We start from the raw sequence: 143,225 nt of genomic DNA, 5'->3' as shown, positions 1-143,225 counted from the left end.
GATGGAAGCTGCTAGAAACCTCCCTTGTGCATTCACCAGCAATAATGGTAGCTTCTAACCACGTCACTCAGCATGCAACCACTTTTGGTGAAAAAACTCGGGGGTCTGAATTCATTCCTTTGTTCCCAAACCAAACTAGGGGCATGGGCGCCCAGCTTCTGGTCTGAGTATGGCCTCTTTGCAGCAGTGTTACTGTGGACAAGTCTCTTGGCCTCTCTGTGCCTTGGTTGAAACATTTGTAAGAGTCACATTTAGATCAGAGGTTGGCAACCTATGGCCCATGAACCTATACCAGCCCACCACCTGCTTTGGTACAGCATGTGAGGTAAGAAGGCTTTTACCATTTTTAAATCATTGAGAAAAATCAAAGAAGAAGAATGTTTTGTGCCATGCAAAAACGATATGAAATTCACAGTATGTTAAGGGAAATAAACCAGACGCAAAAGGACAGATGCAAGTATCATACGACTCCACTTGTGTGAGGTACCTAGAGTGGTGAGAGTCATAGAGACAGAAAGTGGAAGAGCAGCCAGGGCCGCGGAGGGGCAAGGAGGAGTTAATGTTTAATGGGTACAGATTTTCAGTTTGGGGAGATGAAAGCATTCTGGAGACAGATGGTGGTGATGGTTGCAAAATAATGTGAATGTGCTTCATGCCCCCGAACTGTACACTTAAAAATGGTTAAAATGGTAAAATTTTGTTATTTACATTTTACCACTATAGAAAAAATATTATACGAAATTCAAATTTCAATGTCCTATGGCTGCTTCTGCTACAAGGACAGTGTAAGAAGTTACAACAGAGGCCATATGGCCCGCAAAATCTAAATAATTTGCAATAGCCTTTTGCAGTAAAAGTTTGCCAAGCCCTGGTTTAGAGTCATGAAACATGCTGCTTTTTGCAAGGGGGACACAACTGTACCTGAGAACACTAATTCAGAGACTATTTCCCCGCATATTCAGGTGCTTCTGAATCAAGGTGTCATTTGTGGTGGGACAGAAAGAGATGGTGATATTGGGAGTCTAGCTGTGTCACGAACCATCTGGGTGACTTTCAGCCAGTCCTTTCTCTCCTGGGGCAACAGTTTCCTCAGAGGTGTTGGGGTGACTGTGTGGACCCCAGTCCCAGAGTGCTTGGGTCTGTATCTAGCTGGAGCCACTTCTGAGCTGTGGGATTTGGAGCTAGTTACTGAACAGCTCTGAGCCTCAGTTTCCCTATCTGTAAGTGGAGATAATAATAACCTTCCTCATAGGAGTGGATGTGTGCAGTTTGGGATAATAAAAAGTTCTGGAAGGGCTGGCTGGTTAGCTCAGTGCAGCCTTATAACAAGGTCATGGGTTTGGATCCCCGTACCGGCCATCCGCCCAAAACAAAAAAAGGTCTGGAGATGGGTGGGATGGTGCTGATGATTGCACAACAGTGGGAATGTACTTAATGCCAATGAACTATACACGTAGAAATGACTAATACGGTAAATTTTATGTCCATTTTGCCACGAGAATAAAAAGAGAGTGGAGGTGTGTACAGTGCTTAGAATACCTGGTACACATACACCAAGCACTCAACAAATGCAAGTCATCTGCATAATAAAAGGTTGGAGGCAGATGATGGTGAAGATCTACGCTAATGCTCATGATCTGAATGTCTGTGTCCACTTTGGGTCCTACTGGGTGTGTGCACTTTAGGCCTCTAATTGATCACACAGACATATCATTCCTAAAACCAGTCTACCTGCCCATACGTTCTGGCACAGGGTTTTTGTGCAGTGACGAGCAGGAGAAATTGTGTGGGAAAAGGGGTTTTCTTCCCCACTAAAGGGAGCTGCCAACTGAAAAAATTTGCTTGAATTCTTCTAATTGATGATACCCAGGTGGCCAGAATATGGCTCCCAGCTCCCCTAGTCCCACCTGGCTCTTGCATGATAAAAGTCATTAAAAACCAACTAGCTCCAGAAGGCACTGCATGGTGCGTTTAGAATAGGGGGTTACTGGGGAGGTCCTTGCTTGATTTCTTCTAGTACTATGAGCAGATAGTTTCCTTTAGAAGTGATTAAAAGCATTACTGCTACATAATTAATTGTCTTAAAGCCAACCATTCCACTTCAGCGATTTACTATTTTTAGCAAGATTTTCCACAGTCTCTTCGTTTTGTTCCCGAAATAATTGAGTTACAGCTAAATGAATAAGGAGTGAATATTTCCTTGCTTTAAGAGGCTTGCATCTTCTCCTGGAAACACATGCAGGACTCAAATCAACCATATGCAGTGGAGTCGGAACAAGCAGTGGGGTGAGAGTTCATAACCCTTCTCTTTGAGGAAAAACGTCATCTCTGATTTTTAAAACTGCTGTAAGGAAATGTTGGTGGGGGAATCCAGTTGAAGCCCCAGGCTTCTTGTATCATTCCCCAAGAAAAAGAGCCCGCAGTGGATGGAAACTGACCAAAATGAAAGGTAGGGCTAAGATGAGAGTTGCACAGTTTCAGCAGGCTTTGCTAAAAATCACAACGCACACTGCAAACAGCAGCTCAAATTTCAGTCTCAGAGTTTTGCCATAGTCTGTGACCATCCGTTTGAACAGCCCGGCTGTAACTTAATTCTGTAAATCAGTGTTCCTCAAAAGGAGACTTGTTTTTAGCTGGGGGGCTCTGCCGAGCCTTTCCCTGGCAGCCTGGCTTAGAAGTGGTGAGAACCTTTCTCCCTAGTCAGATCCGTAAAGACTAAATTGAGAGATGAGAAACTTTAGCCCGTTTAAAAGAAAACTCAGTCCATATGTGGACGCCTGACAAGACCCAGGGCGTGCTGGAGATTAAAAAATGTGATGATCACACTTTGTTTGGGACAGGGGACGGGGGGAGTGGAGGGGAACTGGATAATTTTTTAGCAAGTAAAGGCATGTGTAAAGCAGAGATCTGAGAGAAAGGCTGTGAACACATTTTTACAAGCAGCACACTGAACTGACTCATTTTGGGGGAAACTCGGTTGTGAATGATTCTGTTTAGATTACACCGCTTTTATCACAGTGGTGTACTGATGGCTCGCAATTGCCAGAGACCAGCAGAAGGGTCAAGAGGCACCCAGACGGGTCTCTGCAGACAGTGAATAGAGTGGGAGAAATTGGGAAGACTGAGTGGTGGGTAAAGAACATATGACATGTACAAGCAGGCACAGTGAGGAGGAGGAGGGTTTGGTGGCATGTGCATAGTGGTGTACTGGCAAATGTTTAACAACTGGCTCTCTAAGGGAAACAAAAAAAGCCCTGGTTTGTAGCATTTGCCGATTTCCCTGGTGTAAATACTCCCACTGTAGCCAATTTCAACCTATCCATGTGACTTCCCTGAACATGGCCTTGGCAAGAGTTGCGTATAATTGGCTCCTGTGAACCAGGAGGAGCCTGCTCCAGCACACCTATGAGGTAAATAATAATTCTCCTGGATTTAAGAGAGAAATGGAAATGAGCCTCAGAAAAAAGGACCGGAATGGGGCAGCCTATTAGGTGTGAACTGGGCTCAGTTACTGAGTAGGGAGGCTGCCACTTATCACTCGTCATCAGAGGTAGGACATTCTATCTAGCAGGGATGTTCTGGGCCCTTTTTGAGAGTTTTCATGTCTTGATAGCAGGGAAGTTTTGACATTTTTAGTTCCTGTTGGATTGTCGGCAACGTGACAGACATTGAGAACAATTACAAATGTTTATTTGGGAGCCATCATATACCACCCCGTGTGCCAGGCACAGCATCTCTCACTAAAGAGCTGAGTCTCTAAAAACAGACATATAAACAAGTCATTATACTATGATTTGTATGGGAGCGAGAGACATGTATACGAAAGACATGTATGGGAGCAGTTAATTCTTGTTGCTGGAGACCTCTTGTTTCTGGATGTTGGCATCAGGGCCAATAATCAGGACGAACCAGTGAGCTCCAAAACAAACATGCTGAAAGGAAATAGGTGAAGTGAAAGTAAGTTGCTGCGTCCTGACATCAGGACGCGGACCAGCATTCATGGTGTGAGAAACGGCCTGGTGGTATCTTGTGCAAGGAGAGTCCAGGCCTGAAGGAGACGGACTGTTCCAGTTCCAGCAACTGCTCTTACTGCTGTGTGGCCTTGGGCAAGTCTCTTAACTTCTGTGTTTGCTGTCATCCTTTGTAAATTAGGACCTTGCAGAACCTCAGTGGAGTCAGGACCACATCCTTAGAGCTCCTTAGCTGTGTTCATGGAGACAACGTCAGGGAGCTTAGCACCCACAATGTGACCCTGAGCCTAGGGTCAGAATCAGCATGACCCTGAACCCCTGTTCTACTAATAGATAGTGTGACTTCAGGTCACTCTTAACCTCTTCAGAACTCACTAGCTTCATATATCTAATAAATATGTTAGATTTGATGATTTCTAAGGATTTCCTCTATTAAACATCTCCCCTATTATGATAGCTGAGATGATCGCACCCTTGCTTGTTGGGATGGTCCTGTGTTCCACCTGCTGTTTTGGTATAATTATTATAGCACCTTTTCACTATGAAAAGTGTCCCTTTTGGGTAGTAGTGTATATGGTCACATTCAACAGCTAACATTTTTCAAGTACTTCCTCCTTGCCAGATGATGTGCTTTATAAATACGATTTTATTTAATCATTTCAGTTTATAATGGTGTAACTTTAGACACCTCCAGGTCACACAAGCAGCTGATACTCTGACCCAGCTCTGTCTGAAGCCAGTTAGAACCCTCAGCCACCATGCTTTACCGCCTCTATATTGTTCAGTCACTCTACAAATATTTATAGTGTCTGCTATTCTATTCTAGTCCTGTGATTCAGAAGAGGTTCCCAGAAACAAGTTCAAAAAAGCTCTGCATATGAAGTTGGTTATTGCTAATAAGCTAAAAGTATCACTGCTTAGGCCCTTGCCCAGGGCACACACTGGACGACTTTCGTGCATGTGTGGTACACACGAGGCACATCCAGGCATCAAGGGATGGTCACAGTAAACGAGCTCTGTCTTTTCAACTCGATGCTTTGGGGAGGCCAAAATAATGTGAAACATTAGCTTAAGTCAAGCACCAATTATGTAGGTGTGTTGGGTGCGGGGACTGTTTCAGCTTGGTAATTGCACTTTATCCCGCCCAGATGTGGGTCAGACTCTCAGAGATGACCAACCCCTATGCCCAAGAAAATCAGATGGACCTACAGGGGCTTAAAGAGACAGCACAGCTGTTCCAGGTACAACTCAACCCGGGGACCTTGAGCTAAAGGAAAAAATAAAGGCCCCTGGAGGAGGATGAAAGTGAAAGCTGGGAGATGTAGGTTCTGTGTTCACCCACTGTCGTTTACAGAAAGTGTCCTGTGTGGCAGGTGCTGTGCTGGACACCGACTTTGAGTGATGCTTCCACAAGGCATTTATCTCCGTGACTTGGGATCGTTGTCTGACTGTACAGCTCTAACTGCCGCAGCTTCCTTGATGCTGCACCGAATCCCTAAAACTACAGGCTACAGCTGACTCTCAACTGGTTTCTCCCAAACCTTCCCAAAGGGTCCGGGTCTATCTCTTTCAAGGCTGGGAGAACTCCCCTGGGGTTCTAGATCTGATGCATTCTTCATATCAACAACATCAGTTTCCTCTGATCTGCATTGTGATACCGCAAGGAAAGCAGGGTAGGTGTTGGTGGTCCCCTGCACGGATGGGGACGCCAGGCTTGGGAGGGTAGATTCTTGTTAGGGATGTAGCGGGGCTCAAGTGCCATCAGGTCCAAATGTGAGCTCTTTCCCCAGCACCCTGGAGCTCAGCACAGCTCTCAGGTCCTCAGGAGTGTGGAGGTTAGTCCAAGGTGGTAAAACAGCTGGGTACAGAGATATGTCTTATGGCTTCAGGTCGAGTCCATCTCAAATCCAGCTTTCATCAATCGTAGAACTGTCCTGTATCTGCCACACCACATAACCAGCTGGAAGAGAATTATTTTTATGGCAGAGGCAGATTTATTTGCTTAAGTTCCCTCGAGCAGCTGCTCGAGTCACCCCTGAGCTCTACCACATCTCCTGTGTTAGGGGAGCATGTGGTTAGGGTTTGCAGGATGTTGCTGCACAGCTCCCTGTGGGCCTGGGCTGGCTTCTCCAGCCCTCCATGCTCTGCGGATCTTCGCAGGCCCCTGCCTTGCTTCCCTCAGGCTGTCCTTGGGGAAAGGGCCTCTCCTCTCCTGGGCTCAGCAAGTAGTATTCCATGTTCTGTGGCCCCTGGAGCAGCAGCGTCAGCACCCCCTGGGTGCTCATTAGACATGCAGAATCTCAGGCCCTGCCCCAGAACTACTGAATTGACCTCTGCCTTTCTACACGAACCCCAAGTGCTCCAAGCACACACTGAAGTTTGAGCGGAGACCCACTTTTGAACGTCGCTGCCCTCCTGCAGGTTAGGGTCCAAGGCTCACATACTCTCAACCTCCATCATCTTACTTTCTTTTTCACCCCTGTTGCAATCTGCAATTGCCTTGTTTACTTATTTACTTATCTATTGTCTGTGTCCCCTGGAATGTAAATTTTATGGGGGCAAAGATGTTGTCTTATTCAGTGTTGGATCCCTAGTGCCTCATCCAGAGCCATGCTCAAAAAATATTAGTAGTTTGGATGGATGGATGGATGAATGAACAAAAGTGGAGAAGGGAATTGGGAGGGAAAATGGTTGGATGACAAGTTGGCCGTCCTCTTCTTGAGTTCCTTAAAGAAAGCTCCTGTCATTCTCATTCCCATGTGAACTCTTGGCCCCAGGCACACACATTTCTGCCATTAGTAGAAATGTGTCTAGAAGGGGTGTAGACTTGTTGGTAGGATTCTCCAATCACCTAGCACGGTGGTTGTCACATTTATTTTATCAGGGAAACTCTTTTGTGAAGGAAACCTGATGCAGAAACCCAACTTAAATGACATGTAACCCGGCTGGCTGTTCATTGCCCTGAGGTTCCAGATCAGGGGACACTGACATGCTCAGCTCAGTGTCTCCCAACTGCCTTACATGGGGGCAGGTTCTTCCTCCTGGGCCAATCTGGGAGCTGGCTCTGGGCACCCCTTCACCTTCACCCTTCTTGTTCTGACCCTCACCTTCTTTGAATGCATGCACAGGTGCTCTGCTGTTTCCCTTCTTTTGTGATGGGGTTCATCGGAGTGATGCCAAAGCCAATCACGCTCCTCTGACGTGGCAGCCTTACAGTCATGGTGACAGTAGCTTGATCCCAGCAATCTTCCCAGCACACACTACGTAAGCTTTCCGTCTTGCTAAACAGGTGAAAGCAGGAGGGTCCCTAGAACAGCAGAGCCTGTTCCCTAAGTGCACCTTCCCCCGCCCCACCACCCCCGCTGACTCCTTGTTGCTTCTGAAGAACTGCTCAGGTGAGAGAACTTGGACAACCCGTCCCTCCCACCCAATTTTGCAGATGAGAACACAAACCAGAGCAGGGCAACGACCTACCGTTGGCCCCCCAGTGGCCAAGCTGGGGTGACCACTGCATCCCCTGGGAAATGCCAAGCTCTTCCCCCATCTCCCCAGGCTGGCCCTGCCTTTTGGCAAAAGAAAAATGCTAAGCAATGGTGAGTCACTAGACTGATAGGCTCTAGAGGCCAAGTCACGGAGGGGTGACTTGTTTTACTCTCTTGTTAAGTGTCCATTTACTGACAACTCTTCAGTGGCATGAAATTTAGACAAATCTTTGTATGATATTTGGTGGCTGGGTCACCATCACAAGCGTGGGATGGTGTGTAACCAAAACACAGCAGCAAACAGCATTGACTCTTGAATCATGTGTTCGTAATAGATTACTTTTTCAGATAGGACTTTTGGTTTATAGCTGCAGAATCAAAATTGCTGTAACTTTTTGCAGATACACAGAAGACAATGGGGTTCACTCTGCAGTAGGGAGACTGGACACGCTTGCTCGACACCTGGGTCCCCACCCCACTGCACGTTCCCAGATGACAGGGGTGTCTTGTTCACGTTTGCTGCCGTCCCTGGCTCTGCCATACCAGGTGCTCGCTAAATGTCGGTGGAGTGAATAAACAATCTACAATCCAGTGGAACTTGTCTGGAGTTTCTTGGCTATTTATTGCAGGTTTGTCCACACAGTGCCTTTTTATCAAATGCTCCAGTTACCTCCCAGAAATGCCTTGATGTGGTGACCGATCATCTTTTTTTGTTTCATTTTATTTGATTTTAAATTTGCTTTGGGAACATTTTGCAAGAGAAAGCAGAAAAATATGTGGGGACAGCTGATGGGCTACACTATTAACCACAAGGAGGATGCAGGAGAGCTGTGTCTGTCCAGTGTTGCCGAGCTGCAGTCTACAGCGTTGCCTTCATGTGCTCTGGAATTGCCGTGTGGGTGAGAAATTGCTTTCTGGAAACCGGTGGTTTTCACATTACTCATTGGGGAGTTATTTAAAGCTATTTCTGACTCCCATCCCTACCCCCCTGCTTGCCCAAGGAATTGATAGAACTGGCCTTTTGGGTCCAGCTCAGAGATCCCTGCTGGGCTGAAGATGTCCTATCTGCAGTCTGTATGTGTGAAATCAGGCAGGAAGGGGATAAAACACAAAAGTAAGCATCTCTCTTTCCTGTGGGCTCTCTTTTCACGTAGTCTTAACTTACCACACACGAGTTAAACCTGAGGGTCAAGCTCCTCTTTATTTAGTTCTTAGTACTGTCACTTCTCATGGAAAATGCATGTTAGATAATATGTTTGGAGTTTGGGATTGAAAAGTGCAGGGAGGAAGTGGGTTTCCTAGTCTGATGTTACGGGCAGACCGAAAGCAGGCATCAGCAATCAGTGAAGACCTCCTGTTGGTGTTAGGAACATCCAAACTCAAAAGGAGAAAAGAAAAGGGTAGCCAGACTAGGTCAGTGGGGCTTCATAACCGAGTGATGCCCCTGCCTTCTCTCACACGTGAGAGAAAGATAAAGACATGTCCCCTCTTTGCACGACTTTTTACCTCCAGGCTGTTGGTCTCCCTGCCAGTTGTGATGTGACTGACCCTTCTGCCCAGCCTGTTTTGAGCCCATACACTGGGGTCTTTAGCACCACAATGATGTGGCCAAAGTGGAATGTCACTTGCCATCATCCTATGGTGACCACCTGTGGTGGGTTAAAGATGGCTGCGGTTCTCTGCCATGCCTCCCGTCAAGGGGTGGAGACTCTTTCCACCCCCCTTGAATCTGAGCCAACCTCTGACTTGCTTTGCTTAATAGAATGTGGCAAAGGTGATGCCAGGTGACTTCTGAGGCCAGGCCTTAAGAGATGTGCAGCTTGTGCTCTCACCTGCTTGGAATGCGCCTGCTTAGAACCCAGAGCTGTGTTGTGAGGAGTTCAAGCCCTGGGGAGAGGCCACAGGGAGGGAAACCGAAGTACTTTTGTTGACAGCCCACCTGAGCTCCCAGCTGACAAACTGCCAGCCACATGAGTGAATGAGAAATTGGTCATTCCAGCCCAGGTGAGCTTGCAGATGAGTGTGGCTCCTGTTGACACCACCACAGAGCAGAAGAACCACCCATCTGAGCTCAGTCAGCTGCAGAATTGTGAGTGATAACAGACGGTGGTTGTTTTAAGCCACTACATTTTGGGACTATTGTGCAACAACGGATAACTGAGAAACCCAGAGATGGGTTTGCTAACACAGTTGCTGAAGGCAGAGAGTGCATTTTCCTCATTTCTTATAAAGAGCTGTATTTGGCCAGTATAGAAATTTTCAGTGAAAACTGGAGCTGGTTGGTGATTTCTTCACTGTTAAAGGGGTCCTTGCAGAGCACCTTCCCCATCTTTCATTTCACAGTCAGGTGACCTTCTATAATGGATTGAATTATGTCCCCCCAAAACTCAATGAAGCTTGAATTGTGTACCACAAGTTTTATGTATTAGAAACTTAGCCCCCGCTGTGATTGTTAACAGGGTGGGAACTCCTATTATGGTAATTGTAGGACGGAGCCTTGAAGAGGTGATTGGGTTGTAGGACTGTGCAGTAATGAACAGATTAAAAATGGTGGTCAGGGGCATGGTTCTGAGGACTTTAAAAGAAGAGGAGATTCTGTCTTGCTCTCTCTGCTTCCACCGTCTTACAATGTGAAACCGCTGGGTCACTGTCACCACCCGCAGATGGACTTTGGACTTCCCAGCCTCAGAAACTGTAAGCAATAAATTTCATTTTCTTAATAAATTACCCAGTTCCAAGTATTTTTGTTACAGCAACACAAAACTGACTAATACACCTTCCTTGTCCCAATGTCACCTGGCTAGCCCTGTCCTCACTCTGGCATCAAGAAGCCTTTCTTTCCTTTGGTGATCTTCTCAAGCTATTTCGTAACGTGGATTGCATGTTATTTACACATCTTCCCCACCCCCACCTCCAACCTGCTACAATATCAGGATGCTTTTTAAAGTCAAATCTTAGTTTCTCTGGCCACAAAATGCCAAAGGTTGTCTTCGCTCATCTTTGAATAAAAGAGAGAGCAGGGAGGGTTGGAGTCCCCAAGACCCCAGGGCTGTCTCTCTGAGCCTGGATTCCCTGAGGCTGCTTCAAGCCTCACATCTGGGAGCACCACTTTAGCAACACCCCAAATGTCTTTAAAAATTCTAGGGGTGCCATAGAGTCCTCAGAACTAAATGGATGTCAATCCACTTTTATTTCAAACAAGTCTCCATCATGAGGCAGGAAGGGAGGCCCTGAGGGAAAAATGAGAAGCCTCTTGGAAGGGGACAGGTGGGCACAGGATCTCGCCTCCCAACTGCACCCTGGATGAGACTCATGGTGGCATCTGTCATACAACCTTAAGAACCCAGCCGCTGCCAAACCAAAATTTGACTTTTGTTACTGTCCTGGGTCAGGTTCTCCATGAAACAGACTCCGAGAATTCTGAGATTTGCACACAGGGAGCGTACCGAGGGCACGTCCTTGGGGTCCCCGGCCATGAGGAGGGAAGGAGGTAGGACTCATGCAAGTGAACTTGCCGCGGTCACAGCAAAGGCCTCGGCAGATGCCCCAGGCACCCGTCTGGTGACTGTGTTCCTTCAGGTTGCCTCCTGTTGGGTGCAGGGCCAGGCCTTTCTGTGACCCCACCTCACCCCAAAGTCTAGGGTACCCAAGTGTCACAGGCCGGGGGGGTGTCCTGGGATTTGGGCCTTTCAGTTTCAAAACTGGGACAGTCCAGGCAAACCGGGAGGAGTTGGTTACCCTACTGAGGACCAGTCATTGGACGTGGGCTGTCCCCAGGAGGTGGCATGACCTTCGGAAGGGGAGGGGCTTCTCTTCAGCAGAGGGCCATTCCCCTGAGGGGCCCGCCTGCCAATACTCACAGCCACAGTGGCTGAAGGGACGAGCTCCTCAGCCCCCAGAGAGGATCCGGGCGCCTCCGTGACGGCCACCACAGCCATCTGTTTCCTCGCAGCATTCCTGGCTGTGCTCAAGTGAGAACTGTAACAGGTCCAGACTTCTTTTTGGTGTTAGAGGCCTGGCAGCCCCTTCTGCCTGGGGTGTGCGGGGAGGGGGAGGGGGCTAGGGTCTAAGGTTAGCAGTAAAGGCAAAAACCTCTTTTAGTCAAAATTACCCTTGGAACTCTAGAGAAGGGATTGGAGACTGCGTGCACTGTCTCTCAGCAAGTGCTCCACGGCCAGTTGTCTTCCAGGACTGGAGCTGATCTCTGATTCTCTGACCAAGCAACCATGCAGTGGTTCCTTTGCACTTTGGAGCCAGATTGTCACCTCCATGCTGTACGGTGCTGACACCATAACAGGTGCTCAGGAGCCTGACAGAGGGAACAGTGATTCCTGATTCCTGTATCCCACTGCAGGGGCAGGCCCATGGCCTGGAATGGCAGGGAATATGCCTGCACCATTTAGACTGCCTCCCCTCCCCCACCCCTCCCCTGCCCCCTCCCTCTGCTTCTTTTTCTCCCTTCCGCCCTCCCTTCTCCCCCCACCCCCCATTCCTAGCTCAAAACCCTGAACTCTAAGTTAACACGTGGACAGGATGCAACCCCACTGAATGGTAGAAAGACCTTCCATCCAGGAATCAGACCCAGACTCTGGGGCCCTTTCTATCACCTACTAGGTGAGACCTTGGCCAAATCCCTAAGACGTCTCTGGTTTCCACTTCCTGAAACCTGGCCTCTGTGTCCCCTGGGCTGTGAGCCTCTGTGGCAGCCACTGTTCTGCTCACCATTGTGTGACCAGTGAGCGCCAAGAGCAGGCCCCAGAAGCAAGTGGGCTCTCAATGAACAAGTGGAGGAATGAATGAATGAGTGACCACTCTACAGGGCTCCCAGGGGGCCCCCGCGGGAAAGCACTTTGTGAACTGGCACCACAGGAATAAACGTACCCTCTTCACGATGGCTCAGATCAAGGGGGGAGGTGATGAGATCTCTGGTACCTCCTTCCAGCCTGGGATTCAGAAGGCTGGAGGCCAGAACCAAATCTCCTTCCTCCTTCTCTTCCCATCTGCATGTTCCTCAAGGGGACAGAGGCATGGGAGGTGTCTGATGCCCATCTAAGGTGCCTGTGAGTCGCCATAAAGAGTCAGGCCAGCTTAAAAGTCTTGGGTCGCTTCTCACCTGGCCTCCCTGACCTCGCCTGCATCAGGCTTGTACTGCAGGGCTGCCTGGATTGAGCTGGCTGCTGTACTAGAAGGATCTGCTGCTTGGACTGTCCCTCCCCCACGTCCTCACAGGGAGCATTTCCTCAGAGCGGAACTTTACAGCAGGCCCACAGGAGGGGATCCATAAATGAGGTTTATTAACCAGCTGAAAGGCGAGTAGCTTGGGACCAGGGCTGTGACGCTAGGAAGATTCAGTCAAACATCACCACATTTGTTTATTTTTTTTAAAGTTTCTGAGCGAATGTATATTTCTGCATGTTTAGAGATTGGCAGCCCTGGAAAATGAAGTTTATTTATCCACCAGATACACATCATATAAACAGCTGCAAACGGCTTCCCCTCCCCACGCGGCTGCAGCCCTCGGCCCCGGCCTGCGGGGCTGCTCGCCCTGCGGCTGAAAGGCGGCTCCATTTCCTCCCAGCTCTGCCCTTAGCAGGCCTTGGGGTGAGCCTGTGGGAGGTGGACAGCCTGCTTCTGGGACCAGGGTCGGGTGGAGACCCAGCCTCAACTGCACTTCTGGTTTCTGGAATCTTCTCTGGTGACTCAAATCACTTCCACATCTTCATTGATTTGTTCACTCAGCACACTGTTATTGATATTTCCCAGGCCCCGTGTTAGACTCTGGCGATGCCAAGGTGATGCCCCTGGGAGACCCTCACCACCAAGGTGAGACCCTCGAGGGACGGCAACTTCCCTCTGGGGGACTCTTTCAACCCAAAATGAGCCTGCCTGTCTCTTCTGTTCCCCCAGCAGTGAAAGCTGTCCCTTGTCCTCCCTGCTCTCTCCTATCTGTGCCTGGGGAAGTGAGCTTAAGGACGTTTCCGGAAATGAGGAGAGGTCAGAATGCTGAAGTGTTTGGAAGTCATCCTGCAGACCACTGCTGAGGCGTCCCCTCTCCATAAACTGCTTGTGGCTGGGGACGGCTCTGTGTCTGCACGTGTGCTAATTTATTAAATGTGGAAGTACTAAAAAAACGGAGCGAGAGTCCTGAACTGCTGATGGGATCTATCAGGCCTTTCCTCCTTTGCATTTTTAGGCAGGCCAACATAATAATAATAAATGTGCAAGAGTGGTCATCAGACAATACCCAGAGTCTTGCATGTAAGGCAGACCCCAAGAATTATGGCCCCTGGAAGGCTAACTTGGCAAGAGTGTTTGGATGTTATTGTTTTTCTTTCTAGGAAGAGCAATTGATGTTTGCAAGATGGCTTGTAATCGGACTAGGATAGGCAGAGGGTGCAATTTCTTGCCTGAAAATTATTCTTCTTCTGAACCCTCAAGCCTTGAGTCAGCACCTTGCTTTGTCTTCATTCCTCCCTGGCAGAGCTGAGTTTTCGATGTGCATTTCCTAATAGACAGACCCTTTTTCCAGCCAGCTGAGCAGCACAATTTCAAGGGCAACAGTCTCTGCATTCTCCAGCCTTAATCGCTCTCCCCTGCCAATGGGTGTGGCAGGTGCAGGGCAGCCTCCCAGAGCAGGCAGGGCTTGAAGAGTGGCCAAGATGTGAATTGGGATGTCCCGGGAGAAGGGAGTGGGCACCACAGGCAGGGGGGACAGGCTGAGCAAAGAGCTGGAGGTGAAACTGAGCACCAGATGGGAGGGGACGTCAGGGAGGAAGGGCAGAAGGAAGAGTGATTTCTCAAGCTCTTGTCGCCCATTCACTTGCTATCCCAGTCCATGCCCACAGCAACCCAGAGATGGTATGAGACTCAACTTGCACGTTGCCAACTGTTACTGCTTACTGAGCGGCCAGAGGTCAGGCCTCATTCTAAGTGCTTTTCCAGCATTTGGGGTTGAACTGTGACCCCCTAAAATAAATTTTGAAGTCCTAACCCCCAGTATCGATGAATGTGACTTTATTTGGAAACAAGTTCTTTGCAGATGCCATCAGGTTAAGATGAGGTCATTAGGGTGGACCCTAATTCAATATGACTGGTGTCCTTAAAAGAACAGTGAAGTTTGGACATGGACACGCAGGGAGAACGCATGTGACGGCAGAGGTGGTGATTGATGGACGCGCTGCAGCAGCAAGCCAAGGAGTGCAGAGGATTGCTGGCAACCACCAGAAGCTAGGAGAGGGCAGGAGTGCCCTCGAAGGCTTCAGAGGGATTAGGGCCCTGCTGACACCTTGATTTGGGACTTCCAGTCTCCAGAACTGTGAGACAATAAATTTTTGTTGTTTTAAGCCACCAGGTTTGTTTCACTTTGTTACAACAGCCCTAGGAAATATATGCACCTTGTTTTACCCTACAACATCGTTACCCCATCTGTGGTAGGCAGAGTAATGACCCCCAAAGACGTCTATGCTCTAATCCCCAGAATCTGGTCAAAGGGACTCTGCAGATGGAATTAAAGCCACCTTAAAATAGCAAGACTATCTGGGAGGACCCAATCTAGTCACATTCGCCTTTAAAAGCAGAGAACTTTCTCCACCTGGAGACAGAAAGATGCAGCAGAAGGAGATATCAGAGAGATTCAGGGCATGGGAGGGACTTGCTGGCCTTGAAAAAGGAGGAAGGGGGCCGAGAGAGGCTCCCAGCCGACAGCTAATGAGGAACCGGGAGCTGAGCTCTACAGCCACGGGCGGCGGATTCTGCTGACATCCTGAATGAACTTGGAGCAGATTCTTCCCCAGAGCTACAGTGAGGAACCCAGCCCTGCCAACACCTTGACTTCAGCTGAGCCCACCCAGACTTCTGACCTACAGAACTGTGAGACAAAAAAATGTGTGTCGTCTTAAGCCCTTTAGTGTGCGGTAGTTTGTGAGAGCAGCATCAGGAAACTATGTGCCATCTACAAACAGGTGCAGCGACCAAGGCATGGGCACAGAGCGGTGAGGTCCAGAGAGCTGGTCAGCAGAGAGGTTGCTATGCGAACCGAGGTCTGACTGAAACCAAAGTCCACACGACTCCCCTGTGCAAAGCTGAAGGAATTTGTGGCGAAGGTGAATGATAGGTAAACTGAGTCCAGATATGGAGAGTGGCACTTGACATGATGGGGGCGGGCAGAGAGAAAAGGAGGGGCGGGCAGGGGGTCTGCGATCCTTCAGGCTGGGATGGCGTGGTACTGACAGCCGATGGCTGACACTGGTGGGGTTGTGCGAGATTGCTGCGAACCCTGTAGGCTTGAGCAGAAAGCAGGTTCTGAGCATCAGAGCCAGGCAGAGGAGCAGGGGCTGGCACGGGAAAAGTCAGAAAAGTGAACGGGGGAAGGGGCATGTTAGTAACGGAGGTTTGTCTGCCTCCGTCTTGGACCAAAGGTTCTGTGGATGCATCAGGTCCCCAAAGAGTGGCAGAGACCCGGTGAAGGAATCACAGCAGCTGAGATGGCTGCTGTCACTGGTGCTTGTTGTCAGTCCCTCCTGATCCTTACACTAACCCTGGGCAGAAAGGCAGAAAACAGGAGAGCCAATGATACACCAGTCCTTGGTGACATGGCCACTGGGCTCCAAGAAATAAATAGTGGCCAGTTGTCCTCTGGAGAGCAGGTACCAGAAACCAGCTGCCAAGAACCTGCTGGTAGTGACTGGTCTGTCTGGTTCCTGGTGAAACTGTTTGGTGCTGTCAATGATTGGGACTTCCTGGAGACCAACCATTGTGGCAAGACTCTGCCCAGGGAACTGACCACCGCTGCCCATTTCATATAAACACTCGATGACCAAATGTCCTATCATTCCCAACAGTGTGGGCTCAACACCAGGGGTTATTGCTTCATTCAAGAGGAAATACGAGGGCCGAGCCCGTGGTGCACTCGGGAGAGTGCGGCGCTGGGAGCGCAGCGACGCTCCCGCCACGGGTTCGGATCCTATATAGGAATGGCCGGTGCACTCACTGGCTGAGTGCCGGTCACGAAAAAGACAAAAAAAAAAAAAAAAAAGAGGAAATATGGATTCATAACAGATGATTAAATTATCACCAAATATTCAAATAGCTCTGTCAATACATAAATTAATCACTTTGAAACAGGACCAAGCTGCCAAATGGTGGCCTTAGAAACCAACCCCAAGGAAAACATTACAGAGTTTCTGGTCAGGCCTGGTTCCCCCGAAGTGGCCCCCCACCTGATACTTCAGGGGCTTTTCCGGCATAGATCCAGGATGGTGGGAGAAAGCAGTGAGCTCTCAGTGATCGCGGGAAGAACACCTGTCTCCCTTGCACTTGCCCCGACCAGTCAACCTGTGACAGTGGCTTCTACCCAGCACACAGTCGCCATATAAAATACAGGGTATTCAGTTAAATCTGAATTTCAGATACACAATGAATAATTTTTAAAATATGTATATCCCATGCAATATTCATTCATGCAATATTGGGGACATGTTTATACTAAAAAAATTGGTTTTTACTGAAATTCAAATTTAACTGGGTGTCCTATATTTTTATAAACTGAATTTGGTAACCCTAAGCCAGCAATGTTCTGAAATGGCGTCTTGTCTTATTTGGGAGAGATGAGGCTAACAACTGCCTTAATTCCTGTTTCAAAGCACATAGAGGATTTTTACAAAGAAAATGAATGGATTCTTTCCCAGTCCACAGAAGGTGGGTGCTATGGATTGAGTGTCATCCCCAAACTCAATGAACCCACCAGCGGTTTGACCCACTTCAAGGGCTCCAAGAAGCATCTGTGTTAGGGTTATGACTGCCGTTAATGTTTCGAAGAACCTTCAAGTTCAAGTGCATCATCAGAGGCATGGAACATCGTGAGACATGTGTTTCACACACCTGTAGTTTCATCAGCTGAATTTGCATAGTCTTCAGAATAGGGGAAGAATTAAGGGCCAAGTTATAGTTCATAGAATGATTCTGATCAATAATATTATAAAAACAAGTAGAAATGGAAAATCCTTAAGAATTGCCAAGGCTTGAGTTTGAGAAATTAAGACTTAAAGATCTGCCACACACTTGCCATTTGCAAATGGGTACTCGGGGCTGTTGCTTGACAGGCAATAGAGGGGCCATTTGGGAAACCTGATTGCATGTGGTTCAAAACAAAGCAAAAATCACTATAAAAGATATTGGAGGGGGATAATTGGGAAAATTTTAATATGGTCCACATATGAGATAATGATAAGGATTGAATTGTGTCCCCCGAGTTTTATGTATTAGAAGCTTGATCCCCACTGTGACTGTTAAGAGGGTGGGAAAGCCTATTATGGTCATTGAAAGGTGGGGCCTTGAAGAGGGGATTAGATTCTGAGGACCATGCCCTAATGAATGGATTGATAATGGTGGTCATGGGTGTGGTTCTGAGGGCTTTAAAAGGAGAGCACAGGAGAGCCTCTTTCTTTCCAGACCATTTTCTACCACGTGAGACCCCTGCATCGCTGTAAAGCCATCACAAATGAAGGCCCTCACGGTAAGTGTTCCCTGGACTTTGGACTTCCCGGCCTCTAAAACTGTAAGCAATAAATTTTGTTTTCTTTATAAAGCATCCAGTTTCAGGTATTTCGTTACAAGCAACAGAAATGGACTAATACAATGTGATAAATGGGAATTTAAAGCAAATGATTTCTCAGTTGGATAAAACAAAGATTCTGCAGACCGTCAAGATGAGCCAACACTGGAATGAATTTCTCTGTGATGTTGAGAGGAACTTTGGAAGAAAGGAGCAAGTGCTCTGCCTATACAGCTTAAGCTGCTACTGGAACCAATACCATCAGAGGTAAATCTTGAAGAGGGTTACATCTAATATTCACAGCCCACAGATAAGGACACAGAGGCTCAGAAAAGCTGAGTAACTTGCCCAAGGTCACCCAGCAAAGAGAAGTAGCAGGAATAAGGCCAGGGTTAGGATAAGGCTACAGAGAGGGAGGTCTGAACGCCTCGAGTCTGGAAATAATAATTCCAGCTAACATGTATTGATCATGCACCAGGAACCAAGCACTTCACCTGAAGTATCCATGCACCCTGCACAGGCTCTGCTAAGCAGGTATTAGTACTCCTTCATTTTACAGATGAGAATGTGGCAAGAAGGGGCAGACCTAAGCCCCACTGCAGGCAGCAGGCCTCTTAGCCACTACAAGACAGCAGAGGAGGCAACCTGCAGACCCACAGGACCACCAAAAAGGAGCTAAGATCTAAAAATTGGGACGATTGTTATAATCTGAATAGGATGGCCGACGTCTCTGGAAAGTTCAGAAGAACTGACACCATTGGCTATGTTCTCACTCGTCAGCAGAAGCCACTGCCCCGCCTGGACCCTACCCTGCCCCTCACTCACTCAGGGGATACTGGGAGCATCAGGAAGGCACAGGCTCCCTCCCTCATGACAGCTCTCAGTGTTTCTGTAGCCCCACTTGTAACATGGGGTCACAGTAGTACGACCTCACAGGGTCCTGGTGATGGAAATGTGATAACCCATTAAAGAACATGATCACAGCTGCCTGGAACACAGTAAGCGCCCAGTAAATGTCAGCCGCCATTGGGACTCACCAAAGCACTGGGTGACCTGAGGAAAGAGCAGAGCGGTGGTCCCCACCTCTGGGCAGGGTGACTGGCAGAGAAGAGAGACTAGAGGGCAAAGCTACCCAGGAATCCTGAAGGTCCCCATGCAGGGCAGCTTCAGGGATACCAAGAAGGATGGTGGTGTGCTGGCTTTCCCCGGGACGGCCCAGAGCCAAGCACGGACTGAACCCTGTGGGAGGGGACCCCAAATCACCCTGCCTGTAGGGTGGCAGCTCAGGTGAGCACTGGGGCCAGAGGTCCTTACAGGGGTCGGGAAGTCCAAGCTAGTTTAAGGGCCGGGGTGCAGAGGTCGTTTCGGCCTTGCTGATCCAGGTAGAGAGATGCCCCCACAAGCTGCAAATGTGGGGTCGCCTCCCTGGGGCGAAGCCACACTATAGACGGATAGGAAGCCAGAGGGAACCACCCGCCAGGCCCGGTGGAGGCCGCTGCCACCCCCACGTCCCTGCAGGATCATGAGCCCCAGCGTCGGGGCTAGACACTCCGTACCGGCCGTGCTTGGGCCAGCACCTGGATTCCTGCTGCAGATACGCCTGGACGTCGATCTCTCATCACCTGTACAGCCGGAACGCCCTCGGGGCTGGGCCGGGTGCAGGCGGGACGTCCCCTCGGTCATCCCGACCCCGCCGCCCCTCGCCCCGGCGCCGCCAGCCCGTCCGCCCTTTGCGCGCGCGGGTCGCCCGCGGCCACACGGGGGCGCTGGCGCCCGCCGCGCGCCTCCCCGCGCAGAGCCCGGAGAACAAAGGGGGCCCCGGGGACCTCGGCTTCCCGCACCTGGAGCCACCTGCTTTCCGGGCGGCGGGCCCCAGCGCCAGGCCAGCATCCGGCCCCCGCGAAGGAGTTAAGTTTTGCTCAGCGCTGCTCTTAGAAATCTGTTAAAGAAATCGCTCCCCCTCGATGGCCTTTCTTCGCAGCCTGGGGACGAAATACAAGCGCTCTGGGACTCTAAAAGGGTTACTGGGTTTGTGCTTTTACGACGCGTCCTGCTCTGTATCCCCCGTCTCCTTCCCCGAGTTTACCAGGATCCTGGCAGCATCGTTTTCTCCCCTTTGGTTTATTAAAGTAAACTTCTTCTCACGTTTGAATGGAGTAGACACACACCCTGGGGAAACAGTGTAACAAACCAAACGCAGAAATCAAGAGAAAAGAGGGAGAGATGCACCCTGGAAATCAGGCCAATGCAAGGAAAGGTAACTTCCCCACACAGCTGAGTTGGCCTCGCCCTAAAATGGCTTTGATTCCCTGATCTCTAAGTAGACCTCACTGACTAATGTGCGAAACTCTATGTAAATACACTTCCTTGCACTTAACTCAGATGCCATTATTAGGAAACCTCCACAGAGGCTGTTACAGTCTTCACCAATCAGCAAATATCTACTGAGGGGCTGGAGATGGAAATGCACTTTAATAAATAGCACGCAACGAGCCAGGTAGTGCCAGGACCTGGGAATCCAGAGACGGGAAACCCAGGCTGAGCCTCTCTGGGTGTTATAATTTACTAGTCCCCAATTAACTCCTCCACTAAATTGTGTCCAAGGTCAACTTCTCCTGGACTTTCTCCCAAGGGCATGGCTGTCTTGGTTCAGCAGGTCTTTCTTCCTCTAGGCTCACAGCTCTGAGCACACAGTCATGAGCTTCTGAGGATTGGAGAGAGCAGTCATCTTCACAGGAAGGAATTTAGGGCCTATAGAAGCTCCCACTGAGACCAGGGGCTGCTTCAAGAGGGCCCCAAGATCAGGAGGTGATGTACAAGCCAAATGATTTTCATTCAGTCAACGGTAAGTACTATATTTGTCCAACAAAGACCTGTCCTGTATATCTCCCCCTCTGTTCTCCTTCTGAGGAGTAGAGTTCTCATCCCTAAACCTCACTGCAAATGCAAGATGCCTACACCCAGGGCATGGGGGCAGTCCAGAGATGGTGCGTGTGTGGGACCTGGGGGGAGGAAAGTAGGGGCAGTTCCTGGGGACTCCTCCGACGAAGGAGGTCTTCTTGGTGGAGAAAGTGGAAAGTGGGGGACATTCTCTACACAGCCCAGTACACCGTCTGCCATGGTGAAACTATCCTAGAATAGCTGCACTGTCCAGTTTGGTAGCCCTAGCCACATGGGGGGCTGTGGAGTACTCGAAATGGGGCTAGTGCTACTGAGGAGCTGAATTTTAGTTTTATTTAATTTTAATTAAGCTTTACATAATCACCTTGGTTAGTGGCTACTGTATTGGACAGCGCAGCTCCAGGCAGCAGGGTGGGAGCAGAAAGGGGCAATAGGACGTCAGTGTTCATTTCTTCCTAATTGCCATGTACTGCTAAAACCACTTGCATATTTTCTCTCCAGTCCACTGGGAGGCATTGTGGTGGTGAAAGTGGTCGTGACATATGGGGGGTGGGGTGACGGAGGGGCATGGAGTCTTGCAGCCAAGAAATGACATGCCATAAATTGCCCTTAAACAGCAATGGGCCAGGGATTAGAGGACTTTTCCGGTAGATCCTTGTTACCAGTAGGGTCAACAGCAGGGTTCCTAGACTATGGTTTCAAAATACTTTAAAGGGGATGTTGACTTCCTGTAAAACCAAGCTGGCCTTCAGTGACAGGTAAATGACAACTTCTCAGTTTCTTTGGACCTTGAGGTGGAAGCAGAGAATGTTCAGAGATGGGCTGGAGACCTTAGACAAATTGATCTTTTATGTCAGAAGAGGGATAGCTCAATTATGCACAGAGGGTGAGACCATGTTCAGTAACTTACCTAGAATCACGTAGTTAGCCCTGGACAACACTGGGATGAAAACCCAGATCTTGGGTGTGCTGGCCCAGGGCTCTTTCTGCTGCACCAGGTTGCTCGTCAATTACCTTGAGACTCCGGGCATTGCAGACATCTGGCTGGTTTGGCCACCCAGATGATTGACCAATCAATTTTCCTTCATATGTTCAAATGCCAGGAGCTGAAGTAGGAACTTGCCCGTGGCCACAAGAACCATGTGGCACAAGGGGAGAGTGTTGAGGCCAGAGTCCATATTTCCTCCACTGGAGTTTTTTATCATGAAATTATTCAAACATTCAGAAGAGTTGAAATAATCATGCAAGAAGCACTGTATACACCATCAGTTGTACAGGGTCAAGAGTTAACCTTTTGCCATGTTTGCTTTATCTAACTGTGTGTTCATGTCTTTTCCTGAGCCACTTGAGAGTAAGTTGTAGACGTGAAGACATTTAATCCTTTAAACTTTGGCACAGATGTCCTAAGAACACAGAAATTTCCCTAAAAAACCAAGCTGCCATAATCTAAGTAGAGCTAAGTAAGTTGACAACAATCCTTATTATTATCTGTTAGTCCATTTCTGTTTTTTATAACAGAATACCTGGAAACTGGGTAGTTTGTAGGAAAAGAAAATTTATTTCTTACACTCTTGGAGGACGGGAAGTCCAAAGTCCAGGGAACACTTACTGTGAGGGCCTTCATTGGTGATGGCTTTACAGCGATGCAGGGGTCTCACGTGGTAGAAAATGGTCTGGAAAGAAAGAGGCTCTGCCGTGTTCTCCTTTTAAAGCTCTCAGAACCACACCCATGACCACCATTATCAATCCATTCATTAGGGCATGGTCCTCAGAATCTAATCCCCTCTTCAAGGCCCCACCTTTCAATGACCATAATAGGCTTTCCCACCCTCTTAACAGTCACAGTGGGGATCAAGCTTCTAATACATAAAACTCGGGGGACACAATTCAATCCTTATCATTATCTCATATGTGGACCATATTAAAATTTTCCCAATTATCCCCCTCCAATATCTTTTATAGTGATTTTTGCTTTGTTTTGAACCACATGCAATCAGGTTTCCCAAATGGCCCCTCTATTGCCTGTTAAGCAACAGCCCCGAGTACCCATTTGCAAATGGCAAATGTGTGGCAGATCTTTAAGTCTCAATTTCTCAAACTCAAGCCTTGGCAATTCTTAAGGATTTTCCATTTCCATTTGTTTTTATAATATTATTGATAAGAATCATTCTATGAACTATAACTTGGCCCTTAATTCTTCCCCTATTCTGAAGACTATGCAGATTCAGCTGATGAAACTACAGGTGTGTGAAACACATGTCTCACGATGTTCCATGCGCCTGATGATGCACTCGAACTTGAATGTTCTTTGAAACAATAACAACAGTCATAAACCTAACACAAATTCTTGGAGCCCTTGAAGGAGGGGAAGTGGGCCGAACCCCTGGTTGGTGGGTAATTGTTCTCTGGAAATAGTAACATTTTGTGAAGCAATGAATCCTACTCAAAATATCTCAGTTCTACACAGAGCCGTAACATCTAGAAAGAGCTCAACCACCTGGCACAGATGGGTGAGAATCACCTGGTATTATTGAGCTTCTCTAGTGGTCACTGGAATGAACCTGAAGCCCAGTTATAAGAACAGACTTCTGGGGTTCCCTGCCATGAGCCAGTGGGGTGACCTTGTGCCCATCACATCCCCTCTCTGTGCCCTGCTTTCCTCTCTGCAAAATTTAGGGGTCAAACTTGATGGTCTCTTTTGGATTTAACACACACGTCCTCACTGTGCTCTCCTAACTCAGGAAGATCTACCAGTATCACTCAAGCCAGGAAATAGAGCAGGACAGAGTGGCAATTTTTATTCAGATGCTTCTCATGGTTTTAAAGAAACTCTTTCCTTTAGGCTGCCTTCCCAGGACACATCTCATTGAAGGTGGGGCTTGGGTGGCACCGTCAAGCTGTTTGGCTGGGCCAGGAGGGTGGATGGGGAATTCAGCTGTAATGGGCCCAGACTGTAAAACCAGGTCCATCATGATAACCAGCTATTGTGGCATTGGTAGGTTCTAGGCTCTTCAATGAGTCACTTTAATCCTCCCAATAGTCCCAGGAGGTGGGGACAATAATATATGGCTAACAATAACAACAGAAACACACACAGCCTTTCCTTTCCCAGATGCTGAAGAGTTTCTGAAAACCATGAGGAGCATCTCAATAAAAATGTCTAGGTGCTTGTCACGTCCTAACTCATCTAATCCTCTTAGAGACCCTATTACATAGCTAGGAGATAAGAACCATTGTTTTCCTCATTTTACAGCTGGGAAGATGAAAGACTCAGATAGACTTCTCTGTCAAGTAACTGGCCCAAGGTCACACTGCTATCGAGTGGAGAGAGCTGCACCTAGCTTGTCACCTAATGAGGCAATGCCCCTTCGCCTCAAGTAAGACTGCACTTCCAGAAGGACTGTGTCTGCAGGGAAGTCGTGGCTTTCAGATTGAGGTCCAGTTCTAAGTTTAGAATCATTGATGATGTTCAGTAGCAGGATCAATGATTTTGCTTCGGTTAAATGCCACAAGCTCCCTGAAGATGGGCCTGGGCTGTCAGGGGGTCCAGCACCTCCCCTTGTCCCAGTAAATACTCTTACCACAGTCCTCAGACTGTTTTCAATCCGTCCTTCTGAGTGATTGTTTTATGCTGTGGATATTATTGAGATGTAGCTGAAAAAATGAAATTCACAGGCCTGGATCGCACGGGCCTGGATCCCACAGTGGAAGGACTCGTGAGCACTTAAATGTCAGCAGCCTTATTCATCTAACTTTTCTATAGGCTGAAAGAACAGCCACCCATTCAACAAATTATTAAAAGAGAAACTGCAAATCTTTAAAGGAGAGAGGCCCATGGCACGAGGGTTCCCACCTCGTCCCTTTTTCTCTTCGCATAACCAAGGGGCTGGCAGCATGACTTGTTTCTTGCAACTTTTGGGGCATCAGAGTTCTGGTGTCCCCATTTTTATTCCTTCAATTGACGTATCATTACTAGGATGAAAAAGAAGGGTGTCTTGAGGGCTTTCGAAAAAAAAGGGTGACTACTCAAGACATTTTGTAAAGCGGGGGGTGGGGGGGTGGAGGGGAATCGTGAAGAAAAGGGACCTCGGTAGGGGGCGAAGGGGTTGTGAATGTGGCCTTGTCTGGCGGTTCTTTCAGCTGAAACCTGGTGCTGGCATTTGTAGTGCAGTTCAAACTGTCACCTTTAGTTCTTGCTGGCTTTTCTGCCCTTGCCCCAGAACCTCAACAGATTGAGGCTTATTTACCTATTCACACTCGGCCGTGGAAACTTATTAATAGGCTTATTAGCAACACCATTCACGGGAGGCCATTGACAAAAGGGGTTCCAGCCACTTGAAGAGGGAAGAGAAAAAAAGAAAAAAAAAGCAAACCGGTAAAGAGATTATTTTCTCATTCAGAAGCCTCGCTGGTGTGAAAGCTTTCCTGGACCGTCTGAGGTCACTTGAAGTCTAAATATGATGACAGAATTGATTTTTCAGAATAATTCCAAACATGCTTGTGCTTTTCTCAAAACTGAAGCGTTTGCTGTTGTGGGCTTGCGGGCTTCACTCACTTAGAAAAGAGCACTCTTGAGGGGGTGAGAGGCTTTGATGGATTGGTGTCTTTTCATCTCTATAAAGAATAAATTCTGCAAACTGTATCTGGGCATTCAAGGAGGTGTTCTTGCTTGCCATTTTCAGTGGAAGGCTTCCTTTCCATTCAGAGTACATAAAGCTATTGATGAATGTGGGATAGGGACAGCGGCTTCCTGCACCATTAATTTATGTGAGAATGTGTTAACAGCATTTTCAACGGCTGATGGAGCCTTTGCAGGATGGGAAAGGGATCTACCCTGAGACACTCGGGTTACCCATTGGCGGGGAATATAAAGATGTAACTGCCAGCGTCCAAGCAGGCATTCAGCCACATCAGTTGTGTGATCCCAGGTCTGAGAACTTAAAAACACATTGGCAAAGAATTGATAAAAGCAGAAGGTGATAGTTACATTAACTACCCTGACTCGATCACTATACAACACATATGTGTCAGAACATCAGGTTGTACTCCATAAGCACGCACAATTACAATCTGTCCATTAATGTTTAAAAAAAATTTTTTTTAAAACTGTTATAGTCAGAAGGAGCAAGGTGGGAATGAATGGCTGGGTGCCACCTGGTTGAGGTATCCCTTAAATCAAAGTTTCTAGGACTGATTCAGATCAGAAGACTTGACCAAAAACACACTCCTCCTGCCAAGCATATAGACTGATAATTTTGCTTGAGAATCAGACTGTAATTTTGTTGTCAAACTTCCAAAATATAATTTCACAGCCATTTGCCTGAGGCATTTAAATGGATTTGTTTCTCCTGGCTTGTAAGTAATTTGCATAAAAGTTTCCTATGCTGTATTGTGAATAGAAATGATTTTCTAATCATGGGGTACTTCAAAAAAACATTTTCGTAAATGTTATGAAGTTAGAGACTCAGGTGCAGCTGCATTTGTGGATGCAGGAAAAGTCGATTTTCCAGGTCAGGTTCGTTCACAGTTCTCCATCTATCTTCAGGTCTCAAAAGGATGGATTCTAAAGCATTTCTGGGTTTAGTGACCTTTTCTAAGGAAAAATAATTAAGGTTTTTATCTATACGGTCTTGAACTTAAGCACGACTGCTCAGGAGCTGGATGAATTAGGAGGGAGAGAAAGTACATTTAAAAATAAATTATACGGATATATTTATTAAAAATAAATTATACAGCCCAGTGAAAAAGGAAAATGGAGAATATGAACTTGAACCGGAAACAGCTTGGTCTTCAGCTGAAGAATCGCATTTTGCAGATAAAGAATCTGAGATTCAGAGGGAGGAATTGACTTGCTCAAGGTCAAACATCTATTTATGGCAGAGTTAAGTCTTCAGATTCTTTTGGGTTTTTTATCAGTACAAACAGATATCACTAAAGAACGCAATTTTTTGGTTGCAGTTTTTGGCTTTTTCTAAGAGAGCCACATTCAGAGCCACACTCTGCAGTAGCCAGCGGTGTGACCCTGGGCACATTACTTAACCTCTCTGATCCTGTTACCTTATCAGAAACTGGGACTAGTACTCTGCAGGGTGGTTGTGGGGATGGGCTAGAATCACGTATTCAGAGTGCCCTGCCTTAGTGGGACTTCCATAAATATTCGGGTTTTTTTCTTCTTTCTTGTTTCTATTGTTTGGAAGGAAAGAAAAACGCCACGCCTCTCTGCAAGCTTTTCCAGGTTGCTTCCTCTCCCTCGAAAGCTTCGGTTGCATTTCTTCCCCGGTACCATGTAGACGCGTCTTGGGGTCTCTTTAGGGGGCAGCAGGAGTAAAGCATCCTGTCATTTGTTTTCGAAGTTGACACAAAACAACGTAACGCAGCCACTGGGCAAACCGCTGGCCAGCCTAACAACTCTCCAGGGCAGAAAGGAGGAGGTGGCACGGGGCGCGGGACGGGCCTCATCGGAGGCCACTGTCGCATCGCCGCGCCCCGCTCGCGGCCGGTGTCCCGGGATGCTCGGGGGCGTCGGGAGGCGCGCGGGGCTCGGGGCGGCGGGCGCGCGGCGCTGATTGGCAGAGCGGGCGCCGCCGTCCAGGAAACGGCTCGGGTTTCAGCGGGGGCGTGACCCGCCGCGAGGAGGCGGGCGGCGGCGGCGGCGGCGGAGAGCGCCGCGGAGAGCGAGCGAGCGAGCGGGCGGGCGGCGGCGGGTGCGGAGCTGGAGAGCGGGCGGGCGAGCGAGCGAGCGCGGCCCCAGCAGGCTCGGGCGCCGCGGGGGCTGCCTGCGCCCTACCTGGCCGGGCGCCGCGACTCCTCTCCGGGCTGGCGCGGGCCGGAGCGCCGGGGGCCCCGAGGCCGCAGCTTCCCTGCGCGCTCTGAGCGTCCGCAACTTGCGAGCGGAGTTTGGGGGAGGAGACGCCGAGCCTGAGTGCTTTCTTCCTCGCGCTCCCCAAATCCGAGGGCAGCCCGCGGGCGTCATGCCCGCGCCCCTCCGCCGCCTGCGGTGCGCCTGAAGCCCGGGAGCCTCCGCGCCGGCGAGGACCCGAGGGCCACTTGGCTGTTTTTTTGGAGTTTCCCCCCCGAGCTCGTTGCTGGCTCCATCCCGACCCACGCCGGGCGCGGGGACCGCACAGATCGCGGAGGAGCGTTGCCATTCAAGGTAATCGCCAGCCGGGAAAGGGGGTGTCGTGGGAGCCCGGGACGCCGGGCGCTGCGTCCCCGGGGCGGAGGGCACGGGGGACCTGGCATTGTGGACGGTGCGGCATAGGTGATGGGGGAGGTGGCTGCGTGCGGACGGCTGGCCTTCGGGCGGCTCTGCCTCTACCACCGCCATCCAGATGCTGACATCTGCCTCTGGCGCTGACACCCCTCCCTGTCAAACTCCGGCGGGCGCAGTCCCCCGACCCCAGAGCGGCCGTGCAGTGGGGCTGCCTGCCGGTGGCACAGCCCCGCAAGCCGCGGCCCCGGAGACGCATCTTTGGGGTGCCTCATCCCGGGGCTCGGGGTGCGCCCGCCTGTCTCATTCAGGCTCCGCGGGGGACCCTCTCCCGGGAGGGAGCCGCTGGGGTGGGGCCGGCGACCTCCCTGGAGGGGTGGCACCTTCGTGGAGACAGCGGCTCCGGGTCCCCGATGTCGGTGCCCGGCGCCCTCGCCCGCAGCCGCCGTCGGCGCTGGAGGGAGCGCCGCGCGCCTGGGGCTAGGGGGCGAACTGGACCGACTTTTTCTGGTCCGCCTGCCAGCCCTGCCCGCAGCCGCCCGGAGATGTCGAAAGCTCAGGCGAGTTCCAGCTTGCGCGCTCATTCCTTCAGCGACGGGGCCGCGCTGGGGACCTAGCTCAGGGCCCTGCGTGGCGCCGGCTGCGACCCTCGCGGTTAGGGGGCCGGGCGCAGGAGGCCGGCCCGGGGCGACCCACCTCCGCCGCTCCCCGTGCACGCAGCCGGCTCCCTGGCAAACTGTTCCCCAGACCTTCCGTCCTCTCTCTCCCACTTCAATAAAACTTACGCTTAAAGGCAAACCTGCTTTCAAACTCAGGGTACCCATTATGTGTTTGGTGTGAAACGCTATCAACATTTAAAACTCCATTGTCCCCCTGGTCCCAAATCCCTGTAAATCTTCCACCCGCCTCGACTCATTTTCATCTGAAAAGCCTGTTTAGTTTGAATAGAAAAGCAATCAGGCGCCCCTGTCCCTCTCCCTGGAATGTCAATTAAAATGCAGATTTCTCTGAGCTCTTTAGCGCCCACGAAGGGGGAGAAAAACAGGATATTCGAGGCAGAGAAATGAAAGAAATGCTACCATGAAACGGGGCCGTGGCGGCGGGAGCCCCTCCAAGCTGCTGGCTGGCGCTCCTGGACTGCCAGCATAACCGGACTGCCAGCATAACCCGGGAGGGGACTGTGGTCCTGGGGCAGCTTGCATGTTGAGAGATTTCGATATGTTGAGGAATTTTCCCCCCTAATTTGCCCCCTTGACAGCCCCCTCCCCTACGCAGCTCTGGGGAGAAGACCCAGAAGAGCCTACTCAGCACTGGGGAGAAGTAGGGAGGCCTGGAGCCAGGAGATGGGCCTGCACTTTGGGGGAGCCGGGCATCCCCAAACTTGCCTGGCACTGTTGACTTTCCTGATGTGATATCTACCTGGCACCAGATGTCAAGTGCTCTGCATGGGTGAGCCAGTAGAGGACAGATAACCCCTTAGGTGGAAGTCAGGTGGGCACTGTATTGGCTTTCCTTTGTGGGTGGGAGGTTTAGGAATGTTGTGGCAAGTTGAAGAGCCCAGCACAGGGCTGGCATGGGGACCACTCCCCAGCCAGGTTCTTAGATCCACTTGTCGCTTAGCCCGTCTTTGGGCTCAGGCTTGTGCCGAGGTGAAAATGGACCAGGGGGGCGGGTGGCCCCGAAGAGCCATCCATCAGAGGGAGGGTGACAACTCCTCCTGCGCAGGATGAGAAGAGAGTTCCCTTTCAAGGGGAAAAATAAACACGCTGGGGCTTTCACTGGGGCTCAGACTCCAGGAAGGATTATGGTATTGAAGGCAGGAAGCCGGGATTGTGGCCGCCAGTGGCATGCTGGGCCTGTGTTCCCAACACTGAGCCTCGGGACCTAATTATCCTGCCTAGGAGGTCGCACCGTACCTTTGTCCACTCTGGTGAGGGGTTATGCAGACCTGCTGCCTAGGTCTCCGCCTTCCAGAATTTGGGGCGGGGGCTGCCGTGGGGCCTGGACCTGAAAATGGCTGAAATTCAAGTTTCTAGTGAAAGCTGTTTGGTATGAATAAATGGCTTGAGATTTCAGCTGAGGACACAGTCCACCTTTCTCTGTCTAGAGCTAAGGTGGCGCCTCTGGGCAGGGGCAGGTAGGTGAGGTGGCTGAGGAAGCAGCCTGGGGTGAAACCTCCTGCTAGGACTTAAGATGGTTCATGAAGTTGTGTTAGAGGCAGAAAATTCCCCTGCATTCTGGAAATGCTTAGTAAATCAATGAGAATGTTTGTGTACTTTCCTCCCACATGTGTGTAGAAATAGATATGGAATTATCCTTTAAGGCTCTTGACTTTAAGAGCAAAGAAAATTAGGAGGAAAAATCCTTCAAGCCATCTGAAAGCACACACTTTGCTTTTGCTGTGAATCACTGTTTCACCTGTGCTTTCTTTGTTTTTCCTTTTTCTTTTTTCTTTTTTTTTTTTTAAAGATGACTGGTAAGGGGATCTTAACCCTTGGCTTGGTGTTGTCAGCACCATGCTCAGCCAGTGAGCGAACCGGCCATCCCTATATAGGGATCCCAACCCGCGGCCTTGGTGTTATCAGCACCACACTCTCTTGAGTGAGCCATGGGCCGGCCCTCACCTGTGCTTTCTTTGAAGCAGGGGTTTTCCTCCACAGAAATGGTGCTGCATTCTCGTTGCCCTCACCCATTTTAATCCTCAGTCAAGGCTAAAAAAGGAGCAATTTTTGTGGTATAGCTTTGGGGAGACATAGGCAGTGTTGAAATCCTGTGTCGTACTTTGAGACATCAAGTTGGCATGCAAAAAAATTGGGGTTTAGAGATTTTTGTATTAAAGGTCTCGCCTCCACCCCCAATCGTATAAAACGTGGTTCAGTCATGTGGTTACAGAATCTGAAGCCTGAGGCTGGTGTGCCCTTTCTTGTGATTGTCTTAATCAAATTATCTAAAGTTTGTCATTTGACTCAACACTGAGGACACTGAAAGAATTCGAAGTTATTTGGAATTCTTTGTACTTTCTTGGAAAATTCTCTCTACTTTGGGTCAAATGGGTGAAGAAAATAGTAAATTGAGGCCATCTTGTAACTTCTTACTCTGAAGTTTTAGCCAGTAGGTTAGCACGTTGAAAATTACTGGCCTAATCGCATACTATGACAGTAATTCACATATCATCCTCATTATTAATAAACTGCATTATTCATCAAAGTTTGCATCTGCTCTGTGTCCTAACCCCCTCCACATCAGTCGAAGTCATTTAGAAGGCCTGCACTGCCTTTTAGCTACAGTGGAAGGGAATTCAGGCTTTGAATCCCTTTTGGATCAGCTGCTTTGAATGTGTGGCTGTTCCGTTCATTCTTCCTAAGTGGCTGCTTGGCGAAAGATCGAAATACACTTTTGCATTTGAAAATGAACCCTGACAAGTGTAAACTGGTGGGAATTTCTCGCAGCCGTCCTGCGATTCTTTTGATTTTACTTCTTTTCCTTCTTTCTTCCTGAGGACTACAGTGAGGGTAGGACAAACTGCCCAGCTCCAGCCCAGCCGAAATAAAGGCCTGCTTGCACCATTCAGCTTTCTAAAGCCCAGTTAGACTAAGTTAATGAGGCTGGTTCTGCCAACCCAGGCATTTTTAACTTGCTCCTGTAGTTGCCCTTGAAACTAAGGTCATGTTGCTTCTGCTTTTTGCAGGTGGTAGAGGTGATAGTGGATGGTAGAAGAAAGAGCACACTTTGCTTAACTGAAGTGGCTGCACATATCTGAGTCCTGTAGCGACTGTTTTTATCTCTGTTTCTCAAAAGTATGCTTTTTCAAAGCTTGGCCTAACAGGTTTTGTGGACCAGTCTGGTGGAAACACCTGGGGCTCGGAGGTGAGGATGGAAGCCTTTTGTAGTTAATGGAAAAGAAGTCTGCACACATTTGAGAGGCTGGAAAACTGTCTTATTCCACTTGGGTTTAGGTGAATTGGCATTAGGGAAGATGTCACTGATTCGTCCGATCTTTTTCCTTTAGTGGCTGCAGCAGCAGCAGCGCCCTGGTTCCTGAGCCCCCGCAGGCTGCAGGCGTTGCTGGCAGTCCATGCTCGTAGAGGAAGTGTGCAGATGGGATTAACGTCCACATGGAGATATGGAAGAGGACCGGGGATTGGCACCGGAACCATGGTCAGCTGGGGGCGCTTCATCTGCCTGGTCGTGGTCACCATGGCAACCTTGTCCCTGGCCCGGCCCTCGTTCAATTTAGTTGAGGATACCACATTAGAGCCGGAAGGTAAGTTATTTAATTTGACTTTCAGGGTACCAAGTTTGTTCTGGGATTTGTCTGGGGGAAGTGGCACTTGATGTTAGAATCAGCTGCCCTCGCATTATAGATGAGTCTTCTAAGAGCGATGGAGAGAGGGCTCCGGGCTCCCCCAAGGCAGAGGTTACTTTCCCCCAAGGCAGAGGTTACTTTCTTGGCTGCAGCACGGCAGGCAGAATGGTGTAGTTTGGTGGTTTCTTGGTGTGTGTGTTTCTCTGTGCTGGGTGAGGGAGGCAGCCAGCAGTTCACCTTTATCCAGTGCCCAGGACAGCCGTGGAAGGGACATGTCTAGGGAAGATGAATGCCATCACCAGCCTCCTGCAGTGGCGTTCTTGCTGGAGGGAGATTCTTGTGTCCAGTGTAAAGAATTGCTATTTTCTGACAAAAGGAACTACTAAGGGAAATTGCCAACGTCAGAAATGCTGACGTTTTATTTTCATTGTTTAAGGAGAAAAGGAGGTTCTGAAGTTCAGCACAGAGAGGCTTGACATATTAGATTTTTTTTTTTAGCCATTGTAATTCATAATACTTAAGCAATGCGTCACAGAGTGGCAGACTCTATTTTAGGTCAACTTGAAAGTGAATATACCAGGAGGTTGCCCACACTTATGAGAACTTCCAGATCACACAGGGCATGTATTGGTGGTTCAGCTTTGGAAATTTAATTTTAAAGGTACATGGCTGGTTGTGAGGACTGCACGAGGCCAAATTATTCAGCAGGGCAGATTTGGAGTCTTTCTCCCAGATCTTTGGAGACAACATTAGCCAAGCCTCTACTTGGTGCAGCATTGAAATCTGTCATCAGTAGGGAATATTGGTAGCTGAGTTATTTTTCGAGTGGTAATCCGAGAATAAAACGGCAGATCCCAGCACTCATCGCCACTTAATGAACCTGTTTGCTGAGAGCCCACCTGGTGCCTGCTTGGCTTTGGGAGCCTGCCACGATCCTGAGTGGTGTCTGGGGTCAGCTGAGCTGCTCTGGGAACACATCCTGTGCGTGGGGTGAATGAGCAGATTGCTTACCCGGAGGGGTAGGCTGGGCGAGGACAGAAGGCCCAGCCAGCCAGCCAGGATGGTCTGGGAAGCAGGGCTGTGTTCCCATCATGCACTCCCCAATAAGACCCTGTGCATGCATCATTAAAGGATAAGGACTGAAGTACTTATTCAAAGCAGCAATCGTGTGAGACTGGGGAACTTTTTGTTACACAGAAGTATGGTGGTTTTATAATTAACAGGTGTGGTGACATTGTACTGCTGAGTCTCTGGGAAGGGAATCTGGTAGGAGTTTTTGTCTGAGGCTTGTATAGGCTAGAGCTACAGATTATGGAACTGCCTCTTAGTGACTTGGGCTGTGACATCAAGGTGAATGTAATTTGCAATGGTGATGCATTTTTAAAGGGCTTAATGTGAGGGAAAAGCTTCTTTATTTCTGAAAGTCATGCCTGTACTTCTTTAATTTTGCTAATAATTAAAATGGATGTTTCCCTAATTGTTGGCTTTCCCTGGAGTGCGCACCTCAGCAACAGCTGAGGAAGCTGTGCTGGGATTTCCTGCAGTGTGGGCTTCAGGAAAAAGCAGGGTCCAGGTTAGGAAAAAATGTCATTTTTCATTTGGATTTTCAGGGCATCATTATTGTGAATTTATTTCAACATTAAGTGTAAAATGCCCCCAGAGGATTTCTTTTACCATATTTAATTATCGCAGGAAGTTTAAAATATGTGTGTACAAGCAGGGAGAGACAGTGAGGCAGAGAGGGAAGAAACCATGGAAGGGGGATGAGGTCCCCCAGAAGGTCCTTTGTGTGCGAATTTACATCCCACAATGTGAGTATTGTTGAAAGCAGGTCTTCCCAACCTGGGATCTGCGGATGCACATAGGGGTGAGGGGCTGAGGTGCATGAAGTCCCTGAAATTGTAGGGAGTATTTTGCGAATGTCCTTTTGTGCATTTTTTTGGGTTCCTAGTTTCCATGAGGTTTGCATCCAGAGTTGTGAGACATTAAAAAAACATAAATGGCTTAGAGGAAGGTGCATAACCACAGAAAGAGGAGGCTTTGGAAAAGCATACAAGGCCCTGGACCTCCGTTTCCCTTTCTGTCACCTGAGGATTTGGTAAAGTGCTCTTTAGGGTGTGTTCATTAATATTCAATGAATATCAATATCCTCAAAAGCCTGACTCAAAAGGTTGTTAGGAGGTTTACGTTTGACCTGGACATAAAGAGCAATTCGCATGGGACCTGGCATCTAAGCAACACCCAGTGCGTGTTACTGTCATCATCCCCACAGGGCTGGGAACGTGGGTCTCCCCAGTGCTCTGGGCTGGCTCAGCCAGTTGCCACAAACGAGAACATCTAGGCATTAGGAGATCCTTCCTATTTCCAGGTGGCTGTGTTTGCTGTTTGTAGGGTTCACACTTTCCTTGTCTGTTAGTCTAATATCGGCAACTGATTTGAGCCTTAGACAAGTAACTCCATTGCAGGAGTTGTGCTTTGGTGTCAGAGGTGATTAGGAAGGTAATTGAGTTATATAGATAGATGGAAAAGAGTTTTTAACAGCTGGAAACGGGCTGAGGGCAGCTGTGGTGTAGGCCCTGGTGCTGCTGAGTTGGAGAGTGTGTCCGCCCATCCATCTGTCCTATAGCTTTGGTTGACAGTAAGTTCAGCCTCGACCTTCTACTGCACAAGTCCTGATCTTAGAAGGCCTTTTGCTTTGCTACTTTAGAAGCTCAGTTTAGATATGTCTGTGGGATGAGAGAAAAATGTGTCTGAGAAGTTCCAGGAAGGAGCCTGGATACTCGAGGATCCTTTTCATTTGGCCCATTTGGAAAAGGTTGTGTCCGGTTGTCTTGGCTTTGTACAACATATTATGTCGTATACATATATCATCATATATTATTTGTCTTCTGGACACTTTCTGAAGTTGTAACAGTTGGGTTTGGGTTTACTCAGTTGCCTTAAGACAATCTGTAGAAGATTCAGTTGTTAATATTGCAGATTAAAAATGATTATTTTCAATTCATCATTGTTGTCGGAGACCAGCCGAAGGGTATAAACGCAGTTATTGATTGGGGAGGAGTGGGGGCAGTCCTCAATGCCAAGTACTATTGTGTTGATTAATATTCTAAATATTTAAAGTGTAGTCAAGCTTGATTACCCAAGAGAGGAGGCAACTCTTACTTTCAAGTTCTTCTTGCATTGTCACTTACTCTGGTTAATTAAGTCATTGTTGACATTAACGGCATCTCTGTTTACACCAGCCCAGTAGGAGCTAAAATAAAAGGGCTTTTCCAACCCCAAACCCTTAATTACTTTCCCACCCTCTACAAGGTGTGATTTTGAAAAGCAGTTACCTGGGAAAAAGTAGTTTGTGTGATTTTTTTTACAACAAATTTTTTGGCAGTCTTCTGAGAGGGGATGCTGTCCTGGCCGATGTGAGTTGGTGCAAAGTTCAGTAACAGAGAAGCTGAGGATGGGCTCTGCGTGGAGACCTCCTGAAGTCAGATTTTTCCAGTGTGGTTTCAGTCCTTTGTTAGAAGTACTGTAAATGTCATAATATCAGCCATACGCGTTTAATTGCAAGTTAAAAGAAAAGAAAAGAAAAAAGGATATATCCGCATACCAAGGGTGAATGATTTAAAATAATCTTCTGTTTTGTATTACGTGCATCTTTGTTCCTCAATATGAGTGTTAATATTTAAGAGTTGACTGTAATTTGATAGTTAGCTTAGGAACAAGGACTTATTCTTGGTCAATTAAGCCAAATGCAGGCTTATGCAGTTAAAGACACAATGAAGTACACATTCTTTATTAGTATGTAAAGTATTTCACAATTCGTAGACAAAGAACTGTGTTTAATATTACTTCTAGAGCAAAAATCCAGCAAGCCCAGAGAATTGGTATTTGTATTCTGAATTTGTGTGTGTGTGTGTGTGTGTGTGTGTGTGTTTTTTGCCTGTTTGTTTTAACCAGTTAAGAGACTGAGCGCCCACTATGCAAAAAGCCCCCCCACTGGCCATAACTGAAGACTTGTTCCTTTCAAGTCTTTCTACCCAGTTGAGGGTGAGAATTCACATAATCAGAACAATCCAATGTGAGATGTTTCTAATGTCAGACTTAATGAATAATTACATGGTTATGAAGTAACTGGGGTAATGTTTAAGTAGGAAGACTTTTGTTTAACGTTCACAGTCTCAATAGAATGTATCCAGTAGCCCTCTAGCTTGCAGACTTTTGTCTGGGTGTTATTTAATCAGGGTAATTGTTAAAAGGCTACCAATCCCCTTTTATTAGTCTAGCTTACTTTTATATTTCCATTTAAGCTAATTTCAGTCTTTAAAGGAAAACGTGGGAAATTGATTTTGGGGTGTCAGCGTGTTAAACTAGGTAGTAGCTACAGCTGGTGTGCTACTTTCTACCATACTGGCTTGATTCTTTGAAAGGTGACTTGCCTAGGTAGGCAGTTCAGAAATGGTTTTTTTGGAAGTTTTCAGGCTATTGCACAAAGAATTCTGATCCGGTGGGTTCTATGTGGCTGTGCAAAAATGTCTGTGGTCTTTTTTTTCCCTCAAGGGATGACTTTAACCTCAGGTTTTGCATTTTTTTATCCTTCTGCTGTGTCCCAAGTGAGATTTAGAGATGGCTTTACTTTTTCAGCTTTCCTAGCATTGAAATGTTTGTTGTTGCTAACCATGCCACACCTTTTTCTCGCGTCTTCTGCCCAGACTTGCCTTCTGAGTGCAGTTCCTTTTAACCGATAGTGACGGTGTTGAAGGCTGTGTATATGTGGCTGAATAGAGAGGCTGATATAAGGCCTGAAAATTTAGCCTTAGCTGAAGAGGTGGGTTTCTGAGCAATTATGCTTCTGCATCATTATGTCCATTTTAGGGAAAATGTTTATCTTCATGGGAAACCTTAAGGCTTTCTGGAAGTCTTAATTTCTCTACAAGCTGGCCACTTCCTCCTGCTAACCCAGATAGACTTGAAGTGACCAGCCAGGTTGTAGCTCTGGCTTTCTTGGATTAGGGAATGTGAGGAGGGGGGCCTGAGGCCAAGTTCTTTTAAGGAGAAGTCTGGTTGAACAAGCTGCTGGTGGGCCTTTGTGTTGTGGAAATAAGTGTTTCCTTCTGAAATTAGCAAAGTCATACTTTTTACAAGTTTCTCTTCCCTTGCTCTGACCTGTTACTACCCCTTTTTAGGGCGTAATAGAAAATCCAAAATGGTAGCCCCATCGGTGGTATGTGGAGTTCATAAGCTTTCCCTGGCCTCCATCTATATAACTTAAAGCTTTTACCACTTATGCATTCATACCAACGGGTATTTAATCATTGTGACAAACCATGGTTATCCTTGAGTGGGTATCAGGTAAAATAGGCATGCTTTAGATTTTCAGTAATTTTGGTTTTGAGAAACTTGCACCATGAAGGAGTTTTAAGATGTTGGATGTATCATTTATTCTACTTTTGAATAACATAAGTAATTATGCTCCATTGTGGACTTTTGCCATATCATGAAAATATTAAGAATTTCAGGTTCATTTTTGACTGTACTGAGTCAGGGAGCTAAGCAGTGGCAATTCTTTCCTTTAACCCCTTGTCCAACTTAAGAATGGTAAATTCCAAGTAACTTCTGAATAGAGGGCACACATATAGAATTTCAGGTTACAGTGAACATGTTTTATGAGAAGGCTAAAAATAGCTTATAAGGAAAATACTGATAGGTTCAAGAATGAGAACAAGGGACGTATTTATTTGTATGATTTACGTAGCACCTTTCCTTGAAACAACTCAGTTCTGAGCTCTAACATTAATAAAATAAACTCTATATACATTGTCATGATTATTTTCTAACATTTACTGCACATGTTTACTGTATGTGACCTATTTTTACACATGACAGTTTATTATTAAGTTTTACATATGTGACCAATTGTAATGTTTTAAAAGTATCCAGATATTGAAAAGGCCAACTTGGTGTGTGTTTGGGGTGCAGAGGGGGACGGGGCAGGCTATAAAATATAAAGATCATAACAGTGGGCAAGTTTAGAGTTTAAACTTGAATACCCTTAAAGTTCAGATTGTCAGTCAATAGTGGGCTTGTCCCAAAGATGTGTGGCAGCAGGAGCCTTCTTTCTTCCTGTCCTGCTAAGCCTCCTGGATTTTCACCGAGACATGTTGCATTCTTAGTTGGCTGCAATAGTGCACAATGGAATATATATCGTAGATGTTATGAATGTTTTAAATTTAAAATCACTCAACTTTTTAAAGGACCAAGAATCCCCTGCATAATTAATCTAAATTCTGTATCTGACATTTTTTTTTTTTGGATAGAAATGAATAAAATCATTTTGAGTGACATATGATGTGCTTTCTGGAGACATCAACATAGGGAACTTGACCTTGGGAGCTAGGTTTGAATCTTTCCCTATCTACTGGTGCTGTGACCTCGGATGAGTAAGATAACTTCACTGAGCCTCAAAGATAATATCTATCTTGAAGGGTGAATGTGCAGATTAAATGCAAACACAGTGTAAAGCCACTGCTGTAGTTCCTGGCCCAGGGCAGCTGCTCAGTAAATGCTGCTGTCTTCCTAACCCAACCCCACTTCCTTGTCAAAGTAAATTTAAAACCAATATTTCCTGGACTGATAAGATGTTTACCCTGCAATATACAATGATAAATGTTCTGATGAGAGGCATTTACATTAATTAAAATACAAAATGGGCTCCAGGACCTGGATTTGTGCAACCCTTTTTACCATGATGTGCTTTTGCAAGTCCTGTGGATTTTAGATATGTGATCATTTCACTGCTTCCAGTCCAAATGGTTCAGGGTTGACATTTTTTTTCCCCTTTTGAAAAAAGTCAGTTGCTGCTAAGCAATAACGGCAGGACACGTTCTTCATGAGGAACAAAATATTTTGGCAAGAGTTTTCTGTTTGAGGCTTCCAAAGGGTTGTCATTAGGCTTTGTGACGAGTGATGGAGACAAGATTATGAGATTGGTGGCAGTGGGGTGGGTGCAGCGTGTTCTGTCTTGGTCCAGGACAGTGATGAGAGCTGCATTGTTATGATCATCCTTGCCATGTGTGCCTGTGATGACTTCCCCTGATCAGCCTGCTGGGCGTTCCTGGGTGCACAGGTAGCTGGCCTGTCAGTCTTCATGGAAGGCGAGCTCAAGGAAATTGTGATGGGACCCACAGGACTGAAGTGGGGAGGAGGTGAGCAGTCACTTGCTCGTTATACCCCTGTAGGGGTTACTTGATAGGACAGGGGCCAGTATGGGTGAGGTCATGTCCCTTGAGCCCATTCCTTGAGATAGTGATGATGAGGATGGTGATGATGACAACTGCTACCATTTATTAAGTTCCTGTCACGTGTCGGATGCTGTGCTAGGTACTTTGACATGTATTATCTCTAATCTTAATAATCCAGCAGATCCCAGGTATTCCTATTGCCATTTTATAGACAAGGCGACTAAAACTCTTGGAAATGAAGTGATTTCTCTAAGACCTCATAGTGAGTGACTGTGGACCCAGGCCTTTGGGTGGACTTGTTAGTGCAAGAAAAATTTCCCAGTTGACTCCTTCTTCCTGAGCAGGAGGATATTTTGTGGAATGCTGTGGTGGCCCTTTCATTCTTTTCTGCATCTGTCATTTGACTGTTAAACATGTAAGAACACTGCTGGTGGATTCTGTTTCTTTCTTACATATCCACACCTATTCCCCTAAAGTCATTTGAAGAAAAATCTCAAGCAATAAAGACATTCCAATAATTACCAGTTTGCGATTCTTCTAGAATGGCCTCTGGCGTTATATAGCTTATTAGTAAGAGGCTAATCCTCTCTGCTGCCCAAGGAGACCAGTGGGAGACTGCTCTGGGTCCTAGTTGGTGACCCAAGCTAAGCCACATGGCAGGAGTTCAGGTCCAGATGGCTGGCCCGCTGTGGCCCATTTGTGCAAAAGCTACCCCAGCAGAGTAGGCCATCCCCAGTTCTTCCTTGGCCCACGTGCTTCTGGTGGTTTGCCCTGGTTCCTACTAGACGTTCACCTTTTTGGGTGCCACTTTGATCTTACATCAAGCTTTTCTTCCCAGCATTTCTGACTGGCCATTGGGTAGGACATCGAGGCCCACCTGCACAGATCCCTGTATCTGGGACTCCTGCCACCTGTGGTCATGGAAATGACAAGCACCGAGGCCCACCTGGTCATGTCCCTTCAGAGATTAGGAGCAGAGTGTAGGAAAGCCAAAAAAAGAAAGAAAAAATTTCAAGAATGAAAGGGCAGATGCAGAAACACCTACTCTTCCTCCAGCCTGGGCCAGGAAGGGTGTCCCTAGAGGGGAAAAGAGGCCAGGGAATGGAGCCCATATTTAAGCAAGCAGAGTTCAGTTTGGTGGTTAAAAAACATAAAAAGTGAACTCTGATTGGTTCCAGCTAGATGTGGAGGCAGATCGAGGCTGCTTTAGTTAGCCGAACTTTGCTCTGGTCACTTGCACAGTGAACACCCAGGGGTCGCAGGCATTTAGAAGTGGGAGTTCAGTGTTGGAGGGAAGTAGAAGAATTCTGGACTAGAAGGAGACAAAGCAACTTTCCCTCTTAAAACTTGCAGCCCTGGATGTGATGACAACTTTGAGAGCCTGGCAGAGACGAGAGGGCTGGCAGAGACGAGAGGGCTGGCACAGACAGGTTTTTCAGATCGCAGGGGGATTGCTGTGGCTTCTTTGAGTTTATTCATTCATTTGTTCCTCAAATAATTTTTGAGACCTTACTATGTGCCAGGTTCTGTGGGGATAGAATGGCAATGAAAGAACACTTTCAAGTCCCGTTAAGTGAGGGAGATGGGCATTTATCAAATAATCGCAAAAAAGGAGGGGCTGCTTCCAGCCCAAGGTGAAGATGCTGTGAAGGAGAAGCATGGAGGAGACAGGCTGGAGATGCAGGCAGCCCAGGCCAGAGCACGTGTGCCCACGTTCAGGATTTTCTGGGTTTGCGGACTCTGCAACTTAATGAGGCTGTTTTCTCTTTCAGGAGGTGGGCACCCACCTTGATTCCCCAGCAGATCCACTAGCATTGGGCCCTACTCAGTAGCAGCCAGCCTGCCTGCCAGGTGGCCCCTTGTCCAGTTAGGTGATTGTCCAGGACCTGGTCTCTCCATGGCCTGGTGCTGGCTTCACCTGTTGATGGAGGTGGAATAGAGGCTGCTGGGGGAATGCATGCAGCTAGGCCTGGAGACTGCCCACCTCTGTTACTGTGAGGTGCCCACCCTGAAAGTATGGCTGGCTAGGGCATCCCAGCATCCGCCCACCTGCACCTGAGTTGGTCATTTCAGCATGCTCCCTGACCATCTCTTTTCTGGCACTGCCTCCAAGTGGCAGAGTTTCTTGCCAGGCCAACATGGAGGCTAGGCGGTCAGGGGAGCCAGACCAGGCCTGGGCTGGATAGTGACTCTGTTTCCACCTGTGTGCCTAGCCCAGGGTCGCCTTGTCCAGGGGAAGCCAAGATGCTTGGGAGATGTGCACAGACCTTCAAATGCTTCAATCAGATGCTTTGATCAAATGTTTTGGTCAGAATGCTTCAGAGGGTTTTGAAAGGGGCTACGGAAAGGCAGTGACTCTTCACAGTTTGTCTGTTTTCTCGAAGCTGTTACCTCTATACAAATACATAGTTTAAAGGCAGGGGAGAAAGGTTAACTGTGGTGGCGCCTTGTCTTAATTTGGAATTTCCTGAATTAATGTTGGTTTCAGTCCTCTGGCACAGGATCTCTGGAGGGGGAGTTTTTCTTTTCTTCGCAAAACACCGAAGAGAAGTGATCCCTGTGGCTTCGACCTGCCTTTCTTGGGGCCTGTGGTGCAAAACCAGCTGGGAGTGTGTCCCGCCCACCTCAGAGGCTCCCGGCTCCCTCCGCCTAAACGCAACTTAGGGAAACCTCTGTGCGAGGTCATCCCGTCCAGCTGCTTCCTGAGGACTCCTCGGGCTATGAATCTGTGCCTTTAGCCTCCACATGCTGGCCAGGCCTGAACTTGCTGAGCCCTGAGCAGCAGGATCAAACCCATTCAAATGAGGAGGGCCATCTGTTTCCCAGTCTCCAGCTGCTGTCCCTTCATTTGCAAATGGCTGGGATGCTGCTGGGGGGACCAGTCCAGGGACACATCTGCAGCCTCCGAACGAGTGTTGGAACTGGGGTCCTGCTGAGAGAAGAAGGGCCAAGCCCTTTAAATAAACTTGCTGAACAATACCCCCAAAAGGTCCCGAGTTGAAAAAGCAAGAGGCAGCCTTGCCCTCATGGAATAACTCTTAACCTCCCGCCCTCTTTCTTTTTTGCCCTTTTCTTTTGTAGCTGGAGCCACTTTAAAAGTATTCTTTTATTCAGAAAGTACTCACTGCGGGAGGGCCTGTCCTGTGGGCTTTGGGAAAATGCCAGTAGGATTTGGACATCGATCTGACCTTTAAGGGACTTATAGGGCAAATGTGTCCACTTGAGTATGTACCATTTATTGAATGTTTATTTCAGTATCTGGGAGGTGAGCTTGTCCCAGCAGCAGCTTCTAGGAGCCACAGGTAACACTAAGTGTGGAGAGGTGACTGTCCCTGACAACTCGCTTCTGGAATGTAGTCAGACTGCTGGCTTTGGGGCATGCTCTGTGGAATGCAGGCCAATTACCCGACTCCCTGTAACGCAGGCCCTTAAGCTTGTGGCTGTGGGAGACACAGCTCTTGGGCCTCTTGCCCATGGGTTTGGTGTTTGTGGGGTTGTTCCTGATGTGCTGTGTGGTGATGTTACATCTTCAATTCATGAGCCCTGCTGGGACCCTCCTCTCAAGGGAATCCTGTGGGGTGTTACTGTGCCCCACGTGTAAATGTCAGATACTTTAAATGTGGATGGATGAATAGTGGATAGTATTTTAGTAAGCCACAGGCCTCTTTCTTACTAAATTAATCAAACAGGTGTTGTACGTGGGTGTTGATATCTCGATGTTCAGATGTTTAGTTCTATTTGGGACCATTCCAGAAATCTCCACTTAGTTAACTTACATATATGTGATGTGACAGATTTGTTCATTTGAAAGAAAACCCTGTTTTGAAGTCAGAGGAATGTAAATTGAGGTTCTCATGTGGTTGGAAAAAGCAATCTGCTGATCAGTTAGTATCAAGCTACAGTCCATAAACAAGAACGCAGGACTGCCCTCCCCGCCAGTGCTGAGCCGCAGCAGGGGACCCCCACCCCTGGGGTGAGGAATGCTCTCTGGTTTTGTCCTTGTGACCGGCAGCAGGCAAGCCTGGAGGTGTTTTTCTGTTCTATAAACCATGAATCTAAGGCTCAGTGATGTGAAGAGGATGCCCAAGCTGACACTGTTCTTAACTGGCAGAAGGAGGTCTCAAACTCTTATCCTTGGACTCTTTAGCTGAGCTGTTCACAATGTGGTCCTTGGACCAGCATCTTCAGCCTCACCTGGGGACTTTTACAAGATTTCAGCTCCTGCCCCAGGCCTACTGACCCAGCGTCTTAGGAAGTGGAGCCAAGGAGCTGTGTTTTAACAAACTGTCCAGGTGGTCTTTATGCATAGTAGAGTCTGAGAAGTACTCCCTCGATCCCCCCTCAAGAAGCTTTCGATCCTTCTGTCTGTTGAGTGGAGTGGGTGGGTGGGGGAGGCAGACTGTGTGGCTGTGCAAGGCTGCGGTGTCTGGAGATGGGAGCGATGCAGTGTCCTAGTGGGAATCACAGAGGAGATATTTGAGCTGGGCTTTGAAGGCTGAATAGGAGCCTGCCAGGCAGAGTAGCAGGGCAGCCCTGTAGGTGCAGGGAACAGTGCCTGTGTGGATAGGCAAGCCAAGAGGTGAGGGAGAAGGAGAGAGAGATCTGGGGCCAGGAACAGCCAAGCCTTAGTGTGGGCGACATCCTTTGAGTTTTATTCTGAGTGTAGAGAGGTCTGCGCCTGTTTTTACAGTAGTGGTCAATTTGGAGCAGACCTTGGGCGCTGGTTAGGCTAACTGAGGAGGTCCTGCAGAGAGATGGAGGGGGCCTGGAGGGGACCTGAGGAATGAAATTTTGCCCTTGTTTTCTTTCAGAGCCCTTTCAGAGACTGCCTTAGTGGGTGAGGGGTGGGCGAGGGTCAGAGGGGAGGAACAGGGAGATGGGGAGCTTCAGAGCTGACTTGGGGCTTGGGTTGCTGTTACTTAGTGACCCCGTGCAGCAGGAGGCCAGCAGAGGAGGAGCAGGTTGAAGGGGATAGGACCTCTGTAGATAGCCAGGCGATGCATTCCCTCCCTTGGGAGGGTGCAAATGCAAACCTACAATCTGGGACTTGAGTGGCACTGACATGCAGGGGGTGGGCAAAACTGCAGGGCCTGAGGAGATCAGAATGTAGGGAAATGACTGGAAGAGCCAGGGGTGGAATTCTAGGTCTATTCACAGATGCAAGAGGGCGGGGAAGCAGAAGTTTCCTGAAGGGCACAAAGACCTGCTTGACATGCTCCTGTTCTTAAGAACACAAACGTACCACACATGCATGCATACCAGCAGAAAACAGAATGGTAACTGATGATGGCTAAGTCCACACTGTGTGTTCGGGATCTGAGACATGGAAGAGAAGATCCCCCTTCTTCTGTCATATTCCCTCCTTCCACATTGAAAAGACCTGGTTAGGTGGCTTTTCTTTCTTCCGTGCCTGGCCGAGGACTAGCGATTCCAGCCAGGTCTTTCTGATGGCTGATACACGGGTGCTGGGCCTGGGGCTAGGTGCTGTCTGTGTGCTGTCTCATTTATCAGTGTTTTGAGTTTGCAGGGGAAGAAAAATGAAGGATTGGAAGATCCCGGGGCTAGTCCCAAAGTCACACAAGTTTGTAAGTGGCTGAGTTGGGACTCAGGTCTGTTCAAAGTGTGTACTTTTAACATCCCCAGTCTCAACCTAACCTTTTCTGAAGAGCTAGCAGGGAAGGGACAAAGGTGAGACTGCAGCCTAATGCTAAGGCGCCTTGAAGGGCTCTGGGGTGGCTGTAGGAACTGAAGGAGCATCTGATTGGAAAGGGAGCTTACCGCTTTAGGAGATGTGGAGCGCTGCCTCGGGGACTGCCATCGCTCCACTGGGGGCAGGGGCCAGGTTTCAGAACCAGCGATGAGGTGTGTTCATTTTTCAGGATGACCCCTCTGCAGGGCCACTCTTGACCTTGAGATGTGTCAGTGAAGGTCAGGCCCAGCCCATTTACTCCATCACTTCCTTGGGAGCCCCCAGACGCCCTTCCTGTTGGTGTGATACAGGGAGTACAGAACTAGTTCCCTCCAATGAGCACAAGAGAGATCTCCTGGTGGTCTCTGGTCAGCCAGGCCAGCTTTGGATGACAGCGTTTTCCCTAGAACATTGTGCCCTAAGAAGCCCCAAAGATCTTAAAAAGTGCCAGCTTTCTCTGCCCTGTCTGGCCGTTGTGTTTTCAGAAGGCAGGAGGCTCCCGAGCCCGGGAATGCAGGGTGCTTTGCCATCACTTGTAGTGCACGTTTCTACTTCCTGGGCGCCACAGCATCTGGCCTGTCTTTCTGGGAAATGCTTTCTGAATACAGGGCTCAATTTTGAAGCTCTCGCTCAAGCAAAGCTGCTAGTATCTAGGGATCTTATGCAGATGGTGCTGCTTCAATACCTGCCTCTTGGTGGTCCCCGTGGGAACTCTGCTCTTGTGAATATGCGAGTTTAATGCAAGTACTGTGATGAGGGAGAGAGTCTTCCCTTGGTGAAGAACACTGTCATTAACAGCCTAAAACTTCACGATCGCAAGAGAGAGAGGATGCTGACAAAATAGGGAGTGAAGATTTCTGCTCTGGATCCAAATATCAGGTGGTACAGACGACTCACTCTTAACTGAGGGCATTCGTAGGCACTGTAATCTTTCCACATTTTTATTTTCTTACGAGCAGAACATAATTTCTTTCAAACGTGGAGAGCTGTTCCCCATGTTTCTCGGAGACAGACCTAAATTATATGAGGGGTGTGCCTAAATATATACTTTTTAATGGTTCCCATATTGGAAACATTAGCCATGATCCCATCCGATCATGAGGAATGTGAGTCAGTGTAGTTTCTGGAACAGTCAAGCTACCGCAGCAGAGGTAGCTATTAGTGGTTGTGACCGGCACCCGTGCATTTTAAGTCCTGACGTGTGTCTGTGGGACACGCCAGCCATTGGTAAGAGAGAGAAAACTGCAGCCTCTCAGCCTGTTCACTCTTCTGCTGTTCGTTGCTTTGACTTTTGTCCCGTGTTTCGATGTTGGCAGCGTTTCTCGAGGTGGAGCACTTTCATCTGCATGCTGCGCAGAGTGCTTGTCCCGCAGCCCCGCCTAAAGCACCAGTAGTACCTATGCCTTATAAGGCCTCCGTTTGATGTCAGGATTTTGTCTTCCTGCAAGTCGGTTCTTGCAGAGGGGAAGCTTCGAGGGCGTCTGAGCCGAGCAGCCTCTCTGCCCAGGCCGGCTTCCCTGGTTGTGCGTGCGTGCGGGACCCTTGTGGTGGGGCGTGCAAAGAGGGGACCCCGCTGCCTTAACATCTTTCTGCTGCTAAGTTCTGATGCCAGCTGGGCTGGGACTGTGCCCTTGAAAAGTGGAGGCTGCGCTCTTCCTGAGCCCCTATCTTAGAAGACATCGGGGGTTGCTAAAAACTGTGCTGTTCATGCCAGGTGTCTGTCTGTCTGGCCTCCCTTGATTCGAGGTTGTAAAACATACTTCAGAAGTTTTGTGGAGGTGACAGTTTCTGTGTATTCTGTCCCCATGGACAGAACCACGTGTGGGCCAGTGAAAACTTCTCCCTGGCCCATGGTGTGGCCGCTGCAGGGCGTCGTAAAGACCAGGGGGGCAGGTAGGCCGACCGCAGCCGGGAGATCAGCCATCAGCTGCCACTTCCTGGCCGAGTGTTTCCTATGCTGTCACTTTGCAGTGACATCTGTAGCTTGATTCTGTGTGTTTCTTCTGTCAAGATGCTTGGCTGTCTCACAGCTGTGATATTTATTTGTCTTATACAAGGTGGCAGAATGTCTAGGAGGGCACCAGGAACCCAAGGCCACTTCACTGCTCTCTCCCCACGTGTTCCTGGGGGAGCCCCGAGCTCCCCCGAGAGGCACGGGCAGCTCATCCCTGTGGCCACTCTCCCTGAGGGACAGCCAGCTGCCACACTCCCTCAGGACCTGCTTCTGCTGTCCTCTGCTCTTTCGTCCCCACCCCTTCCCTCCTCCTCTTCCAGGGCAATCTGCTCAGACTTTCTTTCTCCCTTTCTTCCTCTTTCTAGGGGGGATGTGTTTAGGGATTGGATGCCACTAATTTTGGGGGAGAGAGAAGCCTCAGTGGCATGTGTTCCAGGGTGACCCCACTGCGACCTCGAAATTGGGACCATCTAGACATTTGAAAAGACGCCGCCCTGGGGAAACCCTGGAAAAGGCGTAATTTGTGAAAGGTGATGTAGTTAGTTGTCCCATTGGCAGAAAGTTCTTTTTTCTTCCTCAACAGTGTAAATCTGTCGTCCATTCTCTGCGAAATGATTGGACAGGGCAGCACTCGGGTTTCCCATCTGTTCTCTGTTTGCATTTGGGCGCCATTTCAAAAACCACACGGGAAAAGTTTATAGGCAAACATTATAAAAAGTGACAGTCTGAAGTGCTGCTATCGCTGGTCTGGCAGCGTAAAGTGTTACCTGAAATAGCTTACCATTTCCAAACTCTCGTTTAGCTGTTTCAACTGTCTCAAGACAACCCTCCTGATGGCACTGGTGAAGAATTCAGCTGAATGTGTACCAAGAAGTCACATAAGTCTCAGCCTTTCTGACTTTTACAGGATTTTCCCCTCCTAGGGCTGTAATCACTTACAGCTTGGACTTTTTCCCCCTTTGCTTATTTACAGAGAGGTAAACTCATGCAGCTTGTACTAGTGACATCAGTGTGATGTCACACCGAGAAGTCATGATCCCTACCCTGATCTGCTGAGGGATGGATGTGGAGGGTTAGGCACCTGCCTCAGTTTCCTTCTCTGCCCAGTCAGAGGCCCCTCAGTTCTAAATTCCAATTAGCTCCTGAGGCCTTTCTTAGGGAAGGAAGGAGGCCCAGCCAGGGCAGGAATTACACCAGGCTTTGTGCAGAGGGCTGTTATTCATGCCGTTTATTTTATGATTAGCTGCAGAAGCACCCATCTCTTATTATTTTAATATCAGAGTAGTCAGTTTATTGAAAAGCAGCTGCCTGATAACACGCTGCTGGCACTTCTCCAGCATTTGGAACTCCTGGCAGGTAGAGGCAAGTGTGTTGAACCCTCCCAGAAAGTAAACTCGTCTCCCTGTTTGTTTAGCAAATTTAGGTAACAGTGACAAAGAGTGTCCAGCACTCGTGTGTGTTGGTTCCAGCTTGCTTGCTTTTTGAGTTTTAATTTATACTGTAGAAAATATGTGGAAGCATATTTTCTGTCTGTGGAAGCTTCTGAAACAGCATTTGGTGCATAGCGGAGCAGCTTCTGGAACCTTCTCCCCATTGTGTTTTGGCAGGAACAGGTGGGGGAAGTGTTGGGCCATGTGCTTCTACGTTCTTCGTGATTCACATACGAAGGGTAAAAAGTATGCCACGGCATCAGAAAAAAGTAAATCCGGGATTTGTTAATATTGCTGTAAAAAGTATTGTTTAAGCTTCCCAGGGAATTCTTTGACAGTGTCAACTGTCATATTCCACAGAGCAGGCTGTGTAGCGTGGTGGAGTCAGAGGGCAGGAGTGGCCTCTGTCAGTGGAAGGTGATCAAAATCAGGGAGGCCAGCATCCCTGATGTCACAGGGAATAGCAAATTGTCCCGGCTCCCCAGAGAACAGCGTGAGGCACATGCAACTGTGGAGGCGGACGTAGAGACTTGGGGAGTGCAAGTTGTGGACAGTGGGGTCACCTGAAGTATTCAAACACCCAGAGAAGCCACAGCCCCAAAGAAAGCGAAGGGCCTCAAGGGCAGGGGCAGGGCAGATTCGCCTCCTCTGAGCCGGCTGTTTGGGTTCCTAGTTCATGGCCACTGGTTTGGCATTGCGCCCCTCCCCCTTGCCCGCCTCTCTGCCGTCCTTTTCTTATCGTTTCTCCCACCCCCTTCCTCCCTTTCTTTTGCTTTTATTCCTCCATTCTTCTTTCGCTCTACCATGTGCTTCAAGTCTTCCTAGGATACCCAGGGATATTGCTGGATTGTTTACCAAAGACGCTGCTGACCCCCAAGCTGGCCCTTTTGTGAAATGACCGCTTAGGGGAAGCAGGGCGGAGTCCATGATTTCTGAATTTACCAAGGCAATAGTTAACTGGTTTGGGACTTTGAAGTCAGGATGGCTTGATTTTATGGATGAATGTCATTATCTTATTGATGTATTTTGGGGATAAAACCATCTCATTTCATCTCATTGGAGATGTTATCGTCTCCCTGGAAAACTGGATGACAGTTTTGACCTGGTTTTAGTGGAAATAAAAGCTATTTTCAGTACAAGTCATCTTAACTGTCCATTCAGATGGGAGCCACTCAGTAAAGTTGTTTTGTATCTAATGTTACAAATCCAAACGTTCTCTGATTATACTTTGAAAATAGTGGTGCTCAAGTCATGGCAGGCATCTTCAGCTTTGAGGAATGAGTGACAGGGACCGTCACTGGCCCTACACATTGTAGTTGGAAGGTGAGCCTTGCATTTGCTGGCTCATTGGAGTCTCATGAACATGCCATGATATTTGGGTATTCTCGCTTTTCAGGTGAGAAGGAGCTGAGGCCGAGAGGTTAAGCAGGAGCAGAGAGGAGTGGAAAGTCAGGGCTTCATCCTCTTTTCTCCAGGGCAGCACCCATTTACCAAGCATCTCCTGTGGCCAATAAGACGTGGCTCTCACCATCCCTCATTCTTCCTCCTAGAACCGGCAGGTGGTAGTGTCTTTTTGGTGACATTGATCCAGCATCTCTGGTTGACACCCCTGGTTTCAGCAAGACTTTGTGGTTTACTGATTTCAGGTGAAGAAAGGGATTCTCAGGAAAAGAAATCTGTATTTCCTTTAAGTATGGAAAAGTTATAACTTTAACCTCTGTCAAGAAAGAGATTTCTCTGCATTACAAATGGTTTATCTTTTTTCCCCCTCCCGAATGCAGTCTTAGATATTCCAGTGCAAGGAAACAGGGACACAACTTCTTATCAGAGGGCGGGACAGAAGCAGGTTGGCTGTGGAGGTCCCCTCGCCTCCTCTTTAAGGGAGGGAGGCTTTGCTGCTTCCTTGCTCAGGAATCCGTGAGGACCAATTCTGGCTCAGATGAAAGAAAATCCCATAACCTTCTTGGTGACTTGCTGATTGCATGATGTGGGCATAATAAATATTGACTATTTTATGACCCAAGCTAATCCAATGATAATTCATTCTAACATTGTGGGTGCTCTTTCAGTAATTAGTTGTTGGAGACCTGGGACCCAATCACATCCGACCCTTGCTTTAACCAGCTGTAAAAGGGGCTGTGGACCATGTAGCCTCTGGGGTCCCATCAGTTCTGATGCTGTCTGGGTCTGTGACTCTGGGACGTTGGGGCTGGGAGTGGGTCTGAGATTGGGGCCACACTGAATTCACCCCCATCCCCTTTTTTCATATTTTCTTCCTCTCCCTTTTCTGTCTGGATCTGTAGTTCAAAGTATTCCTGTTAGTCATTCAATTCAGCCACACGATGACTGAGACAGCTGTGACCTAATCTGAGAACCTCCCGACTGAGCCCCTGACAGCATCTTTCAAACTTCACCTCGTCCTTCATTTCTCTGCTCAAGTCGCTGCTCTTCGGAGAAACCTTCTCTGATTATCCTGTACAACAGGAGTTGAAAGACTTTGTGCAAAGGCAGGACTGAAGATGTATTAGGCTTTGTAGGCCAGGCCATGGAGTCTCTGTCCCAACTACCCAGCTCTGCCCTTATAACACAAAAGCAGCCCCTGACAGCACGATAGCAAGTGAGCACAGCTGTGTCCAGGAGAACTTCGTTGACAAAAACAAGCCACGGCTGGCTCAGCCCACAGGCCAGAGCCTGCAGCTCCTCCTATGGAAGGAGCCCTCTCCCCATCTCCCCCATCTGTGTGTGTGCCGCTGTCCTGCTCTCTTCCTCCTGACACTTCAGGCCACCTCGCATACTTGGTATTTTTTGTAGATCTTACATGTATCGTTGCCCCCACCATAATGGAAGCTGCATGAGTGCAGGGACTTTGTCTTGTCTCCTGCTGTTTCCTGAGCACCTAGAACAAAGCTCGGCCCATGGTAGGTGTTCAGTAAGTAATTGGGGAGTGCAGAAAAACAAACTTTTGAAACACAGCCTGCCTGTGAGTTGTGACTTGGCTAGTGCCCCCTTTGGGAAGCCCTGGGCCTCCTGTGTTGGCCAGCGGGGTGGTGGTGAGGGGCATTTCTTTGACCGGATGCACGTGGCCCTTGCTGCTCCTTTAACAGCAGACTGAATCACGAGTTGACTTTACTTCAATCTCATGTGGGAGATTTGTCCTTTTGAGTGCCGTATGGGCAAAACAATGACCTTGTGATGCTGCCCAGGTTTGGAGCCGTCCCAGCGCTGGGAAGCTTTTGTGTGTTACGGGCCTGGGACTCAGGGTACCATTTGCAGTTCCCACTGTCCGGATGAAAGCCCGCTTCATGGTCCCTAGTGGCGCCCCAGCCGGCAGCTCTGGCTCTTCTGAAAGGCCACTGGTTTCTTCCTTCCTCCTTTTGGAGGGGTTGTGTGGGCTGGATTCTCTTAGGTTTTCATCCTGCCCCACATATTTGGGGACAGTGATCATGTTCAATGCGATGTTCAACCTGACCCCAAGGTTGGCCAGGGGTGGGTGCTGGGAGGGGGAGTACAAAGAGCTATAAGACTGAGCCCTCCCTCTAGGATCCTGGTGTGTGCTCAGGGAGGCAGGACACATTCATAAATGTGGTATGTCCCAGGAGCTGGGGAAGTGGACAGAGGTACAGTGGAGGGAGAGAGACCCCCTTCGCTTCTGGCCAGGGTGGCTGATGCCAGGCAGCTCCTCATTGTGGAGGGCGCTGCTTGATTTGGACCAGGAGGATGAATTGGGTTAAACAGGGAGAGAGGGAGGAAGACGTATTCCTAAAGAAGAGAAAGGCCAAGGAGGCTGAGAAGCCCGGATATGTGTGGTGGGGCTGGGGGCAGGGTGTGACCCAATTAGTGTGTGAGTTGGGGGCAGCAGTGGTTCAGGACTGATGAAGCTCAGTGGAGCCACCTCTCAGCTGTTGGGGCATTTTGCTGTTTTTGTTTTGGGGGCTAAGGCCTCCAGGCTTTGATCATCTTGAGAAAAACAGCGTGTCCCAGCTCACCCAGCACGGAATTAAGTCTCTAGACCAGCAAAATACTGATCCAAACCCAAGAGCTCATGAAAACGCCAGAGGGCAAAAATTTTCTAGAGGGACCCATTAGTTTTCCTTGAGTTTGAGACATTGTAGTTTTAGAAGCTTGGCTTTGGGAAAACAAGCCAATTCTAGCATAAATTAATAGATAATTGTGTGTGTGTGTGTGTGTGTGTGTGTGTGTGTGTGTGTGTGTGTGTGTGTGTGTGTGTGTGTGAGAGAGAGAGAGAGAGAGAGAGAGGAGAGAGAGAGAGAGAGAGAAACAGTCATGTTAAATGAACAGATTTGTAAAACTCAGTGTTCTTGCAAGTAAGAAGTGCCACAACAGAAATTCCCAGGTGTTACAGTGCAGTCATGCTTAGGACTGGCAATTGACTCAAGCTTTTTCTTGTGAAATAGCTTCCTTGCTGTGTTTTTGAAGCTCTACAGTATGTGGAAACTGAGGCAGGACAGCTTTTGCTGGGTGCTTGCTCTGGCTGCTGTTTCAAATGCTTAGTCGACTCTGCAGTGAGTGCTGTTTCGTGGCTTCCCGGGGTGCGGGGAGAGATGGACGCCTGCTGGGGCCATTTGCAAAGCCAGAGCAGCTTCTCCTGGGAATAAACGGGCCTCCACTGACCTTTGTTGGACATTCTCTCCTCTCCCTCCTTCCCATCTGTCTCCGTCTCTTCTCTCTCCCACCTTTCTGCAGAGCCACCAACCAAATACCAAATCTCTCAACCAGAAGTTTACGTGGCTGCGCCAGGGGAGCCGCTAGAGTTGCGCTGCCTGTTGAAAGATGCCACCGTGATCAGTTGGACTAAGGATGGGGTACACTTGGGGCCCAACAATAGGACAGTGCTTATTGGGGAATACTTGCAGATAAAAGGCGCCACACCTAGAGACTCCGGCCTCTATGCTTGTACTGCTGCTAGGACTGTAGACAGTGAAACTTGGTACTTCATGGTGAATGTCACAGGTGAGTTGGCCTGCGAGCACTATGCTCTTTCTTCTCTGTAGCCGTTTTCTGGTTGAAATTTTCCAGCCAAGTGAAGTCATAGATCTGCTAACTGGATGCCAGGCACACCGCTTCATAGTTTGCTATTGATCTGTTTTTGAAATTCTTCCGTGGGACCTGGTGCACCCGAGAGGCTGATCATTAAGAATGACAGAATTCTCGTCTGCAGAGTAGCATTTTTCTTTTTAAGGCAGCACCCTTTTATATAAGTAAAAACATCTTTTTTTCTCTATTCTACTGACATCCTTGGCATTTGGAATATAGGACTGAATTTTGGATGCTTAAGATTTCTGATTCCTTTATTAATATTTGAGTTTCCTTGATTTTCCTCTCCTGCTGTGAGGAGGACTGAACAGGCCCCCTGTATGGCTGAGTTTAAAGTTCTGCTTACAGAATGTTTGTTAGTGATCAGCAGGGCCACACAGGGGCTAATTCCTTTCTGGAAGGGCACTCAAAATGGCGAAAGGTTTTGTTGGAAAAAAAATCTTTAGATATTATACAATCAGAAATTTGTGGGGGACTTGAATACTGTTTGAAGCTTAAAATCCAGTTTCAGTATATCTGATTTTATAGCATGTTTAAATTACGTGAAAGCAGAAAACATCGAGGATCACGATACAGACAATACAGATCAACTGTCATCATGAAAAGAAAACTTCAGCCTCTAAAACCTAAACATGGTCTCAAGGTTTTTGTGAGGGTTCCTGGGTTCCTGAGGTCACTCTAGAGAAGGTCTAGGGTGTAGATGACGGCAGACTTTTGCTTTGCAAAAACACATCCACGGATATGTTCTTTTGCATACAGATGCCATCTCGTCTGGAGATGACGAAGATGACACCGATGGCTCTGAAGATTTTGTCAGCGAGAACAGTAACAACAAGAGTAAGTAACCATCCGCCTCTGCAGGTCGCTGGAGGAGTGTCTGGAGGGAAGTCCCGACTGTCGCCTGTCAACTCTTCAGCGCCGTGCTGTGTCCCGCGGCCCTTGCCTTTCCCTGCTGTGTCTACTTTCCTGACTTTCAAACCTGAGAATAAACCGATGTGACTGTACACCCTTCTGTCCCGTCTGTCCTTTCTTCTCCGTCAGTAGCCGCTCTCCTTTCAAAGCAGTCACTACTTTTCTTCCTTGATTTTCCTTTTCCCTTTGGTCTCTCACTATTCAGAGACATAGAGCAGTAGAACTGTGTGACATCTTGGTTTTCTTTATAGCCATCGATTATGCTTGGCTTAACCCAGTGGTTTTGGACTGGGGGTGATTGCCTCCCCCCACTCCCACGGGACATTTGGCAGTGTTGGTTGTCACAACAGGGGGAGGTGGCATCTAATGGGCAGAGACCAGGGATGCTGCTAATAAATATCTTACAGTTCACAGCCTAGCCCCCCATAACCAAGAATTATCTGGTACCAAGTGTCAGTAGTGCCAAGGTTGAGAAACTCTGGCCTTATAACACGTGTGCCTCATACTGAGCCAAAGTCATGGAAGTGTGCCTTACTTTATAGACAGCCATTGAGAAGGGGGCCATGTGTCGGTTGCTTATTTTAAGGCAGTTAACACAGAGCAGTAACAGCAAGAGGCCATTTACTTGGGGAGTAAGAACATGGCATTGCCATTTGGAGCTGGGCAGCCTGGGTCTGAATCCTCCTGTACCCCTTCTGAAGTTCTCATTCAACTTCTGTGCCTCAATGTCTTCAGCTGTAAAATGGGAATAATAATAATATCCTATCGGGTTGTTATGAGGGTTAAATGAGTTAATGTTAGTACAGTGCTCAGAAGACTGAGGACTTGTGAATGTTCAGTAAAGAAAAGAAAATATAGCATTAGGTGCATTCTCCAGTGACATGGCTGGAATGTTCCTAAAGTGGTTGTACTTTGGTCATTGGGGTTCTTTGCTGTGTGGTGTATTCTACAAAAGATGTACTGTATTTTTCTAAAAGATTTTGGTCAATTTAGTAACTCACTGGGTAATATGCGTTTAAGTTTCCTCCATGTGTTTTCACAGCTTGGTAGATCACTTCCTTTTAGCTCTGAATGCAACTCCACTGTGTGGATGTCCCACAATTTTATTTATCCATCCACCTACTGAAGGATATATTAGTTGCTTCCAGGTTTTGGCAATTATGAATAAAGCTGCTAGACACATCCGTGTGCAGGTTTTTGTGTGGACCTACGTTTTCAAATTCTTTGGGTAAATACCAAGTATTGCGATTGCTGGATCAGATGGTTAAAGGTATGTTTAGATTTGTAGGAAAACGCCGAACTGCCTTCCAAAGTGGCTGTGCTGTTTTGCATTCCTACCAGCAATGCGTGAGCCTTCCTGTTGCTGCATGTTCTCACCAGCATTTGGTGTTGTCCGTGTTCTGGATTTTGCCCATTCTTATAGCTGTGCGGTGATGGCTCGTTGTTCCACTTTGCTTTTCTCTCATGACATATGAGATGGAGCATCATTTCATATGCTTAATTGCCATCTTGCTGTCTTCCTTGGTGAGGTGTCTGTTAAGGCCCATGGCCCATTTTTTAATTGGTTTATTTGTTTTCTTATTAAGTTATAAGAGTTCTTTGTATATTTTGAGTAACAGTCCTTTATCGCATATGTCTTTTGCAAATACTTTCTCCCAGTCTGTGGCTTGTCTTTTTTATTCTCTTGACAGTGTCTCTTGCAGAGCAGAAATGTTTAATTTTCAGGAAGTCCAGCTCATTAACTCTTTCTTACATGGGTCACGCCTTTGGTGTTTTATCTAAAAAGTCATCACGATATCCAATGTTGCAAGTAGATTTTCTCCTATGATATTTCCTAGGAGCTTTATAGTTTTGTGTTTTACATTTAGATCTCCTAGCAGCTTGGGCAAAAAGAGAAATGTTTTGGTTTATGTATTGAATTAGAAACTCTGGGAGTGATTCTGATGCACACTGAAGTGTGGTAACCACTGGCTTGGGGATTCACCTGTGGAGATCTGCCTTGAACTGGAGTTTACCATGAATGGTTTTGTTCTTGAAACAGTGGGTCATAAGTCAAGTGAAATGATCTTCTCTTACGATTTGTACCAGACTTCTACAGAGGTTATTTCTATTATTACTTAGTAATAAAACACTGATACTGCAGAGTGCTTTGCTCACTTCTTAGTTCTTTGGCTCTGGCATGAAGCTGGAGGCAAAGTAGTTGAGGGCCATCTCTGGGCAGGACCTGTCAATGCCACCAATACCCTGATAAGGTAGAGAAAGTAGTTATTCTTGTCTTATTGTTTGGGAAATTGTGACTATGAGCAAAAGACAGAGCTACAATTCAGCCACAGGCCTGTTGCATGTAGGTATCCCAGGGTCACGATGGGGGTGGAGTGAGGATGCGTGGACAGTTGTTTATAGCTCTGAAGGGACACCTGCATGTGGGTGCCATTGCTATTGATTGGGACAGCAGATTCCGTCAGCTTGGTTTTGTTGGCATGCCTGGGAACTGTGTTGTCTTGGTGGTCAAGTACCCTGTCTGATAGCACATTACCGTGAATCCACATGATATAATAAAATGCAACAGCAAGGTGCAGGTTACACGTAACAACCAGGCTGAGAGAGTGGAATCTCTCTGATGATTCGGAAGGATTACCTGCGTGGACCTCCAGGTTTTCATTGTGAACACTAGTCCCGATTGCCCAGTGCCTGTGCAGAAGGGCCAGGAGGTGGAGTGCTCCGTTTAATGAATGCCAGCCAACAGCGCCCTTGCCATGCTTTCACCTTGCAAACAGTGTTTTTTGGTAATTAGCTCTCGAATGACACCAACTCTGCCCTGAAATGGGTGCTCTGCAGTGATTAAGGGCTGGTGTTAGCTGTACCAGGGAGATATTGCTGTCGGGAGGTGCCTCTCTTGGTGCCTGTGAAACATTAGATGCTATTTAAAGTGATAGCAGTTCTTAGCTGGCTACTTGGCCTCTGCCATCTGTTGGTGTGATTAGGCTGGACTGATTCACAGGTGCAGCCTGGGGCGGCTGAGATTAAGCAGCTGTGGCCTGTATGGACAGAGGAATGCCATGGCCAGGGTAATTGGCAAGGCAGGAGAGGGGATGTTGCCATTAAAACAATCTTTTGCCACTTCAAGCGTCAAATGCCTGACCTGAGTAATAGGGAAAATTGCAGAAGCACTGAATTCTTTGCATTTTCAGCCACCTGGAAAACACCCATGTGTCTAAATTGATTCCTTTGTGCCTTCTGATTGTCTGGAAATGTCACCAGGGTGTTTGGATGCTCTTCTTAAGTAACATTAGCAAATGATGCTCCGGTAGCCCTGTGCTGACAGTGACATTTTGGGGCTTTTCTGAGAAGGTTTTTTCTCTTTTTGGACTGACATACTGCATATTTAGTTCTGTGTCTTCTGGCTTGAAAAATATATTGCAGGTTATTCCCTCTGCTCTATGCTAGATTATCGTTTAATGTTGGTGGTTAAATATAAGGAGGCAAACTTATCTGCTTGGTAAAGTTCTTTTAGATTCTGTACAGAGTACAGGAAGCCTGGTAGCCACAGACAATGGCAAACATAACAATCAAGAATTAAGGCAGGATTATTGAATTTAGGCCATGAAACTGGTACCCATAGACATCCAGGTCTTGTTTGATTTTTATAGGAATGTTCTGTAATATTCAGATTGCTCCTAACTGGTCATTCCACATCCAGCTCAGCGGTGGGCTTCTCTGCGGAGGATTTCCTCGTTCACACAGGCAGATCGTGTGGCTCGATTTTGAGCATTCATATGTTCTATTTTATTGCATCACATGCAATAGGATGTAGCGTCTCAGGACTGCCTTTCTAGTAGACCCTTCGCTTCTTGAGGGCAGGAACCAGTCTGGATGTTGAATGAATATTTTGTGGAATTATAGTCCTCACAGATGTCTTTCATGGATCTTAATAAAAACAGAGCAATGTTTAGGTCTGGTCTGTACATTAAGAAGATAAGCTGGTGTTTCCCAAAGAATATTCCTTGGAATCCTAGTCCAGACTAATTTTCTGCCAAAAGTAAGTTGTATTTTGAAATAAATTTGGAAAATTCTGCTTGTTGTAAAACTTTCTTAGAGACTTATAATGTCCATCAGTATGATACAAGCTCTGAGAAGTTCTGTAGTAAAACATCTGTTTAATTTTGTCCTTTTCCAGGCTTTTCTACACTTACTGACCGTAAGACCCTTTTTAAAATATAGCATCTATTAACATCCTGTTGCACATGCACTGAAAAGCCGGCCGTGGGCTGATTTGATTGATCTGACTTGTTCTCCCCTTTTAAGTCAAGTTCTTCCATCCCAGATGTGAAGGGCATTCTCTGGTCATATTTTAGCAGCTGAGCAGCTGATGACCTCACACCTTACCAGCACTGGACGTTTCCCGACTGGAACAATCCTGTGATGTCATTACAAGCCTGACTGCCAGGAAATAATGCTGCTACATATGCCCCTCAGTGAAACACGTTTTCTCTGGACAAAAAGTTGCAATTTCAAATGCTAATTTTTTGAAATGCATCCAAGTTGAGGGTTTTGAAAGGTTTAGAATTTATGCTTTAAATGTAGGAAAGTATAACTTAACCAAGTCCTTGCCTCCCCTAAGTACTAGGTACTAGACATGCCTGCTTGTTTGAGGGATTTTTATTACCTTCAGCTTGTGTTTAAGTGATTAACGTTTCTGAAGAGCTCAAGACTTAGTTCTTGGGAAGATCCCGACTGTGGAATAGTTCATATCTGTTGCTTAACTAGAGGGAGGTGACAGAGAGAGAGCTCTCTCAAGATTCTTGCTGCTGGAGTGGTTCTTTCTATTGAGTGAACAGAGGCAAGGCAATTTTTTATTTTGGTTTAATTCCTGTTGAGACCTGCAGATATGCATACTCTATGTCAGGGAGAAAGGCTTTTTTTTTGAAGTCACTAGGGAAAATGAAGGTACTTGGCTTGAGATTCCAAACTCATTTCATTGATTAACCTGCTGATAACAGTTTGTAGTTACTTCGTTCTAATTGGAATTTTTATTTGGGAGAGGTTATATCTAACTTAGTCAATGCAAGTTTCTTAGTTGTGTTGAAGTTTCTGGGAATTGAAAAGAACAAAACAACGAAGCACACAGGCCTCCTAAATTTTTGGAAATTCCTTTTTCATGAAAACCTCATCAGTAAGCCAGTTTGGCATTTTGTCACAAAGGCTGCTGATGGCATTGCATCCGGTAAGCTGGGATACGTATCTTTTCCTTCTTGGCCCCCCCCTCTTGGTCAAACAGCATAGCCAATGACTGAAGGATTTTCCTTTGAAGGCAGATCCTAGGAATTCCCATGGAGTAACTGGTCTCTCACTGGACTCAGTCATTTCACTTGTGAGTAACTTGACTAGTTTTTAAAAAATGTGCTTCTGATCTAATGTGTTGCTGGTCAGCAAGTTCTTGTTTTAACGAGATTTCTGAAATAAAGCCACAGACATACCCCGTCATAAATCCCATGCTCATTCAAATCTCCGTATTTTGTTAGATTTGTTTTCTCTTAGTTTACACCAGACTGAAAACAGATGCACTGCAATCTACTGGGACAGTGGGGAGCTCTCAGAGACATTTTTCCCCGTCAGGGGTCAAAGCATTCAAATGTCCTGATTAGTGATATTTTTAAAAGCCCTAATTATAGACTTAAGGCAGAGGCCTTAGTGGGGCTTTAGGGAGTTTGTAAGACAATCTAGGAGCTGAAACAGGCTGTGTTTTATTTTATTTTTTTATTTTTGCATCAATAAAAATATAGTTGGCAGTCATCAGCATCCACAGCTCACATAAATCTTGAATTTTTGCCTTAATTGCCATGGGAGAGTTCAAAGGGCAGCCTGGAGTGGTTGAAAGAGCACTGCTCAGGGAGCTGGAGACTTGGGTCTAGCCTCAGCCCAGCCTCTGGCTGTGTGACCTTGATCAAATCACTTAACCTTTCTGGGTGACATTGATCACATCAGCCGTTGGGCCAGATGGTCACCAAGGTCTCTTTTGGTACTGTGTTGTAATATGATTCCATGTTTTTCCTTTAAACCATTCAGCTGTGTTCTCTCTTTTTGGTTCCAGAGAGAGAGAGTAGACCATAAACCTTAGATGTCAGTATTGGAACATGTAAAGGTTTTTATGGGGACAGGCTCAGCAGCCTGTGGCTTCTCATTGAGTTTATACTGCAGGGTCAAAAGAAACCCTATAACCTATCATTTATTGGCAGAATCAATACCTGTGTAGCACGTAGATACCTGGGAAGAATGTTTGTACCGGGAGGGACTTCATCAGAAAAGCTCCTTCATTTTAAAGCTGAAGATTTTAGCAGGCTTCTTTCTGTCTGTTCATCCATCCACCCAGTCAACACTCGAGAGCCTACTCAAGCTGGCTGAAGACAGCTCAGACTGCATCTAGGTGCTCCGCTCTTGGTCAGCAGACGTCAAACGGAATATTTTTCAGTAGAGACACCACCGTATTGGAAGCACATCAGTAACAAAGCAGTGGCCCAGAGAAAGATGAATCTTCACTGTGGGATAGGAGTGCTAAAGAAAGGCTGTGTCAGAGTACTTTGGGGATGTTTCTGTGGGGTTGTAAATCTCTCTTTAACCAGCTGGTTCTTAGGAGACTTCTGCTGCATGAAAGTAAAATTCAACTTCCCTAACATAACTGTTTCAGTGAAGAAAATGATCACACATAGGTATGCTCTGCGTTGACTGTGCAATTTTACTTGTTTATTTACTGTGGCCAGGTCTTGCTGTTCCTTTAACATGCTCATCATTAGTATTTAATGAGTAAGAGAACATCCATCATTCTTTTTCTACATATTACGTCAGATCTAAGACTGTCAGAGCTGAGGGGACTACACCTATCATCCAGGACAACTCGTTTACTTTATAGGTAATTTAGTGTATTTATTTTTTATGCCATCAGAGGTTTATACCACAGTTCTCCCTCTATTAATTGACTTTAAACTCACCCTTCATACATCTGAGGTTAGGCCAGGGAAGGTACATAAAGTAGATGCTCATACACTTGATTTCAGACAACCTGATGTGTCCTTGGCTTGCAGTTCATTTTAAATAGGGCTGTAGAGTAAAATCCATTGAGCGTGTTCTGTGTACAAGGGTCATCTCTGCTTTTGTAGATGTTTAGTTTGTTAAACCATTTCCTTCCCTGAATGAAAGTTGTGAAAGCTGCTCACAAGTCCTGGTATGAAAGAAGCCTCCTTAGGCCGAGGAGCTTGTCCAATGTATCTGGTCCGTGTTTCTCTCCAGCTGCAATGTAGTTCTTTGAAGCCTCTGGCATTTCCATGTGTTTAGACTGCAAAAATGGCAGAAAATATTGGAGAGAGGAAGAGTATGTGGGAGACATGAGGCTGCTGTTGAAGGAAACACAGTAGGGCTAATCCTAAAATATATCTATTTTTCTAGATCTTCCAGGTTCTTCAGTCTTCTCATAAAGCTAGTTTATTTCAGGAGGAGCCACTGTAAATTAAAATAGTTCCTCCCCTCCAGCATCATGTGCGTTAAAATGTTTCGTGAGCTTGCCTTCTCAAGGGGAGGCTTAGTTACCAAAGGGTGGTCATACCTGTGTGATGTTAGCACTTACCAGGGTGGGGTTGGTCAGCCCAGGCAGAGGGTTGGGGTGGCTATCACTCCCACCCAGGGCACTTTGATCAACTTGGCTCCATGGCCCTTTCTGTTGAGGCATGATTTACGGTTATTCAAGGAATGTTGTGAAATGCAGGTTTCAAGCTATAGCACCGTAGGTGATTGGTTTCTACTTTGTGGATTAGATTTTGTGGTGGCTCCACCCACCGTGGATCTCTGAGACTTAGGTTAGAAGCACTGTGCCCATTGCATAGTTGTTTATCTGTTTTGCATGAGCAGATTTTATAGGTACAGTTTGATGACTGAAATTTTACCCCAGGGAAGTGGCTACCTGCCAGAAATTCCAGCAGAATTCTTTCAGTCTAGTCTTTAAATCATTCCTTAGGTACCACGACAAAGACTCTGGTTGCCAGTGTACTGTTGCCACAGGTCAGGGCTGCACAGGCCGCGAGGTCTGGAGTGATCCTTGCAGCCTCACTGATGGCTTAGCCCAGTGTGAGAGGAAAAGAACCACATTCCTAATTTCTTAAGCTAAATTCCACTTTTTGACATTTTAGGGAACATAAAAATCATGCCCAGTGGTATGTGAGCACATATCTGTTGATTTCTTTTGTGTAAAAAAGAAAAGACATTCCAGAGGATCAGCTGAGTGGTAATTGATGCTCTGTGAAAGAGTTACTACATTAATATTTAGCTAATTCATGTGAATAGGCTATTGTGTTTACTTAAACAAATGACATGAGCACAGACACCTGACAGCGTGAGGTATGCTTTTCATTTAGGTCAAATTTGTAAAAGTCTTTGTGTAGCCACAAAGCTCATTATTTATTTTGTGCTCTCAATGGTTTCTTTTTTAGTGGCTGTGGCTGTGGATGGATTTTTTCTAAGTGGAAGCTTTTAAAATGAAAGATTATTGAAATTGTTTCAGTATATGCCAGGCCCTGGGAGTCTTGTGATGAATAAGAACCAAGTACTCACTGGTGGAATGCTCAGAGGAATAGGCATGTTTATGGGCACTGGAGACCCCAAGTCAGACGGCTACCCAAGTTGTGCCTACTCAATGAAAATGCTGCTGGACTCAAAGGAAAGAGTGCAGCCTCATTCCTTTTCCCTCGTCCTCCCTTGCCTTTCCTTCCTACTTTCTTTCTCTCTGGTATACATGATGACCACCTGTCCCTTTTTGCACTGTCTTGGCATCATGTAGTTGCCCCTGTATCCCACCACCTTGGCACTTAGACATGCACAAGGATAGAGAAGATACGGCATGCCTCTGTGAAGAAGTCTTAGCTCTGTCTTTTGTAGCAGGTTTTTATAGCAGGTTTAAGAGAAAACGTGAAGCAGATAGGGTTGTGTGTTTTGGATTCATTTATTCCAATTCCTGATTAGAGCATGAGAGTCTGGCTGCTGAGTGAAGGGTATTGTAACCCCCCAGGAGCAAGCTGTGCCACCCGTGGCATAGAGAAGCCTTCTACATATGCATCCGAGCCAGACAAAGCCCATGCCTCGGGCCATTTGTCTGTGGTTTGAGGAGTCTGTGTGCTTTTGCTCAGTCTAACCCTTATCAGAAATAAGCAATGTTATGAATTGGCTTTCTAGAATGTTCAAGGTCCTGTAGATGGATGATTTAGGGGAATACAGGGATTTTGGTTACCAGTTTTCTAAGACAGAAACACAATCTATGTGAAAAGTTAAATTGCTGTATAAGATTTCATTGGGAGATCTGGATAGCAATAAAGGAAGAAGTGGCCCAGGCTGGCTCTCCCGGCCTCCAGTCTTAAATATCAGAGTGGTTGAAGGTTTGGATTCCAACCCCATGGAGAATCTGGTTCTTCTAGCGGTGAAAAGCAGGGCTGAGGACAGTGGGCTTTGGTATCAGACCGATTTGGTTCAAATCCTGGCTGTACATCTTACGAGCTTCATGGCTTTTGGAGGATTACTTAACCTCTCTGTGCCTCGGTTTCCCTACCTGTAAAAAGGAATTATAATAGTGCCTTTCTCATTGGATTGTGAGGATTCATGTTTTAAACATGTAAAAGCTCTTAGGGCAGTGCTTGCAAAATAAGCATTCAGTCAGTAGTGGTCATTAACCTCTCTTAGCAGGCATGAAGAATTTACAGCAGTGTTCCTGAGATAAAATGTACTTTGCTTGGTGATTTAAAAACTTGCCTCTTTCCTTGAGTTAAAAAAAATCACTTGTATTTATGACTTAAGAGGGCACGACTTTACATAACATTTGATTAGTAGCCACCTATTAAGTTATCAGCTTAGGTGTGGTAGGATAATGTTATTCATAAACCCCGTTGGAGAAAAAAAAACCATTTTGTCTTTTTTTCATTTCAAAAATTTAGTGATATGGTTTTTTTGTTTGTCATATAAAGTACTGAGAAATTAATGATACCTTCATGGATTCTTTTCTATTAGGATGATGGTTTATACTTTTTACGGCTCTTTAAAGTAAAGCTGCAGTGGATAAGTTGATGTGGCTTTTGAGGACAACTTGTTTTAACTAGTGGGTATATGGGATCATTTAATAGGTGGGGCAATCTACAATGATATATTTTTGGAGGGCTGAGTTGTTACTATTGCCTGTTTTTTTACTGTGTGTACAAAGTAGAATTTTAAAACATGATTCGACATGAAATTACTTTCTGGCACCAAGAACAAGAGAGAGAAGGTGCCTCAGACATTTTTTTTTCGTGTTAATGGACATAAACCAATAAGCAGTCTCTCTCCAGGGACCGTCTGCAAGGCCAGCAGGATTAGACTTCCGAAATTTTTTTCCTAATTTAAATATTACCCAAAGATTTGAAAAATATCAGATCCATTACATAGAAAATAAAACGATCTTGCTTGTTTGGAGTTTACCCGTGGAGACAAGGCAATCCATGTATATACATTTTAATGTTATTTTCCAAAACAGGAGCACCATACTGGACCAACACAGAAAAGATGGAAAAGCGGCTGCATGCTGTCCCTGCAGCCAATACTGTCAAGTTTCGCTGTCCAGCTGGGGGGAATCCAACACCAACTATGAGGTGGCTGAAAAATGGAAAAGAATTTAAGCAGGAGCATCGCATTGGAGGCTATAAGGTACAATGAAGCTTTCAAAATTTTGTACTTCTTAAATTTTTGTGTATTTATTTTTGAACGTCCTCAAAAGTTAGCAGGAACTAAGAGGAATGTTTTTTAAAAAATCAGGAATGATCATAACTGATCATGTCAATGCTTCGTATTGAAAAAAAAATTGTCCTGATCTTGCATGTCATTTTAAAGTACAGTTCCCACTTACATCGTTGTTCTTTATATGAGGAGAATTTAATAACAGAAGGGTTGAAAGTTGAGAGTCTGTTTTCTATATGCTTTATAGTCTGTAAAACTAAAACTGGAGTGGAATTTGAGAAGTGTCAGTACAGATGCCCTGTTTGAGCAGGGTTGCATTAACAGCGAATGGATCTGGATGAGAGATTGGAGTATGAAATATTACTCATTAAGAGAGATCGCTGAAAGATGACAGAGGCAGTCCCCTGTCCCCCTGCTTCAAAGATTCTGAAGAGCCCATCATGGAGTACCATGAAGTTCAGTCTTATCACTTCCTGGGGAGTTTGAAATGGACAGCTATCTCCCTGAAGATGTCTGCGAATGCTCCTTCCAGCCTTTGATCATCCATTTAGCTAACGTTGAAGGAGCACCTGTCTGCGCCAGGCACCATCCTAGGCTCTGGAGAAACCAAAGAGGGCAAGCCCTGGCCCCAGCTCAGAGGGGCTTCTAGTCCAGCAGGGGAGGCAGACAGGAGAGCTGGCAGTCTCAGAGGACACAAGTCACAAGAGTGTGTTGCATCCTGCAGACATGCATGGAGAGGTGATGTTGGCTCTTGGGGAGGATAAGGAGATCAGAGAAGGATCCTGGGCTGAGTTGGAAGGAAGAGTGTGTCAGAAAGAGAGATCTAGACTCACCAAATTATTTAGTATGGAAGAGGAGAACTTTGAGAATTTAGCATATGAGGAGGACTTAAGGAAATCTTATTATGAAATTCTTTGGTGCATTTGGAACATGAGTGGGCATATTAGTTGCCTACCGCTGCATAACAAATTACGTCAAGACATAGTGACTTTAAAGAGCAACATTTATTATTTCACAGGTTTCATGGTTAGGAATCCGGGTGTGGCTTTGCTGAGTCTTCTGTCTCCAGGTGTCTCATGAGACTGTAATGAAGGTTTTGGTTTAGGCTGGGGTCTCTTCTGAAGGATTACCTGGGGAAGGAGCTGCTCATATGGTTGTCCTCAGGATTCACTTCCTGCAGGTTGTTGGACTGAGGGCCTCAGTTCCTCACTGGTTGTTGGCTGGAGGCCTCAGTTCCTTGCCATGTGGGTGTCTCCATAGGGCAGTTGACAACATGGCAGCTGCCTTCATCAGGATGAGTAAGGAAGAGGAGCCAGAGAGAAAGAGTGGAGGAACACAGAGGAAGTGGCATCCCACCACTTTTACTGTTTTCTGTTTAAGCAAGTCACCAGGGAGGAGATCACCCAAGGGCATGAATGCCAGGAGGCATTGGGATCTCTGGGACCCACCTGAGAAATCTACCCAGTGGGTAAAATAGAAGGCGCTTCAGCTTGGACCCCAGGGCTTTAAAAGCCAGGTGGGAGAGGATTTCTTGGTGGCAGCAATGGGACGTCTGGAAGGACTGTCTCTCCCCCATGTTTAACACACCCACGTCACCCCAACTCTATCACTGTTGTGGTTCCATGAACCACCGTATCCATCCAAAAGTGCCCTAGAGCCCTTTTCTGAAACCTCATTCACAGTTACTCATCTTTAAAGGATTATTTGCTTCTGTAAAAGCTTTTTGCCTTTTTGTTTTAACATTTAAGAATTGGCATCTAGAGGCCAAAACCCAGAGGAAAATGGGAAAAGCCTATAAGTAAATTACTAAGATCACACAGGGGGCAGTTGATATGTGAAACAGATGTGAGGTGCATTTGCTGGAAGGTAGGGGCCTTTGAAGCTTGGAAGGAGAGATACTTTAGTGTCTTCCACGACTCCTACTTGGTGGTTGAAGCAGGAGGCAGGGGGGGTGATTTGTCTTTTTGTTGTGAGTTTAGTCCTTAGACCAGGTATAATGAGATTGGATGGTTGGCCCTTTTTTTAAAAAAGCAAAAAACCCCACCTTTTAAAAAATAATGAATAGACAAAGATTTCATTAGGTAATGCTGGTTAGAAAGGAAGAGTTATGCCACTAAAATCGTGGCCCCTGGGCTTGTTTTAACCACCAAGTGCTTTCTAAAAATTTGCATAATTGATGCAGTTCCAATGATTTTATTTGAACACAATTTAACTGTAAGAGTGATGGTCAAAATCCTGGAGGTTAACTAATTTCCTCAATTAAGATAGTCTTGTAAATAAGTACAAAGAGAGTTGATGAACCTCCAGAGATTCTGGTCTCAAAATAAACGGGACCAACTTCATTATGATGGGTAAGGAGCTTTTTGCAAATCTGAATTAGTGATTACAAATATGCTGGAAGACTAAGGGTGCCTGATGAGAAAAATGCTGCTTGATTTTTAACAGGTGCAGTTCAGTTTTAATTATTTATGACAACATTCTGCTAAATGAAGAGCACCTATGTTCTAAAAGCAGTACAAGGGCCCTCAGCAGAATGCCTTCAGCCCGTCCCCGTGGGACACAGATGACCGAAGTGTTTTTGTTGTTTTATATTTGAGCCATTTCTGAAGTGAAAGAGAAATGGAGTCTGAGTGCATGGGAACAAAAATCTAAAATATATTTTGCTTTAAAAAGAAAAAAAGGCAAATAGGGGAAGCATACTGGACCTTTGGATGTGGTGTGCTGGCTGCGACCCTGGAGTGTTTCTTGTCCTTCTGGGCTTTCTGTGGTGGAGAGAGAGTCTGTGGCAGTGGCAGGATGGCCTGGGAGCTCAGCCCATCAGATGCAAAGGTACTAAACCTGGGTCGAGTAAGAGGTTTGTACAACAGTGGTGGCATTGGACATTCATTTTGGGGATACCAGAGACTCTTAGAAATTTTGAGTCCCAGGGGCTTCTGGGACTTGGGGGAAAAAAAAAAAAGACAAAGATCTCTCATCTCCTGGGAAAACTTAGTTACCCAAAGCATAATCCTTGCTAATGATGTGTTAAGATCATCCCAGGTACCCAGGTCATGAAGGCACTGGCCTCCCGGTGCTGGTCTGAGCTTCCTGGCTGGCTCTGGCCAGCTTCGGGCTCACAGGGAGCACAGTCCCTGGTGTTGCATTTTCCCTCCAATATTTTTTTTTGTTACCTACGTAAAGTTTTAAAGAACTGTGCTCTGAACATTTGACCTGAGAAAACTCTACTGTACGATTTAGTTTTCATTTCTCCGCACTTCCCCAAAAGGAGAGAGACCCAATGGAAACACGGAGGACCTAACGTCCAAACAACGCACTCTTCTGACTTCTGTCCGTTTGCTACTTTATTTAATAAAGAAGCAAAGTGTCAAGGTTTTCGAGATATATTTTTCCAGGAAGCAAAGACCTGAAAGTTTCCACAAACAAACGTTTGCTATTTCTGTGATTTTTTTTCCCCCTTTCGTAAATTGGCTCATTCGGTAAACTGTGGCTGTGCTTTGGTGGCCAGGTGTCTCTCTAGCTCTTTCTGCCGGTCTGTGGGTTGGGTACCTTGGCCCTTGTCCTCTGTATTACAGCTTGTTTTGAAATGGTATGCACATGTGGCCAATAAAGGGAGCAGGGAAAGCAAAAGACCAAAACAAAATAAAAAAATTATGAAACAGGACAGAAAGCTTATTTTAATTAAAATGACCAATAGAACTGTTTGGTATTCTGCCATTCAGCCTTGTTTATCAAAGAACTTGTGCTGAGCCATCCTTAGGTGATTGAGAGTCAGATTATAATTTTTTAAAATATGTGGGCAATGGCTGGCTGGATGTTATTAATATGTAATTAATTTAATATAATAGGAAAGCATGACTTGAAGCATAACTATATTCCCCTAATTGTACTTATTCCTGGGCTTTACATCCATCTTGACCATGGGCAGGTTTTTAAAACTCTCTCTGCCTCAGATCCTCTGTTTTTTAATGAAAAGATTGGATAGATAATCTTGAACATTGGATCCCTTCTAGCTCTAGGAACTGTGATTTACGAGTGTAACTATAATGCGGGATCAGCCATTTTTCATCTTAAACAACAGCACTGATTTTTTTTTTGTTATAAGGAGGTTACCTTTATGGCTAGATATTTCATAGTGCTCTGAACAGTTATTGTGATTTAATGCAGAAAAGCAAGAAGATAGCTGAGATAATTAATAGACCACCTCAGTTCCCAACTTGTTCTTAGGGAATGACCTAGGTAGGCATAGAGGATTCTTAAAAACTGTCTTTCATGCCACTTGTAAGAGCACAAGAACACAGTCTAAAAGAGCCCACAGGACAAAGGGCTCCTTCAGCCTGGCTATGAAATTGGCAAGAAAGCCCCTGGATGTCCCAGGGGTTAAAACTCCCATGGAGTCCCTCCGCAGAGAGTAAAACATTATTGCGTATGGACTGTTCATTTCCAAGATTATTTCAGATCTAAGAAAAGACAATTTAAAAACTAAACTAGTTTTTCTGATACATAGGTTAATTAGATTGATATTTTCTGGGTTAGTGACGTAGATGTCATCTTAAAGACTTTTTGATGTAAATGTTGTGCTTAAACTGCAAGACTGTTTAGGGGGAAAATCATGACTAATGTAATGACCAGCATATTTATACTTGATGGGGATTTTTCGCAGCCAAGACATTTCAGCCATAATCCCAGATCCAGCCGTCCATGATGAGCAGCTGTAGCGGGTAGAGCTGGTGTCAGCTACATTTACTGACTACTCCCCTGAGCCGTGTCACTGAGTCCTGCCACAGTCTGCAGAGGTGGGCACTGTTATTTTGCCCCATTTACAGATGAAGGCTCATCAGACACCTCAGGGGTGGCGGAGCTGCCGTTTGGACCCAGGCAGTTTTGCTCCAAAGTTCATGTGCTCACTAAGCTGCTTTCTTCAAATATGGTTCCGGGTTTTACAAAAACACCGCTGGTGATAAATGAGAAGCATGACAAAGTGATGGCTCCCCAAGAGCGTGTAAAGATCATTTAGCCCAAAGTATACTGCTGAGAGCAACGCGGGGCATGCTGCTGCTCTTCCACCTTCCGTGAACTTTTTACAATTGCGGTAGAATATACATCATAGGCAATTTACCATTTAAGTCATTTTTAAATTTGGTTGGCATTAATTGCATTCACAATGTTGTGCAGCCATCACCACTATTTCTAAAACGTTTTCGTCACCCCAAACAGAAACTCTGTGCTCATTAAGCAGTAACTCCCCGTTTCCCCTCCTCCCAGTTCCTGGTAACTGCTAATCCACTTTTTGTCTCTATGAATTTGTTTATTTTAGGTACCTCAGATTAGTGGAATCACAGGATATTTGTCCTTTTGTGTCTGACTTATTTCACTTAACGTAATGTGTTTAAGGTTCATCCATGTTGTAGCATGAATCAAAACTTCATTCCTTACTATGAGTGAGTGATATTCCATTGTACGGACGCACCTCATTTTGTTTATCCGTTCTCCTGTTGATGGGCACCTGGGTTGTTTCTACCTTTTGGCTCCTGTGAATAGTGCTGCAATTGGTGTACATGTACCTGCTGAGTCCTGCCTTCAGTTGCTCTGGGTATGTACCTGGGAGTGGAATTGCCAGATCCTATGGCAGCTCTCTGTTTAGCTTTTTGAGGAAAGTCATGAAATTTTGGAAGAGCTAAGTTCAAAAGGTGACAGATGCTCTGCTGCTGCTCACCTTTGTGAGCACCTTCGGGCAACAGGTATCTAAGGGAACAGCCTTGCATTTTGTAATTCACTTCCTACCTCTCTGGAGAGATCCAGTGGTTGTTTACTGAGTGGGGAGAAGGGTTTCTGCTACTGGTCTTGGAGAATCAGATCGCCCACCCCTGTTCTCTGGACACCTCCTGAAAAGCAAACTTGTGTTGATGTTGGAGTTTAAGTATTAACAGATGTTTGCCTGCACATCTGCACAGTGATAAGCATCAGTAAGGGCCACAGTCCTTGACATATGCGAGCTCAGTTTGTGCAAACACGTTTGGACAGGGTGGTTCGGAGTCCCCCAGGAGCCTGCTGACAAGGGCAGTCGAGGATGGGATGGTAAGATTCTATGTATCTTAATCACGACTGTTGTGTGTGTTGAACTGTAGTAGTTCATGGAGTGCCTTCCTGAAGGCCAGGATTGCTCTCTTCCTAGGAAGTTGAGTCCTGATGTTGGTGGGAAGAAGTCTTGGTAGTATTCATCATCACATGGACACAGCGTTTGACCTGGCACAGAGTAGAACTTCTCATCCAGCTTCTGGATGTTTATTCTGCTTGTTAACAAACACCTGGGTATTTGGAAATGTCTGGATTTTTTTGCCATGTGGAAGTCAAACATCCTGGTGACAGCCTGAGCCTTTCACCTTTCACCTTTCACCTAGGTGTTTTAGTGTCATGCAAGCAAATCAGCATTCCCGCTTGTCACCTGAAGGTAGCTGGGGACTGAAGAGGGATAACTTGGGAGATTTAGGTAACAGAAGAATACTGAGAAAACCTGTCCTGGCCACCTTTTGTCTTTGTATTGACAAAGTGTGGAATGTTTGTGGAATTTTCTTTTTGTACAACACTAAGAATTTAGGCCATTAGCTTCAAACTGCTTTGTTTTGATATTGAAATGTTATTTTAAAAAGTCTTTAGTGAACATAGTTTTGAAACCCCATGCTCTCTAGTTCTGTTAGTTGGCAGATGAAAAATCATGATGAATTCCACAAAGATCTGGTCATGGGCAGGAAAGAAAATAAAGAATTGTGCACACATGGGTTGGTGCAGGACTTCTCTTCTTCCCGGCTTTCGTTTGGTCTGCTAGAGGGTTACAGATGCTTTGATTCTGTAGCGGTTACAGAATAGATATCCGAGGAGCTGTTTCATTTTACTTTTTTACTGTGTATTTGAGAGATTTCTGTTCAAGTTTGAAGGTGAAAATGATAAAACGTGAACACTTACACTCCCAGCACTTGATTATGTAAAGTACATCGCTAAACACTGTGGTACATTTTCTTTCTGATTTGGGCTGTGTTCTGATTTTCGCTGTGCATAGCCATGCTTATAGCTTCAGCCCCATATGCATCTAGAGGATTGTACCTGTGTATTTGTATTTTTTATAAAATGGAATCATAAGTGTACTTATTTGTATTCAACCTACTTTTTTTCCCCCTTTTATAATGATATCTTATGAGGTCTGAATGTAAGAATACCTTATTCTTTTTATGATTATATACTATTGAGTGAAGTAGACATCAGTTTGTATAGGATGAACTATGCATTCTTAATAACTCTCTTCTTGATGGATTCCAGTTTTTTGCTGTTACAAATAGTGCTTACAGCAAGTTTTGTTCTTGTGCCTTGAAGTAATCATGCTGTTTTCTGTGGGTTTAGATCTCTGAAGGTGGAATTAACTGGGTCAAAAAAAAAAAAAAAAAAGTGTGTTGCTAATTCTAATAGGTACCCCTGAATTATTTTACAAGAAGGTTTTTCTCAATCTATGTTCCCATTCTCAATTTGAGTCTCTATTTCCCTACACACTCACAAAGTAGTGAATGAAATTGATCTTTCTAATTTTTGTTAATCAGCTGGTGAATAACAGTGTCTCATTATTGTTTTAATTTGCATTTCCCTGACGGTTAATGAGGTTAAGCATCTTTCATATGTTTATTGGGTATTTACATTCCCTCAACTGTGAAAGCAAAGTCGGGGTACGTGCATTTGACTTGACTGGCAAAATAATTGTAGCACTGAAAATCTCAGGAATTTAGAAAAACACGTTGAAGAAGGGCACACCTTACATTTTTGTTGGAAGGTAGTTTCTTTAGGTTTACACTGAAGCTTGGTATGGAAACAGAGTGGTTAAATAAACCCCCAAATGTTGTGCCTTTATTCCCCGACATTTATAGAGTTACTGTTTTAGTCTCTTAGTTTGCTATTAAGCAACCACTAATTAATGGTAGGATATCCCCAGCAAAAGTGTCAAACAGTCCTACTATTGGTGGCTTCCAAGAGCATCTATTTGGAAAATGCCACAGCTCATAAAAGTTGGAGTTGGTGGTATGTCAAGGAATCAAATACTGGAGCAATGGTGTCGGAAAATAAATATTAACAGCCCTGCATGGGGCAATATATTGATTGGGTAGCAGGGTTCCTGGAAGGGCAGAAACATCCCGTTTGGTAAATGTGTCTCTCATTTTAAAAGCATTTTATGAATGTTAACTTATTAATATTTGTAGCACATCTCCAGGAAGTAAATATTTAGGGAACTCACACCCTTGAAATGGGATCTTGTGTGGAATGCCGCAGACCCAACGAGTCTGGAGCTGACCGTATGCCCTGGGGTTAAAAAAAAAGGCAGCAGCGTGCTGAGCTGCGAATGCCAAAATTTAATGTCTTGGGCTGAGACAGATGATGTCCCCTCCCTGTAGGTCAGATTCAGCTCCATTTGGAATACGCCATGTGCCAAATCTGGATCCAGGCACAAGAAAGACATTGACGGTTTGGACAGGGTCCAGAGACAGGCACTAGCCATGATTAAGGGCTTATGGGTGTGACATTTGAGCAGGGGCTCAAAGAACTGAATATTTACAGCAGGGCTAAATTCTGGATTACGTGGCTTGGTGATGTTGGGGCCTGTGGCTACATTCCTAAATTACCCTCCACGTGACTGGTTGCTCAGAGGCAAGGAAAGAACCATTTGTGATACCCCTGAGTGCTTGAGGTGAGGAAGGGTCTACTTGGGGGCCATCTGCCTCGAGTTAAATCAAGGAGCTTGTACCTGCCTCTCCCAGGCTCTTACAATTGCAGCTCCAGGGTAGCACCCGCAGCCAGGATTTAGATGGAGAGTTCTCACTGCGCAGGGAAATGTATCCACTTCTCCCCACTCTTCAGGACACCCATTTTGCATGGAAGGTGCTTATGAGGTCTCCTAAGGGGAGACCTACCCTCTCGTTTTGGTTCTCCTTGAAGTCTATGGCCCAGCCAAGAGCAGAAAGCAAATCTTCTCTGATGAAGAGTGCAGACTCTCTCTGTTGTATATCAGGTACCCTCCGACTCACTGTACTGCGAGGCATTTCACCTGTAACAATTCCTATCACCAGCTCTATGATGTTAGACTCTGAAACAACCACAGTGGTTGTGCAGGAGAGTCAGTGACAGGGAGCAGCCGAGCAAAGTGATTGCCTAGAACTTAGTCTTAACTCACTGCCTGTAGTCTGTGAAGAAGAGTCCAGCCTTCACCCCAATCATCCTTCATAAGACTATCAGTGGTGAGCAGTGATCTTGTTTTTGAACTGAGCAGTGGTAACTCCACTCTGCAGCAATGGCTTGCACAGAACTGAACAGCTAACGTGAATGAGGTGGGGCTATGGCAAGCTCAGACAGTCTCCTGCCTCTGTTGGCTAGTTGGCCACTGGACTGCTTTGCAAAGTGGACAGCTGCTCTGTCCTCCCGTTTTTATAATTCAGTAGTTACGAGATGATTTTCTTTATTCTGTAGTTTAGTTCCTTGAATCGCTCATGTGCTTGCAAAGGCTGTATTATCGGTTTTTATGTGATTAAGGCCAAAAACACTTGCAGTGCTCAGGGCATCATTCAAAAGGTCAGTTGAAATTCTTGAAATGATATTTAAGGTTATTTGTTTTCTTTCAATTTCTCTGGAGTGCCTTGTCCAAAATACCTATAAAGATTGATTTGGATTCAAGCAGAACTCTAGAGATACTCGAATTTGCATTTTCTCCTAGTAAGGAGAATTCATGCTTGTTTGAAAATTTAAGTGTATTGAAATATTTTAAAAGCAAGGTGAGAACACCCGAATCCAGTCTATTTGTATATTAACAGAACTGTGGGGAGGAATCATAGTTACTTATTTTCACATGTGCTACTTATCTTTGAAAAGTCTCAAGGAGCTTGTGAACAAATGGATGTACAACTTCAGTTTCATAAGGATTCATTGCTCCCATATTTGGAATTCTAGGTATATCTCTTAGGACCATGAAACATCTATTCAAGCCACCACCAGAGATGGGCGGGGCAGACCTATGTTCCCAGCTGAAACTTCTTGAGACTTCCGGACAACATCTGAGAGCCATGGGGAAAGAAATGAGGGGCTTTCAAACCAGAAGATACTATGATGATGATGATGATGATGATAATAATAATAATAATAATAATGCTCCATGAACAATAAGCACCCACCTCATGAGTTCCTTGGGAGAATTAAATTAGCTAAGTCAGGAAGGAGAATTCAATTAGCTAAGAGCGGTGCCTGGCATATAGTAAGTGCTCACTAGTGTTGGCTCTAGATGGTTCTTTGGTGCTGTGGGGGCTGAAGGTTCCCCGTGGATGAGTGACTTGGTAGCTCTCCTGCCAGGAGCGTTGATACTGTTCAGGCTGGGGTTCAGGCTCCCTGGCCACTTGGCCTCTCCCGGAGGAACCCTCCAATCCGTGACAGGCCCACTCTGTACACTCCTCCATACCCCCGTGTACCTGCATGTACTACTTTCTGCTTCTCAGGCCTTCACTATGAAGATGGTCATTGTTTTCATCTGTCACCAATCTGAGTACGTATTTAAGAAAGATTTAGAATTCAGGTGATTCTTGTCTTCTCTACCTTCCCTGCCTTCCCCACATGCTTTTTATTTTTATTTTTTGACCGGTAAGGGGATCTTAATCCTTGGCACGATGTTGTCTGCACCACACTCAGCCAGTGAGCGCACCGGCCATCCCTATATAGGATCCGAACCCGTGGCCTTTGTCGCTACCAGTGCTGCACTCTTCCGAGTGAGCCACGGGGCCGGCTCCCCACATGCTTTTTATTTAATTTAATTTAATTTAATTTATTTTTTGTGACCGGTAAGGGGATCGCAACCCCTGGCCCGGTGTGGTCCACAGCACGCTCAGCCAGTGAGCACACTGGCCATCCCTATATAGGATCTGAACCTGTGGCCTCGGCGCTACCAGCACTGCACTCTCCCCAGTGAGCCACGGGGACGGCCCACCCCCACATGATTTTTAAATCAAGAAAGCAAAGTGCCTGGTATTCTATGCTAAGACTGTTAAATAACCACCTTTACTTTAATCTTTTTAGGTCCGAAACCAGCACTGGAGCCTTATTATGGAAAGCGTCGTCCCATCTGACAAAGGGAATTATACCTGCGTAGTGGAGAACGAATACGGGTCCATCAACCACACGTACCACCTCGATGTTGTGGGTGAGTTTGCCTCTCCTTGTGTGGCCACTGGACACCAGCCTCTTCTAGCTTGACCCTTTTGAAATCGTGAAAGTCAGTCTTATTTCTCCCCCAAAGTTCAAGAAGGATTCTTCTATCATTTGACCATGTTCTGTTTCCTAATTAGCCAGGTTTTTTGGATTTTGCTTGATGCTCTTAGTTCCCAACTTGTGTAAGGTGGATGCGGTATGAAGTGTCTGACATTCTGGAAGCTGAGGTTACTCTGAAAACTGTTAGCATATGCAGGGAAAAGGGTACAGATGTGCTTTGTTTTTAAAAGAGAGGCAACATTACCTATAGACTAGCAACTGTATAATGCTGGCCGAGGAGTAAAAGAGGAGATCTTAGAGTGACTTGAACTCACAGCTGGCTGGAAAAAGGTTAATGTCAATGGGCCCTTTCACTTCTATCAGAAGAAAGTCATTAGACACTAGTTCCATGTTTGTTCTTAATCACTCTTTCCTATGTAAAAAGGGAACCATGTAAATGAGCTTATAAATACCCTTTTGTCAGAGCGCACAGATAAGTAGGCCATTTTAATTTAACATCTTAAGATGTAGCCTGTTGTCTTAGAAACTCAAATTTCTTCCAAGTTTTGCCTATTAGGATGGGTTTTTGTAGAAGCTTATAAAGGAAGGGTGTTTCTCTGTCTTGTTGGAGGACTGCTTTCATGTGGAACCACACCTAAGATGTGTGTCTTTGTTGCAGGAATGGTAGGTGAAGAGCTCTTCAGTGTAAGAACCGTCTTTTTCTGTCTTGTCATATACCATGACTCTCAACCTCCCACCTATCCTTGAGCCCTTTCTTTGGGTTACCTAATTGGTTTATCCTCTGAACACGCAGGTTGCTGACTTCTGCTGAAGTCTCAACTCAAAGCTCACCCTGATTTATTTTGCCTTAATGTGACTGTTGGTAACTCCACAAACACACGCCCACCCACTGTGCCCCTGTAAATAAAGTCTCTCCTACATCATTTCCTATGCGCGTGCCCCTAGTATTATCTCACATGTGGGTATTTTTTCTCCTTCAATAAAATATAAACTCTTTGAAGAGAAAGACCTGAAGATATTTGAACTGCCCAAAGAGCCATTAAAAAACTTTCCAAAAGCTTGATTAACCAAATTGTATGGATTTGTTTAATTGACATTTAAAGTTAACTGAAAATTAAAACAGAAAACCATTTTGATTTTCTGTCAAGTTAAATGAAATTAAATCCACAAGACACTCGATAGTCTTTACTTCCATTTGCATGTAAGCATGCAGTGAAAAAAGTATTTATTTGAACATTTTAATTTTTTTATTCAGAAGGCTCAATGTGAAATTTGGTAGGTCTTTATATAATATTGATCTTCTGGGTATTCATAAAAGAGTGAGTTTTAGAGCTCTCTTCATGGAAATATTTGTGGTATGTTTCTTACTAAGATTTACTATGTACGGGTATTTTACAAAACAAACACAAAGAGAAGTAACATTCAAACATGTGAACAAAATGGTTAACATTTATTTTGGCACTGATGCAGTGCCAAAATAACTCCATTGATCAAAGAGCCCATGACTTGGAATTTACTTTGGGCCTCACATATACTGAATTTGACATGAAAGTGTTTCTATTTTAAGGAAAGAAAGTCAGAAATTGGGCTAAAAGTTCTAAATACCTAATTTTGAAATTAAGTAATTTATTGTGGGGAAAAAAAAAAAATCGTGCTACAGCAGTCTTCTGGGATCATGGCTTTGCATAGGGCTACAAATCGTTCATTCAGATTGGTTGGGACCTTTCCAGGACTTGCGGAGTCACATCTCGGCCACTCCAGCCAGCCCTGGGCTCTTGCTTACAGCAGGTTTTTAGGCTGAGTTGTTATGTAAAACGTTCAAAAGCCCCTCACCCCACCTCCCCTTTGAGCTTTCTGGCAGCTGATCCCTGTGAAGCCCTGAAATCTCTCTTAGAGTTTAGGGTTGGGATTTGAATTGGGCTGCTGAATAATGGAATTGTGCTGTCTAATGTTAATCCCCTGGCAATCAGTCTTGTCGAAAAGAGTGTATGATTCAGTGTGTAATGTAGAGGGAGCGTGGAGTGTATGGAGTAATGCAGAGAGAGGCCTGATTATGTCACAAATTTGGGAGATTGCCCAGCTCAACACGGGCCAATAATGACACAATGCTGGTTGGGGATATCCATTAAAGCTCAACTCCAATAATTTTCCAAGCCTTGAACCTTCTTTATAAATAGAAGCCAAAAGTCAGTGGAGTATAAGACATTTTCAGTAAAGATGGAGGTGTGAAATACTCTCATCTTTGCTCAAAACCCTAGTAATTGCTTTGAGAAACTCTAATAAAATAAGAATCGAGTCAGCTGGAGAGTCTCATGCAGACTTGTAGGGCTGGCAGTCATTCTGGACGTCGCAGCAAGTGGAAACAAACAGGATTCAGGGTTAAGCAACGCATTCCTGGTGGCCCACAGGACCACATTTAATGTATTGCTGCGTGATAACAGCTTCTCAGCTACCTCTCTGTTTCACAGAAAATCAGAAACTCTTTCCCACTGAAAATGAGGTCCTGTTCTCGACCACATTCTCTGAGGTTTTGTAATTGTTGCTATGATACATAGATTCGTGGTTCAGATATGATGAAGCATCAAAATGGGTGAGATCTTTTTATTGAAATTCTTCCCTGGAAAGGCATTCCCATAAGCACTTTAATGTAAAAGCCGTGTAATTTAAGTGACATTCTTGGGTTCTGGAATTAAACAGCAAGCCATTGTGTGTGAGGGAAATGCTTTCGTTTATGGGAGCCCTTTTAGGAGCCTTGCTTGATCCTCATTAAAGTTGACACCATTACTTTTCAGCTATTTACTGCAAGAGCAAATTAGTGTGAAGCTCCGTATTTTAGTAATTGTGGCAATAATAAAACGGGCTCCCCTAAAATAGCTGACTCCAGGAGGTGATAAGTCTTTGCCGTAGTTTATCTGTGAGTAGTACTGAAGCCCTGGATTCCGCATGGGGCCCTGTCACCAGGAAGCCAAAACCTAGGATAAGTCATTTAACGCTTTTCACTTTCCTTGTGTCAGAACAGGAAGGAGCTGAGACTCCTGAGTGTTAGGGGAAAAAGCAGCCCCGTGTTCTAGAAAGACTAGAGTAGTGGGTCTGTCAGCAGGTACACCTGGGGCACCAAGTGATTCTGGACAAGTTATTTAGCTTTTCAGAGCCTCTATTTTATCATCAGTAAAGCTGGAATGGTGACACTTACCTCACTCCTGTGATGGTTGTATTAGTTTCCTAGGGCTGCTGTAACAAATTACACAAACTGGGTGGCTTAAAACAGCAGAAATTTATTCTCTCACAGTTCTGCGTCCTAAGTGTCCAAAGTCAAGGTGTTGGCAGGTTTTATGCCTCTCTCCAGGCTTCCTGTGGCCGTCAGCAATCCTTGGCGTTCCTTGGTGTAGACACACACCCCAGTGTTTGCCCTTGCCTATGTGTGCCATGTTTCCTCTGTTTGTCTCAAATCTCCCTCTGTCTCTTTGGATTTGGGGCCCACCCTAAATCCAGGATAATCTAATCTTGATATCCTTAACTACATTTGCAAAGGCCCTGTTTTTCCAAGTTAGATCACATTCATAAGTTCCGTGCTTAGGAATTGAAGATATCTTCTTGGAGGCCATAATTCAAAACCCATTGGTATGGTTCTGAAGCATCAGCTGAGTCAGCAGATGAAAACACCAAACTGGCACTTAAGTGGCCAGAGACAAATGTCAGTTTCCTTCCTTCCAAATCTGGATTCTTTTGAGGGTTAGACGGCATCTTTAGTAGCTTTTATTAGACTCAATCAGAAGTCTTAATAAATACAACAAATGCCGTTTGGGGACCAACAGAACTGGCCTGTGGCTGATGTTCGAACTTCCTGCTGAAGTTTCCACCTTTGTTTAATGCTGTCATCAAGACTGTCCTAAGACTGATTAGGTTGCTGGACTTGCAAAAAGATCGTAGAGTTTGAGTGCTTGAAGTTCTCTGAGGTGGCCTCTTTACCCCCCACCTCTATCTACCCTTCACCCCACTTACAGCTGAGGAAATTCAGGTTCAGCCAGGATCAGTGATTTGCTTAAGGACTTGGAAAAGGCACCCTGGGGTCTCAGCTCAGGTCTTCTCAATTCCTAGATTAATGCTGCTTGCGCAGCACGCTGACTTGCTCATTGTATGTTTACTGTGCTCTGGACCAGTAGCAGCTGCTGCAAGATTGGAAGAAAGTGCTGCTGTTACCCACCCCGTGCTCACCCCTTTGCTGCAAAAAACCAAAAACGTGACAGAGAAAGGTGGAAGTATTCAGGAGATCGGTTGTTCCTCCTCATGCAAGTAGACCCATTGGCTTTTGGGTAATCCATTTCTGCCTTTCTGGAGACCATGAGATAACTTTTGAGCATTTCACCTGGCATTTGGTATTTGGGGGGCAAAGTGCAGTGGAGGTGGAAACAATACCTCTGGATTTGGCAAGGCCAGCCATGTCTTCTCCCCTATCAGTTGAACTTTCCAGAAGTTCTTTCTCCTCCTCCCCCCTCGTAGTGAAAGCTGTAAGCAGCAGACAGTGTCTCAGCGGATGGTCGGGGGCCCGTGAAGGGCTGCACATGACTTCTAGCTGGGCGGAGATCACGCAGGCATCACCACCAGCCCTGACTTGCTCAGTGGCAGGCCAGAATGGCACTGTCGACTAGCCCTTGACATAAATCCACTGTAGTGCAGCTCCGGACATGATGGGACAAAGCCTGAAAGCACGAAGGAATTCATCCCGGCGCTGACTCCCCCTCAGGTGCATGTTTAGGAGGAACGAAGAGTCTTTTATTCCGAGCCCTGACTGATAAGCCCGAGAGAGGAGTTGACACCTGGCACTGAGCTCTTGGCAACCCGTCCCCAGCGGGAGAAGGAGAAGTTGCGTAAATTGTTTACTGCTTGGGACCGCCTCTGTCCTGGGAAGACAAAGGCTCCAGTGTGATCCCTGAGCAGAGGTGAAGGGACGTAGGCATGTCGGAGTCCCTCAAACCGCGTCTGGAGTGTGAATTTTGGACTCTCTTCTGGCTTTGAAACAAAGTAAATGAAGATGTGGTGTCCTAGTTCATTCATTAGCAGTGAGTCTGTGACTGAAGCTGTCAAAATTAGGATCATTTCTGCTCCCTGGCTCCTGGTGGAATCCACATCTCAATCCTAGTTTCCATCATGCTGTGGCTTCTGGACAGAGCTCTTGTTTCTCTGCGTGATGAGAGTGGCCTTGGAGGGAGCATTTAAACTGCACAATACTGCAGATTTGGAGATTTTAATGCACTAAGCATCTGGCCTGTCTACTCTAGGCTGCAATGCTGGTGCTTCTCCCTGGCGCTTGCGAGGTCTCAGCCCCACAGAGCCCCGTGAGGTTCTGCACTTGAAGCCTTGACCTAGAGGCTCCCTGGCCAGGCCTCATTTGATTTTTCCATATTCATGATCTTGCTGCCAACTCATTCTTTTCCATTTCTTGCTCTAAGTTTAAGACTTGGTGTTTTGTTCTGACGCTGGGTGTGCCTGCCAACTCTAGAGTTGTGAAATCTAGCTTGAGGAGGCAGAAAGCCCCTCTGTTGAAAATGGGTGGAGGTGATAGGCCAGGTGATAGGTTGCATCGAGTTCCTTTATAAGTGGCTTGTTTAGTTAACATGGACGCATGGAACTGCAGCAGGGAATTCAGAAAGAACCAAGTTCCTGTTACCTCTTCTGGGCTGCAGCAGCCACTGCACCTACAGTCGACTCTCAAGGTTGATTCCTGGCCAGATAAAACTTCTGGAGGGTCAGGTGGGAATTACCTGGGAGGTTTCAAATTCTGTTCCATTCTTTGCTAGTTCTATGGCCTTGGAAAAGCTGTGGAACCTCTGAGCCTTTGTTCTCTCATCTGTAAAATGGGAGTGATGACTCAGTTGCTTTGTAGCACCATTGAGAGGATGAGGTGGTGGTAGGGACAGTGCTTTTAAGTAGGAACAAACACTGTGTGTCTTTTAGTGGCTCTTATTAGGTGGTTGCATACCTCCTCTTGGACCTCTGGGCTGAGACTTATACATTCATCCATCCGTGATTAAGGGAGTGGTCAGTCCTATCCTTCCCTCCAGGACAGAGATTTCAACACTTTCTTTGGTAGCTAAAGTTTAGTGAACTTTTGATTACTATATAGCAGCTTTTTTATTTCTGTTTCAAAACTGGGATTTCAGGGGCCAAGGCTGATCAGTGGACAGCTAGATCGTGCAAAGGGACTGACTGTACTTTCCTGCAGAACTGATACCAGCAAGAAGTTGCTCCTTCCAGGCTTCGCAAACAGGTGGCTTTCTGTGGTGGCAGCTCCCTGGAGTTGGGGCAGAACAGGCCAGCATGGATGGGGCATGTCAAAACTGTGCAGTATCAGCGTGCTTGCTATGTACTCTGCAAGCCGTGGATTGCCCTTTGCTCCACAGTTGAGGAAGGAAGCCTTATCGACTGCTTTAGATTCTGGTGGGGTGCCTGGCTGAGGTGGCTGGAGAGAGGCTAATATTTGGTCAGTTGTCCAATATTTGGCATTTAGTCTAAGGTATGGGCAAAGAGGATGTAGAAGTGGTAGAATCAAGTTAATGATGGTTTTATGAGAGAAGAAGGGCTCTTCACCATACCTGGAGAGTCAGGTGGGGACGGGGCAGAGAGAAAACTGCTTCTACCAGAGCTGGGCAGGTAAGCTTGGTGTGAAGATGTAAATTCATTGCTGGCAGTCACAGCATGCAATAATGGCCTGAACTTAGCAAGGTTTCTATCAGTGGTGCTGAAGTGAAATCATAGAAAAACAGTTTAATGAGTTACTTATATTTGAAGTTTTATGGTTCTTAACATATTGCAAATTCTGAAACAAGAAATCTACAGAGGTTTTCTCTAAACTCACTTGTTCATACAGCTTCATCAGTGCCCACCTTTATAAACCGGAAAACCCCAGTTGGGAAGTTTTATGCCAACTCTCTTTAAAACGTGAGTGTGGACGGGCCATTGGATTCTTCCCCTTTTAAATGATCCATCCACTGGTTTGCTTTCCCGAATTCCCTCCTCCTTAGGACACCCCACGGTGTATTCACAGTCTTTGTGTCTGGTTTATTTTCATTCCAGGAGAAGGGAGGGTGTGAATAGAATGTGCTCCCCACTTAGAGGGCAGGTTAGATTTGGAAGGGCGGCTTCAAGTGGTGCTGCTGCATCTTACACCAGAGTGATCCAAGGCAGGTGACTCTGGGGAACAGGTGGCTGAGGGTGTTGGTGTTGCTACGGAGAGGTTGTTCTGTCCCTGCGTCCGAGAAGAGAGAGATGCAGCGGTGAAAACATCCTCTCCTTGGCTTGGAGGGAGAGAACTGCACAGAGCACTGTAGCGGGGATTATCTGTATTCGTTGTGCTCTAATGATTAATCCTCTCCCTGTGGAGCACAATTTGACACAGACGTTGCCCTCTTGGAGTTCTCCTTTCACAGCCCAAAAGACCCCACGCTGTCATAGTGAGACGATGATAAATAGGATGGGGATTCCTGGGTCTTGATGGAGCTCCAGCTTTCCCTCCCTTTCTCCCAGAGCCTCATCATTACAGGATTCTCTCAAACAAGGCCAGTGGGAATTCTATCCGTCCCAAATAAGTGTACAGATCTACAGGTCGGATTATCCCCCAAACATATCCCCTATCATATCAGGAAGAGAGTGATCCTTTTGAGAGACAGGCTCTGGGTATTATTCTGGAAGGACCTTTTGGAAATTGTGCTTTATTTGAAAAAAGAAGTTGTCATTTTATTGGTGCATTATGTACTCTGGACTGAGACTGGAAGGTGAAGGGCCGAATCCTTTAGAATTTACATTTTGGTCAAAAGAAAGAAAAGCATTCTGCGTGTGAGACCGTCCCTGGGGCTGACTTGAGGCCTTCCATCAGGCTTGGAAGTGGAGCTGGGATGTAAGCCCTGTGGTCTGGGTGGCTGTTTAGACGCTCTCTTTAGGTGGTGCTTATCCTGAGGAGCATCCAGAACCGCACTTATTTTCAGTGTCCGAATTTTGTCTCCAAGAAAACAAATGGAGTTTATTGTTTCACTTCTCATGTTGTTCACACCAAAGGGAGATATATTTCGTTTGCTCAGATGAGCTGAAAGCTTTTACTTCTGCTTGAACCACCCCAGGAGAAAAACAAGGCATCTATCTGAGAGATCAGCATGATGGACTTTTCTGGACTTCCTCTAGAAGAAAGGCTTTTCAGATGGTGAAAGTTGATGAAACCTGTCAACGTTTTTACCATAGACATCCTTCCACGTCTGTGTGTGATGATCTGCTTTTTTGTTCGCAGCCCACATGCCATTCTGTTGTGGGTATAGTGGAATTTATTTAATCTATTTAGGTTGTGCATAAATTTGTTTTCCAGTTATAAAAAAAAAAGGTTACGATGAACAGCTTTGTACATGCCTATTTACTGGGCCACCTGTGTGATATTTTTCTAGGACAAAGTTTTCAAGGTGGACTGACTAGATCCTTTTTGATAGATAGTAGCAAAACATTTTAAACCTAAGAACTTCATTGGCCAGGGGCTTCCCAGTGGTTTGGTTTTTAGCTTCTTTGCAAATCATTTAAGAAGAGATACTCTAATTTGGATGGAGTTCAGCCTTTGTAACAAGAGCGCATCTTTAATATCTGGACAATTTTTAAAAAAAACTTTTCCAGCGTACTCTTCCTATGCAGGAAACCCAGCTATGCAGACACCAGCGATAATCTTGCATTCCTGAAAGATGTTGTACCCCCTATGGCAAGTGGCGGGGTGCTGAGACTCTGATGTCCTCCCAGTGTGATTGCTCTCAGCTGTGTTTACCCCAGCTCCTCGTGAGTGAGCCTGGGGAGACTGACGTCTGAGTTTTAATCAGCTCAAAACCCAAGTACGATACAGGGAGGGGCCTCGTGCAAAGTCTTTGTGTTAGGAGAGAGGAAAGTTCTTATTTATTAAACTGGACCAGATAAATATACTTAGCTAATGGAGAAGGTAGGTTTTCCATGACCCTAGTAATACAAGGGTACTTCAAAAAGTTTGTGGAAAAGTAGAATTAAAAGAGAATACAAATCTTTGCATGAACTTATAAAAGTATCCCCGAATATCTTGTTCACTCTGTGATATTGTCACATTTGCCATGTCTCCTTTTCTTTAAAAAAAAAAAAAAAAAAAAAAAAACTGTGGTAAAAGATACATAACAAAATTTACCATTTTAGCCATTTTTGAGTATACGACTTGGTGACATCAGTTACACTCAAATTGTTGTGCGACCATCACCACTGTCAGCCTCCAGAACTTTTCCATTGTCCCAAAGCCATGTCTCCTTTTAACAAAAGGAAAGCCATTTTCGAACCTAAATTCAACATAACATTGTGATCACTAAAGAGTCTTCAGTTCTGGTTGAACTTTTTGAAGGCAAAGAGCTCAGGGTATCTTAAACATTTGGGGTATAAATGACACGTAGTCCTTTTCCTGTAATTAGCCCAAGAAGACTAAATTGACGCCCAGTTGGTGGAAGCCATTCAACCTCAAGCCAAATAATACGGTTCGTGACATCAATCAGGGAAGGTACTTCACCTCCACCTGCGCCGGCCTTCCCAGGCCCCGAGCCCGGGCAGCACGTTGCTCTGCTGATGCACGTCATCGAGCAATCACAAAGGAATGAGTGGTGTTTTGCTTCTAGCATTTCACATGGTGCAGGCTCCATAAGTCACTTTGTGACTTTAGTGCTGGAGGGAAGCCACTTCATCTTTCCCCAAACAAGCGTGTTCTGAGGACTTTGCTGTCTCTGCAAAGAGAAGAGTGTGTTTTAGAGGAAGCCGAGTGTCCCTAGGCCAGTTCTAGGACTTTTCACAGTCAGGTGTCTGTGCTGAGATGCAGACACCTGGGCGACCAGACAGCAAGGGAGAAAGAAGAACAAAATGAGAAGAGGAAAGAGCAGCAAACCAGTCACCTTCTACAAAAATGTTAATTTTTTTTTTTTAAATTAAAGTAATTCAGGGTGCCCAGCATCGCAGGCCACTCATCTGGTCTTGAAGTGGACAAGCCAGAATACTGGCTGTGGACACAGGACTCCTTCCCTTCCTAATCTTACCTTTTTCTGCTGATCAAAATAGTTCTGACCATCTTGTGTGCACATCTCCGGAGGCTGGAGAAAGCTCAGGGAAAACAAACTCAGAACCCATCTAGAGTTGGCTTGTCTGGTTTGAGTGCATTAGGCGGAGTCCTGACAGGGCAATGAACTCATTCAACTAATTGTAATTAGCGTGAGGTCTTTAGCAGGTTATTGGGCTCCTCAGACTTCAGAGGGCTTTGATCACCCTTTTCCTCCTAATAACCATGCCTCATGCTAACTGGTTTAGTGTATTTTTTATGCAACAAAAGCAACTACCGGCTACTCTTTAGAAAAAAGCTAGTCTAGGCTTTAGAAAAAAGACTTCTCAGTTGTTTTCACTTGTCCTCCAAGTTACAGAAAGTTCTTTCCCTATTCAGCCCCTTGGAGTTGCTAAGAAACTGCCATTTTGGAGGAAGGGTAATTAAATTTTGATTTTAATTTAAAGACAGAACAGGCAAGGTTATCCACGCTCCTTAAATGAATGAGTGCCTGAGAGCGGGTGACTGGCTGTTTCCAGATCAATACTGGGAATTCAGTGATTGAAGTCTCCTGGTGTTTTGCTGCCAGAGAGTGTGGCTTTGAAATGGTTCTTTGTGGCCAGTGCTGCTTAACTTTTGGGGAGAAATACTCAAGAGACCAGTGTGTGCTGGGAAACCAGTGACTCTGGGCTTGATTAATTTATAGGTGTAATTTAAGAGCCTGGTTCTTTTTCTGATCCCTGGGATGCTTGTTTACTGAGTCCGTAGACATGAGGCCTCTCTGCTCGGTGGATATTTTTATGGCCTTTGCTATGTCTGAGCAAAAGTTGTAGATCTCTTATGAGCAAACATGTTATTATGTCCAAAGGAGGACCGGCATGTTATAAAGTTTCAATGGTCAATTAACAACGATTTATTCTTTGTCACTCAGGTATTTTGTCTTTCTCTCTCTCAGTAATTACCTCTTGGAGTGAGGCAGGCTGTGTTTTCCTCCTGTAGTCTTTAGCTGGATTATGGCTCCCAGCTACAGAGCAGGACTTGAGTGAGCCTATCTCGACAGACTCTTAGCAGCTGGGCTTTCTGCTTTTGTAAAGTGGACACTTGAAAAAAGGGGGTAAGAGCAAGAAGGAGAGGGAGAGGGAACGTGGGGAGAGAATGCATTTTTTAAAGCACTTCAGTCTGTGTTTACTATGCATGTATTTGGAGGAACCTCATTCCAGCAGTGCAGCCAACTGTCCCATCGGCAACAGCCACACCCTTTGGATTACTTTCCACCCTGTCTTAATTTGGAATTCACACAGGGACCTTGGGATTGCTATTTGAAAGGTACTCATGCCGTTTCAGGCCTGTGTACTGTATATTTGCAACCTGCTGAAGTCAGAATATATATATATTAAAAGTGCAGTAAAGAGGGAGGTGACCTGCTCATCAGCTTTTCTGTTTTTCAGGTATTTATTTTCCTCCCCTTGTAAAAAGAAAAATCTGGTTTATATAATAGCAGAGACTTAAACATGCTATAAGAAAACCTTGCCTAAAACTGTAAATCCTTCCTGGTGGAGAAGATGTAATTTTTGTTATTGCGTGGAAGAAAAGATGAGCCAGCTCTGGGCTTTATTTTAGCCTCTCCTCCAGAGATAATTCCTTGACTAATTCTTTTTATATCAGTTTGCTGAGAAAAGCTGCAAACCCAAGGGTTTGGTTTGCGCAGGGCCTGGTGAGGTTCCAGGGTGGGGTCATCATTCCCACTGCCTCTGTCTTCTTCCCAAGTGCCCACGGGCCAGGCCAGGAGGGGCCACCAGCCTGCTTCCTCCTCAGCCGTCTGCACCCGGCTGTCACCCAGTGGTTCAGAAGTGAGAACAAGCGTCCAAGCGCTGTCATCCTCTTACTGAGCATGGCTCTTAAGGTTCTGATGGACTCCAAGGCAAGATGCATTGCTGAAGGGTACGAGTGGAGCAGCATGGTGCTCACAGACGCTGGCATCTTGGGACCTTTTCCAAGACGTTTCAGGCCTTGTTCTCTGACTTGTTTAAGGGCAGAGAATATGGTTGCAAAGGAAATCAAAGCCTGATGTGGAGAAACGAAACATGAGACCTACTGACTTTTTAAAAACATTTTAAATCACATTCTCTAAGGTTTCATTTTATACTGAAGGCAGCTGTAATAAGTTTTGGAAGATGGTGTAAGGTTTCTATTACAGAGCGATCCTGCTTGCAGTTTTTGTACCAAAAGTGAGAAAGGGTGGAGGGGGTGTGGGGGTGGTTAAGAGCTTATTTTGTATAAGGTGAGAAAATTTGAAAAGATGAATTCAAGACTGCAAGCAGGTAACATTTGTTATGCTGTAATTTGCAAATGCAATAACATTAAACCATTGCAAAAGTTGTGTGTGCGTGTGTGAGAATAGTCCAGATAGCAGTGGAATAACTTAATAACAGCAGCTCAGCAGCACTCTGACCACAAGTAAAACAAGACTGCAGCTCTGTAGTGGGCCCTGCCAGTGTTGCCTCAGTGACTAAATTCCCCGTCGAAGGCTGGCGCAGGCCAGAGATGTCGGGCTGTATGAAAGCACCCATTGTTCATGGGGCATCATTATTTGGTATTACATGCACAATGTTTGCTTGTGAAACGATTTATTAGAAACAAGTATGTTTAAGAAAGAGGACTTGGTTTGGAATTCAGTTGATCTGGCTTATGACATTTAAGATTTTATAGTACCTTTGTTTCTAAGAATAGACATTTAGGCCACTGTAAATATTTATCTTACATATGCACACATACACAAACAGACACGTGAGTGCAACACTGGAAAACCAAGCCAGGGAATGAATTGATACTTAAAGTTCACTTTTCTGTGGGAAAGAGTAAACCTTCTCCATATTTGATAGGTACATAGGAGCATATTTTGTGACTTGGCTGGCAATCTCCAGCACAGAGGACAGCTTCCTCTCATGCTGTGGTCTCTTGGTAGGGGTCTGGTAAGGAGAGAGAAGAGTGTGAAGATAGTGAGGTTTTTTTGTTTCGGACATATGATTTGGAGTACTTGTATTTATAATGATATCCAGTGTGGTTGTTTTTTTGGTGGTTGGCCAGTAAGGTGAACCGAACCCGTGACCTTGGTGTTACAAGGCTGTGCTCTAACCAGCTGAGCTAACCGGCCAGCCGAGAAGAGTATGTAGGTGGACTTCAGTCTGTCCTTCCCACATGGATGGGGCCAGCCAAGATTAAACCAAGTTTCATGTGATATTTTCTGAAGGGAACCAACTTTGAGATTTTCCGTCCACAAAAACCAGAAGTCTTGACTTCTGGTTCTTTGCTCTGCCTACGTGGGTGGTATTGGGGCAAATGAATAACTTCTTTGGGGCTTTGAAATCCTTATCTTTATAATGTGAAAATATAGGTATCTGGGAAGTGATGGGAGATTCTGGAATGAAATGTGCTAAGGATAACCACTGGCACTTTTCTTTTTAAAAAGTTTTTAAAGGCCAACAATAGGCTTGTGCAGTAAAATCAATTTGTGCATGGTCTGGCTCTTGTCCAGCAAATTCCACTAAATGATATTTTTATCTGAAAGGCCCCAATGTAGAAAGGTTTAGGTATCTGTCATTCTAATTTGCTGTTTCCAGCCCAGGGGCTGGGGATTCCCTGGTGCAGGGTGCAGACATCCTTGGTGTGTTGGGCTGGTTAGGATCTCGCTGGAGGTTAAAGGCAGCGTTACCCCTAGTTGGTGGCTGGTTGTGCGGGCATGTGGAGATGGAGCTGTATTTGTGAATGGACCGAATTGGGTTTTATGACTCTTGACAGAGCTGCCATGTAGGAAGGTTCCAGTAAGTTTGTAATTATAGTGCTTTAGTGGACAAGATCACACAACTTACTTTATTTTAGTTTAGTTTATTGTACTGTTTTAAGAACACTTAATATGAGATCGACCATCTGAACAAATTTTTAAGTGTGCAGTGTGGTACTGTTGGCTATAGGTACAATGTCGTACATTCATCTTGCTTCACTGAAACTTTATGGTCCTTCATCAGCAACTCTCCATTCTCCCCTCCACCCTAGCCCCCAGCAACCACCTTTCCACTCTTGATTCTATGAGTTTAACAAATTTAGATACCTCATACACGTGGAATCATGCAGTATTTGTCTTTCTGTGACTGTCCTATTTCACTTAACCTAATGTTGTCTCACATTGCAAGATTTCCTTCTTTTTTGAAACTGAATAGTATTCCATTGTATGTACCGATCACATTTTTATTTTATCCATTCATCTGTTGATGGAGATTGACGCTGTTTCTGTATCTTTGCTGTTGTGAGTAGTGCTGCAGTGAACATAGGAGTGGAGGTCCTGATTTCAGTTCTTTTGGATAAATACCTAGACGTGGGATTGCTGGATCACATGGTAGTTCTATTTTTAATTTTTTGTGGAACTTGAATACTGTCTTTCATCATGGCTGCACCATTTTGCATTCCCACCAACAATGTACAAGGGTTCCAACTTCTCCACATCCTTGCCAACATTTTTCTTTTTTTCTTTTCTTTTTGATAATAGCCATCCTGTCTGGTGTGTGAGGTAATATCTCATTGTGGTTTGGATTTGCTTTTCCCTGATGTTTAGTGATGCTGTTGGCCTTTTTGTATACCTGTTGGCCATTTGTATGTCGTCTTTGGAGAAATGTCTTTCGAAGTCCTTAGCCTATTTTTTAATTGGGTGTTACTTGATTCTTGAAGAACCTGGTGTGCAGTTACTAGCATACCTTGAGTTGGTTGTCCCTACAAGATTTCTGCAGACCACCTCTTAACTGGAGAGGAACTTTTCCAGGCATAAAACAAGAAGGGATGCCTTTCACTGGGAACTTTATCCCTAGGGAAAAAGAGGCAAATGAAGTGAGAGCTAGGAAGTAATTGTGGGCATACCCTCTCCAGAGCTCCTTTAAGATAGTCTAAAACATAGCCAGGATTGGGGAAGTGGCATCTTATGTTTCTTTCAGTGCCACCTCTGAATAAGCTAAGGAATGTCCACTAGTACCTGGCATGCAGTAGCACTTAATATTTATCAAAGAATCGAGTGAGTGAGTAAAGAATGAATGAATGTAGTAAATTCTGCGGCAAAGAAATGAGTCCAGCTGTTAGTTTGGGCTGTTCATAACTTAGGGCTTTAGCGTTTAGTTTACTTTTAAAAACAAGGGATGGAAGTGTTCTCAGAGCATCTTAGAAATGCATTGGGGGACACTGTGCCTATCGGAGTCATTTTTGGTCTTCAGGATGACCTTAAAGTGAGTCTTATCACTTGCCCGTGACGTTAAGGCTGTGTGGTCAAGGTGAGTTTTGGCAATTATCCAAATGCAGTAAGTGAAGAACCATGTTGCCCTTGCCATTTGCTTTTAGATTGTCAAAGTAAAATCTTTCTCATTGTTCATTAGGTGGCCATGGATAGCCAGTAACTTGGGACACAATAAGTTCTTTTCTCTGCTTTCTAAATAAGCGTTCTTTTTACAAGGGTCATGCTCCGGCAGTCTCCTTTGAAGTCGTTTTTGTTATGCACGGGGTTGTAGTGTTATTCCCAAGACATCAGCCAGCAGACTTGAGGCCCTTTTGGCTTGGGTTCTCTGGCAACCTCTGGACAACATAGCTTACCTATTGGTCTCTCTTGCTCCCATCCCTGCTCCTCCTTTCTTCCCTGTCTCCATCAGAGCGATCGCCACACCGGCCCATCCTCCAAGCTGGCCTGCCAGCAAATGCCTCCACAGTCGTCGGTGGTGATGTGGAATTTGTCTGCAAAGTTTACAGCGATGCCCAGCCCCACATCCAGTGGATCAAGCATGTCGAAAAGAATGGCAGCAAATATGGGCCCGATGGGCTGCCCTACCTCAAGGTTCTGAAGGTGAGGACTTTCTGAATCCAAAGGGACCCACTGCTGGGATTTCCTTATGGGTTTGGCCACAGGTTTTTTGATTTCCTGTTGGATTTGAGAGATGATTCATTTTTTTTCTGACCAGCCAGTGGATGGTTAAAGAATTAGCAGATTATCAGGCTTGCTAGTAAAATTTCAGAAGGGAGCTGTGGAGCAGGGAAAGAATAATTTAGCTATTTATCAGCTGTGAGATCTTAGATGAGACATGTAGGCTTAGCTGCACATCTATAAAAATGGGGATCATGATACTGTCTCCACTACAGGGCGGTTGTGCAGAATGCATGGGCTGGAATAGACAGAAAGAGGTTGGTTAGGGTCAGATTTAGTGTCCACCTTCTAGAAGCAATTTAGTTCCCCCCCCTTACCAAATCCTTTAGCCTTTGAAATCCATTCACATGTGATTTAGACAGGAAACTTTAGGAAATATTTCTGTGCCAGTGAAATGTTGGACAGGGACAATTTCTTTCCCCTTGTATTTCTAGTTTTGTTCCTTGCAAGTCCCCATTGTCATAGCATCAAACTCTTTATTTTTCGATCTAGCTTGCTCACCAGGGTGGTGATCTGAAGCAGCAGCTAAGTCTGTGCAGCTAGTTCTTAGCTGGCTGCCCACCATATCTCCCACATTTAGTTGCTCATAGAGAATGTCCTTAAAAAAACATTCTTCCAGTACAATCATAAGTGGCTCAACTAAGAACTCTCAACCGGTGAGGTGTTCTCTCTAGCTAATAATTCCAAGGACCAAAAAAGCTGGGGAAAAGATGACCAACCTGAAGAACTGCTAACCCATTCTACTAACTATTGGTCACACCCTTCTCCACCAGGTCACTTCCGTTGTCTACCACCAGACTTATTTTGTTCTTCCTAAACCCACAGCCCTTTAATGCTGCTGTTTAATTATTATAAATAATGAATTATTTTTGTGGTGTGTTGGTGGTGGGACCATAGACGGTGCTAAGTCCTTCCTGGTTGGCCGTTATATTGTTCTCCTGTGTCTGTTCTAGCACTCGGGGATAAATAGTTCCAATGCAGAAGTGCTGGCTCTGTTCAATGTGACTGAGGCGGATGCCGGGGAATATATATGTAAGGTCTCCAATTATATAGGGCAGGCTAACCAGTCTGCCTGGCTCACTGTCCTGCCCAAACAGCAAGGTAACAACGTTTCTGTTTTTGTTCTTGTTTTTTTTTTAAAAAAGAAAGCTGGACATAGAAGCTGAAAAGACTTGGTGCTTTGGGAGACTGCAGGCAGCTTATAGGATAACTCTTGCAGCCTTGGTATATTTACAATGATCTTTCTTTGGTGGTGCAGCTGGTTTGATGCCAGCAGCCATGGAAAAATGCCCACAATGTTCAAAGTGCTTGCTCTAATTTCTTCTAAAGATTATCCTCCACCCCCACCCAGTTTTTAAGTTGTTCCTTCTGGTTTATCTTGTTTGGGCTGCACATTTCCCATCATTACTGCACATTAACATCATTTTAAACACACACCTGCATGTCTGTTGAATTTGTGGCATTTGAATATCAGCAGAATCTATATTTCCTTCTACTCCAGGTTTTTAGAGAAATACTGGCATGATATAATTTGTTCAACAAAACATCATTTCTTTGGTTGTGTAACTGATCCATATGAAATACCTTCTTTGACCTTGCTATCCCAAATTTGAGGGTAGTTCGTCTTACTGAATGAAGATACTGCTGGATGCTATTAAAAGCAGAAGGTTGACTTTTTAAGTTTGTCATGACTCACATTCAAATGTTTATAAAAAAGAAAAAAAAAAGCCCACTCTTTTTGTTACCAAGATCATGCTTTCTTCCAATGCTATGTAAAGCAAGATGGTTTTGTAGAAGTAAAAATACTCAGAGCCTGGTAACCAAGACAACCAACCACCCTGGTGAGTTCCCATGGGGCCAGGAGGACGTGCAAGGTGTCCACCTGGGATATCTTCAGTGTTTTGCTTTATGACACAGCACTTTAGGTAGAACTATCCTCTTCTCAAGGCGGGAGTCTGCAGCCCACAGGACCAGAACCCAGCTTGGCCTTTTGGGTGCTGTACATTTGGAAAGCACCCTTAAATCCAAACCAAAGCCAAGGCCAGAAGAATGGACCTCTGTGGGCTGATTTTTCCATGCGTTTGATTGCATGCATGTCTAGGTGGTGAAGCTGGTGTGGTGACGGGCCTGTGGAGGTGAGCTGGTCAATGTCGCTCAGTGTCTCTCGGTTGTGGGCTTTGTGGATGGGCTGCAGTCGGAATCTCCCAGGGCCGGCACCTGCTGGAGCCCCCGGTGCAACGCCTCGTGGTTCCATGGCCCCCTCCACAATCATTCCTGTGTCGTCTAGCCTTTTCTCTTGCTTCCCTTGTTTTCTAGGCTGCCGGTGTTAACACCACGGACAAAGAGATTGAGGTTCTCTATATTCGGAATGTAACTTTTGAGGATGCTGGGGAATATACGTGCTTGGCGGGTAATTCTATTGGGATATCCTTTCACTCTGCATGGTTGACAGTTCTGCCAGGTATATACTGCTCTTTTCTCTCCGTGGTTTTTTTCCTTTTCTTGGTCGATTGCTATAAAATTAACACAGCTTCTGTTCTTAGAAATGGCCCCTTTTATCCTTACATAAAGAGTTAAAAAATGTTAAAAATTATCCCCCAGGGATAAGAAAGTTGCCTTGAAAATTCACTTACCGTAAGATCTCACATTCACATTTATGATCAAGTAAAATTTCACCCTTAAAACCCAAAGGGATCTTATATTTTTAGTGAGTCAATATGTCAATTAGCCCATCCCCCTTTCTCTTAAGGAAGAAGTTGAAATTACTTGTAAAATTCAAAGTAATTTTTTTTTCTTATTTCAAATTCCATTTTGCTAAAGTCTCATATGTGTTTTTATTACTTGAGCCCCACTTTGTATTTTAATGAGAATGTAAATAGATGGATATATATTGAGGTGCCTGGGAGAAGCACCTCCGAATGCAGGGTGCACAGAAGCAGTGTGTTACCTACCTCGGGAATCGGTGGTTCGGTGCATGTTGCATTAGAATGGACTGTCAGTTTGCTTTTACTGCAAAGCATGCTCCTGCTCTTGGGCTTGATGTTATTTCTGCCCTACATAGAAATAAACATCGGTAAAGCCCTGCTGCCTAAACTGAATCTTTAACCAATGTCTTTATTCTAGTTAAACTTTCCTGATGCATCTGCCTCTCTGTTATTTCTTTAGTGCAGCTGCATAGACTGACTTGCTAGCTCATAATGTTCCACTCCAGTTATTTCTTATTTTTAGAGTATGGTGCCTACTTGCATGCGTATTTTACATCTAGTACAAATAAATTGATCATTTCATTTTGTGCTGTGCTGCTGAGAGTTTTGACTGTCTCGCAAGTATTTTTCTGATTAAAATATGTAAGCTTTAAGTAATACCATTGCATCCATTTTTCCTGTTGTTGTGAATCTTTGCTTTGAAACAATGAGATGCCTCTTTTGTTGAGCTTGCTTTTATGTGCAGCACTGCATTCTGCGAGTGCCTAATTGGCACTTCTTAACCAATTTGCCTGACAGTGTTAGCACATTAACTAAGAATGCAGTTTGAGAAAAATGCTATTTGGAAATACACTGCTTGTAGATTGACCATTGAGGACTAAGGAAGGAGCAGACATTACTGGAAATTGATATAAGGATGTTGATATAAAAATGTGCTAAATTAAGTAATTATATGTGTACTCACATGCAATACCATCTCTGTTTTTTCTTTAAAAGTTGTAATGACATATCAATATAACCAGATACACAAAAATTTAAATGGTTATTAAATACTACATGCTTTATATATTATGGACATAATGATTCCACATTATAACCAATTCAGTTTTTATATTAAATGCATTGGCTTATTGAATTGAATAACATGCTGGACTATATCAAGGAACTCACTGAAACTTTTTCGGATCAACCTACTAGTGAATATTTATTTCATATGGAACTGTGTTCATCTGGGGGTAAATTACCTTGTTGAGTCTTCCTTTAGAAGATCCCATCCAAATAAGGCTGAAGCATTGTCACTGTCTCCTTAGAATCAAAAATGGACATTGTTTATATTTTAAGAATTTTTAATCTGGTTTGCATTGAGAGACCATCATGAAAGACAGTCCTTTCATTTGGGTGTGGTTGGTTGTCCTACTATGCCCAAATGTCTACCAGAATGTGGTCTTGCAGCCTTTGTGACTGGGTAGCAGTCACGCACTGGATTGTAGGTGCTCACTGAGGCTGAGACAGTGACCACCTGGGCTCTGGTGGTAAAGGGAGAGGCACAGGCAGGAGGCACTTGGCAGGCCTGTGGTCCGTGCCATTCTCCAGCATTTAGTTACTGGGAAGCCCATCTTGCCTTGTGAATGGTCGCTGCCTTTTGATCCCTTTAGTTATGTTATGATGCATCAATCTGGTGTCCTAACTTTGTGGCTTGCTTATCTATCCCCTCTCCCCCACCACTGTGATCTGCAATCTAGCTCCTGTAAGAGAAAAGGAGATTACAGCTTCCCCAGACTACCTGGAGATAGCCATTTACTGCATAGGGGTCTTCTTAATCGCCTGTATGGTGGTGACAGTCATCTTGTGCCGAATGAAGACCACAACCAAGAAGCCCGACTTCAGCAGCCAGCCAGCTGTGCACAAGCTGACCAAGCGCATCCCCCTGCGGAGACAGGTAACAGAAAGTAGATAAAGAGTTTAAAGAAATTTACTATCCCCCATGACCCAGCCAGTTCTTGGGTCTTGTCCTCTGCTTTGAAACCATCTACTTCTGTGAGCTTTAATGTGTGTTTCTGACGTGCTGCTTGGTGGTCGTCCAATTAGTGTTTGGAGCTTTGAGAGTCACGTTCTGGTACATCACTGGGATCACTGGAGTCTAGTACCAAGGGCAAGAAAGGACAATAGTGTGGGAATCAGAAAGCCGGTCAGCAGGGTTGGAAATAACTCTACAAGCAATTCCCTGTGTGTGTGTTTGAGACTCAAGTACAGTGGTCTCTTCACACTTTTGTCTCCTATGATCTTGTGCTTTTTTTTGAGACAGGCATGAATATTTGGATGGGGCTTGTGCTACTAGGAGGAAAGAGATTCTGTTTTTCTTGATTTATTTTTTTAAGTCAGAATCAGAAAATGACCCCTCTGGGGGTGCGTCTGAACTACTGCTTGATTTAAACTGGTCCATGATGTCTTTCTAAACTGAATTTTGGCTTAACTCCTGTGGTTCTTAAAATAGAATTTTATGCATATATGTTATTTTTAGTAGTTCATGTGTGGCCATGGATTTGGTGGTAGAGTGATTTTTATCTGGAACAGGCAACTGATTGTTTTTAACCTCAAACTTGGTCTTTGGTGGCAGTTAACTTTCTGCTTCATGTGCCTGCTGATTGGCTTACTTTTGCTTTGGAGGAGATGGGGCAAGATAGAGCCTTCATCTCTTCCGTAAACCAAAGCTCTGAAAGGCGGGTGGGACAGGAAGTGCTTCAGATCTTTTCTGCCTGTTCCCGAAGATGTAAGAAGGCAGATGTGAATGCAAGTGTTTACAAAAGTATTTGGAACTTGATTCCGATACGGGTGTGTGTTGTGTGTGCGCGCATGCGCGCTTAATTGCAAGTGAGACTAACTCACAGGGTCTATTTCAGTGTGCATTTTAGTGGAATTTATGAGGCGCTTGTTAAAATTGCAGATTGCTTAGTCTTAGCCCCAGAGATTATTCTTCAGTAGACCTTGGATGAGACCAGGGACCTGCATTTAAACTAGTCCCCAGGTGATTCTAAAATGTACTTTGAGAAACTCTGGGTTAATGCCAGCCCTGCCTCTCCTGGGACTTCAGGTAGTGGTGGCATTTTCTGGAGCAGGCATTGGGAAGGATTAGGAACGAGTTGGTCAGCAGTGGTTTTGGCATGGATCTGGCTGGCTGTTCTTAATCCAGCTCCAAACTCTGAGCTGAATGGGTCCTTGTTAGCTTCTTTGAAGCCATGTTTCAAGCAGGTCTTTCTTCATGGAGGCTGAGGGTGGAATTCAGAATGTGTGTCAAGTACAGGCAAATGACCAAATTGTGCTAAGAGCAAGGAAAAAAGGGGGCCCATTGGGTCACTTCTGCTACCAGGAATACTGGTGTTATTTTGAGTGACACCACTGTCATTTTTGGGGCCAGGAAAGCGATGATGGAGCCAGTTGCCTGAGAGTCCAGTCCTAAGACAGATAGTGCTGTGACCTCCAGGTAGCCACCCCTCTGCCACCCTCCCTCATCAGGTACCGGCGGGCCATTCTTAGAGCCGTAATCTCCAGGATCTGGCTTAGGGAGTTGAAAAAAGGGAGTAGTGTTCCCATCGCTGTTATTTTTATCCTAATAGGGAAAAATGCTACCTTCAGAAGGAAACCTGTAATTTGCCATCTTTTTTCTGCACCTGTTACAATGCTTTTTTTTTATACTTAAAAGAGGAAGATGCCCTTAAAATCTCTTTGACTCAACCCTTTCTCTCTGGCCAACTGGATTTTCTTCATTGACCATCTCCACCCAAGCTGGTCATTTTTCTCATATTCCCTGTATAACCAAGGGAAACTTAGGGAACATTCCTCTTTTTCTTCCCTCCTCCTTTTTATTCGTCATAATTTACTACATGCTTGGTCTAAACCAGTTTCCATGTAAGACACGGGCTGTCATATTCGCCAGTGGCTCCAAGATTATTTAAGAACCTTTATCTGAAAAGTAATTGCCTGTGTTTCAGTACAGTCAGGGAGTATGAGAGATGATGAGGAAAGTGTGCAAATACCAGCTTCCCTGGAAAAATAAATCTCTGGAAGTTGAATCTATTTGGGGGACTGTTGACACACCTTGGCTATTTACATATGTGAAAATGGGATGTGTTATTAGTTCTTAAAGAATGTTTCACAGTACACATGGGCCCTTTGGTGGAGGAGGAGATGCCTTTCGGGTATCTGGATAAAAGAGAGTTATTGGATTGTCACTGTAATGAAAAGCCCAGAAAGGCCCGTAGATATGTTGATGACAGAGTGAATACCACAGGGATGCCAAGAATGCCTGTATCTGGTGAGAGGTGAACCTGTAATCAATCAGATATCTCAAAGACGGGTTGCTGCTAGGCATTTACGAGGCCACTTCTCGTTCTGCATTGGCCCAACCTCCTCTGTGACACAGGTAGCACTCAGTAGCGTCACGGTGACCCGGCCCCTCACCCCTCCCCTAGCACACACACACACAACATCTTACCCACTCCCTCCCTCCATTATTGGGCTCTTTTTAGAACAAGAAAAGTTGCTTTTTTGATCTTTTTCTGAACTTTTCCTTTTTGGCATTTACTAACCAGCAGTGGACTTACTGGTGTAAGACAGACATAACAGTTTATGTGTTTTTTTGGAGACAAAAATGTTTTTTTCCCGTACCAAAGAAATTTCTTGTGATCATTTCCCAGTAACTATAAATTTTTTGAGGCTTTTTATGCACTTTGATACTTGAGGAAAGAGGAGCAGCTTTTTGGTGGGGGGAGGTGGTGGCAGGTGGCATCTCCCTGTTTCCTTGGGGGGGGGGCCCATCCCACATTCAGTGTCAGGGCTTGGACACCGTCCACGCACGTGCTCACCTGCTCCTACTCCTTTGGCTCTCGGTGTGTTAAACAGGACCAGCAAGAGCAATCCAGAGAGGAGTGTCTTTGTGAGCTTGGTTCTTGCACAGATCTGCTGGACAGCTGGTGGCCGTGGTGAAGCAGGCTTTGCATATCCATGCATCAAAGGGAGGGCTTCACTGTCTGTGTTTTCCACAAATCAGTTGGGCAGTGGGGGTGGGAATGAGCATGAAGGCAACCGAGCGTTGTTCTGGAGGCAGGCACTGTTGCTGGGTTTGCTGAATTGGTTTTTCAGTGAGGACAGCAGCTTCTTCCTCTGGAGCCAGAAGCTTCCACAGAGCAGGGTGGAGATGTAACCATCTCATGGTCGGCTCTGTGCAGATCACACTGTCTCCTGTACAGTTCACATGCTCTGCGGCTGCCATCCACGGCTCGCGGTGTGTTCTCAGACTGCTGTTTCTCCCTTTCACCTGCTGCTCCAGGTAGACTGAAAACCAGAGAAAAATCAAGGGCGATGAAGGTCATCTTTTGTAACAGGAACTTTGAGATAAATGGCATGTTCCTGGGAACATGACGAATATGATGAAGATGAAAGGAGGAGCAGCATGTGAGCCCGGAGCCACTTCTCAGGGCTGCGTATTAATAGTCCTTAGACATACTGAGTTCCGTGAAGGGCAGGTCTACTTCTAGAAGATTCTTTACTACCTGGCATCTCAGCAGCGTGATCTCGGAATAATCAAGTAGTCTGATGAAACCTCCTGGGGTCCAGAAGCATTTGGGTAATTAGAATGGTCCTGAGTGACTGAATGGGACCCCTGGGGTGGGCGCCTCAGCCTCCATGCACCTTCCTTTTCTCTCAGCCTCCGAGAGACAGGACGCTTGGACCAGGGTCTGACCTGGATTTGGCTGGTGCGTCTTCTGAGTAGAACCAGCTCGTCCGGGACTGGCGCATCATTACTCACAGTCCCGGGGAGAGGTGGGGGAGGTGGAGACTTGGTAAGGGAGAAAAGTGTCTGGTAAGCTACTTCGCCTAATTACCTACATTTTGTTATGGAGGGGAAAAAAAATCCAACTTCAGAAACCCCTTGTATCTTCATTTCAGCTCCCCCGGCTTGAAGTGGTATGGGCAGGGCTTGTAGCAGCAGCATGTTAACTCCGGGGCCTGGTGTTTATTTTATTTTAATAACATATTTTGTTACTATTTAGTGTTTATTCCTAAGGACTGACAAACACCCTTGGACCACAAGCTGAGAGAGGGTTTCTTTAAACACCAGATATTAATCTCTCCTTCCCTAATGTCTTGCTTGGGCCTGCTCTGTTCTCTGTGAAGTCCCCTCTAGTTGTTAAATTTATTCTAGAGTAAAGAGATAACACTATTTCTTGGTGGCCCTTTTAAAAAGAAAAGAAAAAAAACACTTCCTCACTTAATCTCCCATATGTACTGTGGAAATATACGAAAAGCACATTCAGTTAAAAGCTTTATTTATGGCACATGGTAAAGAGATTCCAGAAAGCAAGGAAGTGAATTTGAGACTGAAAATACATGTTAAAACAAAAAAATGCCTACCAGGATTTGGGAGTGGGAAAACAGTTTACTGGAGTGTTGGTGTTTATTGGTTATAAGTAACTCATCATGAACAATGGGCTATGTTAAAATTAGTGAAAGGAAACTCCAGGATGAAAATTTATAGGTAGGAATTGAAGAATATCTATAGGGAGATGATGTTTTTGTGCAAAAGGAAAAAAAAGGTGATAGTCTTATAGCACTGGAGAAGTAGCTGGATTTTGAAGGTGGGCCGTGGGAATTAGCTGGAGGGCGTGATTTGAGGGAGATGTGGTGTCCCACGGAGGAAACGCTGCCAGGGTCACGCCGAGCCCTCGGTTCAGGCTTGCTCTCAAAGTAAACGGGAGTAAAGAGAAAGCCAGTTGTATTTACAGTCCCGGAGGGGATTTTAAAAGCATAGTAAAAATGTATGGAGGTAAAATTAAGATATAGCACAGTAGACACAGTGATCCAATCCTGTAGTTTTGAAAGACTCCCGCAGTGGGTAGTCAGTCAGTTCAGGGAGACCCTCCCAAGGAACAGCGAGACCACGGCTTCGGATGCAAAAACAAGAGGTTTATTGAACACACAGGTACCCGGGCGACTCAGTCTTTCGAAAGACTGGCGCGCCGAGTAGAGCTCCTGGGTCCTTTTTATAGCAAAAAGCGCGGGTACAGAAGCGAGAAGCAAGGTAATTGGTTAGTTTAAATCAAGCCAGGGGTGAACTTCGGTCAAGTGGGAGTCCTTGAAACAGCTGAGGGGCACTCTTGAAACTTTAACTGACTTGTCTATTTCTGGGAACTATCCGCCCTTTGCCTCGGGCCGGGGCCCAGGTGCATAACCACAGATATCCTGTTTGACTCTGTTCCCCTTGTTTCTTAACTTGACTTTTTGGCTGTATTTTCCCTATACCCTTGTAAAAAGCACTTCCTTCATTCCCCCATTTCTCTTGTGGATCGCTCTAATCTTAGAGCGGAATTAAAAGTTATCTTCGCCATTTAAGGTTTGGTATTTTTGCCTAAGGACCAGAATCTTAACTGCACTTACCCTATCATTGATGAATTGGACTAGTCTATTGATGACGTAGGGCCCAAGGGTGAACAACAGAAGGAGGAGTAATAGGGGCCCGGCGATGGTTGACAGTAGGGTGGTCAACCAAGGGGAGTTATTTGATCTGGTTATAAGCATTTTCATAGTTTGAGTCAGGAGGCCTGACTCTTTTAGAGGCCGGTGCATCAATTTCTGGAATATCCCAAGCCTCGAGACCCGCCGCCAGGGCACATATATCAGGGGTAAGGGAGGGCCACCAAGTCCAAAGGGGGTGGACTTCTGTCTTGAACCAGACAACCTTTCCAGTTTGGGACAGTACCTGCCAGGTGAGGGTGTTGGGCTGGTTAGGGTTATTACTTGGTAGGCTTGCTCCGCCGCCGCCGAATGCGCAACTTAAGAGGATTATCAGTCCTCTCCAGCTCCCAGGATTCATCTGGTACGGAGGGTGGCGCAGGCTTGAGGTGAGAAGCATGTACCCAGGCTGCAATGCCATCAACTTTTACTGCGGTCGGGGTGGTCAGCAATACCAGATACGGGCCTTTCCACCGAGGCTCAAGGTTGCTGGGTCGATGGCGTCTGACCAGCACTTGGTCTCCGACCTGGAACGGATGAGGGATGGCCACGGCACCTGGCTCGTATACCTCCTTGATCTGGTCCCAGATCTGGGTTTTTACAACTTCTAAAGCCTTTAAGTGAGTAAATAAGACAGGAAGAAAGTTATCATCGGGACCCAGTGTTCCTCCCAACTCAAGTATGGGGGGGGGTCCCCCGTGGAGGATTTCATAAGGGGTCAGACCAAGCTGGCCAGGGGTATTCCTGGCTCTGAACAGCGCTAAGGGAAGGAGGGCCACCCAGTCTTTTCCACCGGTCTCTAAGGCCAATTTAGTTAAGGTCTCTTTGATGGTTCTATTCATTCTCTCTACTTGACCTGAGCTCTGGGGCCTATACGCACAATGTAATTTCCAATTTATTCCCAGTTGTGTGGCCAGTCCCTGGCTTACCTGAGCAACAAAGGCTGGGCCATTATCTGACCCGATCACCTTAGGGATCCCGAAACGGGGCAGGATTTCTTCTAGTATCTTTTTACATACAGTCAGGGCCGTTTCAGTTTTGGTAGGGAAAGCTTCTACCCATCCAGAGAAAGTATCTACAAATACTAGCAGATACCTGTTCCCATACCGGCCAGGCTTTACCTCTGTAAAGTCTACTTCCCAGTATACGCCGGGTCGATCTCCCCGTTGTCTTTTTCCGGTCTCTCGGTAGGTGGTAGTCGCATTAGTCATGGCACAAGCCGGACACCGATTGGCGACTTCTTGAACGGTGGACCGGAGATTCGGGATGGAGAGGCTGGTGCGGCTCGTTAGTTGAAGGAGCTTTTCTGGTCCTAAGTGTGTTAGCTGATGTAACCGCTGAATGAATTCTTTTCCCTGGTCAGGAGTGAGCTCTCTTGGCTTGGTCCTAGCTTGAGCAGGCTCGATTGGCTCTTGAAGCTTTATAGTTTCTGCTAGCACCCTGACCGACAGGGCGGCTTGTTTTGCAGCCTCGTCGGCCCTCCGGTTCCCGGCCGCCACAGGGTTATTTCCTCTCTGGTGGCCCGGGCAGTGGATAATGGCGACCTGCTGTCCGTGTAGATGTTGATGTTTTTTCCTTCGGCTAGGCGTAATGCCTGCGTCAAGGCGATTAGCTCGGCCTTCTGGGCTGATGTCCCTTCTGGCAGGCTGCTTGCCCATACCGTCCGTTTGCCATCTACGATGGCGGCCCCTGCTCTCCGCTTACCTTCCACAATGAAGCTGCTACCGTCTGTATACCAGGCAGGCACTCCGGGCAATGGCTGGTCCTTCAGGTCCCGTCGAGTCCCAGCTTCTTCAGCAAGGATTTCTGAGCATTGGTGTACTGGGGTGGATTCTGACTCGACTGGTAGTAGGGTAGCTGGGTTCAGGACAGCAGGGGGCGCGAAAGATATCCTTTCGTTTAGCAGCAAACTCTGGTAATGAGTCATTCTGGCATTGGTCATCCACCGATTGGGGGGCTGCCGCACAATACTTTCGAGGCTGTGGGAAGCAATCACAGTCACATTTTGCCCCAAGGTTAACTTATCAGCGTCTTTGAGGAGGAGTGCCACTGCAGCAACCGCTTTTAGGCAGGTTGGCCACCCACTGGCCACTGGATCCAGTTTTTTTGATAGATAAGCTACTGGCCGTCGCCATGGTCCTAGGGTCTGAGTAAGCACTCCTCGGGCTACACCGGCTCTTTCATCTACGTATAGAGTAAATGGTTTGGTGAGGTCTGGGAGAGCCAAGGCGGGGGCAGACAGCAAGGCTTTTTTTTATGTGGTCAAAAGCCTTTTGATGCTCCTCAGTCCAGGTAAAAGGAATGTTTTCCCTTGTCAGGGGGTACAAGGGTGCAGCCAGGGAAGCAAACCCAGGAATCCAGAGCCTGCAGAATCCGGCAGTACCCAGAAATTCGCGGACCTGCCTGGGGGTTGTGGGAGTAGGGATCTTCATAACTGTAGCTTTCCGGGCCGGGGTCAGCCATCTTTTTCCCTCCTTGAGCAGGTACCCCAAATAGGTGACCTCTTTCTGGCATAACTGGGCCTTTTTAGCTGATACCCGGTACCCCAACTTACTCAGTTCCTGCAAGAGCTTTTGTGTCCCTCTTTTGCAGCCTTCATATGTGGGAGCTGCCACTAGGAGGTCGTCCACATATTGGAGTAATATGACCTGGGGGTTGAGAGCCCTAAAAGGAGTTAAATCCCGGTGGAGGGCCTCGTCGAAGAGAGTGGGTGAGTTCTTGAACCCCTGTGGCAGCCGTGTCCAGGTCAGCTGACCAGCGTTACCTTTTTCTGGGTCTCTCCACTCGAACGCGAACAGTGGCTGGCTGTTGGGGTGTAGTTTGAGGCAAAAAAAGGCATCCTTGAGATCCAAGACTGAGTACCAAGTGTGACTAGGCGGAAGGGAACTCAGGAGGCTGTATGGGTTTGGGACTGAGGGATGAATGTCTTGCACCCTTTTGTTAATTTCTCTCAAGTCTTGGACTGGCCGATAGTCATTGGTCCCTGGCTTTTTTACTGGTAGCAGAGGGGTGTTCCAGGGCGACTGGCAGGGCACTAAGACCCCTAGGTCTAAGAACCTTTGGATGTGGGGTCTGATGCCTTCCCGGGCTTCTTTAGTCATTGGATACTGTCGGACGGCCACCGGTGAGGCACCCGATTTCAGCTCTACTACTACTGGTGGGACGTTATTGGCCAGTCCCATACCTGTCTTTTCTGCCCATACGGTGGGAAAAAGTTGGAGCCAGGATGGGTCGATGGAGGGAGAGGCCGGCTTTTCATACAGCCGGTATTCTTCTTCTAGGTTTAGGACCAAGCACATGGTAGAGTGATCTCCCCATGTTACTTGTGGGCCCTCTGTAGAAAACTGGATTTGGGCCTTTAGTTTGGTCAGAATGTCCCGGCCCAACAGAGGAGCAGGGCACTCAGGTATGACCAAAAAGGAATGGGTCACTTGTTTATGTCCAACCTTTAAAAGTCTTTGTGTGGTCCAGGGGTAGACTTTGCTGCCGGTTGCTCCTACTACGACTGTCCGCCTGGACCCTACCTTCCCCATGGGTTGGGTCAACACCGAATGTTCAGCCCCGGTATCGACCAGAAACTCGATGGGGGTCCCCTCCACAGTCAGTGTTACCCTAGGTTCGGGGAGGGGGTCCGAACCCCGACTCCCCTAGTCATCTAGGGATAGAACCTTGGCTTCTCTGATGTTCTTTTTCCGGGGACATTCTCTTGCCCAGTGACCCTTCTCTTTACAGTACGCGCATTGGTCTTTGTCTAGAGGGGGTCTTCCATCCCTAGGTGTTTTCTTTGCCCGGTTGCTCAGGTTCCCTGTCTGCCTATCTCTAGACCCTCTTTCACCTACCACTGCGGCCAAAATCCTAGTTAAATTTTTTTCTTGGCGTTTATCACGCCGCCTCTCTCTCTCTTCTGTCTCTTTTTTTTCTCTTTCCTGTCTTTCTTCTTCTGTTTCTCTCTTGTGGTACACCTTTTCTGCCTCCTTTACTAAGTCTTGTAAGGAAAAGTCTTGGAGCCCCTCTAGCCTTTGTAACTTTTTCTTGATATCTGGGGCTGACTGGCCGATAAAGGCCATGGCAACTGCCGCCTGCTGTCCCTCAGAAGAGGGGTCAAACGGAGTGTATCTCCTATATGCCTCCATTAGGCGTTCCAAGAAAACCGAGGGGGGTTCTACTGGTCCCTGCAAGACCTCTCTTACCTTAGCCAAATTGGTGGGGCGCCGGGCTGCCCCTTTGAGACCTGCCACTAGAGTCCGGCGGTAGACCAGAAGACGCTCCCTACCTTCGGCCGTGTTGTAATCCCATTGAGGTCGATTGAGGGGGAAGGCCTCATTAATGAGGTTCTCGAGTTGTGTAGGGGCCCCGTTGTCCCCGAGAACGTTCTTGCGGGCCTCCAGAAGAATCCTTTCTCGCTCTTCAGTGGTGAAGAGGATCTGGAGTAGCTGTTGGCAATCGTCCCAAGTGGGCTGGTGAGAGAACATAAGGGACTCAAGAAGTCCCGTGAGTCCTGCTGGTTTTTCAGAAAAAGACGGGTGGTTAGACTTCCAATTGTAAAGATCTGCTGAGGAAAAAGGCCAATACTGTAGAGGGACCAAGCCATTAGGCTCAGCTGGGGGCCCTATGGCTCGGAGGGGCAAAGCTACGGTGGAGTCAGGACCGGAGCCGTCTCTCGGACTGCGAGGTTGGCGGCTCCTAGTCCCCGCAGCCGGTCCCTCAGGGCTAGGATCACCGGGCGCTCGGCCTGGTGCCGATCTGTTTCCCTGAGGGGCCAGAGGGGGCAGCGGAGCCGCCGGGTAAGGTGGGGTTTCAGAGAGAGAAAATAGGTCATCTGGTGTCGGGAGGACGGGGGGTTGGGGAGGGGCGGAAGGCTTCCTTGTAGGTGGCCTTTGAGTATTTTCTGATCCCGAAACAACAGCGACTTTGCTGGAGGGTGGCACCCAGGGAGGGGGATTCTGGGCGAGGTCTTGCCATACCACGACATAGGCAACCTGGTCCGGGTGTCCTCCGGTCTCCTGAAAAACAATCTTTTTAACTGCAAAAATGACAGTAAGATCAAAGGTTCCCTCTGGCGGCCAACCTACGCCGAATGTGGGCCACTCAGACGAACAGAAAGTCTGCCATTTTCCTTTTTTGATCTCCATGGACAGATTGTGAGCCCTGGCTTTGACATCTTTCCAATGATCTAGAGTAAGGGAGAGGGGCGTAAGGGCACTTTGCCCCATCTCGAAAATTTCCAATAGGGGAACGACGACGCAAAGACCTATCACAACTAAGACAAAAAGAAACCAGAAACGGCGACGAGACCGAGTGCCGTAGAAATAGAAGAAAGAGTCCGATGGCAGAGCGCGCCTCCCGAGACGCGGTGAGACCAAAACACAATAATCCTCTGCCAAGGGGTCCACCAGGCGTCCCTGGTCCTCCCCTGATCCTGGGACGTCTCCCAGGATTGCCGGGTGGCGAGCCCCCGAACACGTCTGTTCGCTACCCGCACTTCGCTCCCAGAGCGACTAACCCGGAACAAACTGAAACCAAAATGCGCGCGCTCAGAAAAGACAGTCGAAATCACTGAGTCAGACACAGAGACGAGACACAGAAACGAGACACAGAACGACTGCTGGCCAGCTTACCTCCCGTTGGTGGGTCGGTGGTCCCTGGGTGGGGGTCTCCGATCCCGGACGAGCCCCCAAATGAAAGACTCCCGCAGTGGGTAGTCAGTCAGTTCAGGGAGACCCTCCCAAGGAACAGCGAGACCACGGCTTCGGATGCAAAAACAAGAGGTTTATTGAACACACAGGTACCCGGGCGACTCAGTCTTTCGAAAGACTGGCGCGCCGAGTAGAGCTCCTGGGTCCTTTTTATAGCAAAAAGCGCGGGCACAGAAGCGAGAAGCAAGGTAATTGGTTAGTTTAAATCAAGCCAGGGGTGAACTTCGGTCAAGTGGGAGTCCTTGAAACAGCTGAGGGGCACTCTTGAAACTTTAACTGACTTGTCTATTTCTGGGAACTATCCGCCCTTTGCCTCGGGCCGGGGCCCAGGTGCATAACCACAGATATCCTGTTTGACTCTGTTCCCCTTGTTTCTTAACTTGACTTTTTGGCTGTATTTTCCCTATACCCTTGTAAAAAGCACTTCCTTCAGTTTCTTATACTCTGGGCATTTTTTTTAAAGCCTTTTTTTTCCCTTTCGAGTTTTTACAAAAGTATTTTCCAGATTGTGCATTTAATCTGAATCTCTACACTTCACCTGAATAAAATTCCCATAAGGAACCCTTTGTGTAAACACAATTTTTTATTTTATCTATAACGACAACCACAAAGTTTATAAAGATTTTCTATTTTATTTTGATTTTTTGTAGGTTTTTCACTTTGAAAGCTTTCACTTTAAAATTGTGTTGAGCCACTGTTTGGGGAAAGTATGTTTACCTTTGAACTTCTGCCTGGGTTTTGTGAGTGCAGATTCCTTTCGGGTCACAGGTTAGCACGGAGTCAGCTTCAGACTGGATGTTAAGTGTTTCTCTTCTGAAGCAGCCCCCAGGCCATATTTGTCTTGCGGACTTCCTTACCTTCCAGCTTTCCTCTTGCCCTAGGACTGTCCCCTGGCTCCTGGCTTCGTTCTTTCTAGCTTGCTGGAGTCCTGGCCAGTGCTGGCTGTGAGGGGAGGCCTCGTCTTCCAAATCAGTCCTTTCTGTTAAGACGTGTCTTGTTCTGCAGTCAGCCCTTGACATCTCTAGCTTTTCTTCCTCGCCCCACACCATTTGACAGTATCTTACACACAGAACTCCAAATGCTGCAAGCTATCCAGAGAGAAGTGCCATCATGTATGCCCTTGGATCTGGGGCAGCAAATGATTCTAAAGGCACTGGGAAAAGAAACTGTAGCGTTGGTAGCAAATGTGAACTGAGTTGTCACTGAGTGCCAGGCTCAGCGCTAAGCACGTTACCGCTTTTCCCCCCATGCCGTCCCTACATTGGAACTGTTCCTGTCCTCTGGGTAACGGATGAGGAAACTTGGGCTGAGGAAGGTTGAGTGACTTCCCGAAGCTCACACAGTTAGCTAGTGTTGGAACTGGGGCCTGGACCCCGGGAAGCTGACCCCACAGCCTCACGTGGATGCGGTTGGTTGGATGTGGCCTGCCCGACGCAGGGTCTCCATCATACACAATTAACAGAGTAAGGCCCCCTGCTCAGCTGTGGATAGTCACTGCAGTACCCACATTGAAAGATGCAGAGAGGCCACAAAACCCAGGCTGGTAGCAAAAAGAAAGACGAAAGTAACGATCTTGCAATTTCTAACACATTTGAGAAGTCGGTATGTTTCAAGCATATGCCCCCCATCGCTTTTCCCTCTTTCATGCTTCAGTTCAGATTCTTATTATTCCAAAAAATATTTTTGTTAGAGAAAGTACTTCTAAAACGTGAAAGAAATACATGTGCATGGTAATAAAATCCAAATGGTCTAGAAAGTTCTGAAATAAAACATTTTCTACCCCCTCTCTCAACCCCTAATCTCTCTCCCCAAAGGTGATCACTGCTAAGTCTCTTAGAAACTTTAAAAAATGCCTGTGTTGTCACACCTCACTGTGGGAAGGCTGCCTTCCCCACATCCTATTCTGTAAGCCTCGCTGATGAGTGCAGTGATCTGTGGGTCAAGGCACAGAAGCTCAGACCAGCCTCTGCCTGCTGGGTGTTAATGCCATTCAGAACTGTACCCCCCCACCTCCTGATTTCCCATCCGGTTCCCCCTCCTTTATTAATAGCAGCCTTCTATGTCCCCCTGATAGTGGAATCCTGTGAACTCTGATATCCAGTGATGGGGGCTTACACTGCTGGCTGTGCAGAGAGTGTCCCGGCTGCAGAATCTGCTGGACCTCAGCCATTTGGGGCCTGTATTGTCTCATTGCTAGGTTGACTTTTACTAATTCGTCTGGAGCTTTTTGCCCATCAGTGAGCTGCAATGAGCTCTGATTTTTGCTTTTTCATTTGGAAGAACTTTTCGGAAGACCATTTTCTTCTTTGAAAACACCAGCCTCGTCTCATATCCATAGCACATGGCCCCAAAGCAGATGAGTTAGGTAGATGGAAAGATTTGGGGAAACATTGTTGGCCGAGTCTGTCCCTGAATCTTTCTGAGCCCCTTCTGTGTGGTCAGTGGAAACTGCAAATCCTGATGTTCTCTGAAAGTTCCTGGTTTCTGATGTGTCCTGTAGACAAAGTCAGCTCACTACAGTGAGGTTAGACACCATATGGACTCTGCGGACGGGGCGCTGAAGTTGTCTGTTTTGTCCAGGGTGGGGTTCCTGCCTAGTCCGTGACACTGGGGGAGCATGAGTGGATTCCAGAGGAGGTCATACATTTACCTTGTCATCTTTTCCTGCTGGCTTCTGCCACTTGCCTGTGTAACTTGGACACTTGGGTGTGAGGCTCTCAGCAGCAAAATTGATTCTTCAGTTCCTTCTTTTTTAAAAAAGATGTTATTGTGTCACAACAAATAAACTTTGCTCATACTATCTGCATAATAAAATGTAGGAATAACTCTCCCCTGCCAAAAGACTGCTCAGATGGCTCAGAAATACACTCAAATATATTTTCAAAGATAATAGAAACTCCGTGTTTAAAATGGCCTACTTCTTGATTTTAATATTGAAAATAACTTCCTATTCCTAAAATGATTTTTTCCCCCAATCTATTCTTGAGTTTCCAACCTGCATTAAGGGCAGTCTGGGTTTATGAAGGGGAGAATAAAAGCTTTCTGAATAGGACATTCCTGGGGAGTCCATGTCCTCTGATTCCTTGTGAGAAGCGTCTAAGGTCCACCTTGTGAAGGTTCATCCCAACTAAATGTGTTCATCTGGACTTGGTCTTTGCCAGCTCCATTTAAAAGGTGTTTGACCTGGGCAGTCATGCAGGAGACAACCCTGGCTGGGCTGGTGGGCTGCTTGGACAGGGCATGCTTAATCTCATGGGCCCCCTCTCTTGGGCCAAAGTCTTGTTTGTGGTTTAGAATAAGGCAGTGTTCAAGCAGCCCATGATCAGAGCAAGATTGTGGAGTAATCCTCAGAAGTGCCCTTCACATGGGCTCTACGTGAGTTTTCCTTCACAGAAATTGGCCAGGGGAAGCTGATATATTGAAGAAATCATCATTTTATCAGACACAGACAGCAAGGAGTCAGGATAAATGGGAAAATAACTCAGTGAAGCCCTGCATGCTGCCAGGTAGGAGAGGAGCTCTCTCTCCTCTGTGATCATGAAGGAAGGTAGATTTTTCTTTACCTTGACTCTTCGTCCCATGTGTTCATTGTGCTGGTTTCTGAAACTGAAGTTGACAAGAGGCAGCCCTGTTCACTGAATGGCCTGGTCAGCAGCAAGTGTCCAGCAGGACTGGGGAGAAACAGAATGGCCCCCACTGCCTGGGTCTTGGGCTGTCTTGAATAAAGGGACTTGGAGCTACTGGAATGTCTTTCACATTCAAATCCCAGGGCTCCTTCCTTTGCATCTCAAAAGACAGAGGAAATATGGAAGAGTGGATTTTCTAAAAGTTTCCGTGAGATTTCATAAGCAAGACGTTGATCTGAGCAGGTCAAAGAGGAGATTGGTTATCCGGGGCTCCAGTACAGGTACAGGCAAAAAGGCAATGATGAAGCCAGTGAGGTCTGTCTACACGTCCTCAAGTGACTGTCTTGGGGAATTAGGAGAGAAAGAAGACATACATAAAAATTTTGTTTGAAAAGCTGATCTTAGGAATATGTCATTTGGATGAAAGCTAGTGCTGCATTGATGGGAGGACAGTGGAATTGGAATCCAGTGATTATTCATTTTGGTTCATGACTTCGCCAGCCCCATCACCTTCCTTTCTAAGAATCGATGTTCTGGCTGGGCTCCGGCTAACTTCCAGCCTTCCCAGGGGGAGCCAGGATTACATCTGCGTCTTTGTATTTTGTATCCAGGTTTCTGCCGAGTCCAGCTCATCGATGAACTCCAACACTCCCCTGGTGAGGATAACAACGCGCCTCTCCTCGACAGCAGACACCCCCATGTTGGCAGGGGTCTCTGAGTATGAACTGCCAGAGGATCCAAAGTGGGAGTTTCCAAGAGATAAGTGAGTCCTTCTGCTGGGTATATCCCCAAATGGAGGCTTAGCTATAAATGGGGATATGAGATTGACATTTTCTTTTCATGACCTTTAACTGCAAAGGTCTTGGTCTGACAATGTCAACAGCAGTCAGACTGTATTTTTAAATAATCAGCTCCTGGAAAGAAAAGAATGGATTTTTTAAATAGCTCCTTTCAAGCAGAGCCACTTAAATCCTGGCAGGTCCCCAAACGGGATGGTCTCTGATTATAATTTTTAAAAATTTCTAGATAATTCAAACCCAGTCAAATGGAATGAAAGTAGAATTACTCAATTTATAAAACAGATCTAAAATTCCAACTTCTGGTTACTAGAACATGACTGTTCTGTAGTTCATTTCTTTGGAGAAATTAAATGCAGAATATAAATTGCCTTTAAGGATCTTTAGTCAGTGTTGCTGTTTTTAGCAGTTACTAATGTAATATTGGACTGAAAAGCTTCAAATATGGTACCTGACATCTCATTTCTGTGGTCTATAATATTTTCCTTAAATTGGTTGATATGGAGGTATTCCCATCAGATGTTCAGTCAATATGTGGCCACCTGGCTTTTGTAGAAGGCATCGTTTTGGAAGCCGTGTACCTCTTGGTCCGGCTTGAAGGCCCTGTACTTTGGGTTCTGTTAGGCTGGATGTGAATCCTGGCTCTTGCAGCCAGGGTCTGGGCAACCTTGGGTGAGTCACCTGGTTCTCTGAACTTCATTCCTATAAAATGAGGGTATAGACCTCTCAGGACTGAGCACAATTCATTTGCCTTCATGTATTGGTAACCTGCAAGCTCCAAACTGCAAACCTCAGCAAGATGGTTGTGCTAGGCATAAAGTCAGTGGGGCAGATCTTGGGCTACCAACCCACCGTCCTCTAGGCAGGGACCAACTCCCAGACCCACCTTTTGAAATGAAATGCAGCCATCAGCTCACTTCTGGGGTACGTCTTGTAGTCAGTAGAGTGCAAACAGCTTGAGAGTAATAGAAGGTAGAAATGCTGACTGTATTTCTGCATCAGGCCAACTGGAATGCACTCTTGACTTGCTTACAAAGAGCTACTCCATTTGTCTCAACATTTGCATTATCTCCCCTGAGATTATGTTAGAGAAGTGTTTAATATACATTTCTTGTATATATATACACACAAATTTGGAAACACAAAGATAAGCTTTTCCGGAGACTGGATATGGTGAGCTCTTTTTGGAAAGGAGAGATAGCTTATGTGCCACTTGTGATTTCGATTCGCACAACTTCACATCATTTTTGTTTCCCAGCAGCCAGTGGAGAGATACTAACTGGTATCATAAGCTAGAACCAAATAATTGTATGGGTATCATTCAGTTAGTGTTAATGGAAGGAATTTCCAGTTGATTTGTGTACTGTAGTGAAGAGATCATTTATTCATTCATTCAAGACATTTACTTTATTTTTTTTATTGGACACTTACTGGAGAGGCACTAGAGAAAACACGAAGAATGGTTTCTTTACCTGCAGAATGAAGAGAGAGAAGGGGGTGTTTCTTGTGAGACCTGCCGGGCTCCCTAGTTTGTGAGCGATTATACAAGTAGGTCAGTTCATGTGCGCATTCCTATGTATATATGACTGAGTTGGGGAGTTGTGATTATATTTTAAGAAATTGCAGCTTTCTGCTTCAGTCCATAGTTTTGCCACCTGTGACACCACAGTCAACAGTGGGAGTCTGTATGTGCCGAACTGTTAGCTCTCACCCGGGGGTACCTGGAGTGTGGAAAATCTGAGTGTGATGCATTTCAAAACAGTGTTTAGCACAAACGTAGGTGGAGCAGATTTCCAATGAATGAAGGCCATTTAGAAGCAGTTTATTAGATCGGAGCAGAAGTTATACAAAGAAATGATTGTTATGCTTGTAGTAGTAGGGCAGTGGGACATAAATTTGCTATTTTTCCAATGCAAATGTTTATTTTCTGCCAAGATGTTAAATTTAATTTTAGTTCTGGGTAGAAGGGGAATGACCTCAGCACAGCATATGCTGCCCTCAGTCTTTTCGCTGAACTTTTGCAAACCATTGTGTATTTACTGTAAGTACTATTTCCTAATGGCAGCCAGTACTTTGCTGTGCTATGCTTGAGTAAAAAAACCAGTAAATATTCCAAAGACCTCTCCATTCTCTTGGTTTCTGGAATTCCCAAGGACAATATATGAAGGTATTTCAGAAAATTCTTGGAAAGATTTATGTTATCTATTAGTTCTGTGTTCCCACAAACTTTTTGAAGTGTCCTTGTATGCCTCTTTGTGTGATGTGATAGAGCTTCTAAGCTTAGCAATTTAATTTGTGGCGTTTACTTAGGATTTTCTTTATTGTTAATTTCAGGTAATGACAAGGATTTCTAAACTTATGTCGAAAAAAAAATTTCCAATTTCTAGAATTTTCTTTTTCCTTTAGTGAAAAATTAGAGATTCCTTGAAATGCATTTAAGATTCATATCCTGTAACTTGGCAAGGAATGTGACCATAAAATCCACTGGTATTTGAGAAATAGTGATTCTAAAGCCACCACTTTAAAGGGACAGAAAAAATAAGAACAGCCTTAACGTTTTTCTATGACATTCTAAATTACAAATATTTAATTGGCTCAAGATCAAAAGCTCCTCGTTGTCGGCACTTAGGAAAGCTGACCACCTCACTAGCAAGGATATCTTCCATAAAGAAAATAAATTGAGACTAAAACGTGAAATTTAATAGCTGTTCCACCAGTAATTGACATTCTCTAAAACGTCACTAAGAAAATACTCCAGCGCGTGTGTACTCTGCGTCTCATTAGTTCCATATGATAAATACTCCATGCTTTTGCATGCTGTTGAAAGATTTTTATATTTAGTTCTGGAATTCCCCTCGCTACGCCCCTTCACCAGATGCTGCGTGCTAATCCCCTATTTACACATCTAGGCTAACGCTGGGCAAGCCCCTGGGGGAAGGTTGCTTTGGACAAGTGGTCATGGCAGAAGCTGTGGGAATCGACAAGGACAAGCCCAAGGAGGCAGTCACCGTGGCAGTGAAGATGTTGAAAGGTGAGTAGGGAGGCGGGGGTGGGGGCAGGGTGGAGAGTCTTATCAAGAATGTTCCTTTTGTGGCATGTGAACTCTATCATGGCAGCGGGTCAGAGAGCACATAGTTGACCTGTGGGGTTGAGATGTTTTCAGCATAAATCAGTATCTTGGACAGACTATTTATCTTGAGCTGTGTGTACTTATTTTTAAAAAACACAGTTTTGTTAGAAAGGTGTAGCCTTCTAGATTGAGTGATTCTTTGACTCCTTATACATGACCATGATTCTTCATTCCCTCTCTATTTTTAAGTGCTTCGAAAGCATCCACTCACCTGTAATTGATGGAGTAGATGGGGGTGGGTATGCTGAATTTGGGACCCAAACCTGAACTACAAATAAAGGCAAATTGGTATTTTGGGAGGGAGCAGGGATGCTTAGGGAGAACATCTCTTTTGCGCAAGAAACAGAGTAGAAGTGACTCCATGTCTGGGAGAGTCACTGACTGGATTGGAGCCTCCTGGGACATGGGAACAAGGACCCTGCGCTGGAAACGCCGTGTCCCATCTGTGGGAGTCTGAACATTTCTGCATAAACCTTCCAACCCTGCTTCATGCCTGAGTCCGAGGAGCTTAGGAACTTTTAACCATTAACTTGTTCCTCCTGCAGTATTCTTTTATGAGAAGAGTTACAGGGAACGGTCGCGTTATAAATCCTGTTGTAGGGATCTCAGGAAGGAGGTCCCCACTGCCTGTTTCCCACGTTTCCAGGCACAGAGGTCTGCCCTGGCGGTGTGGGGCGCCTGGCACATTGGGGGCGCTCCAGAGTTAGGCTTTTTCTTTTTTTCTTTGGTTGTCATGGGACAGTCATCACATCCCTCCCTAAGGGGAAGTGTAGGAGGCTGGAAACAGTCAAAAAGATGTTCATTTTGTTTTTTAGCTATTCACCCGAATGACTCCCAAGGAAAACCAGGGTGTTTTGAGATGCTCCCCACCATGGGGTTTTCTGCCAGGGCGGAGAACTGTGCTTTCTCACCCCAGGTGTCTTGGCACCACCGATCACGTGCCAGGGTCAGGTGTGGGGAGGGCCCAGGCTTCACGTCTCTTTTGGCACAACTTCTGATTTTGCTAGTGGGTCTCAGAGTTACATGGGATATTGCAGCAGTGGAGGTCTGGGAGTTCTGTTTGTCTTGTTACGCCAAGGCTGGCAGTCTACCCTTTTATGACATGTAGAAGGACATTAGCCTCAGCACCCTCATGGAGTGTCCTTTTTCACATCCAGTGGATGGCCAGGAGCCTGGAGAGAGGGGAATGTCCTCAACCGTGTGTCCACAGATGTGCCCCCCTCCTGCATGCAGTGTAGGTTTTGCACACACGGTCAATAGTATTGCTCTTCCTTTTATGAAGCTAAAAAGCTTCTCTCAACATGGTTTCTATTTGTGCCCTATTTCTTTTTTTTTTTTTTTCCATAAGCCCGGATTTTTCCATATTGAATTAGCTTGAAGGGGTGCACATGGCGGGCGGAGTCTTGTGAGCCTGTGTATGTATGACCTGTGCCATTTTTACCTGAAATTACAGAGCAGAGGTTTATATGGGAATCACGGCTCCCTTTGAGAATCCCATAGAAAGCAGGGACCTTTGCCTGTTCAAAATGCCCATGCACGTGCACACACGCGTTCTAGGGAGTTACGGGGTGCCCCTTGAAGCCAGCTGTGAATGCTCTAAGGGTTGCTAGGGGTCAGGTTAGGCATGCTTGGTTGGGAGAAAGTATGTAGTGATTTGAAGGGTTTCTGCCTGTGTTCTCCTCTCTGGTTGTCCTCAGACTTGCTTTCAGGCACCATGAAGTTTGATGTGGTTTTTCCAGGCACCTTAGACATGGCAGAGGATGGGATTATTTCATGAGAGAGGAAAACACTCTCATGTTGGTGAGGTTTGCTGGAGAAGAATTGGCCCAAGTGTCAGAGGCCTGTACCCTGGTCCTGACTGTTGACCCCATTAACACAGAGTGGGGCAGTTCCCTGTCTGGGCCTGTGTCCCTTCACTGATAAGATGAGGGAGATAATTTGGAAGGTCTTATCTGATTCTAAAGTGCAACTTCATGCTGTTTCAACTAAGTTTTTCACAGTTAACAGTGGCAGCCGATGAGCTAGAGGAAACTAACACATTTGTGATGTACCTGATGTTTGTAGATGACGCCACAGAAAAGGACCTTTCTGATCTGGTGTCAGAGATGGAGATGATGAAGATGATTGGAAGACACAAAAACATCATAAACCTTCTTGGAGCCTGTACACAGGATGGTGCGTAGGAAGAAAAATGCTTTTGATAAATACTTCATGGATTAATGTTAGAATCATTTTAGAAACAGGTGGCTTTGGATCCTGCTCCTAGGACAGCTCAAGTGCACGTTTAAAGTTCTCTTTAAAATACCCTTAGGAAGATGTTCCTGGCCACGAACACAAGGGGGGCTCTGTGCCCACAGCTGCGGGACTGGGGGAAGGTATAGGGTGACTTCAGATTGGAGGACTTATAGGGTCCTGCTGTTTCTAGGCTGTAACCTGTAGGGTGTTTTGGAAAAGAAAGTCTCCTTATGGTTTTGTTTTGTAAGTGCCAAGGAGATTTCTCAAAATAAGACCCTGTGTTCTGGTTTTGAGTTCTTCCTTTAAAATGTGGATTGAGGAATCCACGTTTTGCTGTGGGCAGCAGAGGGCTGAGCTCCCAAGAATTGCTTAGAAGAGGAGAAAGTGGTATCACAGAACCGCTGTCTTTCTTAGGGGAGAGGGACCCGGGCCGGCTTCTTTTATGGAACATTTATGGCACTTTGGGAATCAATTAATAAATCAATTACAAAATAATAAATTTGAAAATTCCTATCTGTGACTTAGCGATTCCTCTTAGGTCTATATTTTTTCTGTACACGGTGATTGTAGATATTTTAGACTTCTGTGGGCCTTGTGGTCTTTGTCACAACTCCGAAATCTCTGCCCCTATCATGAGAAAGCAGCCCTAGACAAGAATGGACCAGGCTGCATGCTGATACAGTGTCATTACCAGACAGGCAACGGGCAGGATATATCGTTATTTGTTGCACGTGTTGTGTGTAAGGAAACATGCAGGAATCTTCATTGCCCACTGTTTGTTATGGCCGAAACCTGGAAGCAACTTAAATGCTCATGAGTACTGGGGAATGGATAGATAAAGTGTGGTGTATTTATGTGATAGAAATGATCTAGATGTACTTTTATCAACCTAGCTGGGCGCCACAAGGGTAATGCGGAGGGGGAAATCTTGCAAAACTCTATTATCCATCATGTGATTAAAAACAATACGTTTTTATTGATATATATATATGCAGAATAGTTAAAGTGAACTGGAAGGGTGTCGTTGGGGGCACATTTATGATGCCGTTGCTTTCCAGGAGGGCACACTGAGAGAATGGGCATGGTAGACAAGGGCCCTTCAGTTCTGTCTTTATTTCTTAAAGCCTTTTGGTAATCATTTTGGAGAGACTGGAGTGCCAGTGTTCTAATTTTGTGTATGTGTTTCTGTATGTTAAAACTTTAAAACAATAACAAACTGATGCATTGGGTTGTAATAACTGAAAATCCTTTACCGAGTTACGCAGTGGCAGATCCTGGGTTTTGTGCCTCAGGGAGTGTCTCTTATTTGTCAACAGGGCCACTCTATGTCATAGTTGAGTACGCCTCGAAAGGCAACCTCCGAGAGTACCTCCGAGCCCGGAGGCCGCCCGGGATGGAGTACTCCTATGACATTAACCGCGTTCCCGAGGAGCAGATGACCTTTAAGGACTTGGTGTCGTGCACCTACCAGCTGGCCAGAGGCATGGAGTACTTGGCTTCCCAGAAAGTGAGTCCTTCACCTTCTACTTGGTTGGGTGGAATCCAATTTAAAATGTCTGAAGGAAGCAAGCAATTTGGACGTGCTCCTGTGCCAGATCAAGCCCTTGCATGTCTCGTACAACCTAATTCAAAATATGTATTGCATCATTCACATTTGGGTTTAACGAACTCTTTAGAAGCCAAAGCAACCTCGTAAACCTGGAAGGACGCTGCAGAGATGAGCAGAAAAGACGTCTCTTCTCTGAGCCAGAGCTGGGTTTGATTCTCCTGGGAATTCAGCTCTCTGGGTGGAGAACGATGGGTTTACAGAGTGTTTCCTTTAATTCTGATGATTTAGGGGGGCTGCATTTGTTGCATGGTTTTTGAGTTTTTGGACATAGACTTGGGTGTTGCGTTTAGGGTTAGGAGTTTAATATAGCATTGAATCTTCTAGGAGTAAAGGTCAAGCGGAGGAGTGTTTTAGTGACATTGAGTCCTGGATATCTGAGTTTATTTTTTCTTGTTTGGCGGGTGACCCTCTGTGGGTAGAAGTTGGCCAGGTCCCCTGAGGTGGATCACCACATTCCAAGCATGCCACTTCCGATGGCACTTTAAACATCTGAGTTATTCTGAAAGGAGTCAGACAGGTGCCCAGATGTCCTCGGGGGCATTTCGGATGACCCAAGACACCCTTCCTCAGCCCCATACTCGGGGGAGGGGGGGCAGGGGACAGAACTGCCTCCTTGGGCTGATGTGGATTCATCTGTGGTGGAGCTTGAAGCTGCACCAGGAATCCCTTGGGTCCCCAAAGAGGTAAGATTCTCTGGTGGCTGTGGACACTCTGTCTCCTGGGGTCCTAGGCTGCTGGGAGGGTCCCAAACTCGGGTCCTCACTGGGGCTATGTGAATCACAGGAGTGAGCTAGGTGGCCTCTGTTGGGTCACGCAGAGTGGAGGGTCTGGAGGGGCGGCTGCTATCTGGGCACGTGGGAACATGGCCCAGAGCTACCACATAATCTGGGTGGTTTCTTTTCTAAATTTTCCAGAGAGTTCAGAGTTTACGACTTCTTCAGGGTTTTCTGTTTTTTTTTTAAACCTGTAAAATCTCCCAATGTATAGGTTTTAGGAAACGGATTAAATGCCAGTTTCAAGTTCTGTGATTATGTGTGGGTGTGTGTGTACACAGGGGAGTTTGCTAATGAAAAAGTCTTTGGCATTAGGAAACAACCAGACAGACCCAGAACATGGGACATTTGACATTGCTTTGAAATGTCATTATCACAAAAGAGAGAAAAGAGTATAGAGATGGTTCCAGATTAAAGGAGGCTAAAGAGATATAACAGCTAAATGTAAAAGTGTGATCGTGGACTGGATCCTATGGGTGGGAGGTGGGAGCCAGCTTTTATAAAGGACATTTGTGAATAATTGAAATTTGGATATGGACTGTATATTAGATAATAGTACTATATAAATGTTGAATTGGGGGAGTGGTTGTGTGGGAGGAGATACATGAATAGCTTAGATGTGAGGTAGCAATGGTGTCTGCAACTGACTTTAAAAGGTTCAGACACAGAAAGTGTGTATGGAGTAGGGGTGTGTGGGTGTGGGTGTGGGTGTGGGTGTATGTGTGGGTGTGTGTGTGTGGGTGGGTGTGTGGGGGTGTGGGGGTGTGTGGGGGTGGGTGGGTGTGTGTGTGTGTGTGTGTGTGGGTGTGTGTGTGAGGGTGTGTGTGTGAGGGTGTGGGTGTGTGTGTGGGTGGGTGTGGGGGTGTGTGTGTGGGTGTGTGTGTGTGTGTGTGGGTGTGTGGGGGGGTGGGTGTGTGTGGGTGTGTGTGTGTGTGTGGGTGGGTGGGGGTGTGTGGGTGTGGGGGGGTGTTGGAGAGAGCAAGAGAGCATCACAAGCAAATCTGGCAAATGCGGATGTCCATGGTACTATTTCACCTTTTCTGTAGCTTTGAAACATTCCTACATAAAACACTGGGGAGAGCAGTCTGTCTGCAGGCTGCCTGTTTTGATCCTGTGCCTTTGGTCACTCTGTGCCCTCCCGGTGCGGGAGGTGGGAGAACATTTTTTGCTCCCAGCAGGGCATTGCTGCTAATGTAAGAGTGGCAGGAGGGCTGGCCTGGTCATTTTATTCAGTCCTTCAATAAATATTCCTAGGGCATCCCAGATGCCTCGTGTCCTAGGTCACCACTCTCCAGTGAGGTGGCCAGGATGGGCAGAGTCCTTGACCTCTGAGCAGGAGCAGGAGCCATAGGTGACAGTAGGAGAGATTGATAGTAAATGTGGGAATAAGAATAAGCATATTTAAAAAATTGAGGGACATGTTGTTGAGGAAACAGGAGCGTGGTAAGGCTCTGCTCGTTCTGGGCCTTACAGACCCAGGCGGGGACCCTGGACTTTGCTGTTGCTGTCATGGGATGCCATTGAAGGAGGAGCGATAGGATCAGGTTTGTGCTTTAGAGATGGCTCTTGCTTCTACTTGCATGGTGGGTGGGAAGCGCTGAGACCCTGGAAAGGTGTTGGTGGTTTGGGCTAGAGTTTACTGGGTCTAGAGACACTGAGAGAAGCTGGTAGGTTGACTTTGGACATATTTTGCTACCAAGAAAGATAATGGATTTTTGAGGTATTGGGAACAGAAAGAGCAATCATGCAGTCAGCTCAGTAGGCATTTACTGGGCCAGGAATCTGCTCAGTGCTGGGAACACTGAGATGAGCTGTCAGTTGTGTGTTGGTGGGCGGGGGTGTGGGGTTTGGGAGTGGAGACAAGTAAAGAAACACCATGGTGTATACATACTATGGTTAGGTAATGGGGTATTTGAGCCTTGCACAGTTTATAAAATCCTTGCTATTTTTAGCTCAAAGCAAATTTTTCTTTTTCAACCAAATCTCAAATCCAGTTAAACCTCTAAACTGTTAAACCTGAGCAGGCTTTGTTTTGTTTTGCTTTTTAAGCAAGCCGCAGCTCCCACATCTGTAAAATGGGTATAAGAATACCCATCTCATAGGTCACCATGGAAATTAAGTGCGGTAAGCTGTACAGAGGCATCCAGCACACTGTCTGCCTCACAGGTGTGTTAGTCTTCCCTCCCTTAGTGACCCATTGACCTTCAACTATAGGATAATGGAACGCCAAACTGTCCCAGGTGCCTAGTTACATAAGATGGCCAGCTCTCTGTGCTGGAGAAGAAGTCAGATTTCTGTGGATGGGAATTTGTCTTGCTTTTAATTATTTTCTTTTTCTTGGGTGTTGGTTCCAAGTGTTCTCTTGTCACACCCAGAGGATAGGCTTTGGTGTTTCCTAGCACCCTGGGATGAGAATGTCCATGCTGGATTCTGAGAAGATGGTGGAAGTAGCCGTGTCTCTGTCCAAGTTGAGCTCTGATGTGTGGTCGGAGCCCAGTGCATGGGAAGCCAGATTCTTCTGACCACAGCTTGCCAAACACACAGAGCTCATATTGTCGGGGAGCACACCACTGGGACAGTTTGGAAAGAGTCCTTCCAAACCAGGAGCATGGCTCCGGCCCACACGCATCTCCCGGCCGCTTCCGGGAGCTCTCCCACTCCCTGCTCAAGCCTGGCCAGGGACAGGCGCATTGGTGCGGCTTTCCTGCTTTCCCGTTTCTGATCTGAGCCCGTGCAGGGGCACAGAAGTGTATGAACACAAGGAATAGTTGTGGGAGGGGGAAGAATAAAATAACTCCTCATTTATATTTCATAGATGGTTTGGTTTGCTCCTTTTTTAATTGGCCAACTCTCGGAGTGCCTGTTTAAGATCAGCCCCATTTCAACCTTGTCAAATGGGTTGATAAGACTGTGCTTCATATGATAGTTAACCTTTGCCAATAATCTGTGTAAAAGTGTTTGATGGTGATGTTTGCTTACTTCTTGATACCTTACCTCTTCCAAAAATAGGGGGTGATGATTTGGGACCCAGTTACCATGTACCAGGATGAAATCTTGGTACATTAAAGTGCAACTAAAACATAACTGCTTACAAAAGCATATCATTTGTAGAGGAAAAGTAGAAGTTTCTCTAGATCTTTCTGAGACCAGAGAGTTAATATCAGGACTGTAAGTTAGCCCTACTCTTCAGCTGCCCTGTAGCAAGCATTTCAGCATTTAGTCCCGATGTATGTGGCAGACACAGGTTGAGCCCTTTGCGTGGACTGGGTGTTGTGCTGGACTGTTCTGAGAATCTGCATAGACAGGCATTGCCTATGATGTAAGCCAGGAAAGGACATTATCAGTTCTTTCAGAAACACACGCTGCAGTGTAGAAATGTAGAAGGTGGAAATAGGGCTGAGTCTGGAGGCATGGAGTCCTTAGCAGGCAGTGTGCGGGTGGGGGCGCGGGGCAGGGGGTGCGTAGTGATGGACTAAGGGATTTGCAGTGGGAATGGAGTGGGGTGGACAAATGGAGATGCATTTTGTAGTTAAAATCAACAGGACCTGGGAGGAGTGTGTAAAGAATGCTGGTATATACGTCTCTGATTACAAGAGACAAAGAGGATAAGAACTAGGGAAGTAGAAACCTTGGATCTGAGATGTCAAGGGGACATCAATGTGGGATGTCCTGTAGCCAGTTGAAAATGAGAACGTAGGTCTCAGGAGAGAGGTAGGGTGGGGATAGGAATTTTCAAATATTTCGCATGTATCTGAGAATTGATGCCATGAGGATGCTGGAAATATAAAGTTAATGGTTCAGTTCCTCTATTTTGAGGGACAGAAGAAGGATCCAGCCAAAGAGTCTGAGAGCGTGGGTGGGAAGGGAGGGTGGGAGCCAAGAGAAGGGAATGGGGTAGACTTCAATGGAGGGATGGTTTTTAAAACAAGTGAGAGATCAAGTGTCCAAAGCTGCAGAGAGAGAAAAATTGAGGAGGTGGCAGAGGTCACTTGGGTCCACCAGTTAAGAGGTTCTTCATAAACTTCAGGAGGGGCAGGGGTGGAAAACAGGTTAGAATGTTTGAGAAGTGACCAGGAAATGAAGAAGATGTGATGTTGGAGTTTAACCAGTTCTTCTGGAAGTTTGGCTGTAAGGGGCAGGACAGTGACTGTTGAGAGAAAAGATTTTAGGATGATCTAATACAGATCTGTATACAGCTGAAAGGAGGACACTAGAGTTGTCGGACAACTGCAGATAAAAGAGAACATGGTTACTTAGTCTGCCTTTGCTCTTTTTTTTTTTTTTTTTTTAAAGATGACCGTAAGGGGATCTTAACCCTTGGCTTGGTGTTGTCAGCACCACGCTCAGCCAGTGAGCGAACCGGCCATCCGTATATGGGATCCGAACCCGGGGCCTTGGTGTTATCAGCACTGCACTCTCCCGAGTGAGCCACGGGCCGGCCTCTGCCTTTGCTCTTTGAAGTGACTGGTTTATTTATTTACTTATAATGAGAAAATAAACACCAGGGTTGTGTTTGGGGTGCTTGGGTGGTTCCCTGGTTGACCAGCTTAATGGTATAGCCATGGTATGTCTCTGGTAGCATACTACACCCACCTTTTGACTTGAAATGTATTTTCTGACTGCATTTCAAGAAATGAATGTTTTTTTCTTTTTGTCCTTGGAGTATTTTGCAATTAGTTCTTTCTCTCCCTTCTTTCTTCGTTTCAGTGTATTCATCGAGATTTAGCAGCCAGAAATGTTCTGGTAACAGAGAACAATGTGATGAAAATAGCAGACTTTGGACTGGCCAGGGATATCAACAATATAGACTATTACAAAAAGACCACAAATGTAAGTCCACGGCAACGACACAGTGGGAAGGAGAGTGGGGCGGGGCTCAGAATGTTCCAGACGAAAGTTCATAGCTGTTCGGAGCCAGAAGGGACTGGCGAGGGCTCATGCTCTGCCTTTCATTCCTGTTCTTTTGCCTTACTGTTCACAAGCCCTCACTAAGCAAATTTAGGCATATTTAAGATAATTGTAGTGAATGTGAACCGCTCTAGGACATAGAATAGTCAGCAGCTCCTAGGATTTTCATGTGGTTCTTGTTAAGAACTTGCATAGCAAAGACTAGAGCTTGGGAGTTACTTGGTTAATTTTTGCCTAGAAGTTGGTCAGGTTGTGCCTGTGTGCTAGGGAGATAAAATGGTGATGAGAATCCAAGGAGATGGGTTTATTAATCTGTGCATCTCACATGTTATGTATAGTTGGCGCTTATTTCTGCTCTAATGACTGACCAATAAAAAGCCCTAGAGTGTCAGCTCTTAAATAGGGCACAGCCCTGTTGAGCCTGCAAAAACAAACTTGTTTTCAAATATTGGTTTTTACCTTTGCTTTGCATTTGCAGGGGCGACTTCCGGTCAAATGGATGGCTCCAGAAGCCCTTTTTGATAGAGTGTACACTCATCAGAGTGATGTGTAAGTAACTCCCTTTTCTCTGGCTTCTTCTTAGGGTTGAGTTGCAAAAATATTATATGTTCTTGGCCTCTCCTCGTTCTTTGGTGGCTGCTGCATTTCACACATTCATAGAAGGTGCAGGAGTCAGCCTTAGAAAGGACGGATTTTATGGTAGGCTGGTAACCAATGCTCTGTTACAAATCTGCCCAGCTTCAAAGAGCACAGGGGGTGGAACCGCTCCTCCTGCCAGAGCTGAAGTCCCCCCTGCGAACATACTCATGGACGTGCAACCACAAAGCTGCTATCTAATTTGCCAAGCTGTTGGCATGTTCGTCACTCCCTTAAAGAAGTAATCCTGAAACTTTTCCTACTTGCAGGTAGTTTGTCATATTTCCCCCTAACCCAGGTTTGTGCTTCACGGGTGGAGCTGGGTGAAATGTGGTCGGCTCAGATGATTTCCACAGGGCCTGCTCGCCGTGATTACTCTTCCAAAAAAATTCTGGTCTTTTCTTAGCATCCTTGATAACATCCTAGAAATATAGTAGAAATTATATAATATTTCTATTAGGACACACTTAAAAGATACTATTAGGGTCAGATTCTAGCTGATGTTTTAGATTTGGAATTCACTTGAAAGGTGTTGCTGTTGGGAGAAGCTGGGTGAAAGGTACTATTTTTGCAAGTTCCTGTAAGTCTGTAATTCTTCCAAAGGAAAAAGTTAATAAAATTGAGCTCTTTTTTTATTTGTGTGAGCAGGAGGATTTCTGGGGTAGGCAGTGGTTCTGCACTACCTTGGTGGGTCCTCTCAGCAAGAAGGAAGGAGCTGTGGTTCCCATCTTTGCAGTGAGCAGGCTGGGGCACAGAGGCTGTTTCTGCCTGTGTTGTGCTGCGGCTTTTGCTCTGCAGAAAACTGGGGATGGTTTCATTTTTGAAACTTAGCAGCATAGAGTCAGTAAGGGTGAGTTTTCAAAGCTGCAATGACATAGGTAACCTTGGGATTCTCTGCCTGGTTATCCCAGAGATTGAGTCTCCAGAACTGGGCTCAGAAAGTCCAACTGTAGGTCTCTGAAAAGTCAAGTATAAATGGTTTTTTCCATTTGTTGTATGAAACTCATCTGGGGCACAGACTTCTGCATCTTTTTGCCCACCTGTGCTGAGTGCCTTCGCGATCTTATTAAGTCACAGAACCTCTGTGCCCCACCTGCTCCACCGGCCATCGTAGGGCAGCTGTTATCTCGCAGAACTGGCCTTACTCTGTCATGTGCCCATACTGACAGACCACAGTCCTTGGGTCACACACATAGGGAGATGGAAGGGTTGGACAGGAGCATAAAGGGCTTTGAAGCTTAGGAGTCAAGATCCTCACATTGCTAACACCGCCTTTAAGACGAGTAACTTTAAGAGTGGTGGCGGTTTGCCTTTTTGTCTTTGATGGAAAATTCCATTGGAACATCCCCATGTTGTTGTCATTTGGGGATGCTTCTTAGGGGCCAAGAAGGCACGTAGGACGAATGGCAGGAGGGCTCATTTGTCTCTGAGCCTAGGAAGTGAGGGGTGTTTATTTTCCTAACTGGGCATGTTTAGGTTTCTGCGATTCAGATGGGTCAGTAATGCTGCGTTTTCTCCCTTCTTTACAGCTGGTCCTTCGGGGTATTAATGTGGGAGATCTTCACTTTAGGGGGCTCGCCCTACCCAGGGATTCCCGTGGAGGAACTTTTTAAGCTGCTGAAGGAAGGACACAGGATGGATAAGCCGGCAAACTGCACCAATGAACTGTAAGGGCCATGGTCTCGCCCGCTGGTACTGCGCTGCGCTCACCACACCAGTAACGCTTCTGCTGGCTGATCTCGGTTTTCTGAGGCCCCTGACTTTCCAAACATGCTCTGAGAAGAATTGCTGAAGCTTTCTGGGCTCAATCCCAGAACTAAGATAGATAGCTACACTGACAAGCGTTACTAGTCCAAAAGAAAGAACATCATTCTGAGGCGAATGGAGCAGGCTTTAGATCCCAGGGCGTGTTGGGCTGCCCGGCTGAGGGTCCCCAACTATGCAGAGCCAGCCTCTGAGTGATCTTCCTGGGCCACTGTGCTGTGGTCACCGTTGTGTCCCCTCAGAGTGATAGGAAGACACACAGGTTGGGAAGCAAGCTAGAGAGCCACGGCGCCATCCCTGCAGAATGGTAGGATTCAAGAACCAACGAAACCTCTCCTTGGGGTTGTGTGTGGCCCCATCATGGCAGGTGGAGAGAATGGGTATTTCCAGAGCTTTGACCGTTGAAAATTGCCATCACAGATTAACATCAGCCACATTTCCTCAGAGCAAAGGAACCAGTGTCTGATTACCTATATTTCACCCATATTTTAGTGCAGAGAATTAAAGATTTATACAGGTGCCATCTTCAGAGTACCAGATCTGACTATAAAACCATGAGCTGGTTTCTAGAAAAACCTGCCTCACGCCTGGGGTGGAATTATGTTGTTTGTGACGTGTGCCTTGTGCAGCAGAATCAGTGCTTTGAAAAGGAGTCTCTCTGCCACCCTCTGCCTCCCCCCTCCGGGATTAACTAAGAAGAGCAATTGTCCCAGAGACTGGCATCTATTGTGTCGTTTCATGGGGATTTTATATCAGTAATCCTATGAGTGCTTTTCGGCGTAGAGTGGCTGTCTGATGAATGGCCACGTTTTATAGTATATTATGTAAAGGCATTTATTGTGCTCCTTGTCATTGCTGTTGCTTTTCCTAACGTGGAGGGTCTGTCGAAACCCATAATCAAGATAAGGCCTGGGAACATAGGCCTATCTAAGAGTTAATCAGGAAATTAGTTTGCAGCCCAGTGGTGGGCAGGTTAATTCATAAAAACCTTACCTTTAAGTTGTGGTTTCAAACCTAATTTTTTTAAAGCTGAGAAACCTTTGTCAACTAGAATCTTTAAAACAACACCCAAAGTGTTGGGCAGGTTATGGTAGAGTCGCTTCGGTCCAGACAGGGCTGTTGGCAGAAGGAAGACTGGAGACCAGCCTGCAAAAATACGCTTTCCTTCTACCTCCAAAAGTGCCTTAAAAGTGTGGTACCATTGTGATAGGTCACACTGTCACAGTGATACCAGTGAAAATGTACAGATGTGTCTTTCTTAATGGTGTAGATGTCTTCCTAAAACATTTTGGGCAAAGTGATATTTTTGTAAACCAAAGTGCCTTTCAGAGGACCCAAGTAGGGAGTCTCTTGGGAAGGTGAATAAACACCTCCTTATTTAGTTGCTTGGAAAGTTCTGATACCTTTCCACAATTTAGGGCACATCTCCATATTGCTGTTCAAACTGACTATAGCTGTGTACCCAGTACTCACAGAATTAACTCACCAGGGAATCCATCTTTCCCAGGTATATGATGATGAGGGACTGTTGGCATGCAGTGCCCTCCCAGAGGCCAACGTTTAAGCAGTTGGTAGAAGACCTGGATCGAATTCTCACGCTCACAACCAACGAGGTAAGAACCTCTTTCCAGAAGCCCATTGTCCTCTGGGGAGACAAGCACAGCTTTTTAAATGCAGGATCCCCTGTTGGAGTCTGGGCTATAGTTTATCATTTTTCCACAGGGGTCAGACAGAGTTAATCTATGTATTTCTTTCAAATCTTGAGTTTTCTCAGAACCACGTTTAGTGAGTTCTGACTTACGAAACCAAAGACTGGGGGACATACCTGAGGCTGCTCGCACTGTGGCTTTAGCGTGGTGGGTCCAGGTTGTGTGTGTGGAGGTCAATGGGAAGGGGAGGAAATGTTCAGTTGCAGTGTTTTGGTGTGCGTGGGAAGGAGCTTGGATTTATGTGCCAGGCTGAGTCTGTGCCCTGGTAATTAGCATGAGAGCTGATGACATCCTGTTACCGATTAGCTTGATCAGAGGCAATGAAGTCCTGGAGTTCCGCTTTTATATAACATGACACTATCCTGTGTGCTCCTATCTGGTAGTGGTGCATTGCTTGCGGCATCTTTCTTTGTGTATGTTAAACGTATACAACAGTTTCCTATAATTAGTGACTTATATGATTTTAAGTGAAAACGTGTACCTTTTGTTAAAATATTTATTTTCTATAAAATGTCTATAATCTATGCCAATAAAAGAAGCACTGTTCTGTCATTCAGTGCTTGAATTTAGCCCTGTCCATGACCGGTCCAACCTGCAGTTAGAGTGGCTTTTATGATTACGGAAAGCATAGACTCCGAGCAGGAAAGATGATAAACCCACCAAGTCCAGTGAAATCCCAGGGCAGTGAGGAATTGTTAATGACTGAATTGTGAGATATCGAAGATGAGGAATGGTGTTTTTTCACACGGGAAAAAAATCGAAACCACCCAATTGCTTTGACAACAAAAAAGGTTAAAATCTCCCAAATACTTTAGAAGGAAAATAATGCACTTAGTTTCTGATTTAGAAAATAGTTTGAATGATGTTAAAAAAAAAAAAAAAAAGTGTAGTGATAGGGATCCTTTACCCAGCAACTCTTCACTTGTGCTGGATAAAGGGAGAGATTGCATTTAAATGAACACAGCTGAACGTCAGGAGTTGAAAAGAACAGTTCAAGGGGAAAAAAAGCAACTTTCTTCTCCTGCCAAAATTGTTGTTTCTAGTATAAGTTCTTTTAACCCTAGACTTGGAATTCACTGATATTTCTGTTTTTTCCTATCAGATCTGAACGTTTATGGCTTCATTTAGAAACTGGGAAAAGCACTAAAGTTCTGTTTTAATGATCCCCTGTCCAGGCTTAATGCTGCTTATTTATATATTTACATTTAAAGTGGGTCCATTCATACTGAAATTTATATCTAGTATCCTAAAATAAAAAAGCAGAATGCCATATTGTCTAACGGATATAAAAATCGAACTTTCTTTCCTTCTGAAAATCATTACCATATGCTCGAGAAAAATGGTTCCATTTAGGACAAAATTTCATTTTTATCATTGTAAGCAGAAAGTTCTCTTTTGATGTGGCGGGTGTGTTTGTTTCCAGTTGTGTGGTTAATGCTGATGTTGTTGGAACTGACACATCCCCCTTCTCGGATGGGGGCTCTTTCTTTGGCCAACCCTGGTGATGAATTATAGTGTGTTTTTAGTGTGTCTTTCACAATGTATCGTTGCCAACATTCCGTGGGCTCTTTTCTGATAACAGTGTGGCTGTTTGTGCTGTGGTCTGCACTTTCTGCCCCGCTCTCAGCAAACCACGTCATGGAATAGTCGTTGGCTTCTGGGTGTGTGAGCAGAACCACCCCAATGTGCCAGCCTAGTTGAGGCAGTGAGACCCAGAGGTTCCCAATTTAGAAATTCTTTCATAGCTTCAGAGCTGGGGTCAACAAATGCTTTCCGTAAGGGACCAGAGAGTAAATATTTTCAGCTTTGATGGCCATATGGTCTTGTTCGCATCTCGCCATTGTAGCAGGAAAGCAGCCGCAGACAATATGTAAATAAACGTGTCTGTGTTCTAGCAAAACCTTATGGACCCTGAAATTGGATTTTTTTTTATAACAGTATATGAATTTTAAGTCATTTTATATCAGTTTAGTGTCGTTCGATAGTCTTCTTTTGATTTTTCTTTCAACCACCTACAAATGTTAAAAAACCATCCTTAGTTCATGGGCTGTACAAAACCAGGCCCTGTCCTAAGTCAGAGGAAGTGTTATCCTGGGATGATCCAGTGGGCTTGGTGGCAGTGACACCAACGGATGCTTTGGGGAGTGGCAGAGACTCTGAATCTCAAACCTTCAAACCTTTGAAACTTCTATATTTTCCTAAACTTTCCTTTAACAGCCCATTGTGGATTTAATATACATGAGTAGATCCAAGCCTTTTTTGAACCTGTTTACATTTTCGACTCGGAGAGCTTCTGAGAGTAATGAATCGCATCTGTTAAATTACCCGCCAAATGAAGGAGTATTCCCCTTTAAATTACCCTAGAAATGGCAATAGTAGAATGTAATTCAGAAAATAAATATTCGTGGTCTCATCTATTTTTAGGGGTCCTGGGTTTCCCCAGTGTGTTACACGTTTTCACTTTGCTGGGGCTGGAATTTGACCTGCATGCTCTCGCAAGGAGGTGTACAGCAAGTGGGTCATTTAGGTCCATGTGAGTCGAGCTGACGACCCTGCACCTACAGTTCAGCGGGGTCTTCTCGTTCTCTGCTTGCCCATAGCTTATTCATGATGGGGTCTAGGAGAAAAGTGAAGGTTGGGGTCTTGGGAGGTCTTTGTGGAAGTCAGGGTGGGCTGGGTCTCTGTCAACCTTCCAGGTTGGCCCCTGTCCTGTCCCACTTCTGATACCGACATCTCAAGAGCCTGTGTTTGAAATAAAACTTCTCTTCCCTTCTTTCAGGAATACTTGGACCTCAGTCAGCCTCTCGAACCGTATTCACCTTGTTATGCTGACCCGAGATGAAATAAAACGTCTCTCTTCCCTTCTTTCAGGAATACTTGGACCTCAGTCAGCCTCTCGAACAGTATTCACCTAGTTACCCTGACACAAGGAGCTCCTGTTCTTCAGGAGATGATTCTGTTTTTTCTCCAGACCCCATGCCTTACGAACCATGTCTTCCTCAGTATCCACACGTAAACGGCAGTGTTAAAACATGAATGGACGTGTTCTCCTGTCCCCAAACGGGACAGCACCAGGAACCTACCTACACTGAGCTGGGGGCCCCTGCCTCCACGAGTGTGTTGCTTCTGCTTGTATATATGGACCAGAGGAGTAAATAATGGGAAAAGTAATCAGCAGATGTGTAAAGATTTATGCAGTTGAAAACTTGGAAGAGAATGTTTCTGGGTACTGGATTGCCACGGACCACCACGCGACCCTCTGACCTGCCCGAGGGTGCTGGCCGTGGACCAGTCAGACTTAAGGCAGACCTGCAATCTGCCTTCCTTGTTAATTTTGTAATAATTGGAGAAAATATATGTCGGCACACATCTACAGAGCACAAATGCAGTATATAGGTGCTGGATGTATGTAAATATATTCAAATTATGTATAAATATATATTATATATTTACAAGGAATTATTTTTTGTATTGATTTTAAATGGATGTCCCCATGCACCTAGAAAATTGGTCTCTCTGTTTTTAATAGCTATTTGCTAAATGCTATTCTTACACAGAATTTCTTAATTTTCACCAAGCAGAGGTGGAAAAATACTTTTGCTTTCAGGGAAAATGGTATAACATTAATTTATTAATGAATTGGTAATATACAAAACAATTAATCATTTATAGTTTTTTTTTTTTTGTAATTTAAGTGGCATTTCTATGCAGGCAGCGCAATGGACTAGTTAATCTATTGCTTGGACTTAACTAGTTATCAGATCCTATAAAAAGAGAAATATTTACAATATAAGACTAATTTGGGGAAAATGAAGTTTTATTTGTGTTTAAACTCTGCTGTCAGATGATTGTTCTTAAACCACCTAAATGCCCATATTAAAAGAACCTGTTAATAGCAAGGTGTTTTGTTTTGGTATACACTTCTGTCACTGGGCCAACGAAACATTTAACTGGACTTTCCAAGACAAATGGTACCAGCGTCCTCTTTAAAAGATGCCTTAATCCATTCCTCAAGGACAGACCTTGGTTGATATGATGGCAGAATGGACTTCTCTCCGGCAGCTGGTCTTCTGCCCCCAAGTTGCCCATTAATCAGATTAGCCTGTATTCTCTACAGTGAATTTTGATAACGGCTTCCAGATTCTTTGGCATTGCAGAAACCTTTTAGGATCTTCAAGTCCCATCACAGAAAACTGAAACACAGAGTTGTTCTGCTGAGAGTTTTGGGGATGCATCCATCTTTTTAAGGGATTACTTCAATCTAATTCTGGCAGGACCTCACCAAAAGATCTGGCCTAATAACTATATCAGACAAAACGTCACCGAATTGTGCATTCTCTATTAAAACATTGTATTTTGCTTTCGAAACATTCACTCACTTTGCTGTAGCCATGCAACATGAATGCAGATTACACTGATTTTACGTGTTACGAATTTGGAGAAAATATTTAATAAAGGCTGTTAATTTTTATACTGACAATAAAAATGTTTCTACAGATATTAATGTTAACAAGACAAAATAAATGTCACGCAGCTTATTTTTTTAATCCTCGTGTCTTACCAAATGGTTTCCTGTGCTCGGAGGTGTTGACTGCATGCTGTTTGCTGTAAATGTTGGGAAGGCAGAGCTGAGAAGGGGCTTTGTTTGCTACGAACAGGGACGACTTGCTAGAGGAGTTAGCTGGGACCAGCAGTGCCCGGGACAGGTTGACCCAGTGGAAAAACAGCAGCGGTTGGTTCAAGCCCGGGCGAGGTTGCTCACTGGCACCTCGGGGATGTCATTGTTGCTTTCTGGGCCCTACCTGCTCCCCAGAGGAGCAAGTGAGGAACTGCGTGGGAGAGAGCTTTGCAAACAGAAGAGGTGGCACTAAGGCTGAGAGCTGCTGAGCAGGGGAGAAGTTCAGATCATCTGGATCCTGGGGACTGAAGCCTTTAGGCTGGTTTCCTCATGATGTATGGAGAAGAGAATTTGCTTTAAATTTTCCAAAAGAAAACCTGTTTTGTTTTGTTTTTTTTTTTTTGGTGGCTGGCCAGTATGCGGATCCGAACCTGTGACCTTGATGTTATCAGCACCATGCTCTCCCAACATGGACACATTTTAGTAACTTTTCATACCAGCAAGAATCTGAAGAGAGAAATGGCATTTCACCTGTGAGTCAAGTGCAGATCTGTGACTCTTAGGGTTCTGTTTTATCTCCTTGCCGGCCTCATCAGCACCAGGAACGGGAGATGAAAACAGGCCCACTTTTCCTGACCTTCAGCCATGCCCTTAGAACCTTATTATGGAGCGGCTGGTGGTTAAACAGTGCTGTCCTTGGGGTCTTTGTTGTATTTGAGGCCATTAGTGTTGGAGTGAGGGTCTCACCAGGCATCAGCACAGTGGCCTGCAGTCCTGGTTCTGCATTTGCCAACCTCCTGGGCTTTCGTTTCTCACTAGGAAAGCAAGGTTATCATGCCACCAAAAGAATGTGATTAAAAAATAAGGTATGTTGAAAACAGCTCAAGAAATGTGTCACCTGTTAAGCACCTGTTAAGCACCTGTGTACAGGGTGATTATTCGGCAGCCCTGTGGGCATTTCCTCCATGGGATGCCCTTGGCCAGGGTGGACGATGGACGTGCTGGTTCTTCAGGTGATTTAAAGCAGAATCTGTGCGGGGTCTCCCTGGGAAGACCTGTGGTGTGCACATTCCGTGCTGTCGAGACTGAAGGGGTAGTTTATGGCTTTTGTCAATGTAGGTTATAGTGGAAGTAAGAACTGCTGTCCTTACCCATTTCAGGGAGATGGGTAGGCAAGAATCCAGATTAGGGTTAGATTAGCTGCTGGCCATTTTAGTTTTGAATTATTTTAGAAAAGGTATTTGTCATGAAGGGGAAGAAGGCAGCGTGGTCCGTGAAAAGCGTGGGAAACGCCTCCCTTTTTTTTGAGACCCACCCCCAATAAACATACACAGGTAGGACTTGATAAGAATCCTGGAGCTTAGGGCTTTCCCCTCCCCAGACCTCAGGAGAGCAGGGGGAATTAGTTGAGCCACGTGTGATTGTCATTGAGTCATGAGATCAGTTCCTTTGTGAGGAACCAAACGGTCACAGGCATCTTGGATGGGTAGTGCCCGCACACTGCTTGTTTCCAACTAGGAAGGGCATATTCAAGGGGCTGCCTCAAAAAGTCCCACTGGTGGTGGCCTCTGGCAGGATGGAAGGAGAGAGAAGCAGGGCAGAGAAGTGGCACCTTCAGGAGAGTCGTGTGATCCCCGTGGGGCGGAGGACCCTCACCCGCTACTGACCTCCCCATCCCTCCGTCCCTCGGGTAGCTTCTCTCCCTCTGATCGTGGGGGAGGTTCCTTAACCCCCCACCCCAGGATATTAAAACATGCATTTGCAGTAGAACGTCTGACAGGCTTGAACAGCTATGGATTGAGGACCCCACCACCATTCTGAAAACAAGAAGTGTGTCTGTCAGCGTGTACTGTAGCATTCAGGCTTTAGAAGGGCCAGGTCCAGAGGGCTCAGCTATGGCAGATGAGGAACTTAAGGCTCACCTTGAGGTTCCTGAGGGTCACGTACTGGGAAATGGGCTAAATAAGACTGCAGCCTTGTGCAGTGCTGCAGAAAGACCATAGATGGTGGGCTGGGGCAGAATTGGGTTGGTTTATTTCTTAAGCTGGGTGATGTTAGGCAAGTCATGGATTCTGTCTGGACATTCATTTCCTCAACTGTAAAACTGGCTATCACCAGCCTCACGGTCTTACCATGAGGATTACCTGTAGGAGCTTAGCTCTGGCAGATTATACTCAGTGAGTGTTAGTTTTCCTCTTCCCAGGAATTGTTCTTGTACGTGTCAGGGATTTTAAAAAATATGTTCACAATATTATGCAACCGTCACTACTACTAATTTTGGAACATTTTCATTCCTCCAAAAAGGAACTTGTACCCATTAGCAGTCACTTCCCTCCCCACAGCCACTGGGAACCACCAATCTGCTCTGTTTACGGATTTACCTACTGTAGACATTTCATAAATGAAATCATACAATATGTGGCCTTTTGTGTCCAGCTTCTTTCGCTTAACATAATGTTTGCAGGTTCTTCCATATTGTGCATGTTTCAATACTACATTCCTTTTTGTTGCCATATCATACATATTCCATTGTATGGATATACCACATTTTGTTTATCCATTCATCTTGGACGCTTGGGTTGTTTTTACTTTTTGGCTATTATGAATAGTGCTGCTATGAACATTCATATATAAGTCTTTGCGGGGTCATATGTTTTCATTTCTCTAGGTATATACTTTGGAGTGGAGTTGCTGGGTTATATGGTAAACTATGTTTAACCTTTTGAGGAACTGCCAGACTGTTTTCCGAAGTGGCTGCACTATTTTACATCCCCCCTAGCAAAGCATGAGGGTTCCAATTTCTCCACGTCCTTCCCAACACTTGTTATTGTTTACATTTTTTATTATAGTCATTCTAGTGGATGTGAAGTGTCTTCCTAAGAATTTAATAGCTGAGGAGATCCCACTCAGATCATGGATCAAAGATACATAATACCTGCTGTGGGTCAAATGTGTCCCCCCAAAGTTCATGTATTGGAAACTTGTTCTCCAGTGTAACCGTGTTAAGAGGGTGGGGAACCCAATTATGGTCATCGAAAGGTGGGGCCTTTAAGAGGTGATTAAATTATGAAGACTGTGCCCTTATGAATGGATTAATCCATTGATGGTTTAATGGGTGATCATGGGCGTGGTTCTCATGGCTTTAAAAGGAGAGAAGTTAGCTCTCTCTTGCTCAGCCATTTGCCATGTGAGATCCTGCATTGCTGTAAAAGAAGGTCCGCATCAGATGTGTTCCCTGAACCTTGGACTTCCCAGCCTCCAAAACTGTAAGACATAAATTTTTTTATAAATTACCAAATTTCAGGAATCTGTTATAAGCAACAGAAATGGACTAATACAATACCTTACTGGGTTTTCCAGAAAAAGATACTCGCACTTCAATTAGGCAGCCTGGCTTCTCCACTCATAAAATGGCCAACAGAGCTAAGAGGCTTCCCTCAGTGGGTCCTCATGGAATGGAGAGGCTGAGAGACGGATCCGTTTCATCTCTTCCTCCTGGCTGAGAGAGGACAGAAGCACTGTCGTGTGATGCAAGGGATAGATACTCTTTCTGGCTGGAATCCTTGAGTGCATCTCTTCTGCAGGTCCCAGTTTTGTTCCAGATGAAGCCTGGTGGACTTGAGCGACCCACTGGGACTGATCAATGCACCATTACTTATGTATGCACATTGGAGTCCTCCTTATCCAGTCTGCGTTTTGATGTTGTTTGTTTTTTGATGTTTTTAGAGATGAAAGCAAAGTTTGTCTTCTCTCACATTTCATCCCCAGGAAGCTTTGAAATGACTTGGCTGTCTACCCCGGGCAAGGACAGCAGAAGCTTTCCATGGCTTAAGTGACATTCTGGAATGGGGCCTTTCTTGTGTAGTTTCTCCTTGGCATTTCTGGGGGTTTTGTCTTTTTTTTTTTTTTAAAGATGACTGGTAAGGGGATCTTAACCCGTGACTTGGTGTTGTCAGAACCACACTCTCCCAAGTGAGCCACAGGCTGGCCCATTTCTGGGGGTTTTGAACGGACTCCTCAAAATTGCCTTGAAGTCCTGTCTCAGAGGGTCACTCAAGGTGCTGTAGAAGACAGTGGATGGGAGGACAGGTAGTGTTAATAGTTGGGAAACTCCATCCTCTCAGGACCTTTGAAGTAAGAGGTGGCAGATTCCTGCCAATTGTAGAGGGGAACTCCAGGACACGCAGAAGTTCAGTGACAGAATTTAGCTTAAAATACATAGGTAGGTGATTTTTCCTTCTGTGTCTCAGAATGCTGCCTCTTTTTGGGTCATGTCTTTTTAGTCTCTTTTCCCTCTTCTGATTCTTTTGTTGAGGGCACTTACCTGAATCTCGCCTGTATCCCTTACAAGACAAAATCCATAAAATGCTGTACTTGGAAAGGAATAGAGGACACTGAACAGATTTATAAATTAAGAATTAAGGAGGAAAAGTTTTCTTGGTCTGTAAATAGGGTGACAAAAGATCCCTATCTGAGATGATTGTTACGTTAAATGAGATTTTACCCGGGAAGCACCAAACAGTGCCTGCCACATAGCACTCAAATAGATATTAGCTGCTATCCTCTGTCTATCGATACAGATGTAGACATAGGCATAGATGTAAGTATTGAGACAAATATAAATATAAACTGTATGTGTGTGTGTATGCATGTAATTGTCATTATTAATGAAGAAATTTATTCGTGAAATTGCTGGTCAGTTGGGAAAGCGACCAGGGCCCATGTCTTGCCCCAACTCTTTTAAAAACAAACAAAAAGCTTTAAATTAATGAAAATAATGATCAAAATATTTAAGAATTATGTAATCATGTTTAACGACATTCAACCTGTTACGTTCCCCTTTTTAAACAAGTGTTCACTCTACAAACACTCGCCAGGCAATGAATGCCTAATATGAGCTTTAAGGGACAATTAATGGTTTTAGAACTGCACAGCCGGCTGGTGGATGGCTTAAGCACCATGCTGCAAAAGGAAGAGCAGCCAGGAGCAAAAGTTCAGGAGGGTTTTTGCAAGGGATGCTGTCTCTGGCTCCAGGTGTGGTGTTGTTACAAGCAAATCGAAATGGGTACCGTGACAAAGGGAAATATCACATGGAAAAAATAGAGGAGGCCAGTCGCAGTGTTCTCCAAGTGTTTCGATTGTGTATTGTTCGGGACGGCGCCACTGAATCTTGGGGAATTGTGAAATTAGCATAGGTCACCGACGGGGTTGGAGAAGCTGCAATAAGCTCTATCTGTTCTGTGAGACGTTCATGGGGGGATGGAGGGAGGGTGGTGTAGGCAGGCGTATTGTGTACTGCAGAGCTTTAAACGGGAGAAGGTGGCTGGAGCGTTTATGCAGACTCAGGGCTGCCCTTCCAAATTGTTCTGTGACTTGACCTGCTGCCTTTTCTGGAAAAAGGTTATGTGTATATCTTTGCACACATTATCACAGCAGGAGAGGAAATGGGAAACTAGTCTCCTGCCTGGCATAGTCTTCACTCCCCATGAGACTAGCCCTTTGGTTGCCTCTTGCTAGATTTAGGTTTAACCAGCATGCAGAAGTTTCTCGTTCATTGCTGGCCATCACCCAGAAGCAGTCAGAGCTGTGAGCGCAAAAGGCAAAGTCCAGCATTAACCCACAAAACAGGCATGGATATCGCTAGGCTGAGGAGGGTGGGCAGTGGGAGAGCTTGATCTGCTGTTGCTTAAGTCTGGGGCCGACGAACTGCGGCTCACAGACCAAATACTGCTCACTGCCTGCTTTTGTACTGCCTGTGAGCTAAGAAACAGTTTTACATGTTTAAATGATTGAAAAAGATTTTTGAAAAAGATATATTTTGTGACATGTGCAAATTATATACAATTCCATTTAGTGTCCACAAATAAAGTTTTATTGGAACACAGCCACATTCATTCATTTACATCTTGTCTAGAGCTGCTTTCGCACAACAGCAGCAGAGTGGGAGAGTTGCCACAGAGATGGGCTGCAGAGCTGACAATACTTACTCTCCGTTGCTCTTTACAAAAAAAGTTTGCAGACCCCTGGCTTAGACAGTGATGGTCCAGCTGGATGCCAGAGCCATGCAAGTGGCTGTAGGCAAGGACAGTAGCAGCTAACAAGGGCCTGAAATTGGGGGATGCTTTCCAGAATGAGGTCCACTTGAAAGGGAGACCTGGGGGAGGGGAATGAAAGTCAAGAAAAATGCCCTTTGGCCAAGTGGGATGTTTTAAGATCACTGGGAGACAGTAAGCGGCTAATGTGATGTGCCGAAACCAGCTTTCCTGGCACTGTCTGGCTCCGGCAGTGCCGTGCAGCAACATGCCCACTTCTCTTCCAAACAAGGTTGCCACAGAGATCCACAAACCAAAAGCTAAATAAATAATGTCTTTCCTCCAGAAGGAGGGAAGTCGAGAGGTTGACATTCAGATTTGAGTGATGCTTGTTTGGCAGGAAGCTGATCTCTTCCAGCAAAGGAGCACCTTTGTGCCGTAACACTGTATTCCTGGGCTGGGCTGGAACACCGAGTTCAGGGGCAGCCTGGCCCTCTCCACAATCTCGTTGGCTGGGTTTTGTTTTCTGTCACTCTGGTGTTCTTGCATGCGTTAAGATTTCCGTGGAGGAGATGGCAGGCACATACCCTCTTGTCCCATCTCTTCTCTGAGCACAAAGGCAATCCCCCAGGATTGACTCAAATCGGAGCCACCTTAGTTCGCCTGGGCACGTAACTGAGTGTGACTTCTTTTTGCTCCCCATGAACTGGCGTTAAAAGTGTCTCTAAAGCTCCGATCGCTGAAGGCTTGAAATGAAAGAGCCAGTTGCCTCGTAAATCAGCCTGCAACTCCCCCACGTAAACAGATACGGAAAAAATCTACATATGCAATAAATGCGTACAGGTAATGGAGACTGTTAATAAAAATGCTGGGATCTGGTTTCAGTTTTTCCCTTGTCTTCTAAATGAGGTTGAAAGCAAATCAAGCACTAAGCCCTTATTTTTCTGACCTGGAAGCAGGTGAATTTAGTCAAGTGCAGGGGACATGATATGAAGGGCGATCCCTGATAAAGGAAACCCGGGTGTGCATAGCTGCTTTGGGGAAGCTGAGCCTCAGTCAGGTCCCCACGGTGAAAGCCTAGACCCTTTTCAAAGGCTGGGTGGCGTGAGGGGAAGGCGAGGATGTAGGCGGTGCCCCGGGAAGGAATACATTGTTGGCCTGCTCGGACTTACACGGCACCTGTAGACCCAGGGAGAACCTAAGAAGGGGCTGCCCGTCCAGCGGCGGCGGGTGTTTGTGGTTGTGTGTGCGTGAGTGTGCACGCTGTTGTAGATCAGGCTTTCACAGCTTTTCAGAACAATAAAAACATTCAGAATTCTTCTGGTGGCCCCACGATGTGGGGCCTTCTGATTATTTAAAGTCTCCAACATGACCCAAGTGCATCTTAGAAGGAGCATTCAGGGGCCGGCCCCTGGCTCCCATGGGAAAGTGCAGTGCTGATAACACCAAGGCCACGGGTTTGGATCCCTATATAGGGATGGCCTGTGGCTCACTTGGGTGACTGTGGTGCTGACAACACCAAGTCAAGGGTTAAGATCCCCTTACTGGTCATCTTTAAAAAAAAAAAAAAAAAAAGAAGGAGCGTTCAGGTCAGCTCCACATCTACAGAAGAGCACAGCAGCTAGTAAGAAAGCAGGACGGTGTATGGGGGGTGGGGTGGGGGCAAGGCATGGATGGTTCCAGAATTTCTTTAGAGGATGGGTCTGAAGTTGGCATGAAAGGGGAATTGAGGAATTGACTCAGAGCTGCTTTTGCATGACAAATACACATTTATGTAAATCAAGTGTTTTTGTGTTTGAACTTGAGGAGCTGGAGAGCCGACAGGACTATCAAAAGCTCCCCAAGCCACCCCACCCTGGCCCGCTACTTCCAAAAGATCTAATTAGCTTGAGTAGTTTCGTTTCTAAGCCCTTTTCCCAAGCAGCCCACCCGACCCCAGCTGTAACCAGTCCTGACCACCCCTGCTCCCTGGTCCTTGCAGGTAGGAGGGAACATGGGCATCCTCCCCCCACCCCGTGCCCCTTTAAGAAGCTGTGCCATCTTGGAGATAGCTCCATGTGATGAACGCGGAGCAGTGTGTCTTGCAGAGCTGAAAAGCTATTAGAGTTTGCACAAAGGGAGGCTTGGGTGGAGTGTTTAACTTAGCTCCCATGAGGCAGGTGCTTGGACACTGGGCAGAGCCAAGGGTCATGGTACATTCTAGAAAAGTGTAGCCACACCCTGTTTCCAGAGGAGGAAAAGCTTTTTGGGTAGAGTTGGCATTGGGTGAGGAGAAAGGGGGATGGTACCTTCAGAGATGGCTCTTTAAGCCTGTCTCAAAACAAGTTTGTGAAGTTGCTTTGTTGGGGAAGACGTCTGGGACAATTTCTGGGCTCCTCTGACACTCCCCAGCAAGCCAGAAAGTCATGAGTTACGTACTGTGGACCCAGCACTGCACTAGGGATGGGTAGTTGTATTAGTTATTAACCGTTCTTGAAATAGTCCTATAGGAGGCTGCATTAGTTGTCTAGTGCTACTGTAAGAAATTTCCACAAACTTCGTGGCTTAAAACAACAGAAATTAATTTTCTCACAGTTCTGGAACCCAGAAGTGCAAAATCAAGGGCCACACTCCTTCTGGAGGCTCTAGGGGAGGACCCTCCTTTGTCCCTTCCAGCGTCTGGGGGCTCCAGGCGTTCCTTGGCTTGTGGCTGCATCACTCTGCTCTGTCTCTGTCTTCACGTGGCCTTTTCTTCTCGCATGTCTC

General features: G+C 45.9%; 1 protein-coding gene across 3 annotated transcripts; it reads left to right on the top strand.

The window, feature by feature from the left end:
- The first annotated feature begins 32,214 nt into the window (after positions 1 to 32,214).
- Positions 32,215 to 132,866, top strand: FGFR2 (fibroblast growth factor receptor 2). Of its 3 annotated transcripts, XM_063101870.1 has the most exons (17): positions 32,222 to 32,380; positions 53,435 to 53,701; positions 54,545 to 54,622; positions 65,238 to 65,407; positions 76,526 to 76,649; positions 92,465 to 92,655; positions 95,050 to 95,194; positions 97,181 to 97,377; positions 112,881 to 113,032; positions 115,976 to 116,097; positions 118,261 to 118,371; positions 119,748 to 119,938; positions 125,521 to 125,643; positions 126,200 to 126,270; positions 127,887 to 128,024; positions 129,629 to 129,734; positions 132,702 to 132,866. In XM_063101870.1, exons 1-17 carry the CDS (start codon positions 32,272 to 32,274, stop codon positions 132,864 to 132,866), a joined length of 2,460 nt encoding a protein of 819 aa, XP_062957940.1. In that variant the 5' UTR covers positions 32,222 to 32,271. The 3 variants fall into 3 exon arrangements, with proteins under 3 accessions (XP_062957941.1, XP_062957940.1, XP_062957942.1); XM_063101871.1 differs by lacking the exons at positions 53,435 to 53,701; positions 54,545 to 54,622 and having other exon boundaries at positions 32,215 to 32,380; XM_063101872.1 differs by lacking the exons at positions 95,050 to 95,194; positions 97,181 to 97,377.
- Positions 132,867 to 143,225: the final 10,359 nt, after the last annotated feature.

The sequence above is a fragment of the Cynocephalus volans genome, chromosome 7 (genome assembly GCF_027409185.1).
Source record: "Cynocephalus volans isolate mCynVol1 chromosome 7, mCynVol1.pri, whole genome shotgun sequence".
In the NCBI taxonomy this organism is placed as follows: Eukaryota; Metazoa; Chordata; class Mammalia; order Dermoptera; family Cynocephalidae; genus Cynocephalus; species Cynocephalus volans.
This window is presented reverse-complemented; position numbering and strand designations above follow the sequence as displayed.

Excerpts from the sequence above, each read along its gene's own strand:
- FGFR2 (XM_063101870.1), top strand. The coding sequence starts at position 32,272 with ATGGTCAGCTGGGGGCGCTTCATCTGCCTGGTCGTGGTCACCATGGCA. Across the intron at positions 53,702-54,544 it reads CTTCATGGTGAATGTCACAG|ATGCCATCTCGTCTGGAGAT; the intron begins GTGAGTTGGCCT and ends TTTTGCATACAG. Across the intron at positions 54,623-65,237 it reads CGAGAACAGTAACAACAAGA|GAGCACCATACTGGACCAAC; the intron begins GTAAGTAACCAT and ends TTTCCAAAACAG.